Genomic DNA, 144,179 nt, shown 5'->3' with positions numbered 1-144,179 from the left:
CAATGCCTTTATGGACAAGACATCCGGTTTTGAACAGAACCCGTTCTTTCACGGGCAGCCAATGCAGGGCTCTAAGAGATGGAGTGATGTGGTCACCACGACCAGCGCCCGTCGGTAACCTTGCTGCGGCATTCCGAATCAACTGGAGCTTGTAAATGGTACAAGCATGCCTGAAGCCTAGAGTCTTGGATCCTAGGTTTAGCCCTGCCAAATTTCTGAAAAGCGTGGCGGGCAGTGTCATGCCATAGGAACCAATCGAAAGAGCCGTGGGGGACGTGCCCTAGCAATGCCCAAAGCAGGTATTGTTTGCTGAAGAAAACCGTATAGAGCGAGTCATGGTGCCCCAATATAAAGAAAAATAGGTTTTGGGGTTACAAACGCTTTAAATCTAATGACTGATAAAGAATAATTCATTTCATGACAGGTGCTCTTTAATTCTTATGAGTGATTTACTCCCTTATAGCAATGTCAGAGGACTACATACATCAGGTACCAGAGAGGATGAGCAAAGCAGTTGGGCAGTCGGCCAGCATACAATGTTCGGTGGATAAAAGAATTGACATCAGAGGATTATCTCTGTATAAACGACACTCCTTAATCTTCACACTTTGGATTAGCAGTGACACCCTCTCCTATACTCTGGAAGTTTCTGGAACCTATAATAACTTTACCTGGATCCTAAATCAAGATGGCGGAGGAACATTTCCGTGCACCACTGGTAAGCAGCACACTTCAATGTCCTTACACAAATATGACTCCAATTTAAATTCAATTTTGGGGTTTTAGGATTTCTGTCAATTATAAAAACGATTTCAGTAAGCGATAACTGAGCTTGGCTAGGTGATGCCTCTGGGAAACTTAAAGGGTATTTCCACCTCTGCATTTAAATTTGGAAAAAAAAAACACATAGGGGTGTATTTACTAAAGGCAAATAGACTTAGACTCCAGAGCTTAGTAAATGAGAGGAAGCTGGGTTGATTTACACCGTCCAATCATGTGCAAAAAAAAATGTTGTTTTTTTTGTTTTTTATTTTCCTTGAATGTGATTGGGTATTCTTTGCAAAGTGAAGCTTCCCCCCTCATTTACTAAGCTTTGCAGCAAATGCCCTTGCAAATTGTACAGTGACCACTTGATCACTTGGGGGAATTTAGACTGACAGCATGTACAGTGCCTTGAAAAAGTATTCACCCCCCTTGAAATTTTCCACATTTCGTCATGTTACAACCACAAAACGTAAATTGTATTTTGGGGAAATTGGCGCTGCCCTATTACCATTAGATGTTTAAAAATCACTGAACCATAAAAATAAGTGTATAAAACAAAAAACTGAATGTGTATACCTTAAGGTGAATGTACCCCTACACTTGTGCCAAGGATAACTAGAATTAGTGAAAAGGTGTGATTTTATAAAGTGAACGTACAATACCTCTGTATTGTGTAGGTGATTAATGCAATATAAGGGTTTGGTTTAAATTTGCCCCACCTCCATTGCAAAACTGCACATATATCAAATCATTACAAAAGTGGCCAAAAATAATTACTATCAATATTAACCCCTAAAATAATTGGGGTCCGTGACAAACCACACTAATTGGGGCTAGCAGTATCCGTGTGAGGTCACCACATATCCCCAATTATGTATTGGGACTAAAGTGCAATGTGCATAAAGTGATACCAAAGTGCATTAGACCTCTATAGTACAATCCCAAAATTCATATGTGATATTACATATTTAAAAATTCATAAAAATCCATCTATTAACACACAAATAAAAAGTAACAAGTATGAATACACATCTATGGTAAAAAGTCCCTGTGATGGACCCATACAGGGTTAAAATGTCTTATTCTTAGAGACAAGGATATTAAAAATGTCAGGATCGGTTGACATGCATTTACAAATGCCCAAAGAGTAGTAAAAGGTGACTTCCGTGCATGTAGAAGCTGGTGACTCCAAGTGCTCCCCCCCGTGCTACCCCACTCACCAGAATCCGTCACCCCCTAGGGGGTATTAGGCAGAGGAGTGGGTTTCCCAAGATGACTCCTGTGATGGATGTCCTTCTTATGCTCTCCTGCTCCGTAAATTCCTCCTATTACACTGGTGCTGAGGGTCCCCTTCTGCTGCTCCAGGTCCAGGTACCTCCACTACAATCCACCTCCGTTCCGCTAGATCCAGATCCAGGACACCCTCTTCTGGTTCTCCAGACACATGCTCTGATTCAGTAAAAGTCAATTTCAAGTCCGACAAGGATGACGTTGCTGTGATTTCTCTTTCTATCCTTAAGCATGCAAGCAGAGGGAGAGACACCTCAGCGCTGCTGTGGTGGGATGAGCTGATGGAGGAAGTAAAACAGTGTTAGTTAGAAGCAGGATAGGCTTCTTTGAAGAGAAGGGTTTTCAGGGATCGTCTAAGGATGGATAGATTAGGGGACAGTCGGACAGATTGGGGTAGGGAGTTCCAAAGGATGGGAGAAGTTCTGGAGAAATTCTGGAGGCGACCATGGGAGGAGGTGACAAGGGAGCTAGAGAGCAGGAGGTCTTGGAATGACCGAAGAGAGCGGCTTGGTTGGTATTTTGGGACTAGGTTAGTGATGTCGCTGGGGGCAGAGTTGTGGATGGCTTTGTGAATGATTGTTAGTACTTTGAATTTTATTCATTGGGTGAGTGGAAGCCAGTGGAGGGATTGGCAGAGAGGGGTGGAGGACACTGAATGGTTGGTAAGGTGGATGAGTCCTGCAGCGGCATTCATTATGGACTGAAGGGGGGATAGTCTATGTAAAGGTAATCCAATGGGGAGGGAGTTGCAGTAGTCGAGGCGAGAGATGACCAGGGAGAGAATTAGAAGCTTGGTGGTGTCATTGGTTAAAAAGGGGCGTATTCTGGAAATGTTGCGGAGGATAAGGAGGCATGATTTGGACAGGGATTGGATGTGAGCCTGAAAGGACAGTTCAGAGTCTAAGGTTACCCCTAGCACCCTGGCATGTGGGGATGGACTGATAGATGTGCCATTGATCTTGACAGAGAAGTCGGGGGAAGGGGCACGGGGGGGAGGAAATATTAAGAGCTCAGTTTTAGATAGATTCAGTTTGAGGAAGTGGTTTAACATCCAGGCTGATATGTCTGTTAGTAGATCAGTGATGGGTGAGGAGATTGATGGGATGAGTTGAGGGGTAGACATGTGTGCCGTCAATTAATTTGTTTTGTTTCGTTCCGTTCCGCTTCGTATTAGAATTAATTCTTATTTCGTAATTCGTGTCCGAAACTCAATTTGGATTCGTACGAAATACGAATTTTCGTTAGGTTCGTTAACTTTTCGTAACAATTACAAAGTCTAAAAGTCTATGGGAGAAATTAAAAATCCTAACTTTAAAGGTTAATATGCAAGTTATTGTCATAAAAAGTGTTTGGGGACCCGAGTCCTGCCCCAGGGGACATGTATCAATGCAAAAAAAGTTTTTAAAATGGCTGTTTTTTCGGGAGCAGTGATTTTAATAATGCTTAAAGTGAAACAATAAAAGTGAAATATTCCTTTAAATTTCGTACCTGGGGGTGTCTATTGTATGCCTGTAAAGTAGCGCATGTTTCCCGTGTTTAGAACAGTCCCTGCACAAAATGACATTTCTAAAGGAAAAAAAAGTCATTTAAAAGTGCTAGCGCTAGTGCCGGCTATTAATGAATTGTCGGGTCTCTGCAATACATATAAAAGTCATTGAAAAAAACGGCCTGGAGTTCCCCCACAGTGCATTACCAGGCCCTTTGGGTCTGGTATGAATATTAAGGGGAACCACCGAACCAAAATTAAAAAAAAAAAATGCATGGGGGTCCCCCCAAATTCCATGGATAGTAAGGGGAAGCGTGCACGAAAATAAAAAAAAATGGTTCGGGGGGTCCCCCTCAAAATCCATACCAGACCCTTTGGATCTGGCTTGGATTTTAAGGGGAACCCTGCGCCAACATTTTTTAAAAAATGGCGTGGGGGTCCCCCTAAAAGTCCATACCAGACCGTTATCCGAGCATGCAACCTGGCAGGCTGCAGGAAAAGAGGGGGGACGAGAGAGCGCCCCCCCTCCTTAACCGTACCAGGCCACATGCCCTCAACATGGCGAGAATGTCCTCCTGTAGATGGGGACAAGGGCCTCATCCCCACAACCCTTGCCCAGTGGTTGTGGGGGTCTGCGGGCGGGGGGCTTATCGGAATCTGGAAGCCCCATTTATCCCAGCCCCCACTGTGTGAAATGGTAATGGGGTACAAATGTACCCCTACCATTTCACAAAAAAAGTGTCAAAAATGTTAAAAAAGACAATAGCCTGTTTTTGACAATTCCTTTATTAATCTCTTCTGCTTCTTCTTCCATCTTCTTCTGGTCTTCATTCAGTTTTCTTCCTCCATCTTGTTCTTCCGCCTGCTTTTTCCTCTTCTTCTTCCTCCGGTCTTCAGCTTCTTCCTTCGGTCTTCTCGTCCGGCATCTTCCTCTGCGGCTTCTTCTTCCCCGCTTCGTTCTCTGGGGAATCCGGACGATCCGCCTCAATGAGAGGCATCGTGCTGTGTGACGCTTCTGTGCTTCTGACAGTTCTTATATAACTGAGGGGTCACCTGGTTACATAACGGGTGACCCCGCTCCCCTCTGACCACGTGGAAAGCCATAGGGAATTCCCTGTGCATCAGAGGGGGTGGGGTCACTGGGCGGCCCCGCCCTCAGTTATATAAGAACTGTCAGAAGAACAGAAGCGTCACACAGCGTGAGCATCCCATTGAGGCGGATCGTCCGGACTCTCCAGAGAACGAAGCGGGGAAGAAGAAGCCGCGGAGGAAGATGCCGGACGAGAAGACCGAAGGAAGTAGTAGAGAACCGGAGGAAGAAGAAGAGGAAGAAGCGGGGGGGAAGAACAGGATGGAGGAAGAAAACCGAATGAAGATGGAAGAAGAAGACATTAATAAAGGAATTGTCAAAAACTGGCTATTGTCTTTTTTAACATTTTTGACACTTTTTTGTGAAATGGTAGGGGGTACATTTGTACCCCATTACCATTTAACACAGGGGGGTGGGATCTGGGGGTCCCCTTGTTAAAGGGGGCTTCCAGATTCCGATAAGCCCCCCGTCCGCATACCCCCACAATCACCGGGCAAGGGTTGTGGGGATGAGGCCCTTGTCCCCATCAATATGGGGACATCCTACCCATGATGAGGCCATGTGGCCTGGTACGGTTCAGGAGGGGGGGCGCTCTCTCTCGTCCCCCCTCTTTTCCTGCGGCCTGCCAGGTTGCGTGCTCAGATAAGGGTCTGGTATGGATGTTTAGGGGGACCCCCACGCCATTTTTTAAAAAATTTTGGTGCAAGGTTCCCCTTACTATTCATACCAGACCCAAAGGGCCTGGTAATGCACTGTGGGGAAACCCCAGGCCGTTTTTTTCAATGACTTTTATGTGTATTGCAGAGACACGACAATTAATTAATAGCCGGCACTAGCACTAGTACTTTTAAATGACTTTTTTTCCTTTAGAAATGTAATTTAGCTCTCGGACTGTTGTAAACACGGGAAACATGCACCACTTTACAGGCATACTATAGACACCCCCCAGGTACGAAATTTAAAGGAATGTTTCACTTTAAGCATTATTAAAATCACTGCTCCCGAAAAAACGGCCGTTTTTAAAACTTTTTTTTGTACTGATCCATGTCCACTGGGGCAGGACCTGGGTCCTCAAACACTATTTATGACAATAACTTGCATACAGGGGGTCCCCTAGTTACAAACATCCGACTTACAAATGACTCCTACTTACAAACAGAGGGAGACAACAGGAAGTGAGAGGAAATCTTCCCCTAGGAAGGGAAATTCACTCCTGTAAGAGCTATTATGGGGAAAAGGTACCTCACCTGATGCTTTATCACCAATGCTTGTTTGCAAAACAACCCAAAATTTTCAAAATCCAATTGTCATTGGGACAGAAAGTGAGGTGAAATCTTCTAAACAGAGCACAGACAGCAAAACAAATGTTACAGAGGTGATAACCCTTCCCTATGCTATCCAAAAAGCTTAAAAATAGTTTTTTTTGGCTGGAGCTACACTTAAAAAATGTACCTGTTCCGACTTACAACAGATTCAACTTAAGAACAAACCTACAGTCCCTAACTTGTTTGTAACCCGGGGATCCCCTGTATAAGCCTTTAAAATTAGCATTTTTGATTATTCTTGTTCGTGTCCTATAGACTTTTTTGGATACGAAATGCGTCAACGAAAATTCGTATTTCATATAAAATTCGGAAGCATAGCAATTCGTATTTTGGATGCTTCCAAACATATGAATTTTCGGAAATTCGTAGGAATTTACAATTCCTACGAAACGTGTCTACTGAGGGGAAGAGAGATAGATTTGGTTGTCATCGGCATATAAATGGTAGTGAAAGCCATGGGAGGCTATCAGCTGACCCAGGGAGGAAGTGTAGATCGAGAATAGTAGAGGTCCAAGGACAGAACCTTGGGGGACCCCAACGGTAAGAGGAGTTGGAGAGGAGGAAGTGGAATTGTAAGTGACACTGAAGGTGCGATGAGATTGTGGTAAGATTCGAACCAACAGAGAGTGCAGCCACGGAGACCAAGCAAATTGAGTTTTTTGAGGAGGAGGGGGTGGTCAACTGTATCAAAGGCAGTATATATATATATATATATATATGTATATATATATATATATATATATATATATATATATATATATATATATATATATATATATATATATATATATATATACACACACACACACACACGTCTGTGTGTTTGAGCTTTAGGGTGCACACCCTAATGCAATAGGCTGCGCACACCTATGGCTCTAAACCATTCCATTGTAGCTCTGGCTGTATGTTTAGGGTCATTGTCCTGCTGGAAGGTGAACCTCCGCCCCAGTCTCAAGTCTTTTGCAGACTCTAACAGGTTTTCTCCATCCATCTTCCCATCAACTCTGACCAGCTTCCCTGTCCCTGCTGAAGAAAAGCATCCCCACCACATGATGCTGCCACCACCATGTTTCACGGTGGGGATGGTGTGTTCAGGGTGATGTGCAGTGTTAGTTTTCCCCCACACATAGCATGTTTCTTTTAGGCCAAAAAGTTCAGTTTTGGTCTCATCTGACCAGAGCACCTTCTTCCACATGTTTGCTGTGTCCTCCACATGGCTTCTCACAAACTACAAACAGGACTTCTTATGACTTTCTTTCTCCAATGTCTTTCTTCTTGTCACTCTTCCATAAAGGGCAGATTTGTGGAGAACACGACTAATAGTTGTCTTGTGGACAGATTCTCCCACCTGAGCTGTGGATCTCTGCAGCTCCTCCAGAGTTACCATGGACCTCTTGGCTCTTCTCTGATGAATGTTCTCCTTGCCCGGCCGGTCAGTTTAGGTGGACGGCCATGTCTTGGTAGGTTTGCAGTTGTGCCATACTCTTTCCATTTTCTGATGATGGATTGAACAGAGCTCCGTGAGATGTTCAAAGCTTGGGAGATTTTTTTATAACCTAACCCTGCTTTATACTTCTCCACAACTTTATCCCTGACCTGTCTGGGGTGTTCCTTGGCTTTCATGATGTGGTTTCTTCACTAAGGTTATCTAACAAACCTCTGAGGGCTTCATAGAACAGCTGTATTTATACTGAGATTAAATTACACACAGGTGGACTCTATTTACTAATTAGGTGACTTCTGAAGGCAATTGGTTCCAGTAGATTTTAGTTTAGAGGTATCAGAGTAAAGGGGGCTGAATGCAAATCCCCCCCCCCCCCACACACCTTTCAGATGTTTATTTGTAAAAAAATATTGAAAACCATTTATCATTTTCCTTCCACTTCACAATTATGAGCCACTTTGTGTTGGTCTATCACATAAAATCCCAATAAAATACATTTACGTTTTTGGTTGTAACATGACAAAATGTGGATCATTTCAAGGGGTATGAATACTTTTTCTAGGCACTGTACCTACACCCGGCTTATACTGTATATGGTTTCCCCTCTGATTTCTTACTTCAGATTGCTCCACATGGGGGCAATAAAATAGAGAAGATTTTAGAGCAGGGGTGTGAAACTCACTTTCATTGCAGGCCACATCAGTTTTATGGTTGTATCAGTAAGAATAGATGTATAGATGTCCAGAGCACCCCTCCCCCCCTTTACATCAGATGTCATGAGCACCCCCCACAATCAGAAGCCAAGAGTCCCCCACCCTCTCTTACATCACAGTGCACCCCCTTACCTTGTGCTGCTGCCAGGAAGAAGCTGGGGGTGAAGCTGGGAAGCAGAAAGTGCAGCGTCTGGAGGAGGACCTGAGAAGGGCTGGAGTCAGCTGAATACTGAGACCAGGGGAGGCAGAGACGAAGGGTTTGCTGTGGCTGCACAGAAAGGTGCAAGATCTGTAGGAGGAGTTCAATCCTCCACTCTGCGCCTGACTCCTGAGAGGAGAGGGCTGCAGAGATGAGCCTCTACACAGCTGTACAGAGAAGAGCAGGATCTGTAGGAGGAGTTCTGTCCTCCGCTCTGCTGCCGACTCCTGAGATGAGGGGGGTTGCAGAGACGAGCCTCTACACAGCTGCACAGAGAAGAGCAGGATCTGTAGGAGGAGTTCTGTCCTCCGCTCTGCTGCCGACTCCTGAGATGAGGGGGTTTGCAGAGACGAGCCTCTACACAGCTGCACAGAGAAGAGCAGGATCTGTAGGAAGCGTTCTGTCCTCCACTCTGCTGCCGACTCCTGAGAGGAGGGGGTTGCAGAGATGAGCCTCTACACAGCTGCACAGAGAGGAGCAGGATCCGTAGGAGGAGTTCTGTCCTCCACTCTGCTGCCAACTCCTGAGAGGAGGGGGCTGCAGAGACGAGCCTCTACACAGCTGCACAGAGAAGAGCAGGATCTGTAGGAGGAGTTCTGTCCTCCACTCTGCTGCCGACTCCTGAGATGAGGGGGTTGCAGAGACGAGCCTCTACACAGCTGCACAGAGAAGAGCAGGATCTGTAGGAGGAGTTTTGTCCTCCGCTCTGCAGCTGACTGCTGAGACAAGGTGAGGTGAGACAAGGGGGGGTGCTGTAGCTGCAGGCGAGGTTCGGCCTGTGGGCCTTGTGTTTGACACGTGTGTTTTAGAGTTTCACTTACCCAATACCCACTTTCTTTATCTTTTTGTTCTTCATTTGCAAGCAAGCTCTGCAGAGTCGCCCACCGTGGCCTGCCGTGGCCCAGATGAGAAGGATCCAAACATATCTCTATGGAATGAAGTTGAGAATGTGGCATCATTTTCGGTGGTCAGCAGTTTGGATTACAAAAGTCGCATCCGGCTTTCCGGCACCCTCCGGAACCTCACAATTTGGGTGACCGGTCTGAGAGAGAGCGACCGGGACTGCTATACATGTCATGGGACAGCAGAAGGAATTGAAAGGGATTTTAAGGGAAATGAAACTTGTCTTATTGTAGGTAAGATACATATACGGCCATATTTATTTCTGGCATGATTATAATCGACTCGTTCACACCCGGGGCTCATGCATTGGCATACCCCCTATAGACCTCGGCCCCCTATAGACCTATAGACCCCCTATAGACCTCGGCCCCCTATAGACCTATAGACCCCCTATAGACCTCGGCCCCCTATAGACCTATAGACCCCCTATAGACCTCGGTCCATCCGGCCGGTGTAGTAGTGATGCCCACTACGATCGTTTCCAACTTTCATGGGTATCCCGCAGGAACGGTATATGCACAGTCAGTACATTGGTGGAAGACGGACCAATCTAACTATTAGACTTGTGCGTTCCGAAAACGAAATTCAAATGAATTTTTCATTATTCGGAAATTTGGATACATCTGAATTTACGAATAATGAAAAAATGATTCTGAATTTCAATAGTTACGAATTTTAACGAATCAAAATTTTGGACGAAATTCGAATTTGAATAGTTTTTGAATTCGAATAGCTTTCTAATCAAATTCGAATTTGAGAAAATGATAAAATAGAATAGGAAATAAAGGAATAGAATAGAAAAGAATGTAACAGAATATAATAGAAAATACAAGAATAGAATATAATAGAGTAAAACAATACAGAATAGAAAATAAAAGAATAGAAAAAAATAGAATAGAAAAAAATAAGAGGCAAAATAGAAAATAAAAGAATAGAGTAAAACAGAACAAAATAGAATAGAAAATAAAAGACCAGAGTACAATAAAATAGAATAGTAAATAAAGAAATAGAACAGAAAAGAATATAATAGAAAATAAAAGAATATAATATAATAGAGTAAAACAGAACAGAAGAGAAAATAAAAGAATAGAAAAAATAAGGGACAGAATAGAAAATAAAAGAACAGAAAAAAAATTGAATAGAAAAACATAAGGGGCACAATAGAAAATAAAGGAATAGAGTAAAACAGAATAGAAAATAAAAGACCAGAGTACAATAAAAATAGAATAGTTAATAAAGAAATAGAATAGAAAAGAATATAATAGAAAAAAAAGAATAAAATATAATAGAGTAAAACAGAACAGAATAGAAAATAAAAGAATAGAAACAAAAGAATAGAAAAAAAATAAGAGGCAAAATAGAAAATAAAAGAATAGAGTAAAACAGAACAAAATAGAATAGAAAATAAAAGACCAGAGTACAATAAAATAGAATAGCAAATAAAGAAATAGAATAGGAAAGAATATAATAGAAAATAAAAGAATATAATATAATAGAGTAAAACAGAACAGAATGGAAAATAAAAGAATAGAAAAAATAAGGGACAGAATAGAAAATAAAAGAATAGAAAAAAAATACAATGGAAAAAAATAAGGGGCAGAATAGAAAATAAAGGAATAGAGTAAGACAGAATAGAACATAAAAGACCAGAGTACAATAAAAATAGAATAGTAAATAAAGAAATAGAATAGAAAAGAATATAATAGAAAAAAAAAAAGAATAGAATATAATAGAGTAAAACAGAACAGAATAGAAAATAAAAGAATAGAAAAAAAATAGAATAGAAAAAAATAAGAGGCAAAATAGAAAATAAAAGAATAGAGTAAAACAGAACAAAATAGAATAGAAAATAAAAAGACCAGAGTACAATAAAATAGAATAGTAAATAAAGAAATAGAATGGAAAAGAATATAATAGAATATAATAGAAAATAAAAGAATAGAATATAATAGAGTAAAACAGAACAGAATAGAAAATAAAAGAATAGAAAAAAATAAAATAGAAAAAAATAAGGGGCAGAATAGAAAATAAAGGGATAGAGTAAAATAGAATAGAAAATAAAAGACCAGAGTACAATAAAAATAGAATAGTAAATGAAGAAATAGAATAGAAAAGAATATAATAGAATATAATAGAAAAAAATAATAGAATAAAATAGAAAATAAAAGTATAGAATACAATAGAGTAAAACATAAGAGAATAGAAAATAAAAGAATAGAGTACAATAAAAATAGAATAGTATATAAAGAAATAGAATAGAAAAGAAACTAATAGAAAGGAAAAAAAATAGAATATAATAGAGTAAAAAAGTACAGAATAGAAAATAAAAGAATAGAAAAAAATAGAATTGAAAAAAATAAGGGGCAGAATAGAAAATAAAGGAATAGAGTAAAACAGAATAGAAAATAAAAGACCAGAGTACAATAAAATAGAATAGTAAATAAAGGAATAGAATAGAATAAAACAGAATAAATATAACCATCTTCTGAAATTTGAATTTCAAATAGAATTAATTGGACTTCAAATTGAATAGAAAAGAATAGAATGGAATAGAAAAGAATACAATAGACAAAAAATAATAGTATAGAAAAGAATAGAATAAAGAAGAAAGAATATAACAACATAACTAGTTTCCGAAATTCAAACATGGAGAGAGCAGCACTTGGAACTGCCACCATTTTATTCTCTAGGGTGTTTGCTTTCACTCACCGGCCACTTTATTAGGTACACCTGTTCTATTGCTTGATAACATAAATTGCTAATCAGCCAATCACATGGCAGCAACTCAATGCATTTAGGCATCTAGATGTGGTGAAGATGACTTGCAGAAGTTCAAACCAAGCATCACAATGGGGAAGAAAGGGGGTTGAAGTGACTTTGAACGTGGCATGGTTGTTGGTGGCAGACGGGGCCGGTCTGAGTATTTCTTGGATTTTCAAACACAACCATCTCTCGGGTTTACAGAGAATGGTGGGAAAAAGAGAAAATATCCAGTGAGCGGCAGTTATGTGGAGGAAAATGCCTTGTTGATGTCAGAGGTCAGAGGAAAATGGGCAGACTGCTTCCAGATGATAGAAAAGCAACAGTAATGCCCTGTACACACGACCGGACTTTCCAGCAGACTAGGTCCAACGGTCTTCCCGACGGCCTTTCGGCGGACTTCCGACGGACTTTCCAAACGAATGAACTCGCGAACACACGACCGGACTTTCCGGCAGAATAGGTCTGACGGTCTTCCCGACGGACTTTCGACTGAGTTACGGCGGACTTCCGAACGAACGGACTTTCCCATACACGGACTAAAGTCCGTTCATTTTGAACGTGATGAAGTACGACGGGACTAGAAAAGGAAGTCAATCTCGCCGCTTTTATCGGCGAGATTAACACCTTGCGAGCCCCGTCGCAGAGCATACGAGGCCCTCAGGTCTGGCATAGATTTTAAGGGGAACCCCCTATGCCAAAAAAACGGCGTGGGGGTCCCCCCAAAATTCATACCAGACCCTTATCCGAGCACGAAGCCCGGCCGGTCAGGAAAGGGGGTGGGGACGAACGCGCGCCCCCCCTCCTGAACCGTGCCAGACCACAAGCCCTTAACATGGGGGGGTGGGTGCTTTGGGGAAGGGGGGCGCCCTGAGCCCCCCCACCCCAAAGCACCTTGTCCCCATGTTGATGAGGACAAGGGCCTCTTCCCAACAACCCTGGCTGTTGGTTGTCGGGGTCTGCAGGCGGGGGGCTTATCGGAATCCGGGAGCCCCCTTTAATAAGGGGGCCCCCAGATCCCGGCCCCCCACCCTATGTGCATGAGTATGGGGTACATCGTACCCCTACCCATTCACCTGGGGAAAAAGTGTCAATTAAAAAAAACACACTAGACAGGTTTTTAAAGTAATTTATTAGGCAGCTCCGGGGGTCTTCTTCCGACTTCGGGGGTCTCTTCCGACTTCTCCGCTCTCTCCGGCCTCTTCTCCCGGTTTCCGGTTCTTTTCTTGCTCCCTGGCCTCTTCTCTGCTCTCCGATTCTTCTGCCGCTCTCTGGTTCTTCTGCCGGGCTCCTCCGCTATCTTCTGCTCTTTTGCCGCTCTCTTGCTAGCGGTGGTCTGGTCTTCTCCATCATTTTCTTCCCTGTTCTCTTCTTCCGATGTTGACACAATGCTCTCTCCCACTGTAATGCTGTGTTTACGGTGCGCAACGACTTATATAGGCATGGGGGGTGGTCACCGGGTGATGTCACCCGGTGACCCCACCCCTTATGACGGCACAGACTGACGGCATCATGGATGTGCAGCCGACAAATCTGCAGGAACCAAGTGATGCCATCATGTCACTATGGAGCAAAATCTCAGAGGAACGTTTCCAACACCTTGTTGTATCTATGCCACCAAGTATGAAGGCAAAAGGGAGGTCCAACCCACTACTAGCAAGGTGGACCTAATAAAGGGGGTCCAACCCGCTATTAGCAAGGGGGACCTAATAAAGGAGGTCCAACCCACTACTAGCAAGGTGGACCTAATAAAGGGGGTCCAACCCGCTACTAGCAAGGTGGACCTAATAAAGGGGGTCCAACCCGCTACTAGCAAGGTGGACCTAATAAAGGGGGTCCAACCCGCCACTAGCAAGGGGGACCCTTTAAAGTGGGTCCAACCCGCTACTAGCAAGGGGGGCCTAATAAAGGGGGTCCAACCCACTTCTAGCAAGGGGGACCTAATAAAGGGGGTCCAACCCGCTACTAGCAAGGGGGACCTAATAAAGGGGGTCCAACCTGCTACTAGCAAGGGGGACCTAATAAAGGGGGTCCAACCCGCTACTAGCAAGGGGAACCCTTTAAAGGGGGTCCAACCCGCTACTAGCAAGGGGGACCTAATAAAGGGGGTCCAACCCGCTACTAGCAAGGGGGACTTAATAAAGGGGGTCCAACCCGCTACTAGTAAGGTGGACCTAATAAAGGGGGTCCAACCCGCTACCAACAAGTTGGACCTAAAAAAGTGGCCGATGAGTGTATATGAAGGGACGGGGATAGTAGTGACAACCCTGACCAAATAATTGGCCAGTGACCATATTTGGTCAGTGATGTCACGGCTATCTCTGGGATTCCCGGCCATGTACGGCGATGTGCCGGAGACTGCAGTCTAGGAAGTCTGTGGGTGCCAGCAGGTGCTGCTTCATTAGGAACCAATGAAAGCTGCTTCTATATAACCCAACGCTAAAATATATATAAATATTTCCACAGCAAAAGCCCCACAGCCCTCCAGGGGACACGTCGGTATTGGAGTTGGAGTTGCAGTCGCAGCATTTGCCATCGTAGTCGGATTATTGGTACGTATGGCAAAAACGTACTGGGACGCATACAAAACGCGCCAAAAACGTGCACACAGCAAAGCATCTGTAACGCCTCCGGAATGCATTTCTACGGAGTGAACCGGCCCTCACGGCGTTCCAGTACAGTCCGGTGCAGGATAACTGCAGCATTTTCTGCTTTTTTTTTTTTCCCTGGAACTGCAAGCACTGGTGTGAACTATGCCATTAAAAACCTATTTTCCAAGAGTTTTTGATGCAGAAAAAAAAAGCAACACTGGACTGCACGTGGTGTGAACTAGCCCCTCAATGGTACTTTTTTTACATATATACTGTATATCTATTTTCGTATCTCAGAGCAATGGGGGATTAGGTTTTGCTGCGCACATGGACAGGAAGTGATCTGAGATCCACAATCTGTGACAACTGAAGACAAAGCAGTTCCCGCGACCCATAGCAGCAAATGAGATTTCCCCCCGTCAATCATGAAATAAGGATTCTGATTGGTTGCCATAAATAAACTTTTGTTTCACTTTTCACCAATCAGCTCTACGGGGGAGGGGGGGGTCTATCTAGTTGTCTATTTTCTGCTCCAAAGTATGAAACTTCTTTCTGTGCTGCGATTAAAGAAGATCTACTATATCTATTGATCTAATACTCGCTATTGGAAAAAAATGTATTTTTTTTGGCTGAATGTCCTAGCCGGTAGACATGTGCACTAGGGCTGAAACAACTAATCGATTAATCGACAACTAATCGATTATGAAATTAATCGATTACTATTTTCATAATCGATTAATCGGCCAGTAACATAATGGGGTTAAAAAAACTAAAATGAGCCCTTTATAGTACAAAAAGAGCAAATCGTTACTGTAAATATTACTTTCACAGTTCTACAGTAAAAAAAATGAACCCCTTACAGTAGTGATTATCTGCTTTTTTTTGTACTATTAAAGGGCTAATTTTAGTTTTTTTAACCCCATTATGTTACTAAACGTAAAAGCAAACTGCATAGGTGTGTACCGAGCCTTATGCTGGCCACACTGATCAATTTTCAGACAAGAATATTCAGACGAAAAATCTTTGTACATTCACTGAATGAAAGAATGCTTTTTGAAATTTTCAGTTGTTTTTAGCATTCTGTATTTAAAATGAATATAATTTCTGAACGAAAACCACATACACTGTCTGAAAATTCCTTTTGACCAAGAAGTTTTCTATTTCTAAATTTTCCCGTCACTGTGGTTGAAAACTAACGTCGATTTGACCCCACTAACGATTATAAAATCGAATGAACGTTCTTAAAATGACATTTTTTATTTTTTAAGGAAGACCTTGTTTGTTTAATAAACAAATTTGATCTCTGAGTCTGATATTTACCAGATTCACCCTCTAATAGTATATACAGTATATCTCTCCTCTAATAGTATATACAGTATATCTCTTCTGTCTGTTATTCTCAGAGTGGATTCAATATTTTGCTCCTTAACCATATGGTTATTTATATGTACCACTCCATAGTGATATTTGAGAATAAATTGCCTTTTTTTAAAACTTTACATTAACTAAATTATACACCACACTTTTTTTTAAGGTTATTAACCGATTAATCGATTAATCGACACAATAATCGGCCAACTAATCGATTATGAAAATAATCGTTAGTTGCAGCCCTAATGTGCACTGCTGAAAAATTTGTTCGTTTTAGTTCCATTCATTTTTTTTTTTTTTTTCGGGTCGTTCGTTACTTCGAATTAATTTGTATGTTCGGAAAGATTTGAATTAGTTACATGCCATTCGTTTAGATGCGGTATTTGTTATTTCGATAATTCGAAAAAATCAGAAATCAGAAAATCCGAAAATTTCTAAAAAATTCGAAAAATCCGAAAATAAGAACGAAAATCCGAAAATTCGAAAGGATTTTATTTAATTTATTTATTTTTATGGTTGAACTGGATGGACTTGTGTCTTTTTTCAACCCGACTAACTACGTAAGAGCGAAAATCCGAATTAAAGAACGAAAATCAGAAAATTCGAAAATCCAAAAATCCAAAATATTAAATAACTAACTAAATAATAATTACCAACTATTGAAGGGGTTGTAAACCTTCGTGTTTTTTCACCATAATGCATCCTATGCATTAAGGTGAAAAAACATCTGTCAGTGACCGGCCCCCAAGCCCCTCCCCCCCACCCCCGTTTTACTTACCTGAGCCCTGGAACTTCATCCGGTGGGGACGTGCTGTCTCTCTGCCTGGGGGCTCTCGGCTCTTGATTGGATAGATTGATAGCAGCGCAGCCATTGGCTCCTGCTGCTGTCAATCAAATCCAATGACACGGGCGCCGGGGGGGCGGGGCCGAGTCATACATTTGGCGGCTATGGACGCCGAATGCTGGACTCGGGAGCGCGCCTGCAAGGAAACCCCCCCGGGAGAGCACTTTTCCTAGGGGGTCATCTGATGTGGGGAGGAGCCGCGAGAGCCGCCGAGGGACTCCAGAAGTAGGTGTTCGGGGCCACTCTGTGCAAAGCGAGCTGCACAGTGGAGGTAAGTATGACATGTTTGTTATTTAACCGCTTCCCAACCAGCGCACGATGATGTATGTCGGCACAATGGCACGGGTGGGAAAAAGGGCTTACAGGTACATACCCTTCTCCGTGACCGCGGGTCCAGCAGACTAGATGTCCGCCGGGTGCCCGCGATCGTGTCACGGAGAGCAAGAACGGGGAGATGCCTATGTAAACAAAGCATTTCCCTGTCCTGCCTAGCAACATGACAGAGATCACCGCTCTCTGTCATCGGGAGCAGTGATCGCTGTCATGTGTGTTGAAGCCCCTCCCCCCCCCCCCACAGTTAGAATCACTCCCTAGGACACACTTAACCCCTTTCATCGCCCCCCTAGTGTTTAACCCCTTCCCTGCCAGTGTGATTTACACATTTTTATAGCACTGATCGCTGTATAAATGACAATGGTCCCAAAATAGTGTAAAAAATGTCCGATGTGTCCGCCATAATGTCGCAGTCACGATAAAAATCGCAGATCGCCGCCATTACTACTAAAAAAAAAAATAAATAATAAAAATGCCATAAAACTATCCCCTATTGTGTAGACGCTATAAATTTTGCCCAAACCAATCAATATACGCTAATTTTTTTGCCGCATCTAAACGAATGAAACATAACGAATTAATAATAATAAATAATAATAATAATAATAAAACATTTTTATTATAGTGTCAAAGGCTTTTATTGACAATGACATGAAGTTAATGCAAAGAATCAATATTTTGCAGTATTGACCCTTCTTTTTCAAGACCTCTGCAATTCCCCTGGCATGCTGTCAATCAACTTCTCCACCAAACAAGAGGCCCACGCTGCTCGCAGGTGAGCCGGTGTTCTATCGGATAGTGCCCGCTATCGAGAAGTGCCCAGGATTGAAAGCGCATGCGCCGTACAGAACAACACAACAGCTGATTTTTTACGATCAGCTGTTGTGACGGCGAAATGGGGCCTGCGCACAATAGCCAATGGAGGAAATTTTTCTGTCAGGTTGTGCCTGGCGCTGGTGAGGCGCATTCATACGGCACATGCGCAGTACATCCTGGGCACTTCTCGATAGCGGGTACTATCCGATAGAACACCGGCTCCAATAGTATGGTCTCACTGCTCGCCCAGCCGCAGCTGAAGCAATAATGAAAGGAAAGTCCGGATGGCTGCACAACAAACTGAGATCCAAATTCCTTTATTCACATAAAACCATGAAGAACATGAGGAGCACTACATGTACAAGCAACGGAGGCACGGCAACTTCTGGGCCACATCCTGACTGATGGCCGGCCCCTATTCTTCCATAATCAATACTTGGAGTTTGTCAGAATTTGTGGGGTTTTTTGTTTACCCGCCTCTTGAGGATTGACCACAAGCTCTCAATGGGATTAAGGTCTGAGGAATTTCCCAACCATGGATCCAACATTTCAATGTTTTGTTCCCCAAGCCACTTAGTTATCACTTTTGCCTTATGGCAAGGTGCGCCATCATGTTGGAAAAGGCATTGTTCCTCACCAAACTGTTCTTGGATGGTTGGGAGAAGTTGCTCTCGGAGGATGTTTTTGTACCATTTTTTTTTCATGGCGGTGTTCTCAGGCAAAATTGTGAGTGAGCCCACTCCCTTGGAATGAGAAGTAACCCCACACATGAATGGTCTCAGGATGCTTTGCTGTTGGCATGACACAGGACTGATGGTAGCGCTCACCTACCAGTCTCTGCTCTATTTCGAGGTGTTCTATCGGGTTGAGTTTAGGACTCTGTGCAGGCCAGTCCAGTTCCTCCACCCCAAAACTCGCTCATCCATGTCTTTTATGGACCTTGTTTTTTTTGCACTGGGCCAACCCCAAATTGTTCCCACAAAGTTGGGAGTATGAAATTGTCCAAAATGTCTTGGTATGCTGACACCTTAATGCCGCGTACTCACGGACGGAATTCCCGACAGAAAAATTCCGATGGGAGCTTTTGGTCGGATATTCCGACCGTGTGTATGCCCCATCGGACTTTTTCTGTCGGCATTTCTGATGGACTTAGATAGAGAACATGTTCTAAATCTTTCTGTCGGAATTGCCGACGAAGGTTATCCCGTTGGCAAGTCCGACCGTGTGTACGGGGCATTAGAGTTCCCTTCACTGGAACTAAGGAGCCAAGCCCAACCTCTGAGAAACAACCCCACACCATAATCCCCCCTCCACCAAATGATTTGGAAATTGTCCAAAATGTCTTGGTATGCTTACACCTTAAAGCGGGGGTCCACCCACACCGCCAAAAAAAAAAATATTAAAAGCCAGCAGCTACAAATACTGCAGCTGCTGACTTTTAATACATGGCCACTTACCTGTCCCAGGGTCCAGCAATGTCGGCAGGCGACGCCGAGAACCCTCTCGGTTCTCGGCAGCTGCCGCCGCCATCCTGGGTGAGGGAATCAGGAAGTGAAGCGTTTGCGGCTTCACTTCCCGGCTCCCTACTGCGCATGCGCGAGTCGCGCTGCGCGTCCCAAGTGGTCCCCGCTCTCTCCTGGGAGCTGTGTGTTTCCCAGGAGACAGCGCGAAGGGACGGGAAGAGGCATAGACTCCCGTGGGAGTCTATGCCGGAAGTGGGTGCAAATACCTGTCTTAGACAGGTATCTGCACCCCCCTCCCCCCTGAAAGGTGCCAAATGTGACACCGGAGGGGGGGAGGGTTCCGAAAAGCGGAAGTTCCATTCTTGTGTGGAACTCCGCTTTAAGAGTTCCCTTCACTGGAACTAAGGAGCCAAGCCCAACCCCTGAGAAACAACCCCACACCCATAGGCATGCGCACAGGGTGTGCCGAGTGTGCCCACCCTAATCACCCCATGTGCATTAGTGCTATCGCTCTGTGTAGCAACAGGAACATGGGAAAGATCTCCCTCTTACTGGTTCTGCCATAAGAGAAGTGTTTATGCTCTTCTCTTTCACTGTGCCAGCAGGGAGATCAATGTCCCGGGGACATATATATGTAGATACATACACATGCATGTGTGTTTGAGCTTAAGGGTGCACATCCTAATGCATTAGGCTGCGCACACCTATGCCCACACCATAATCCCCCCTCCACCAAATGATTTGGAAATTGTCCAAAATGTCTTGGTGTGCTGACACCTTAAGAGTTCCCTTCACTGGAACGAAGGAGCCAAGCCCAACCCCTGAAAAACAAACCCACACCATAATCCCCCCTCCACCAAATGGTTTGGACCAGTGCACAAAGCAAGGTCCATAAAGACATGGATAAGCGAGTTTGTGGTGGAGGAAGTTGACTGGCCTGCACAGAGTCCTGACCTCAACCCGATAGAACACCTTTGGGAGGAATTAGAGCGGAGACTGCGAGCCAGGCCTTATCTCCAACATCAGTGCCTGACCTCACAAATGCTCTTCTGGAAGAATGGTCAAACATTCCCATAGACACACTCCTAAAACTTGTGGACAGCCTTCCCAGAAGAGTTGAAGCTGTTATAGCTGTAAAGGTTGGGCCAACTCAATATTGAACCCTACAGACTAAGACTGGGATGGCATTAAAGGCCTTGTGTGTGTAAAGGCAGGAGTCTTAATACTTTTGGTAATATAATGTAAGTGTAAATGAATGATCCAAAAATGATCAAACGCAACTAAAGTAATGTGAACAATATAGTAACATAAATTTATGTGCAAAAATAGTGAACAGCAAAACCATTATAATCAAGTCTGTGTCAGATAGTGACCAAACTCGATCTGTGAACATGCAGTAGTGACGTGACCTCCAATGTACCCCTCAGGGTGTGCTCTCTCTCTCTGTCTCTTCCATATCGTTAAACTCTCTCCAACGCATTTCGGCAGAATGATGTCATCAGGGGCAGTTGCCCCTGATGATGTCATTCTGATAAAATGCATTGAGTGAAGCATAACGATATGGGAGAAAGATAGAAATGCTATGCGGGCGGCTTGCTAGTAACCTTTGCTTGAGTGGCACTCTGCCAGCACATACAGCTCAGCTTTGGAAACTAACAATTAGGCAATGACTCTCCATCTTTGTTTAAAGCTTGCATTTTTTTCTGTACACGTTAGTTCATATTAGTCTTTTGTGTTAACTACTTCCTGCTGGCCGCAAGCATATATGCAGCTTCTCTGCAGGTGGTCTCTGATGTGGAGGGAGCGGCATATATGCATCTATAGGCAAACAGTTTACAATGCTGAGAGCAGTACAGTTTCTAAACTGTCACAGAAAGCTGCCAATGCATGCTTGCAATTGAAAGCTTTCGATCATGTGACTGCTGTGACAGCCAATCACAGCAGTCACATAATCGTAATGCCAGCCTCCGGCTCCTGGCATTTTGATACTTCTTTAAGGGCCTGGAGGCGGCAGTGGGAAGGGGTTAGTAAACATTTCAGCAGTAAGCACTATGATTTATATCTCTTTTTTTGAGCTGAGCTATGTGGAGCTATGATTATAGCTAGCTGGGTTCACTGTTACTGCTCCTGATCTATTGAAGCTATGTTCATTTTGCCTATGAGAGCACCCCTCTGTGGCCATCAATCTGCGTTGGTTGTTATCCTCATACTCAGTTGACCTTTGCAGTGGGGGGTCAAACTAAAAGATGAGAACCCACCCTGAAGGGTATGACAGGGGTCACATCACTACTGGCTATTTACTTACTACCAGCAAGCAGCCCACATAGAGTCTCTATCTTTCTCCCGTATCTTTACGTTTCATTCAACGCATTTCGTCAGAATGACGTCATGAGGGGCAGGTTCCCCTCATGACGTCATTCTGATGAAATGCGTTAAATGGAGATTAACGATGCAGGAGAGAGAGAGCACACCCTGAGCGGTACAATGGGGGTCTGATGATTTTGTGCTGACAAAGAAACGATCAGTCTATAATTTTAATGGTCGGTTTATTATAACAGTGAGAGACAGAATAATAACAAAAATATCCAGAAAAACGCATTTCAAAAAAGTTATAAATTGATTTGCATTTTAATGAGTGAAATAAGTATTTGACCCCTTCGCAAAGCATGACTTAGTACTTGGTGGCAAAACCCTTGTTGGTAATCACAGAGGTCAGACATTTCCTGTAGTTGGCCATCCGATTTGCACACATCTCAGGAGGGATTTTGTCCCACTCCTCCTTGCAGATCCTCTCGGTTTCGAGGCTGACGTTTGGTAACTCGAACCTTCAGCTCCCTCCACATATTTTCTATGGGATTAAGGTCTGGAGACTGGCTAGGCCACTCCAGGACCTTAATGTGCTTCTTCTTGAGCCTCTCCTTTGTTGCCTTGGCCATGTGTTTTGGGTCATTGTCATGCTGGAATACCCATCCACAACCCATTTTTAATGCCCTGGCTGAGGGAAGGAGGTTCTCACCCAAGATTTGATGGTACATGGCCCCGTCCATCGTCCCTTTGATGCGGTGAAGTTGTCCTGTCCCCTTATCAGAAAAACACCCCCAAAGCATAATGTTTCCACCTCCATGTTGAACAGTGGGGATGGTGTTCTTGGGGTCATAGACAGTATACCTCCTCCAAAAAAGGTGAGTTGAGGCCAATGAGCTTGATTTTGGTTTCATCTCACCACAACACTTTCACCCAGTTCTCCTCTAAATCATTCAGATGCTCATTAGTAGACTTCAGACGGACCTGTACATGTGCTTTCCTGAGCAGGGGGACCTTGCGGGCGCTGCAGGATTTCAGTCCTTCATGGTGTAGTGTGTTACTATTGTTTTCTTGGTGACTATGGTCCCAGCTGCCTTGAGATCATTGACAAGATTCTCCCATGTAGCTCTGGGCTGATTCCTCACCGTTCTCATGATCATTGCAACTCCACGAGGTGAGACCTTCCATGGAGCCCCAGACCGAGGGAGATCGACAGTTATTTTGTGTTTCTTCCATCAACTGTTGTCACCCTCTCACCAAGCTGCTTGGCGATGGTCTTGTAGCCCATTCCAGCCTTGTGTAGGTCTACAATCCTGTCCCTGGCATCCTTGGACAGCTCTTTGGTCTTGGCCATGGTGGAGAGATTGGAATTTGATTGATTGTGGACAGGTGTCTTTTATACAGGTAACCAGCTGAGATTAGGAGCACTCCCTTTAAGAGAGTGCTCCTAATCTTAGCTTGCTACCTGTATAGAAGACACCTGGGAGCCAGAAATCTTGCCGATTGATAGGGGATCAAATACTTATTTCACTCATTAAAATGCAAATCAATTTATAACTTTTTTGAAATGCGTTTTTCTGGATATTTTTGTTGCTATTCTGTCTCTCACTGTTAAAATAAACTGACCATTAAAATTATAGACCGATCGTCTCTTTGTCAGTGGGGCAAACGTACAAAATCAGCAGAGGAGCAAATACTTTTTTTTCCCTCTCTGTATCTTAGTCTGAACAAATTTCTTTTCCATATGTTTTGAAAGAACCTTCTATGTTTAGTATTTATATATTTATCATTTGTATACTTTTGAGATCTATAGTGGATTGGTAATGCTACTGAATGTAGGGAGATGAGTTATCTCCTGCTTTGTCTGCCTGACCTTTTCATAAGTACTGGTTCTTTTATTTTCTTATTGCCTTGTCATTTTTCAAAAATCTAATAAAAAATACATTGTTTATATTTGTGTTGTATATTGGCTTATACAAAAATACTAATAAAAGTCTTCCTAAAAAAAAAAAAAAAAAAAAATCTTTCCTCATGTACATATGCTGTATATAGAGTACTGTATGTATAATTATTATAATACACGTAAAGAGGGTTTTTAAAAAAAAAAAAAAAAAAGCATTAAAATACTTAAAAGTTTATCAAAGCAATTCCAAAAAGCAGCTAACGTAACCTGTGACAATCAGCAAAATAGTAAAAATAAAACGCAGCGCTGCTAAAAATGTGTGTCAAAGGTAGAACAAAAACCTTTGGTTTGTAGAATGTATGAGCTCCTAAATATTTATTAAAAAAATTCCAAAAACTCACATAATGTATGAAAAATTCAAGCATGTCATTAACATCCAATGCAAGTTTCCAACCAACAAGATGGCCGCAGTCTTTGTGATGTCCAGGGTCCACCCAATGCGCTTCGTCGTAATTAGACGTCAACAGGGGACGATTCTAGAGGGGACATCAGGATTGGACTACTACACTATTGGGAACCTCCCTGTACCAGGTGGAGGACTGAACACTTTTAGACCATTTATAACTTGGCGGGCCGTTTCTTAAGGTAAGAGGCCCAGTGTCCTGTGGTGTTGGTGGAGGATCTTTTTACCACTTTTAGAAGAACTCTTGATGTACACCAGGGGTGTTCTCCAAGTTTCCAACCAACAAGATGGCCGCAGTCTTTGTGATGTCCAGGGTCTACCCAATGCGTTTTGTCGTAATTAGACGTCAACAGGGGACGATTCTAGAGGGGACATCAGGATTGGACTACTACACTATTGGGAACCTCCCTGTACCAGGTGGAGGACTGAACACTTTTAGACCATTTATAATTTGGCGGGCCGTTTCTTAAGGTAAGAGGCCCAGTGTCCTGTGGTGTTGGTGGAGGATCTTTTTACCACTTTTAGAAGAACTCTTGATGTACACCAGGGGTGTTCTCCTTGGATTTATATGGATCACTTGGGAGGACTTTTGTATATAGTCATCCCAAGCATCATCTCCGCTTGCAGTAAATACTTTTTAATGTTAGATTCGAACTTCCCTCCTGCTAGTTTGGGATCGTGTCCCCCGTGTTCTTGATCTTTAAGCTCATATTGAAACTCACAAAATGTATGAAAAATTCAAGCATGTCATTAACATCCAATGCAAGTTTCCAACCAACAAGATGGCCGCAGTCTTTGTGATGTCCAGGGTCCACCCAATGTGTTTCGTCGTAATTAGACGTCAACAGGGGACGATTCTAGAGGGGACATCAGGATTGGACTACAATCTTGTGTTGCCTATTGGGAACCTCCCTGTACCAGGTGGAGGACTGAACACTTTTAGACCATTTATAACTTGGCTGGCCGTTTCTGAGGGTAAGAGGCCCGGTGTCCTGTGGTGTTGGTGGAGGATCTTTTTACCACTTTTAGAAGAACTCTTGATGTACACCAGGGGTGTTCTCCTTGGATTTATATGGATCACTTGGGAGGACTTTTGTATATAGTCATCCCAAGCATCATCTCCGCTTGCAATAAATACTTTTTAATGTTAGATTCGAACTTCCCTCCTGCTAGTTTGGGATCGTGTCCCCCGTGTTCTTGATCTTTAAGCTCATATTGAAAATACTATCCTCCTTTTTTTTTTTAAAGAAAGAAAGAAAGAAAATACTGCCCTCCTGAATCAATCAGTTGACCTCAGGAAGGTTTTACCTCATTTTTTGCTATTCAGCACTGTGCTACTTTAACTGCGCGGTCATGTAGCACTTTACCCAAATTAAATTTCTATCATTTTTTTTCACACAAATAGAGACTTCTTTTGGTGGTATTTGATCACCACTGGGTTTGTTAGTTTTTATTATATAAACGAAAAAAGACCGAAAATTTAAAAACAAAATATTTTCTCATTTCTGTTATAAAACATATCCAATAAAAAAAAATTAATAAATTGGGGCCAAAATTTAATCTGTTACATGTCTTTGGTAAAAAAAAAAACAAAAAAACAAAAAACAATAATTGTATAATAATTGGTTTGTGCAAAAGTTATAGCGTCTGTAAACTATGGTATACAGTATATACTGGAATTTATGTAGCTGGAAAAATGGTGAAATTACTGCGCTAAACCACAATAAGTCAAACAAAAACTGAAAGCAGCTAACACTCAAACAAACAGAAAGCAGCTAACACTCAAACAAACAGAAAGCAGCTAACACTCAAACAAACAGAAAGCAGCTAACACTCAAACAAAGTCCAAACAAAATAAAATATACAGTGTAGCGCTATAATGAAAAGACAATGAACTATGATATCCAATAGAATAATAAAAGTGAAAAATAGGTGAACGAAATATAAAGTCCAGTATTCACTGAAGAAGACTGTAAAAAGTAATGAAAATTAAAAAGGAAAGTCCATCCCATGCTTGATAGCCAATCTTCAACTGTACAAGGACTACACAAACAGTGTGCAAATAACGGTGCAGTGAGGAATATAAAACAATCTTCTGTAGAAGGAATAAGATGGCCATACGGCAGTGGGTCAATCGGGCTTGTGTGGGCCAAATGCCACAGGGTTACGGTTTAGTGGGTAAGACAGCCACTCTGTAGGGGATGGTTCCACTCCTCATCCGTGGTGGTCCACCCGGACAAAACCTTGGATCCTTGTGACTCTCCACCATAATATGTGGCTTCCACCTTGTGGGAGAGCCATCTGGAAGATGTTGGTGTATATAAAATGGACTCAATCGGACCAGGATAAAAATAAGAAGAAATGGAGGAACTCTATATAGTGCAGGTCAAAAAAACCCGGAAAGTTTTTAATCTAAAAGACAGTACATCACAATCAATGAGTACAGGTATTGGTGATCACAAGTATAAAAAGTATATAGTATAAAAAGTATATAAAAAGCAATATGGGGAGCAAGCATAGCACGACCGACGCGTTTCGTCCTCAAAGACTTCTACTGGGGCATAGCATTGCTCCCCCACATTGCTTGTATTTATAAAGCATCCATAAAACATGTGACAAATGAGGGAGGGAAAGTCCGCCTCCAGTATCTGAACCGGAAGTGATACCTCTCCCCTAGAATCTCCATCACCCAATGGGACAGCTCATGACAAATCCCCATGGGTGGAAGGACATAGGAACCAATAAATCCTGTGAAATCTGACCCGGAAGAAATGAACAAGGAAAGGCGCCAAAGGACTGGGGCCGCCCATACTGAAGGCTCCACCAATGCCGCTCCTTTCAGTGTTCACAACGTCACAGGAAAAAAGGCGCCAAAGATCTCCACATGGTTACAAGCAATGGCGTGGAGGACGTTAGATGACGCTGGCCGCCGATGATGGCGCCGCATGTATGTCACATGGTAAAGAAGCATGCCAGGAACACCTGACCACTTGACCTGCACGGTCACATTACAAGTCACGCGGTGATCGGTCGAGTCACATGCTATAGACACTATACTGTAATCATCAACTTATAGTGGGATTATGATAGTATGGCAGGCAATCTGGTGCTTATAGACACGGGCTGGGAGGGACACTAAGTGCCACGGATGTTGCTAGCAGTGGCGGCTGCACCCTCGGCCAGTCAAGTCAGCCCACCCCCTTGTGGGTCGGTCGGGTCAAAGGACACCCCCCACCAGTCGGTTGGTTGGGTGACCAGCCATACACTTACCCCATTGATGCCACGGACAGCGGTTCTCCGGCTCCCACTGCATCATGGCGGCCTTTCACCTCCTCCTCGGCCATTAGGATCGCTTCTCCTGGGTTGGGCTCAGGGTGCATGAACTTAGATGAAATGAACGGAGATGGAGGAAAGGAGGAAATAATGCAGGAAGTGAAGGAGGAAAAAAAAGAAGACAGATATCACCATTGTTGTATCACAGTGGCGGTTGGTGGCATATTTTTTGGGGGGGGGGCGCAAACAATGCACCTACAGCCCTTCGGGTGACGGGTGGTGGCTTCCCCTGCTTCTCCTCCTCTGCACCAAGGCACTTCCCTCTTCCTCCTAGGCCAAAAGGACCACTTCTCCTTTCGGCCATTCGGAAAATGGGTTTCGGGACCCGCCATTCCTGATTGGCTGGGAGGAGAATCAGTGTGACAATAGAGAATATTCATTCGCTATGGTAACACAACTGGTGGGCTCTGTACCCCGGGCCCACCTTTTTTTTTAAGCCGTTTACAGCCTCTGGCTCTAATCATGTGCTTAAAAAAAACCCCATTGGAATCCATGTGTCCGGCACCCTGCATGTAGAATAGGGGGCCGGACGCATGGGGGGGTTATGGGCTTGACCCAACCGTCCGACAGCGTGGGGGGGGGTGCCACCGGCCAACTGGGGGGGTGGTTGTTTGCTGCCCCCCCCAAAAAAACACCAGCTGACACTGGCCCCCACTGCACAGCCATGCACTGGGAAGCTCAGTGTTCTGCTGCTTCTCCCCCTAGCTCTTATGCAGCTGAGAACAGAGGGAATGTGATCACTTATATAAAAGGGTAAAAAAGGTATTTATAATGTTTTTTTTTATATCTATACAAAAATGTTTTGCCTTTCATTTTGACTTTAAACTGAATGTGTTGTTTTACAAGGTGATCGTTTTTATAATCACTTTAAGGTCAGTCTCTTTTACATTTACAGTATCTCACAAAAGTAAGTACACCCCTCACATTTCTGTAAATCTTTTCTTCTATATTTTCATGTGACAACACTGAAGAAATGACACTTTGCTACAATGTAAAGTAGTGAGTGTACAGCTTGTATAACAGTGTAAATTTGTTGTCCCCTCAAAATAACTCAACACACAGCCATTAATGTCTAAACCGCTGGCAACAAAAGTCAGTACACCCCTAAGTGAAAATGTCCAAATTGGGCCCAAAGTGTCAATATTTTTTGTGGCCACCATTATTTTCCAGCACTGCCTTAACCCTCTTGGGCATGGAGTTCACCAGAGCTTCACAGTTTGCCACTGGAGTTCTCTTCCACTCCTCCATGACGACATCACAGAGCTGGTGGATGTTAGAGACCAGACCAAGTTTATCTTGGTCTTATCAGACCACAGGACATGATTCCAGTAATCCATGTCCTTAGTCTGCTTGTCTTCAGCAATCTGATTGCGGGCTTTCTTGAGCATTATCTTTAGAAGAGTCTTCCTTCTGGGATGACAGCCATGCAGACCAATTTGATGCAGTGTGCGGTGTATGGTCTGAGCACTGACAGGCTGACCCCCCCCCACCCCTTCAACCTCTGCAGCAATGCTGGCAGCACTCATATGTCTATTTCCCAAAGACAACCTCTGGATATGACGCTGAGCACGTGACCTCAACTTCTTTGGTGGACCATGGTGAGGCCTGTTCTGAGTGGAACCTGTCCTGTTATACCGCTGTATGGTCTTGGCCACCGTGCTGCAGCTCAGTTTCAGGGTCTTGGCAATCTTCTTATAGCCTAGGCCATCTTTATGTAGAGTAACAATTCTTGTTTTCAGATCCTCAGAGAGTTCTTTGCCATGAGGTGCCATGTTGAACTTCCAGTGACCAGTATGAGAGAGTGAGAGAGATAAACACCAAATTTAACACACCTGCTCCCCATTCACACCTGAGACCTTGTAACACTAACGAGTCACATGACACCGGGAAGGGAAAATGGCTAATTGAGCCCAATACTCCCAAAGGGAAATCACGTCTAAAAAGACCCTTCCACTTTCCTCATTAGAGCCCTGCAGGTGCAGCAGATAATTAATAATGATAAAATCACTCCCATTCATATTCATTCTGCACGTGGACACAGAGAAACAAACAGCTAACTCTTCAGCATAACAAAAGGTAGGAATCTGCAACGAAGTTTGCTAAAATCCATGCAGTGTACAGCGATCAGCCAGGGGGAATGTTTTTTTCGCAACAAAAGTGGAGTATCTCTTTACATTTGAGGAACCACCGGATGCTTTATTACTGAATGCCAGTGGTGATGAAGGACCATCAGGGGAAACAGTGCTATTAAAGCGATTTATGGCAAACATTAGGTTGTGAGGCACAAGCATTTGGTGATTGAGACTCACAGTGCGAGTGGTGGAGCGTGTTTGGTGGGGACTGGAGTCTGGGATCTACACCAATTTTATCTATCTATACCAGTGGTCTCCAAACTGCGGGCCGGATGTGGTCCTTTGCTTGCCTTTATCTGACCCTTGGGGCACTATGCCATACACTGACACCAATGATGGGGCACTATGCCATCCACTGACACCAATGATGGGGCACTATGGCATCCACTGACACCAATAATGGAGCACTATTCCTCCCACAGACACCAAAGATTGGGCACTATTCCTCCCACAGACACCACTAATGGAGTACCATTCCTCCCACAGATACCAGTGATGGGGTACCATTCCTCCCGCAGACACCAATAATGGAGTACCATTCCTCCCACAGACATCAATGATGGGGCATCTTTCCTACCTTGAATACCAACAATGGAGCATCATGTCATCCCCATGAAACCAATATGGGGCACCATTCCTCCCACAGACACCAGTAATGGAGTACCATTCCTCCCACAGACATCAATGATGGGGCACCTTTCCTACCTTGAATACCAACAATGGAGCATCATGTCATCCCCAGGAAACCAATAAGGGGCACCATTCCTCCCACAGACACCAATAATGGAGTACCATTCCTCCCACAGACATCAATGATGGGGCACTATTCCTCCCATAGACACCAATAATGGCGTACCATTCCTCCCACAGACATCAATGATGGGGCACCTTTACTACCTTGAATACCAACAATGGAGCATCATGTCATCCCCACGAAACCAATAAGGGGCACCATTCCTCCCGCAGACACCAATAATGGAGTACCATTCCTCCCACAGACATCAATGATGGGGCGCCATTCCTCCCACAGACACCACTAATGGAGTACCATTCCTTCCACAGGCACCATATGATGGGGCACCGTTCCTACCTTGAATATTAACAATAGGGCACTATTCCGTCCACTAAAACCACTGATGGGACACAGTTTGCTCTCACAACACCTCAGTGTTTTCTAATCTCACAGGGGCCACAAGCTCAGTAAACGTGTCCTTTGTTCACAGAGTTTGGAGATCTACACCATTTTTAGATGAATATATGAGTTTAGAAAAATAGTTTGGACGATCGCTGTCATTTTTGGGAATGATTTAGCACCTCCAGGAATCTCTTTATGAATTCTCGTTTAACGTTTTCTAAGGTTAGTTTCAAACTTTCCTTCGGCCAGGTTGAGGTCATGTCCTCGTGATTTTAATCTTAACGTCATATTGAAAATCCTGCCCCACCCCCGAACCTTATTTATACTTTTCATGCATTTATAAACTTGGATCATGTCCCCCCCTTTCCCTTCTGTCCTCGAGATTGTACATATTATTATCTCCTTATAAGTACAAACTACAGACTTCTAAGGTTGTTCAAAAAGTGCAAGATCTGAAGAATTGCCTCAAAGGTTTCCTGTTGCCAACACTTGTCATATAATGTGTTAAATAATCTCACATCCTGCTGTTCAAAAAAACATCACCTGCTTCATAAATACAACTTTTATTCTCAGGCTTGTTTTTATTGTATATGTTACCCGGACAGAGTTTGCAGCGATCCTGATAGAATGGCCCATTACGCCGTATTGTACGCCTGTTTTTTTCTTACATCTATAGCTCAAGTCTACAGTCAAGGTAGGTTTGGCAATGTTTATGGTGCAATAAGCTTTTTAGGTTTAATTCTTCGTATATTTTGACTTTAGAGAAACTTAAAGCGGAGTTCCACCCATTTAAAAGTCGGCAGCTACAAAAACTGTAGCTGCTGACTTTTAATAATCGGACACTCGCCTGTCCCACGATCCAGTGATGCGGGCGAACGAAGCCTCGCTCCTCTCCCCGGCACCGACATTCTAACCGTGGGCGCCCGGCTGTGGCTTCACAATCCTCTGGGACCTCTGACGTGTCCCAGAAGATTGCGGGGGGGGGAGAGGTGATCGTCCTTTCGGCACCGCAGAGCCCGGGGAGGAAGTGGGAGCTGGGTGCCCATAAAAACTGGGTATCCCCCCCCCCCAAAAAAAAAAAAAATGACATGCCAAATGTGGCATGTCAGGGGGTCACCAGCACTTAAAGCGGAAGTTCTATTTTTGGGTGGAACTCCACTTTAATGAGCACATACTGACAAAGAGACATAGGGGGTTGATTTACTAAAGGCTAATAGACTGTACACTGTGTAAGTGTAGTTGCTCCAGAACAGTGGTCTCCAAACTGGGACCTGGGGGGTGGATGCGGCCCTCTGCTTGCCTTTAACCAGGCCTTGGAGCACTATTCCTCTTACTGATACGAAATACTATTCTGCCAACTGATATCGACAATTTCCCCCATTGATACCTACAATGGGGCACTATTTCCCCCATTGATACCAACAATGGCACTATTTCTCCCATTGCCACCAACGTGGGAAACCATTTCTCCCACTGACACCAACAATGGGGCACGGTTTCTCCCATTGATACCAACAATAGGGCACCATTTCTCCCAAGGATACCAACGACACCATTGACACCAATAACGGGGCACCATTTTTACCATTGATACCAACAATAAGGAACCATTTCTCCCACTGACATCAACAATGGGGCATAATTTCTCCCATTGACACGAACAATGGGACACCATTTCTCCCACTGGCACCAACAATGGGGCATGGTTTCTCCCATTGATGCCAACAATCAGGTATCGTTTTTCCCCATTGATACCAACAATTGGGTATTGTTTCTCCCATTGATACCAACAATAGGGCACCATTTCTCCCAAGGATACCAGCGATGGGGCACTGTTCCTCTATCTAATACAAAATGTCATGGTTACCCCCGCTGGCCACAGTCCGCCCCCCCCCCCCCCCTAAATTCTGAAGAAAAAAAATTATCCTTTGTTTAGAAAGTTTGTAAAAAGCTTAGTAAAAAGAATACCCAATCACTGGGGCTTAGTAAATGAGATGCAGTTCTACAAAGAATACCCAATGCAGGGGGAGAAATAAAAAAAAACTGCATTTTTACTTGCTTATGATTAGATGAAGATTTGCTTATTTACTTATTTTTCACTTTTTATCTTCTATTTTTAATTTCTTACTTTTATTTGCGTCATGGTTCTGTATCAATAATTAAATGTATAATCGGATTATAGATTATATATATATAGATCTATCTATATGTCTATCTATCTATCTATCTATCTGGATGGACGGACAGACGGATGGATGGATGGATGGATAGATAGATAGATAGATAGATAGATAGATAGATAGATAGATAGATAGATAGATAGATAGATAGATAGATAGATAGATAGATAGATAGATAGATAGATAGATAGATACTGATAAAAATGATTCTGTTGGCTTGTAATTTTTTACATAAAAATTTTATAAGTTTCAACATAAAAATAATTGTTAATTAATTTACTTTGATATTTTAAGTACCCTATTTAATTTTCATTAGTTCTTAAAACACACCTTTTACATTTTACGAAAATAATGTATAATATTAAGTAATTTAGACAAAACTTTTAAGGATATGTGCATTTCCATATTCTAATTGAGTTACACTTAATTAAAGATTAATAATCTTTTCATTTGACTGAAATTGCGGGACGCATGTTTGCCAAAAGTTTTGATGCTGCATATTTTAATCTCAGAAATGTACAAGAGTATATCCAAGGAGGGGCAGGAAGGGGAGGTAGAGCCCAGGAGGAGAATTAAATGGGAGGAAGAGGTTGGCATAATAACGGTGGAACAATGGAAGTTCAATCTAGCATTGGGACCAAGAGTATCTCTCTCACCATCACAAGGGGTTTCTCATCTATATCTGATTTACAGACTTTATTATACACCAGTAAAACTATTCAGGTTTGGGAAGAGGCAGGATGCGAAATGTCAGCGTTGTGGGGATGAGAGGTGACCTGTTACACATGTTTTGGCGTTGCCCCAAGCTATATAGATATTGGGAAAAACTAGTGGAGGAAATTAACACAATACTTGGATCCTCATTGGCAATGGAGGTTCGAACTTGCCTTCTGAGTCTATTTGAGACGAATGATATGTTGAAAGGCACCCAGACTGCAATTTTAAGATGCCTGTTTCAGGGCAGGAAAATTATAGCACGGAAGTGGCAGAAAAACGATCCCCCAACGATAGGAGAATGGAGAAGAGAGGTCCAGGATACGATCATCAAGGAGGAATTCTAGAAGGAGAGGTAGCTTAAAAAAACATAAGAGTGTATGGAAGTTATGGCTGGAGCATAAATATGATAGATAGAGTTCAAGAGTACTAGGTGATTGGGTGGTGTGTATTTGGGAGAAGGAGGAGGTGGGGGTGGACGGGGCACTGGGGGGGGGGGGGGGAGGGGAGGGATGAGGGAATGGGGGAGAGAAGGGGAGGTTTAGAATTGTCACTGTAAATTGTATAATTATTGTCCATAATATCTGTTCAATTGAAGGAACTGTTGCTTTTAGTCTTTTTCAAATCAATATTTATTCTTGAATAAATAAAGTAAAATTGAAGACTGGCCACAATGGTGTGAATAAAAGAGATGGGATAGATTTTGATTTTTGAAGTTGAAATAACGTCTCTTAAATTAAATTTCGCTGATGTGGCAAAAAAAAAAAAAAGAAATCATAATTTTTTTGATAGAAAATTACATAGAACCCCCAAATATGATATATGTTTTTTTTTTTTTTAGCAAAGGCCCTAGAGAATACAATGGCATTCATTGCAACTTTTTATCTTGCACAGTATTTGCGCAGAAATTTTTCGAAACACGTTTTTAAAAAAAAAAAAAAAAGAAAACAGTTTTGTGCTTTAAAAAAAAAACAAAACAGTAAAGTTAGCCCAATTTTTTTGCATAATGTGAAAGATGAAGTTACGCCGAGTAAACAGATACCTAGCATGTCATGCTTCAAAATTGCACACGCTCGTGTAATAACACCAAACTTCGGTACTTAAAAATCCCCATAGGCGACGCTTTAAATTTTTTTTACCGGTTACATGTTTTAAGTTACAGAGGCGTTCTAGGACTAGAATTAGTTCTCTCGCTCCAATGTTTCGCGACGATACCTCACGTGTGTGGTTTGAACATCGTTTTCATATGTGGGTGGGACTTACGTATGCGTTAGCTTCTGCGTGTGAGCACACGTGGGCAGGGGCGCTTTAAATTTTTATTTTTTATTGCTTTTTTTTTACTTTTTTTTTTTTTTTTTTTTAGTTTGACAATTTTTTCAAAAAATATATTTCTTTGATCACTTTTATTCCTATTACAAGGAATGTAAACATCCCTTGTAATAGGAATAAGCATGACAGGTCCTCTTTACAGTGAGATATGGGGGTCAGTAAGACCCCCACATCTCATCTCTAGGCTGGGAAGCCTGAAATAAAAATAAATAAAACGATCACCGCTTCCAAGCCGAGGCGGCGCCATTTGTTTGAATGCAGAGGCCGGGCGTGACGTCATAATATTGCTCCCGGCCTCTGAACGATCATAGAGACTCCAGCGACCATCTGGTCCGCCGGAAATCTCTATGGTCACCATCTGGGACTGGCGGATCCGTTCTCCGAAGCACCAGAGGGCGGTGGGAGGAGGGATGTCTCCTCTCGCCGCCCGTAAGAATGATCGGGCAGCGGAATGGCCGCTGTGATTGTTCTTATGGTGTAGGCCAGTGATGGTGAACCTTGGCACCCCAGATGTTTTGAAACTACATTTCCCATGATGCTCATGCACTCTGCAGTGTACTTGAGCATCATGGGAAATGTAGTTCCAAAACATCTAGGGTGCCGAGGTTCGCCATCACTGGTGTAGGGAATCGCTGGCTGAAAAAGCCGATATCTGAATGATGCCTGTAGCTGCACCCATCATTCAGATATCACCGCACAAAATCAAGGACGTCATATGACGGCCGGCGGGCAGTGTTTTTTTAAAGAGTTTGACATCTTTTGGTACTTTGAAAGCCTGCACAAGGCAGTTCCCATAGGTTTGAGGCCCATCAGGACAAAAGAGCGCCACCAGTGACAAGAATTTTTCCAAGTCACTACACAGCCATGCAATGCCATTGAAAGGTAAGAGTGAACATTGAACAAATTATCGTTCACATGCTTTATATGTTGAGTAACATACCATCCGAAATGTTTATTTTATTTGCAGATTAATATATTTATAATAAATGGACATAAGTCTGTTGTATACACCTATTGAGATGAAAAGTTTGCGCTTACTGCATTCTGCAGAAACGCAACCAAGATGCAGGGCGAGGGACCGCCAGCTGTTAAGCTTAAAAACGATTTGGTGCCACAAAAATGAATGTTTCAGCCGGTTCAGCTTTTGAGATATTGGAATTCAGATTATGTAACATCAAGCCCCGCCCACTTTGCACCCGATGTTGTTAAAAATGGGGGAAAAAAATTTTGTTAAAAAGGGGAAAATGGCAAATTGGGCCCAGTTTGGACATTTTCACTTAGGGGTGTTACTCACTTTTGTTGCCAGCGGTTTAGACATTAATGGCTGTGTGTTGAGTTATTTTGAGGGGACAGCAAATTTACACTGTTATACAAGCTGTACACTCACTACTTTACATTGTAGACAAGTGTCATTTCTTCAGTGTTGTCACATTTATTTTATTTTATTTATTTCAGGTACTTATATAGCGCCGTCAATTTACGCAGTGCTTTACATATACATTGTACATTCACATCAGTCCCTACCCTCAAGGAGCTTACAATCACATGAAAAGATAGAAGAAAAGATTTACAAAAATGTGAGGGGTGTACTCACTTTTGTGAGATACTGTGTGTGCTGGTTTGGTTTCAGAGATATTGCGCATTATAGTTGATGAAACCTCTTCCCTTTTGCACCACATGTTATTACATTTTAAAAACAATTATACAATCTGTTTGTGCTGATTTTTTTCTGTTTGTTCGGTTTTTGAGATATTGGACATTCAACTTTAGATTATGTAACCTAAAGCCACGCCCACTTTGCACTTTGTTATTACATTTCAAAAACAAATATACCATTTTTTTTTTTGCTGCATTGGCAGGAAAAACAAGCATATTGGTATAGTGTATTTTTTTTCATATAGCACTCTCATTTTGTATCAGAAAGAATGATTATGGGACTCATTTATACTTTTAGCCTGAGTTACCCTGAACACTTAAAATGTACCTTTGAAGTTTTTCAGAAGATCTTTTTAGAGCTGGATGTGGGGAATCAATCTTCAAAAGTTCACACTTTACCCACTAGCCGACCAGCCACTGTCATTATACTGCGGCACAATGGCTCCCCTGCAAAAACCGCCGTAGGTGTACGTTGGTCTTTTCACAAGAGATAACAGGCACGCACCTGCCGTGTACCGCGGGCACATGCCCACGGGTCCGTCGGACTCGATGTCCGTCGGCGACCCACGATCGTGGTATACAGAGGCAGAACGAGGATCTGCCTATGTAAACAAGACCATTCCCGTTTGATTGGGAAAAGCGATCTCTGTCATGTCCCTGGTAGCCCATCCCCCCCTACAGTTAGAACACACCCAGGGAACACACTTAACCCCTTGATCTCCCCCCTAGGGTTAACGCCTTCCCTGCCAGTGTCATTTATACATTGATCAGTGCATTTTTATAGCACTGATCAATGTAATAATGTCACTGGTCCCCAAAAAGTGTCATCTGGGGTTCAGATTTGTCCTCTGCAATGTCGCAGTCCCGTTAATAAAATCGCAGGTCGCCGCCATTACCAGTAAAAACAATAAAAATAAATAAAAGTCCCTAAAGCTATCCTATAGTTTGTAGACGCGATAACTTTTGCGCAAACCAATCAATATATGCCTATTGTCATTTTTATTTACCAAAAATACGTAGAAGAATACATATCGGCCTAAACTGATAAATAAATTAGGGTTTTTTTTATATTTTTTTTGGATATGTATTATAGCAGAAAGTAAAATAAATAAATAAATAAATAAATAAATAAATACATTTTCAAAATGTTCTTTTTTTTGTTTTTTTTTTATATATATCGTTGTATCTTTTTTTATATATATTTTTGGGGGATATTTATTATAGCAAAAAAGTAAAAAATATTGCGTTTTTTTTTTTTTCAAAATTGTCGCTCTTTTTTTGTTTATACCACCAAATGAAAGCTCTATTTGTGGGGGGAAAAAAAGGAAGGTCAATTTTAGTTTGGGTGTAACGTCGCACGACCGCGCAATTTTCAGTTAAAGCGACGCAGTGCCGTATCGCAAAAAAATGGCCTGGTCAAATCCTTCCGGGGCTGAAGTGGTTAAAGTGCAAATTATTTTCCTAAAAGGCTTAAAAAAAAAAAAAAAAAGTTAATACATTCTGTATTATTCTTTACAGATATACTGTCTATACATTTGTTTCAGTTTGATTTGTTAGCTGAGAAAAAGGCATTTTTTTTCTTTTTTTTTTTTTTTTTAAATGTTTACATTTACATTTGATGCTGTTTTAATAATATTACATGTGTAACAATTTATAAATAATAAATGTTAATTTGTTTTGAAAGCCTGTTTCATGAGACTATTCTTTTTTTTTTTTAAACATATTATTGTATTATTTGTATATAAAAACCTTCAAACATATTTTTTTTATGTATATATTTTTATATTCTCTCTTTTATTATATAAAAGATATTAACAAGTATACATTATATATTACATTCCTATATTTAAGTTCCTTGTTACATCAATTCATTTATTCTCCCCATATCCCCAATCACACCCCAAAAAAAAAAAAAAAAGGGGGGGGGGAAAGCAAAAGGACCTGCCACCTCCCAAACAATCTCTCCCCCTCTCTCTCCTCTCCCACCCGCCCTCCCCGATCCCCCTAAGCATCCATTATGGATATATATCCACATGGCCCTCCAACTTGCTGGAGAGGCTGTGACACCCCGGGGGACCTTTGCGCATCTGTGGTGGGAATGCATAAAGATACAACCTCAAAAAATCCTGAACTATATCCATTTTCCCCTTCTATTACGGTATACCTCCAATAAGTCCTCTACTGTGTGTATTGTTTCCTCTATGGATCTCACCCATTCCACCCTCGCTACCCACTCCTTCATCTTCGGGGCTTCTTGGGTTCTCCATAGACTCGGAATCAAGCTTTTAGCTGCGTTTAGGAGATATGGGACTAAGGCTTTCTTGTATCGAGAGACCTTTTTTTCTCGTATCATGGAATAAACATTTCCAGGGGTCCTTCTGAATCTGTTCTCCCGTTATTTGACAAATCGCTCCTATAATTCCCTCCCAATAAGGTTGGATCTTCATGCATTCCCACCACAGATGCGCAAAGGTCCCCCCCCGGGGGTGTCACAGCCTCTCCAGCAAGTTGGAGGGCCATCTGCCCTGAGCCGATGCGCTCTCTGAGGGGTCACGTACCCTCTTGCCAATAACCTGTTTCCCCGAAAATAAGACCTAGCGTGATTGTCGGTGATGGCTGCAATATAAGCCCTACCCCCCCCCAAATAAGCCCTAGTTAAAGTCCTTGTAGGTCTTATTTTAAAGGTAGGGCTTATTTTCGGGGAAACAGGGTAGGGCTTATTTGGGGGGGTAGGGCTTATATTGCAGCCATCACCGACAATCACGCTAGGTCTTATTTTCGGGGAAACAGGGTAGTACCGTTTTTATCGGCGTATAACACGCGCCGGCGTATAACACGCACCCCAAGTTTAGGAGGGAGTTTTAAGGAAAAAAACTTTTAGGAGGGAAGTTTAAAGAGGGAGTCCACCTAAAAAAAAAAAAATTGTTAAAAGCCAGCAGCTACAAATACTGCAGCTGCTGACTTTTAATAAATGGACACTTACCTGTCCTGGAGTCCAGCGATGTCGGCAGCCGAAGCCGATCACTCGCTCGGCTCTCGGCTGCTGCCGCCGCCATTCTCTGTGAGGGGATCAGGGAGTGAAGCGTTGCAGCTTCACTTCCCTATTTTGCATGCACGAGTCGCGCTGCACGTCCTAAGTGGTCCCCGCTATCTCCTGGGACCTGTGTGTTTCCCAGGAGACAGCGGGGGGGGGGGTGCGGGAAGGGGCGTGACTCCCGTGGGAGTCTATACCAGGAAGTGGGTGCAAATACCTGTAGTAGACAGGTATCTGCACCCCCCTCCCCCCCTAAAAGGTGCCAATTGTGGCACCAGAGGGGGGGAGGATTCAGATGAGCGGAAGTTCCACTTTTGGGTGGAAATCCGCTTTAAGGAAAAAAACTTAATTTCATTTAAATGCCCATCAATGCAGCTTTATCAGTGTCCATCTGCAGCCTTGCCCAGTGTCATTGCAGCCAGGCCCGGATTTACTCCCTTTGCCGCCCCAAGGCCGGGTTCTTCAATGCCGCCCCCTCCCCCCACACACACACACCACCATTCTCGTCCTTTATTGATGATGCTACAATAGATCAATTAAAAACATATCTCCATACACGAGAACACTGGAAATAACTGGCTTTAATTGTACAGACTAAAAATACTTCAGGGACAGCGCGCGAGGGGTAATGATTTTTCGCGGGCAATTTTTCAGGGCAATGGCTGGTGTTAGTGCCTCAATCATACCCAGCACCATGGTTGTTATGGTGTCAGGATGATTGAAACACATTATTTATATCATTACATTGTAATGTAAAATGAAATAGTTCAACTCACCATAATGCAGAATCATTGGGAGCCCTGAGCGTGTCACTTGCCACCATTGCTTGTCACTTGACACTATGCCTGCCACCAGATGAGATGTCACTTGCCATGATGCCACCACATGGTGATGTCACTTGCCACACTGCCTGGCTGCCACCAGATGGAGATGTCACTTGCCACTCTGCCTGCCACCAGATGGGGATGTCACTTGTCACGCTGCCACCAGATGGAGATGTCACTTGCCACACTGCCTGGCTGCCACCAGATGGAGATGTCACTTGCCACGCTGCCACCAGATGGAGATGTCACTTGCCACGCTGCCACCAGATGGAGATGTCACTTGCCACGCTGCCACCAGATGGAGATGTCACTTGCCACACTGCCTGGCTGCCACCAGATGGAGATGTTACTTGCCACGCTGCCACCAGATGGAGATGTCACTTGCCACTCTGCTACCAGATGGGGATGTCACTTGCCATGCTGCCAACAGATGGGGATGTCACTTGCCATGCTGCCACCAGATGGGGATGTCACTTGCCATGCTGCCACCAGATGGGGATGTCACTTGCCATGCTGCCACCAGATGGGGATGTCACTTGCCACGCTGCCATAAGATGGGGATGTCACTTGCCACGCTGCCACCAGATGGGGATGTCACTTGCCACGCTGCCACCAGATGGGGATGTCACTTGCCACGCTGCCACCAGATGGGGATGTCACTTGCCACGCTGCCACCAGATGGGGATGTCACTTGCCACGCTGCCACCAGATGGGGATGTCACTTGCCACACTGCCACCAGATGGGGATGTCACTTGCCACGCTGCCACCAGATGGGGATGTCACTTGCCATGCTGCCACCAGATGGAGACGTCACTTGCCACACTGCCACCAGATGGGGATGTCACTTGCCACGCTGCCACCAGATGGGGATGTCACTTGCCATGCTGCCACCAGATGGAGACGTCACTTGCCACACTGCCACCAGATGGGGATGTCACTTGCCACACTGCCACCAGATGGGGATGTCACTTGCCACGCTGCCACCAGATGGGGATGTCACTTGCCATGCTGCCACCAGATGGAGACGTCACTTGCCACACTGCCACCAGATGGGGATGTCACTTGCCATACTGCCACCAGATGGGGATGTCACTTGCCACGCTGCCACCAGATGGGGATGTCACTTGTCATGCTGACACCAGATGGGGATGTCACTTGCCACGCTGCCACCAGATGGGGATGTCACTTGCCACGCTGCCACCAGATGGGGATGTCACTTGCCACACTGCCACCAGATGGGGATGTCACTTGCCACGCTGCCTGTCTGCCACCAGATGAAGGAGGGTGGAACAGCGGTGCTGGCAATGAGAGATGTCATCTCTCTCCCCCGCCGCCGCACCGCTGACATTACTTCTTAATCTTTTCAAAAATGGCGCCGGGCGGCACAATCACGCTACTGCGCATGCGCTGCCCAGCCGAGCGCGTACGAGCTTTCCCGAGCCCGGCCGCTTCAGAACTGCGCAGTAGTGGGCGGCTCGCGGCCATCTTTTCTAAGGGCACCGGTGCCCTTAATCAACTTTAACGGGCAGCCTGAAAGGGGGGGGGTGGCCGCGAAGTCGCCGCAGGAGCGGCGCCGCCCCTGCACCGCTGCCGCCCCGAGGCCTGGCCTCGGTGGCCTTATGGCAAATCCGGCCCTGATTGCAGCCTTTGCAGCCTTATGTCATTGCAGCCTTGTGTCATTGCAGCCTGTGCAGCCTTGTGTCATTGCAGCCTTGTGTCATTGCAGCCTGTGCAGCCTTGTGTCATTGCAGCCTTGTGTCATTGCAGCCTGTGCAGCCTTGTGTCATTGCAGCCTTTCTATTTAAAATTGGCACCGATCTCCGCTGATTGCGAGAGGAGCGAGCGCCGCCGACATACACAAAGCCGAGTCTACTCGGCTAGGCTCGGCTCCTCTCGCAGTCCCGCCCCTATGATGGACATAACACAGGTCCAATGGCGGGACTGGGTGGGACTGTGAGCGGAGCCGAGAGGAGCCGAGACTAGACTCGAGTGCACTCAGCTTTGTGTATGTCGGCGGCGCTCCGCTCACAATCAGCGGAGATCGGCGTATAACACGGTATATAGCACATTTCCACCTATTCAAGCTATTCAACCCCCCCTCCCTCCGATCACCAGTGCTGTGTGCTGAGAGGGGGGGGGGGTGGCGGAGCTCACTGTAGCTGTGCTGGCCGGGGATGTCCGCTCACACTATATATATATATATATATATATATATATATATATATATATTCAAAAGTATTGGGACGACTGCCTTTACACACACATGAACTTTAACCACTTGACCACCGGGCACTTAAACCCCCTTTCCTAACCAGACCAATTTTCAGCTTTCGGTGCTCTCACACTTTGAATGACAATTAGTCATGCAACACTGTACCCGTATGAAATTTTTGTCCCTTTTTTCACACAAATAGAGCTTTCTTTTGGTGGTATTTAATCACCGCTGGGTTTTTTATTTTTTGCGCTATAAATAAAAAAAGACTGAAAATTCGATAAAAAATTTTTTATTGTTTCTGTTAAAATTTATTGCAGAGCATTGGCGAGTATTGGCAGAGTTTTGCAGAGTATTGCACAGTGTTGCAGAGTATTGCAGATTATTGACACTGAGCAGCGCTGTGGGCTCTAAACATCCAGCTCACATTGCTGCTGCCATCTCTCCCCCTCTCCCCTAGCACTGTGCCAATCGGTACAGAGAGGGGAGGGAGGAACGTCATGACGCCGGTTTGTTTTCAAGTGATCACTCCGTCATTTGACGGAACGTTCACGTGGTAAACGGTCGCGATTAGCGACTATTTACCGTGATCCGGGAGGACCCGGCAGTCACGGATGCTCCCGGGTGCGTGCCCCAGGGGGCGCGCGGGAGCAACATTCTGAGATGACGTCCCGCGGACGTCCACCCAGAATAAGCCGACCGCGCTGTAGCCGTCTTTCGGCTATGGCCCGGTTGGCAATTGGTTAATGGCATCCCAGTCTTAGTCCGTAGGGTTCAATATTGAGTTGGCTCCGCCCTTTGCAACTATAACAGCTTCAACTCTTCTGGGAAGGCCGTCCACAAGGTTTAGGAGTGTGTCTATGGGAATGTTTGACCATTCTTCCAGAAGCGCATTTGTGAGGTCAGGCGCTGATGTTGGACAAGAAGGCCTGACTCGCAGTCTCCGCTCTAATTCATCCCAAAGGTGTTCTATTCGGTTGAGGTCAGGACCCCGTGCAGGCCAGTCAAGTTCCTCCACCCCAAACTCGCTCATCCTTGTCTTTATGGACCTTGCTTTGTGCACTGGTCCAAATTATTTGGTGGAGGGGGGGATTATGGTGTGGAGGTTGTTTTTTAGGGGTTGGGCTTGGCTCCTTAGTTCCAGTGAAGGGAACTCTTAAGGCGTCAGCATACCAAGACATTTTGGACAATTTCATGCTCCCAACTTTGTGGGAACAGTTTGGGGATGGCCCCTTCCTGTTCCAACATGACTGCACACCAGTGCACAAAGCAAGGTCCATAAAGATATGGACTTAGCAGGGGTGGTGGGAAATTAACTTCAAGCGCAATAATTCACATTATAACCGTAACTAAAACATATGAAATTAAGTGTAACACTTTAAAAAATAAAAATTCCAAAGTGCTAAAATGGTTTAAACCTCCCAACTAAAAAGTTGTTGCACTTGAAGGTAATTTGTATTGCAATTATCTGTAGAGGGGTTTCCACCACCCCTGCTAAGGCAGCACTGATGGGCACTGATAGGCTGCACTGATTGGCAGCGTTGATGGGCACTAATTGGTAGCACTGATGTGCACTGATAGGTGGCACTGCTAGGCAGCACTGATTGGCACTAATAGGTGGCACTGATGGGCGGCACTGATTGTCAGCACTGATTGGCACTGATAGGGGGCACTGATATGCATCACTAACGGGCTCTGATTGGTAGCACTTATGGGCACTGATTGGCAGCACTGATGGACACTGGCACTGATAGGCAGCACTGATTGGAAGAACTGATGGACACTGATGGGCACTGATAGGCAGCACTGATGGGCACTGACTGGCAGCACTGATAGGTGGCACTGATAGGCAGAACTGATGGGCATTAATATGCAGCACATATGGGCACTGAGAAGAGCGGGAGCCTCCCCCCATGCCATGGGTGCGGAGCGGCCCGAGGAGAAGAAGATAGAAGACGCAGCGGAGGAGATGCTGGATGAGAACACCGGAGGAAGAACTAGAAGAACCAGAAGAAGAAGAAGATGAAGGAAGATAGAAGAAAGAAGAAGCATTTAAATAAAGGAATTGTCAAAAACTGTCTCTTGTCATTTTTAACATTTTTGACAGTTTTTTAGTGAAATGGTAGGGGTAAGTACCCACTTACCATTTCACACAGGGGGGGGCCGGGATCTGGGGGTCCCCTTGTTAAAGGGGGCTTCCAGATTCCGATAAGCCCCCCGCCCGCAGACCCCCACAACCACCGGCCAGTGTTGTGGGGATGAGGCCCTTGTCCTCATCAACATGGGGACAAGGTGTTTTGGGGGGCTACCCCAAAGCACCCTCCCAATGTTGAGGGCATGTGGCCTGGTACGGTTCAGGAGGGGGGGCGCACTCTCGTCCAACCCTCTTTTCCTGCGGCTTTCCAGGTTGCATGCTCGGATAAGGGTCTGGTATGGATTTTTGGGGGGACCCCACGCCGTTTTTTTTTTTGCGCGGGGTTCCCCTTAAAATCCACACCAGACCTGAAGAGTCTGGTATGGAATTTAGGGGGACCCCCACGTGATTTTTTTTTTAAATTTTGGCCGGGGTTCCCCTTAATATCCATACCAGACCTGAAGGGCCTGGTATGGAATTTAGGGGGACCCCCCACGTCAATTTTTTTTTTTTTTTTTTGGTTCGGGGTTCCCCTGTGGGGAATTCCCATGCTGTTTTTATCAATGAACTTCTATGTGTATTGTTAGATGGCAATGCAAAAGCCGCGAGTAGTTTTAAATGGGTTTTTTCCTTCGAAATGTCATTTTGCTGTCAGACGGGAAACATGCGTCCCTTTACAGGCATACTATAGACACCCCCCAGCTACGAAATTTAAAGGGATTTTACACTTTTATTGGTTGACTTTAAGCTTTATCAAAGTCACTGCTCCTGAAAAAACGGACGTTTTTAAAACTTTTTTTTGCATTGATCCATGTCCCCTGGGGCAGGACCCGGGTCCCCAAACACTTTTTATGACAATAACTTGCATACAAGCCTTTAAAATTAGCACTTTTGATTATTCATGGTCGTGTCCCATATACTTTAACGGTGTTCACGCGTTCGAACGAACTTTTTTCCTGTTCGCATGTTCTGGTGCGAACTGAACATGGGGGTGTTCGGCTCATCCCTACTGGCAGCGCTGTAGGGGGAGACAGAAGAGGATCGGTGTCTGCATTAAGACAGTACAGCCGGTGTTCTGCCGAGAAAGTTCCCCTCGGCGGATAAGGACCCCCCTCTACTGCGCAGGCGCAGCGCTTGCGCAGTAGGAGCCGGTGGGAATAGCCAAAGACAAATAGAATAGAAATCAGCTGTGAATGGCGCCTGAAAGTGTGGCCCCTCGCTTCGCTCGCCATGCTTCGCTCGCCACGCTTCGGGCATGGCCTCGCTTCGGTCGCCACGCTTCGGGCACGGCCTCGCTTCGGTCGCCACGCTTCGGGCACGGCCTTGCTTCGCTCGCCACTTTTTTGTTCTCCCTCTAGGTCCACTTGGATGGTGGGGCTTGAATTTGGACCCAGGGCACAGGCGCCGTGTACAGCTGATTGAAGGTTTTCAGCTTCGGCTATTTTCGGCGGCTCCTTAGTCGTTGGTACTGCGCAAGCACTGGGGGCCCTTATCCGCTGGGGGAACTTTCTCGGCAAGACACCGGCTCTCCTGATTAGCAGGTGCCTGCCACCCCCCCCCCCCTCAATTTTGAATTGATGGTGCCTGGGCCCAGAACAGGAGGGCTGGCTGTACTGCCTTATCAGTGGCCCTGTATACAGCTAGGAGGTTGTAGAGGTTGTCTGGGCACCCTCACATACCACAAAGTACACTGCTATTGTTAGGGAGGAACTCTAGTAAAAAAAGAAAAAGTTTCAGGGTACTGCTTAGCGTAATAAACATTTTTAGATGTTCCCCATACAATGCAGATCTTCACTTCTTAGTTGCCCTCAAATAAAAAACACACTTACACCCCTACACCCATGTGCGACCTCCTGCATTCCAGTGTTGGAAAAACTGACGGCTGAACAATGGGCGCTCATGTTTTATGTTGTTTATAATAATACTCAGCTTCTGGACTTGTACTGTATTTTTCAGATGCCTGGACCACTACACTGGCTGACATGGGCAGCACAATGTAGTCAACTGTGCAAAATTCTTAGAACATCCTTTGGGCCAGCTTCTGCCCAAAGCAAAAATGCTCCAGCCTCACAACCCTTCATGTATGGGGGTAAGTGAGTACAGACAGTCTTATTATTGTCTCAACCAACCATTCTAATCCATTGGCGGCAATCATGGGCGGTCGCATTGTGGGGTTACGAACTGACATTATAAAACGATCAATCATTTTCTTTGTCCGGCTCCCTCAAGGGAAACCGTGACATGTTTTGGCATTAAGAACAAGAAGAATGAAAAATGTTGTCAAGCCACCTTAAGAAACCTAAACTTAGCAGGAAGATGTCAGAGAAAGAAAGCCATGGTAATTCGGGGACAGTCCATGCAGGAAGATTACTTGAGATAAATTACTGCTAAAGTGAATTTGTTTTGTTTACTCCAGTTTTAACTGCCTCTCCTATATTTCTTTGTTGAGTATCTGTACTCTTGTTTACAATGAGAGGTGCTCAACAGGAACATATACTCTACATAATGACATTGAGATTGCACTCAGGTCAAACATTTGTGTTAGAAGGTAGGGCTGGAGTTAGGGGGTAGGGTAGGAGTTAGGAGTAGGGTTAGTGTTAGGAGGTAGGGGAAGAGTTAGGAGTAGGGTTAGTGTTAGGAGATAGGGGAAGAGTTAGGAGTAGGGTTAGTGTTAGGAGGTAGGGGAAGAGTTAGGAGTAGGGTTAGTGTTAGGAGGTAGGGTTAGAGTTAGGAGTAGGGTTGGAGTTAGGTGGTAGGGCTGGAGTTAGGAGGTAGAGTTAGAATTAAGAGGAGGGTTAGGGTTAGGAGGTAGGTTAAGAGTTAGGAGTAGGGTTAGTGTTAGGAGGTAGGGTAAGAGTTAGGAAGAGGTTTAGTGTTAGTAGCTAGGGTAAGAGTTAGGAGTAGGGTTAGTGTTAGAAGGTAGGATAAGAGTTAAGAGGAGGTTTAGTGTTAGTAGGTAGGGTAAGAGTTTGGAGTAAGGTTAGTGTTAGGAGGTAGGGTAAGAGTTAGGAGTAGGTTTAGTGTTAGTAGGTAGGGTAAGAGTTTGGAGTAAGGTTAGTGTTAGGAGGTAGGGTAAGAGTTAGGAGTAGGGTTAGTGTTAGGAGTTAGGGTAAGAGTTAGGAGGAGGTTTAGTGTTAGTAGCTAGGGTAAGAGTTAGGAGTAGGGTTAGTGTTAGGAGGTAGGGTAAGAGTTAGGAGTAGGGTTAGTGTAAGGAGGTAGGGGAAGTGTTAGGAGTAGGGTTAGTGTTAGGAGGTAGGGTTGGAGTTAGGAGTAGGGTTGGAGTTAGGTGGTAGGGCTGGAGTTAGGTGGTAGGGTTAGAATTAAGAGGAGGATTAGGGTTAGGAGGTAGGGTAAGAGTTAGGAGTAAGGTTAGTGTTAGGAGGTAGGTTAAGGGTAAAGAGAAGGATTAGTGTCAGAAGGTAGGATTAAATTTAAGAGGCAGCGTTAGTGTTAGGAGGTAGGGTAGACTTATGAGGAAGGGTTAATGTTAGGAGGTAGGGTTAGAGTTAGAAGATAGAGTTAGTGTTAGGAGGTAGGATTAGATTTAATTGCTAGGGTTAGTGTTAGGAGGTAGGGTAGTTTTAAGAAGTAGGGTAAGAGTAAGGAGTAGAGTTTGTGTCAGGAAGTATGATTACATGTAAGAGGTAGGGTTAGAGTTAGGAATAGGGTTAGTGTTAGGAAGTAGGGTTCGATATAGTAGGTAGGGATTGAGTTGAAATGTAGAGTTAGTGGCAGGAGGTAGGGTAAGATTTTTGAGGTAGGGATTGAGTTAGAAGTAGGAGTTGATGTCAGGAGGTAGGGTTAGAGTCAAAAAGTAGGTCTTGTGTTAGGAAGTGGGGTTAGAATTCAGAGTTAGGGATAAAGTTAGAGTTAGTGATAAGATGTAGGATTAGATTCAAGAGGTAAGGTTAGTGTTAGGAGGTAGGGTGATGTCAGGAGGTAGGATTAGTGTTAGGAAGTAGGGTAGGAGTTAGGAATAGGGTTAGTGTTAGGAGGTAGAGTGATGTTAGGAGGTAGGATTAGTGTTAGGAAGTAGGGTAGGAGTTAGGAATAGGGTTAGTGTTAGGAGGTAGAGTGATGTTAGGAGGTAGGATTAGTGTTAGGAAGTAGGGTAGGAGTCAGGAGTAGGGTTAGTGTTAGCAGGTTGGGTTAGAGTTGAGAGGTACAGTTAGTGTTAGTAAATGGGTAAGAGATAGGAATTAGGGGTTAGGAGTAGGGATGAGCTTCGAGTTCGAGTCAAACTCATGTTCGACTCGAACATTGGCTGTTTGCAAGTTCGCCGAACAGCGAACAATATGGGGTGTTCGCAGCAAATTCGAATTTCGACTTTAAAAGTCTATGGGAGAAATCAAAAGTGCTAATTTTAAAGGCTTATATGCAAGTTATTGTCATAAAAAGTGTTTGGGGACCTGGGTCCTGCCACAGGGGACATGGATCAATGCAAAAAAAAGTTTTAAAAACGGCCGTTTTTTCAGGAGCAGTGATTTTAAAGATGCTTAAAGTCAAACAATAAAAGTGTAATATCCCTTTAAATTTCATAGCTGGGGGGTGTCTATAGTATGCCTGTAAAGGGGCGCATGTTTCCTGTGTTTAGAACAGTCTGACAGCAAAATAACATTTCGAAGGAAAAAACCCATTTAAAACTATTTGCGGCTATTGCATTGCCGTCCGACAATACACATAGAAGTTCATTGATAAAAACGGCATGGGAATTCCCCACAGGGGAACCCCGAACCAAAATTTAAAAAATAAAATGACGTGGGGGTCCCCCTAAATTCCATACCAGGCCTTTCAGTTCTGGTATGGATATTAAGGGGAACCCCAGCCAAAATTTTAAAAAAAAAATGACGTGGGGTCCCCCTAAATTCCATACCAGACCCTTCAGGTCTGGTATGGATTTTTGGATTTTAAGGGGAACCCCGCGCCAAAAAAACCCAAAAAATGGCGTGGGGTCCCCCCAAAAAGCCATACCAGACCCTTATCTGAGCACGCAACCTGGCAGGCCGCAGGAAAAGAGGGGGGACGAGAGTGCGGCCCCCCCTCCTGAACCAAACTAGGCCACATGCCCTCAACATTAGGAGGGTGCTTTGGGGTAGCCCCCCAAAACACCTTGTCCCCATGTTGATGAGGACAAGGGCCTCATCCCCATAACCCTGGCCGGTGGTTGTGGGGGTCTGCAGGCGGGGGGCTTATCGGAATCTGGAAGCCCCCTTTAACAAGGGGACCCCCAGATCCCAGCCCCCCCTGTGTGAAATGGTAAGGGGTACTTACCCCTACCATTTCACTAAAAAACTGTCAAAAACGTTAAAAATCACAAGAGACAGTTTTTGACAATTCCTTTAAAATCCAAAAATCCATACCAGACCTGAAGGGTCTGGTATGGAATTTAGGGGGACCCCCACGTCATTTTTTTTTATAATTTTGGCCGGGGTTCCCCTTAATATACATACCAGACCTGAAGGGCCTGGTATGGAATTTAGGGGGACCCCCATGTCATTTTTTTTTTTAAATTTTGGTTCGGGGTTTCCCTGTGGGGAATTCCCATTCCGTTTTTATCAATGAACTTCTATGTGTATTGTCGGACGGCAATGCAATAGCCGCGAGTAGTTTTAAATGGGTTTTTTCCTTCGAAATGTCATTTTGCTGTCAGACTGTTCTAAGCACAGGAAACATGCGCCCCTTTACAGGCATACTATAGACACCCCCCAGCTACGAAATTTAAAGGGATATTACACTTTTATTGTTTGACTTTAAGCACTATTAAAATCGCTGCTCCTGAAAAAACGGCCGTTTTTAAAACTTTTTTTTGCATTGATCCATGTCCCCTGGGGCAGGACCCGGGTCCCCAAACACTTTTTATGACAATAACTTGCATATAAGCCTTTAAAATTAGCACTTTTGATTATTCATGTTCGTGTCCCATAGACTTTAACGGTGTTCACGTGTTCGCATGTTCTGGTGCGAACCGAACAGGGGGGTGTTCGGCTCATCCCTAATTACAACCATTAATGCAACCCTGTGTTTGTGGTGCCCGGGGCTTGTCCTTCCCCATATGCTGAGTTTTGGGTGAGTTTCCTGGCAAAATACAGTCCGTGGAGCCGAGGGACCCGGGAGCTATGAAGAAACGCGTCTCACTGCTCCATGCGGCAAGCCACGCCCCCCGATTTGATATATTTTAGATAAACTTTGATTGAAACTTAAAGGGGAGCAGAGTACTTTCTCTATTAATCTCAAGTGTCCTTTTCCCCCGCAATGGTTGTGGAATTGATTGTGTAAAGTGCTGTAATTGTGTGTACCTCCATTTATCTAGTTATCTATGTTATTTCCCCATTTATGTGTAATTTCCGAATACGTGTATAGTTTATTCCCTTTCATCACGTCTAGCAATAGTATTTCCTCTATTTTTGCTCATCTAGTGAAATATAAGTGTTCTTCTTTCCAGGGGCGTTGCTAGGTGGAAGAAAAAAAAGAGGCTCCAGCCCGAAGTCCGAGCCCAGCACCGGAGGGGGGGTAGTACCTACCTGACGCGCGCTGACCTACTTGACATACACTAACCTACCTGACATACACTTACCCACACGGACCTACCTGACACTGACCCACACTGACCTACCTGCCATACACTAACCTACCTGACATGCACTGACCCACACTGACACTGACCCACACTGACCTACCTGCCATACACTAACCTACCTGACATACACTGACCCACACTGACCTACCTGACACTGACCCACACTGACCTACCTGCCATACACTAACCTACCTGACATACACTGACCCACACTGACCTACCTGACAATGCCCCACACTAACCTACCTGACATACACTGACTCACACTGACCTACCTGACACTGACCCACACTGACCTACCTGCCATACACTAACCTACCTGACACACATTCACCCACACTGACCTACCTGACATACACTGACCCACACTGACCTACCTGACATACACTGACCCACACTGACCTACCTGACACTGACCCACACTGACCTACCTGACCTACACGACATACACTGACCTACCTAACACACACTGACCCACCTACCTGACACACACTGACCCACCTACCTGACACACACAGACCTACCTACCTGATACACACTGACCCATCTACCTGACACACACTGACCCACCTACCTGACACACACTGATCCACCTACCTGACACACACTGACCCACCTACCTGACACACACTGACCCACCTACCTGACATACACTGACCCACCTGACCAGACTTCAGGTGACGTGACCTCCTCCTGCAGCTCAGCGGCGCGCCCATCACACAGTAGAGTAGACAGCAGGCACTCCAGGCAGCCAGAGCCATGATGAGAAGAGGAGAGCCACCCGCCCGAGCACCGAGTGGGGTCCGGATCTTCTCACAGTGGCGCGGTGTCCCACAGTCCCCGCATTGGTCCAGTGTGACGTCCATCAGGCGCTGCAGGCTCCAGAAGGCGGGACCTGCTATTACATTCGGCCGCGCTCGGGGTCAGATCGGTCCCCGCTCGGCGGTGGTGCTCGGGCTAATATAGAACCATGCATGCCCGAGACCCGGGGCTTTTTGGGGACCCACTTGGGGCTTCAGCCACCGTTAGCCCCCCCTGCCAACGTCACTGCTTCTTTCCCTGACTTAAAGTAGTTTGTGCCTAATAGTGGTGAATTATAATCCCAATGGTGTAGTGTCTTAAATGTATTTCTAGTTAGTGGGTTTGTGCTAGGGGCTAAATGTCAGTGTTGCTGTGGTATCCAAACCATCTTCCCTAAATCAACTTTACTTCCTTGGCAAGATATTCATTTTTAATGCGTTTATTCTACCTGTCCAAGAGAGGGGTTTATGTCTCAGATTGTTCAGTTGTTCCTTAATCTTAGTAAGCATTGGGATATAATTAGCCTTAAACATAGTCCCCAGGGATGCAGTCAGCTTTATTCCCAAATATCCAAATTCCTCCTTGCACCACACAAAGGGGAATTTGGGTTGGATTGCCTGCTGTTCCTCCCTTGCAGTAGTTATATTCAGAATCTCAGATTTAAACACATTGATTTTAAAGTTAATCAGTTTTCCGTATCGACTCAATTCCTCTAATATTATTAGGGTTGTTGTCCTGGGATTAGAAATTTAAAAAAGCAAATCATCCACATAAGCGGCCACTCTATACTCCCTTTCCCCCACTCTCACCCCTCTAATATCCCGATTTTTACAGATTGAAGCTAGTAGGGGCTCCAGTGCTATTACAAACAGCATTGGGGAGAGGGGGCACCCCCGCCTCCTCCCGTTAAATAGTTCAAGGGGAGGAGATACATTTCCATTTATTCTAAATTTAGAAATTGGGTGGTGGTAGAAGGCCGATATCCACCACATCATCCTCTCCCCCACACCCAGATGTCTCAATGTTCCGAACATAAAACCCCAGTCCACCCTGTCAAAGGCCTTTTCGCCATCTATTGACAGAAGTATGACTGGGGTCTCCCTCCCTCTCACTTCATGTATCAAGATCATAGACTTCAGGCAGTTATCCCTCCCCTCTCACCCTGTCACAAACCCTACCTGATCATTGTGGACCGAGCTTGGTAGCAACGGTTTTAATCTTTCTGCGATTATTTTGGCCAAAAATCTTAATATCTGTATTTAACAGAGATATTGGCCTATAACTCGCTGGGGCTGCTGGATCCTTCCCCTCTTTTAAAATAAGAGTTATATAGGCCAATAATGATTCCTCCCGCAGGGTCTCTGCTTCTGCTAATGTATTCAGGTAATTGCATAACTTAGGGACCAGAAGCTTTTGGAATCTTTTATAGTATAGAGTAGAGTACCCTTCGGGGCCCAGGCTCTTTCCCAGGGCCAAATTCTTTATTGCTCTCCCCAATTCTTCATGCGTAATCAGAGCTTCAAGTTATTCAAGCTCCTCCTTAGGCAACGTGGCAAGGTCTAGGCCCCGCAGGTACTCTTGGGCTTTCGTGTCTCGTTTCCCTCTATTTTCCCCTCTCTGACTCACATTATACAACAAAGTATAATATGAGTGGAATACGTTCGCTATTTCAGGGGATGAGTACACCATCTCTCCTTTATCGTTTCTAATCTTAGAGATAAAACAAACGTTTTTTTTTTTCTTACTGTTCTGGCCAGCCATTTCCCAGATTTATTACCCCATTGATACCTCTCCTTATTTACTATATGAAAAGCACACTTTTTCTCCTGTTCTAACAATTCTACTAACTCCTCCCTTTTTACCGTTAATTCTTGTCTCTCTGGGGTGCCTTTGGGTTTTGTCCTTTGTTCTAAATCCTGTATCTCTCTATATAAAGTGCTCATTTTCTCCCCCTTCTCTCTCTTCTTCCCTGCTCCGACCCGAAAGCTTTATGTGATTCCCACAGAATTGACCGGGGGGGGGGGTTTCTAATGTATCATCAACAGCAAAGAAGGCCTCCAGCTCCTGCTCAATCTTCTTAATTATCCCAGGGTCCTGGATAAGAGAATTGTTTAATTTCCAGTTCTTTCCCAGCGGGAGACCTCCTGATATTTCTAATTGGATCACTACTGGGGAATGGTCAGAAAGAGTAATTGCTTTAATGTCAGCACCTTTAAGAGACGGTACCAATTGGTGTTCTATTAGCACATAATCAATCCTTGAGAATGACCCATGGACTGGGGAGTAAAAAATATAATCCTGACTCCCTGGGTGTCGAATCCTCCATGCATCTACCAGCTGATAATCCAAAACCAGGTTTTTTATTAGTTTCTGCCTTTGAGCTGTATAGCGAGAGAGGCCCCCTGTAGTATCTACCCATGGATCTATGCTCAGGTTTAAATCTCCTGCTATTTTACCTTCTTTAAATACCCTGAGTTTTTTCAGGGTTTTCCTTAAAAATTCGAATGAGTTGGCATTACTTAAACCTATGGTCTATAAACTGGAGAAATTGAGTTGGCTTTACTTGAACCTATGGTCTATAAACTGGAAAAAATGAGTTGGCTTTACTTAAAAATATGGTTCCAGACAAGTTAAGGTATGTATTCCTAACATAAAACACTATGGTCTATGCATTCAAAAAAATTGAGTTGGCTTCATTCAAAAAAACTAAGTTGAAAACATGAAAAGTCTAATGAGTCGTACAAAAATAAGTTTAGTTGACAGTACTTAAAAAGCTGATGCAAATAGTTGCCTCAATTTTTTTTGAGTAGACCCAGCACAATATTTTTTACAGTGTACATATGAGTCCTTTATAGTTTTTATGTGATCTTTTATATGTTTTGCATGTGTATATATATATATATATATATATATATATACACACACAGTATCTCACAAAAGTGAGTACACCCCTCACATTTTTGCAAATATTTTATTATATAATTTCATGTGACAACACTGAAGAAATGGCACTTTGCTACAATGTAAAGTAGTGAGTGTACAGCTTGTATAACAGTGTAAATTTGCTGTACCCTCAAAATAACTCAACACACAGCCATTAATGTTTAAACCTCTGGGAACAAAAGTGAGTACACCCCTAAGTGAAAATGTCCAAATTGGGCCCTAAGTGTCAATATTTTGTGTGGTCACCATTATTTTCCAGCACTGCCTTAACCCTCTTGTTCATGGAGCTCACCGGAGCTTCACAGGTGTCGACATCACGGAGCTGGTGGATGTTAGAGACCTTGCGCTCCTCCACCCTCCGTTTGAGGATACCCCTTGATCACCCCCTGTCACCAGTGATCACCATATTAGTGTCACGGGTGACGCTGGTTAGCTAGTTTTTTTTTTTTATAGCATTAGGGAACCTGCCGTATATATCCCAATTAAAATTAAAATTAAAATAAAATTAAAATAAAAATGAAAATGAAAAAAATATAAAAAAAATATAAAAAAATATTAAAAGAAATATATAATATAAAAAAACAAAAAAACAAAATTGAAGTTAAAATGTGTATGTAGGCAACGCTCCAACAATATTGTCACTGCTGCCCTTCATCTGAATTTCCAGAAATTTTTTTTTAAATATCTTAAATGATAAGCCAAGAGCCGAAAATGATGTATAGAGGAGGTGTAAATAACATGTTTTTAAAAGTTGCTTAAAAAAAAGTTCAGATTTTATTTTTATTTTAATTTATTTTATTTTATTTTCACTTATACATTTCATTTGTCATATACTACACATGTCTCCCACCTTTTTAACTCATTAAATTACATTTTAGCAATAGTTTACATGGATATAGATTGATTTTAGCATTTCCTAGACCTCGCACTTTGTTTGATATACTCACCCACCAAAAACATGGCCGCCACTACCAATACAACATAGGAGTATATCTGTGCATAATGTTAGTGCATAAAATACTGCGCCAGCCTAAAACAGGTGAGCAGCCGACACAACAATAAGACTAATTGGTATACAAGTGAGAGTATAAAGTGTGGCGCTGAAGATACGAGTGAAGGGAAGAAAGTAAATAGGGAGGGGAGTATCTGGAAAAACGAATCCCTCTCTTGTGGAAGCATATGCAAAAGGAATGTCATCCCAAATACAACCAAAATGATAATAATAAAAATAATAATATCATGCAATTTGAAATTGCTCGCGACCAGCAGCAAATTTTTTTGCGTGCGACCAGCACTCCTTTTGCATATGCTTCCACAAGAGAGGGATTCGTTTTTCCAGATACTCCCCTCCCTATTTACTTTCTACCCTTCACTCGTATCTTCAGCGCCACACTTTATACTCTCACTTATACCTGTGCATACCTCCCAACTTTTGAACTTGACAATGAGGGACACTTAGAAGATCCGATGTGTGGAGAGCGCAGCGCACCATGCCGAGAAGTGGGCGTGGCCAGCAAAAAAGGGCGTGGCCATTTGGTTGTGGTTTAAGAGGTGTGGTCAATCATATTGGAGACATGTTTACATCACTATAATATATCTCAATTTAACAAAAGTCTGTCTATTTTTACACTATTTTTAGAGTATTTTGCTTAAAGTTTATTAGAAGAATGTAATGTAGTTGAATACAGTTGGACTGAGAAACTCTCTTATGTTTCTGCATACATCCTGACCTCTGAAGACACGCAGCGCACTGGATGGGGCCACATGTCCAGAGAGACCCCAGGATGGGATGGGGGGGTGGACAGGGAGATCGCAGGGTGGGACGGGGAGATCGCAGGGTGGGACAAGGAGATCGCAGGGTGGGACAAGGAGATCGCAGGGTGGGACGGGGAGATCGCAGGGTGGGACGGAAAGATCGCAGGATTGGACGGAGAGATCGCAGGATTGGACGGAGAGATCGCAGGATTGGACGGAGAGATCGCAGGATTGGACGGAGAGATCGCAGGATTGGACGGGGAGATCGCAGGATTGGACGGGGAGATCACAGGATGGGACGGGGGGGGGTGGACAGGGAGATCGCAGGATGGGACGGGGAGATCGCAGGATGGGACGGGGAGATCGCAGGATGGGACGGGGAGATCGCAGGATGGGAAGGGTGGTGGACGGGGAGATCGCAGGAAGGGAAGGGGGGGTGGACGGGGAGAACGCAGGATGGGACGGGGAGAACGCAGGATGGGACGGGGAGATCGCAGGATTGGACGGGGGGGGGGGTGGACAGGGAGATCGCGGGGTGGGAAGTTGGGGTGGACAGGGAGGTCGCAGGATGGGACGGGGAGATCGCAGGGTGGGACGGGGAGATCGCAGGGTGGGAAGGGGAAATCGCAGGATGGGACGGGGAAATCGCAGGATGGGACGGGGAAATCGCAGGATGGGACGGGGAGATCGCAGGATGGGACGGGGAGATCGCAGGATGGGACGGGGAGATCGCAGGATGGGACGGGGAGATCGCAGGATGGGACGGGGAGATCGCAGGATTGGACGGGGAGATCGCAGGATGGGACAGGGAGATCGCAGGATGGGAAGGGTGGTGGACGGGGAGATCGCAGGAAGGGAAGGGGGGGTGGACGGGGAGATCGCAGGATTGGACGGGGAGATCGCAGGATTGGACGGGGAGATCGCAGGATTGGACGGGGAGATCGCAGGATTGGACGGGGAGATCGCAGGATTGGACGGAGAGATCGCAGGATTGGACGGAGAGATCGCAGGATTGGACGGAGAGATCGCAGGATTGGATGGAGAGATCGCAGGATTGGACGGGGAGATCGCAGGATTGGACGGGGGGGTGGACAGGGAGATCACGGGATGGGACGGGGAGATCGCAGGATTGGACGGGGGGTGGACAGGGAGATCGCAGGATTGGACGGGGGGGTGGACAGGGAGATCGCAGGATTGGACGGGGGGGTGGACAGGGAGATCGCAGGATTGGACGGGGGGGTGGACAGGGAGATCGCAGGATTGGACGGGGGGGTGGACAGGGAGATCGCAGGATTGGACGGGGGGGTGGACAGGGAGATCGCAGGATTGGACGGGGGGGTGGACAGGGAGATCGCAGGATTGGACGGGGGGGTGGACAGGGAGATCGCAGGATTGGACGGGGGGGTGGACAGGGAGATCGCAGGATTGGACGGGGGGGTGGACAGGGAGATCGCAGGATTGGACGGGGGGGTGGACAGGGAGATCGCAGGATTGGACGGGGGGGTGGACAGGGAGATCGCAGGATTGGACGGGGGGGTGGACAGGGAGATCGCAGGATTGGACGGGGGGGTGGACAGGGAGATCGCAGGATTGGACGGGGGGTGGACAGGGAGATCGCAGGATTGGACGGGGGGGTGGACAGGGAGATCGCAGGATTGGACGGGGGGGTGGACAGGGAGATCGCAGGATTGGACGGGGGGGTGGACAGGGAGATCGCAGGATTGGACGGGGGGGTGGACAGGGAGATTGCAGGATTGGACGGGGGGGTGGACAGGGAGATTGCAGGATTGGACGGGGGGGGTGGACAGGGAGATCGCAGGATTGGACGGGGGGGTGGACAGGGAGATCGCAGGATTGGACGGGGGGGTGGACAGGGAGATCGCAGGATTGGACGGGGGGGTGGACAGGGAGATCGCAGGATTGGACGGGGGGGTGGACAGGGAGATCGCAGGATTGGACGGGGGGTGGACAGGGAGATCGCAGGATTGGACGGGGGGTGGACAGGGAGATTGCAGGATTGGACGGGGGGGTGGACAGGGAGATCGCAGGATTGGACGGGGGGTGGACAGAGAGCTCAGGAGAGGAAACATAAACAGGGCAATTCAGATTAAGACACACACAGAACACTTCCCCGTTCTCAGCACACACTCTCCTTATCTCCTGCTGCAGAGTCCTGTACAGATAAACAGACAGAACGAGTGATGCTCTGTGTCTGCAACCTGAGCTAAGATTCTGGGCACAGGCTTCACCAGAAATCTATCTGTCATCTGCCAGGACACTGCAACAGCTTAAGTTAACTGCAGCAACTTTCCTATCACACATACACAGACCTGCAGAAAGCCCTCCTCCTCGTCTTCAGCACAGACCGGCAACTGACCCCGCCCCCACGGGGAGTGTTCTGTTGGCAAATACAGGAGGATGATTGCCATGTGCTGCAGCCAATCACCATGAGGACAAGCAGCCACGAGTTCCAATCAAAGAAAATTTCCACACAGTGAGAAAACCAGCCTCAGGCTGTGCCGTGCGGGATTCATTCTGTGTGCACAGGACAATGCAGGGAGCATTCTCCTACCTTTCTTCCAGAGCAGGAACAGCCTTCAGGGGAGACCCGGAGTTGGGGGGTGGAGCCGGGGGCGGAGCTTAGGCGCGAGGAGGAATCCTCCTCCAGCTCGCACTGAATGCTGGGGCTCCACTCTCCTCCTCGTCGTGACGTCACTGGTTGTTAGACGCCAGGCGGGCCATGCCTAGCAACCATTGTTTTGGCAGTTAGCCAGGCAGCATCTGGGGGTGAAATGAAGCAGTCTTGGCCAGAACCAGTACAGCGCCGGGCAGTGAGGGACAGCGGCAATGCAGTGGCAATTTTTAGGGGGCATCAGATCCCAATGGGGCGATTCCGGGACATTGTATTGTCCCGGAATGAAGGTGCCCGGGACGCGGGACAGACCTCCCACAGCGGGACTTTCCCGGGCAATCCGGGACGGTTGGGAGGTATGCTTTTTATTATTAAAAAGGCTTTAGTCCAGTGACTTTGCCTAGTCTGAGATGATGTCATCAGTCTGTTTCGTGGAGGTGGAAGCATTTCCTGAGTCTCCTCTCCTTCCCTCCTCTCCCCAGCAATCTGGCTGTTTTGAAGGGAAAAAAAAAAACAGCCAGATATTAAAGTAAAAGCAGCACACGCAGCAAAAAAGGAGTAGGGGGATTTTTGCGGTGCCAAGTACAAGAAAGCAAAGTTGACTTTTATCAGTTAAAATAAAACATAATTGTATTAACATAGCATAGTTAAAAAGAACATGCTGTTTTAAAGCAATGTGAAATTACAAAACATTTGGTGGTCAAAAGTATACAGGTGAATGGTAAATCGCAGATGGAAATATTGCACACTAGCCCGACATGTTTCGCTACTTTAGCTTCCTCAGGGGATGTGCAAGACTCTAATGAGACCACCAGATGAGTAGAAAAGACAAAGTTGTAACTAAAGTTTGAAAAGATACAATCAAATATGAATACAAAATATTAGATTTAAATATGAGCTTGGTTGCCAAAAGAAAAGGGGAAACATGGGTATGGACACTTACCCTATACACTGGTAACACCCATAAACCACCAGGCCGGACCCCAGACTACGCCCCAAAGGACCAGATCCAAGGGAATCAATTAGGCGCGGCCATAGAGGGCTGATAGGGGGACACTAGAGAATAGTAGAATTTCCATAGAGTTAAAAAAGTGAAAATATGACTCAATGTAAAAAAGCAAAAAAAGAGCAAAAAAGGGACAAACGTCTCCTGAAATAAATACTCACATAGAGTGTTTTTGTTAATCTAGTTGTCTATGGAGAGGATACACTTGAATGAATCTGAAGGGGAGCTCTGTAAAGTCAACTGCAAAGGCAGACTGGAATAATAAGTAAAAAAGTTTTTTATTTTATGTGGGGCATACTTAATATTGGCGCAGTATAAATAGAAGTAAAGAAGGTGTGAATTGTTATTGAGGAGGTAAGGGTGGCTCAGGATAGTGATCAGAAACAAACATTACTGAATGAACCTAAGATGGGGGAGGAGAAGCGCTCCACAACTGAAAGCCTTGAAATAAAGAGGTAGTATAGGAGTAAAAATAGGAGAAAAAAACACCCAACCTTAAGAATCCAGGGGGTGAAGGGTAAAAACACCAGTGATGAAGAATTTCAGTGGGGAACCAGTAGGTAGTTGAATAAAGATAAAGTAACAAAGCTTGGGAATATAAATGAACAGTTGTATGGTGTCCAGTCATGCTGTGTAGTAGCTTACCTCTACGAAGATGGCCACAGTGTGAGTGTCTCCCTCCGGCTCAGGCTGAAATGACAGCCAGAGGAGCCGGTTTAAATCAGCCCTCCGACGAGCCGGCGTGTGACGTCGCCGGCTCGAGGCGGACGTAAAGACGCCTGTGCGCATGCGCACGGGCAGCCTTCAAACCTCTAACTACAGTGACCAGGGGGCTAAGCGACAGAGGGGAGGGGTCAGGCACGTCCAAGGAAAGGGCGCGCCTAGAACCGTCCCAACCAATCGCCGCAATCCCCAGGTATGCAGCGATGTAAAAGAGGGAGTAAAATCCCGGATGGCCTAGGCCAGTGATGGTGAACCTTGGCACCCCAGATGTTTTGGAACTACATTTCCCATGATGCTCATGCACTCTGCAGTGTAGGTGAGCATCATGGGAGATGTAGTTCCAAAACATCTGGGGTGCCAAGGTTCACCATCACTGGCCTAGGCCATCCGGGATCAAAAGGAGGGTGCCCGGCGCCGCCAGGCGTATGAGGGGGCTTGCTGCATGATGGATGGGGCAAGCCCTGGGAGTCCGTATGGCCCGCCAACTTTAATGCCCAGGGTCGGTGAGGATTGAGGACAAATAGAGAAGGGCCGGCATGGATGGATGGGGAAAGAAGGGGAAAAATTATAACAGATAACAGGATGGTGGAGCAGGACCACAAATGCACCAATCAATTAAGTGTCCAATAGGCAACCATGTTCATTTACAGAGATTATCTATAAAACACAAACAGTAACTCAAGTATTGTATCAAAGACAGTATTTTGGTACGCTGAGAATAAGCCAAACAGTGACATGTATATTCTATCAGGGAGAGTTTAATACAAAATAAATACTAATTCCAAATAAATAAATCTATGACAAATATACAATTGAAAATATGAATATACATCTTGTCCATGGGAAAAGGGCAGGGGGCTGGGATGAGGAGGGGAGGGAAAGGGAAGGGAAATAGGAAAAAGAGAAGGGACAAGGGAAAGGGGGGGGGGGGGAGGGATGGGAAGAAAGTGGATAGGCAAGTATGGGAACCAACCTAGGAAGGGGGGAAGGAAGGGACCAAAATATGCATTCGGGGACTAAAGAAAGGACTTGAAACTCAGGCTTTCGTTGAAGCCAGGAAAGGATGTAGCTTTCAAGTTGTAAATCCAACGAGCCTCTAGCTGTAGCAGGGTGCGATCAACGCTGCCACCGCGAGGGTCTGGTGGGATATGTTCAAGTGCAGAAAATTTGATGAATTGCGGATTAAGGTTGTGAAGTGTGCCAACATGTCGGCTGATGGCAGTATCTATTTTGTTTTTCTTTATGGGTTTGATATGGTCTCGTATGCGTTTAAAGAATTGTCTTTTTGTTTTGCCTATGTAGAAGCCCCCGCACAGACTCTGAGCAAGATATATAACACCCGGTGTCTGGCAGGTGACTCTAAATTGGATGGAATGCCATCTGCCGTTAGATAGTTTAAGTTTGGTCTTTGCATCAACATATTCGCATACATCGCATGCACCGCAGGGAAAAGTACCGCAGTTCATTTGTTTTGGGGAGGGTTGCATGGTTTAGAAGTGGCTTCGAACCAATCGATCCCTTAAAGAGGGGGCTCATTTAAAGGTAATTGCAGGGGCCTTATTTATGTATTTGCTTGCAGTGGGATCTGCGGAAAGGAGTGGCCAGAATCTTGTCAATATGCGTCTGAATTGTTGATGCTGACATGAATATTGAGTAATGATTCTTACAGTGTCGGGTTTTTTAACTCGTTTATTGGAGAATATCAATGAGTTTCTGTTTTTTGAATTAGCTCGGATAAAGGCTTTATTAAGACATGTATGGCTATACCCCCTGATCTTCAACCTACTATATGAATCCCTAGCTGCATTTCTAAAGTCGGGATCCTTGCTACAATTACGTTTAAGTCTTAAATACTGACTATATGGAATGCTTTTGATCAAAGAAGTGGGGTGCGAGCTTTGGGCGTGAAGGATAGTGTTGCCCGCTGAGGGCTTTCTATAGAGGGACGAATCAAGTTTACCTTCTGCGTTGATGGAGATGACCAGGTCCAGGAAGCTAATGCTGCTCTGACTACAATGCATCGTAAAGTTTAGATTAAAGTTGTTAATTGAAATAATTTTTAGAAACTCCTTCAATTCAGTTTGAGTTCCGCACCAGAAAATAAGGACATCATCTATAAAGCGATACCAAGCCAGAATTCTGTCATGGAGATGACTCAAATTGTCCCTGTTAAGGACCTCTTTTTCCCACCCCCCCAGGTACAGGTTCGCATAGGAGGGGGCACATTTGGTCCCCATTGCGACCCCCTGTACCTGGAGGCAGTGGGAAGAATTGAAGACAAACACATTATGTCTCAGAATGTAATCCAATAGATCTAGTACAAAGGCATTGTATTTGGCAAAAGATGGACCCCTCTCTTCTAAATGTTGTTGTGTCACTTTAAGTCCTGCATCATGTGGAATAGCGTTGTAAAGGCTTTCCACGTCTAATGCTACTAGCCAGGTGTCGGGGGGAAGAGACATACCTTCGATTGTTCTCAGAAGGTCAATGGTGTCCTTAATATATAATGAAAGTGCCGTTAAGTGAGGATGTAAATAACTGTCTACCAGGGAGCTGGCATTTTCAGTGAGGCCTAAACATCTGGAAATTATAGGGTGTCCTGGGGGTTCAGTCAGTGATTTGTGCACTTTAGGTAGTGCGTAGAATGTAGGGATCCTTGGGTCTCTAACATTTAGAAAGCACACATTACACATTGTTAGGCACACAGTTAACCCCTTGATTGCCCCTAGATGTTAACCCTTTCCCAGTCAGTGTCATTAGTACAGTGTTAGTGCATACCTCCCAACTGTCCCTGATTTCGAGGGACTGTCACTGATTTGGAGCAATGTCCCTCATTCCTCCTCATTGTGGTCTGATCTATATAGAGGTATATAAAATGCACTTTTTATCTATCAAAAGTGCTAAACCTTTCATCTGATTTCTAAATTGTTGCATTTGTATATTCCAAAAGCCAATATAAAGGAATAGTAGTGGTAAAAAAAAGCACTTGTGGGTTTAACCAATCTTGTTTTTTTGTACAATTCTCCTTTAAGAGGGCGTGGCAAGGGGTGTGTCCTATGCCTGCATATATTTGCTGATGGGTGCCCCTCATTCCCATCTCAAAAAGTTGGTATGTTAGTGTACAGCATTATCACTGATCACTGTATTAGTGTCACTAGTGACATCAGTGTCAGTTTACATACCTCCCAACCGTCCCGGATTCCGCGGGACCGTCCAGGTATATTAACTAAGTCCAGGTGTCCCGTGGATTTGGGCTGGAGTCCCGGAGGCTACTGCTGGTTCACTCAGGGGAAGTGAGCATCAATGGATGCAATGCATGCTCTCACACTGCCCTCAGTGAGCATTCCTGCATGCCTGTGCTCAGGGCCAGGACAAGGGGTGGGCAGGAGGGGCAATTGCCCTGGGTGCAATGGTTTACTGTAGGAATGGAACACTTCCTTCTTTTGCAAGGCTGACAGGAGTAGTGATAGCAGCAGTGATCTTAACAAATGAGTGACTGCTGGGTGTGGGATCCCCTCAAGCTTGCACATCATGAATGAGGCATGGGGGTGCAGTTTGACATCTTTGCCCTGGGCGCTGGGTGACCTTGTCCTGGCATAGCCTGCACTCTCTGCCTCTCCTGCTCACCCTCCACTTCAATCCTTACTTGCAGTCATTTGTTGCTAGGACCGCCGACGTCCTAGCAACTGATCTTGTGCTTTGCAGGCACACACTAGAAAGAAACTACCTTCCTCCAAACTGTTTCAGGACCTCCTTGCTCCACCCCCTGACTCCCGCTCCCGCTTCGTGCCTTCCAGAGGGGCAACACTCGGCCGACTCTTCGTTTCCCAGCCACCCTTTCAGAAGTTTAAGAATTGGAAGTAAACCTTATTGATCTACCTGCGCTCAGACAGCCGCCACCTCCATGGACTCTGTCAGCCTCTCCACTGCCGCTCCCCACACCCACCTCCGGTCCTCCTGTATGGGTCCCGGGCATAACAGCGGGGCCCGGCAGCTATATGCTTAGTTATAGTATGCATGCAGTTTTTAATGCTGCCCCGCGGCTCCTACCCTGTCCAGTATTAAAAAAATGACATTTCCCCGGGCCCCATCACTTCATCTTAGGGGCCCAGGAAGCGGTAGCAGCTGGATGAACTCCCTCGGTAAGCTTTAATGGCAGTACTGTAGCCTGTGGGCGGCGGTGACTATCTGTGAGGCATCAGTGAGGTGGAGGGACCGGCACAAGGATGCAGGCGGCAGCTGCCCAGAGGCAGTACAGGCTGGTAAGGGGTACAGGTGATACAGTAAGCCACCACACTGCAGCCATGCACATGATGATACAGCCAGGAGCCAGCTTACAACACCTGTACTGTGTGATCATCAATGTGATAATGATCACTGATTGTCATCATTATCATACAGTACAGCTGCCATGGCTGTATCATTCATGGACATGGGTGCAGTATTTGTACTTGTTGTGTCTTAATGTGCTGATCATTTTTAGGCCTCCTTTACACTTGTGTGTGTGTGTGTGGGGGGGGTGATACAAATGCTGCGTGTTTTTACCACCGCCCAACCACTCTACCTTATGCCACAAGCACAATGCTTTTTACGCATCAACAATTATCCACACTGTTGTGTTTAATGATGCCTAGTGAACACGACCCATGATTTGTTTTTTTTGGGGGGGGCGGAGAGGATTTGTACTAAAAAGAGGGGGGGGGGGTAATTAGAAGGAGGGGTAGTTGTAATGGAAGGGGGGGAGAGGATTTTTGCTGGGAATAGGAATTTCTGGTGGGGGGGTTTATACTAAAAGGGCGGTAATTGGAAGGAGGGGTATAATGGAAGGGGGAGAGGATTTGTGCTGGGAATGGTGGGAGGGAGAGGGTTTGTACTAAAGGGGGGGGGGGGTAATTGGAAGGAGGGGTAGTTGTAATGGAAGGGGGAGATTATTTGTGCTGGGAATGGAAATTTGGGGGGAGGGGATTTGTACTAAAAAGGGGGGGGGGTGTTTGGAAGGAGGGGTAGTTGTAATGGTAGGGGGAGAGGATTTGTGCTGGGAATAGGAATTTGGGGTGATTTGTACTAAAAGGCGGGTAATTGGAAGGAGGGGTAGTTGTAATGGAAGGGGGAGAGAATTTGTGCTGAGAATGGAAATTGGGGGGGGGGGATTTGTACTAAAAGGGGGGTAATTGGAAGGGGGGTAGTTGTAATTGAAGGGGGAGAGGATTTGTGCTGGGAATGGAAATTTGGGGGGGGGGATTTGCACTAAAAGGGGGGGGTGATTGGAAGGAGGGGTAGTTGTAATGGAAGGGGGAGAGGATTTGTGCTGGGAATAGGAATTTGAGGGGGATTTGTACTAAAAGAGGGGTAATTGGAAAGAGGGGTAGTAGTAATGGAAGGGGGAGATGATTTGTGCTGGGAATGGAAATTTGGGGGGGGGGGGTTTGTACTAAAAGGGGGGCAAGTGGAAGGAGGGGTAGTTGTAATGGAAGGGGGGGAGGATTTGTGCTGTGAATGGAAATTTTGGGGGGGGTGTACTAAAAGAGGGGCAATTGGAAGGAGGGGTAGTTATAATGGAAAGGGGAGAGCATTTGTGGTGGTAATGGGAATTTGGGGGGGATTTGTACTGAAAGGGGGGCAATTGGAGAGAGGGGTAGTTGTAATGGAAAGGGCGAGCATTTGTGCTGGGAATGGGAATTGGGGGGGGGGGTGGATTTGTACTAAAAGGGAGGCAATTGGAAGGAGGGGGAGTTGTAATGGAAGGGGAGAGGATTTGTGCTGGGAATAGGAATTTGGGGGGATTTGTACTAAAATAAAAGGGGGTAATTTAAAGGAGAGGTAGATGTAATGGAATCAGGAGAGAATTTGTGCTGGGGATGGAAATTTGGGGGGGGGGGATTAGTATTAAAAGGGGGGTAATTGGAAGGAGAGGTACTTGTAATGGAAGGAGGAGAGAATTTGTGCTGGGGATGGAAATTTGGGGGGGGGGTTGGTACTAAAAAGGGGGTAATTGGAAGGAGGGGTAGTTTTAATGGAAGGGGGTGAGGATTGGTGCTGGGAATGGGAATATGGAGGGGGGGGGGATATGTACTGGGAGAAAAAATTGGAGGGAAGGGTAGATTTGGGGGTAGGGGGCTGGGGGGGATTTAGAGAGGAAGGAAATTTGTACTAGAAGGGGAATTTGAAGGGGTGGGAGAGGATTTGGGTGGGGAAATTGTGCTGGGAAGGGGGATTGGGATGGAGAAGATCCATGCTAGAAGAGGGGGCAGGATTTGTGCTGGGAGAGGTATGTGTGCATATTAGTGTTGGATTTGTATTTTTTTCAGGGGGAGATGCGTATTTTAGCTGAGGGGTAAAGCGGGTAGACAGTATTGCTTGAGAGGGGGGGGGGGGGATTTTGAAGTCTCCTGACCCCTACACTGAATGACATAATGACATGCACCCCTGCACATAATTTTGTTCTCATCCTTCTGTGTGTTACACACTCCTGTCCCCATTCATTCTGTACATAATACTGACTTCAGCGCTGTATGAATTACATACTCTGGACCCCAGCACTCTGCATTATGTATTCCTAAACCCGACACTGACTGCAGCATTCTGTGAATTACATACTTCTGATCCCTAAACACATTGCATTACATACCCCTGACCCCTGCACTCTGCCTTACATACTCATGCACTGTATACTCTACATTGTACATTACATACTTCTCCCCAAAGTGTTCATTGTCACCACAGTTTCTGGTTGCTATGCAGTCCCTGACTAATTTAATGAAGTTCTTTTTTAAGGTCGGCTCAAAGTGTCAGCCCATTGTCTATTTTCAGTGTGAGCAAAACCAGATGTAATGGAAGCTTTTTAAAAAAAAAATGTTTTAATGATTTTGCTGAGGTTTCTGTGTCTGTGAGATTCTTGCTTATGGTACAGCAATCAAAGTATATTTTGTAGGTGTGAGGAAGTCTGGGTTTTGTTTTACCTTCCCCTTCAGCCCCTCCCACTGTTAACAGTGTGGCCACACCCACTTTTTGGCATAGGAGCTCGCCGCAGGTTAACGCCACCAATCAAGTGCCCCTCATTCTCAAGTTCTGAAGTTGGAAGGTATGCCGTTACATAGTTAGTCAGGTTGAAAAAAGTCCATCTATACACAATACACACAATCCTATACCCACATTTGATCCAGAGGAAGATGAAAAACCCCAGCAAAGCATAATCCAATTTGTTACAGCAGGGGAAAAAAATTCCTTCCTGATCCCCCGAGAGGCAATAGGATATTCTCTGGATCAACGTTACCTATAAATGTCAGTACCCAGTTATATTATGTAAATTTAGGAAAAAAATCCAGGCCTTTTTTAAATCTACGGAGCTGGCCAGAACCACCTCTGGAGGGAATCTATTCCACCTTTCCATAGCTCTTACTGAGAAGAAACCTTTCCGTAGTTGGAGATATAATCGCTTTTCCGTAAAGAGCGCCCCCATGTCCTCTGTGATGACCTTAAAATGAATAACTACACTGAGTTCACTATATGGACCCCTTATGTATCTATACATGTTGATCATATCCCCCTTATGTATTTATACATGGAGATTATATCCCCCCTTAGGTATTTATACATGTTGATCATATCCCCCTTATGTATTTATACATGGTGATCATATCCCCCCTTAGGTATTTATACATGGAGATTATATCCCCCCTTAGGTATTTATACATGGAGATCATATCCTCCCATTAGGTATTTATACATGGAGATCATATCCCCCCATTAGGTATTTATACATGGAGATCATATCCCCCCTTAGGTATTTATACATGGTGATCATATCCCCCTTAGGTATTTATACATGGAGATTATATCCCCCCTTAATCTCCTCTTCTCAAGAGAAAATAAATTCAGTTCCTCTAATCTCTCCTCATAGCTGAGCTCCTCCATGCCTCTTATCAGGTTGGTTGCCCTTCTCTGCACTTTCTCCAGTTCCCCGATATCCTTTTTGAGAACTGGAGCCCAAAACTGAATTGAATATTCCAGATCAGGTCTTACTAATGATTTGTACAGGGGGGGCAAAATGATATCTCTCTCTCTCTGGAGTCCATACCTCTCCTAATACAAGAAAGGACTTTGCTCGCTTTGGGAACTGCAGCTTGGCATTGCATGTTATTATTAAGCTTATGATCTACCAAAACCCCCAGATCCTTCTCCACTACGGATTCCCCCAGTTGTACTCCCTCTAGCATGTATGATGCATATTCTTAGCCCCCAAGTGCAGAACTTTACATTTATCAACATTAAACCTCATTTGCCACAAAGTTGCCCAATTAGACAGAGCATTGAGGTCGGCTTGTAAGTTGGAGACATCCTGTAAGGAGGTTTTTCCACTGCATGGCTTGGTGTCATCAGCAAAGACTGAAATCCCAGACCCCATATCATTTATAGTGATAAGTTATCAAAAAGTAAGGGTCCCAACACTGAACCTTGGGGTACACCACTGATAACCTTAGACTATTCAGGGTATACTCTCTGAATTAGTTTTTTTTAGCCAGTTTTCTATCCATTTACAGACTGATCTTTCCAAGCCTATAGACTTTACCTTACACATGAGTCGTGTGTGGGGAACTGTGTCAAACGCGTATACCACGTCCATAGCCACCTCTCTGTCCAAGTATACCACGTCCACAGCCACCCCTCTGTCCAAGTATACCACGTCCATAGCCACCCCTCTGTCCAAGTATACACGTCCATAGCCACCCCTCTGTCCAAGTATACCACGTCCAAAGCCACCACTCTGTCCAAGGTTTTACTTACCTCCTCATAAACAGAAATCGGGTTTGTTCGAGAACTTCTGTCTTTCATGAATCCATGCTGTCTGTTGCTTAAAATATTTTTTTCCAGCAAAGAACTCGTCTATGTGGTCTTTTATTAAACTCTCCAGTATCTTCCCGACTATAGAAGTTACACTAACAGGTCTATAGTTACTTGGTAAAGACTTTGATCCCTTTTTAAATATGGGCACCACATTGACCCTACGCCAATCCAGTGGTACCACTCCAGTCATTAAAGTGCCCCTAAACATTAGATAGAATGGCTTTTTGAAATGACGGAGCTCAATTCTTTTAGGATCTGTGGGTGGATGCCACCAGGTCCAGGTGCTTTATCCACCTTTATTCTGTCTAAATATTTCTGGACCATATCACTTTTGAGCCATTGTGGATCATTCGGGGCTGTGTCACTACCACCCCCATTATGGAAATGAGCTCCCCCCATGCTCCTTTGTATACACAGAGCTGAAGAAAGTATTTAATACATTTGGAAAGAGAGGGATAGAAATGGCGCCGTTCTTACTAAGAGATGATCCGAATCCTCTAAATGCTTGAGGAATGTGTGCAAGTGGTGCATAAAAAGTGCAAATGTGCAAAAAAAAAAGGCGGTGTTAAATGTCAGAAAACGTGCAAAATAGAAAAAGATACACAAAAAAAACAAATTGATATCCGCACTTTTATGTCCTACTGTGTGGTGGTGTGTATAAGCCTCCTACTCAGAGGACCACTTATCTGTAATAAATGCTACCAAAATCAGAAATTATGTGCATTCAAACAAATGGGAAATGTGTATTCCTGTGCAAAATCCACAATCCTGTGCAAAATCCACATTGAAAATAAATATTCCTGTGCAAAAATCGCAATGTAAAAATCGCAATGTAACTAGTGTATAATATTGCTATGACACTGGACTCAAACATGCATACAGTATAAAGTCCTCAGATGCTGGTATGTAACAAAGTCCAAAATAAGATGACAATGTGCCCCATAGGAAACGCACTCACCGCCATTATTCGCCCCACAAGGGGGTATTTCACCTTCACAGTATGGGCCACTGTGTAGCCTACGGGATAGGAAAGCCTTTTTTCCTGTGTCCTCAGAGTGCTTCCATGTCTGCGGTGTAAGTGGTCTCCTTGCTTCTAGCCTCTTAAATGTTGCCCACATGTAGAGAGGAAAGAAGCTCCATAGTGTGATACCGTAAAAACATCCAAATATTTATTTATAATGTTGATGGGTACACACATTTAATAGGAACTATTAAAGCAAAACATTACAATCAGGAAGCCTGGAACGATCTTTGTTCCACGGCCCGAAACCAGAAGTGATGCAATGACGCTGTTAGCCCCGCCCTACGCGTTTCATCACTGGGACGTCATCTGGAGCGGCACCATCTTGCTACACCATCCGGTCTTTATATGGTATGAGGTGTATCCCAAATCTGTGGCCATGTGACAGCGGCCAATTTTAGTTAGTCCGGGCTTCGGCATGGCGGTTTCTTTTAATAGTGGTGTGATAGAAGCCAATATGTAAACAACACTATTCCGCGACATGACGAGCTATGAATTTTAAAGGGACTACTTGACATCAAATAGAAAACAAATTAGAAACGGAAACAACGCATAATTATTACAACAATGAACACCATGATACACAATAATAGTACAATTAAAATAGTATCATTACTAAAAACTTAATGGCATCTTGGCTACAGATAAGACTAGAGGTAGATGTTTTTGTAAAGAATGTATTAAGACATCCGAGCTGGATGTAAAAGCCCTTACTAAAAAGTCTACAGAAAAAATCTACAGAAAAAGACGGGGGATTATATATATCTTGCTGTGGTATAAATATAAACTGCAATTGAAATACATATTTAAAAAAAAAATATATATATATATATATATATATTCAATAAAAAAAAAATTACTGAATTTTTTATTGAATTTTTCATGGAATTTTTGAATTGATTTATTATTGGCTCTCTTACCTTGTGCTGGCCCGCCGCCAGTGGCTTCCTCCCTCCGTGTCCTGTCCTCCTTGTCTCCCCTCTCCATCTTGAAGCCTACCCTGGCAGGGGTTGGGTACAGTGGGCACAGCACACAGGCATCCTTGGCTCTGTACTGAGCTCCGGTTGGGGGAGGATGACAGTCTTTAGAGTGATCCTCTGTGGTGGCTGGTGGGTTGGGCTTCCCCTTTGTGATGTCTCCTCCCTCCTCCTCAGTGGCCAATCAGAATGCTTCTCCTTTCGGGCCAATTGGGTGACGAGTCTCAAGACCCGCTTCCTGATTGGCCAGGAGGAGGATCAGTGTGGCAATAGCAAATATTCAGTCATTTTTGTCACACAACTGGGTGGGCTTGGAGCGCAGTGCTCTGCTCCCTGAGCTCACCCTTTTTTGAAGCCTATTAGAGCCTCTGGCTCTAATCATGTGCTTCAAAAAAAACTCCCCCCCATTGGAATCCATGGTCCAGTGCCCTGAATGTAGATTAGGGGGCCTAGACGCATGGACAGGGTGGGCAGCGCCCGTGTGCCCCTAATGGACGGGTTGCCACTGCTCTCAGTACTCCAGGACAGGGTAGATGGTCACTGCGCTCAGAGGTCAACCTCCCATCTCATGGATAATGGTAAAGGAATATCAAGCATCCACACATAGTGTAAAACCATTACTAAAATGTACTAAACACTTACAATGGTCTGGTGAAATACAGCGCTGTATAAAGCGCTGTATCAGAAAATGCAATGACATCATGGACATGAGCTCCACCTGTCAAGTTTCGTCCTAATTCACATCATCTGCGGTTTGGGAGCTGTGTCTGGTCATTGTTATATATTAAATAGCATCCAATCACAGCCAGTGAGCCAATGAGGAGAGAGCGGGGGGCAGGGCTGAGCCGCGGCTCTGTGTCTTATGAACACATAAAGTAGGGCATGCACCAGTGGCCCCATAGCAAGCGGCTTGCTTATGGGGAAAGCAAAAAAAAAAAAAGGAAAGGCAAAATGCCAAAAGGAAATCTCAACTACTCCTAAATACCAATGTCTGTAGTCCCCCCCAGGAAATGTAATGGCCGTACCTTGGCCTGAACCTTTCAATGGGGATTATTTAAAACAGACAGTCACACCGTCAAAGTTCGGTATCTCGGATTGTGAATATAAATCAGAGACACCAGAACTTAGTTGTCCTCTGAGTTATATGTAATCATATAAAACAATTCGTGAAAACCACAAAGACACTCTTCCATGAGGACAAATCGGTGATGAAGGTATGAATTTTTATTAACAACTATCCAAAAAATTGAAAATACTACATTTTAAATATTGATATCTCTAAACAACCCTATTTCCCAATTAACATTAAAAGACCTAATGTCTGGAGAAGGTATAGGTGGCCACCTATTTCCAAATAAAGCTCATGCAACACTCATTCTCACATACACACACACTAGGAGATCTTGATCGCTCATAAGATCTGTGTAGATTGTAGATGTGCACATCAGGCGATCAAAGAGGTTAATCCATAAAAAGGCTGATATAGATAGTGTTAATGAGCAGTCTTGATCACGGATGGTATAGTAGCAGTTAATGGCAATCTTATAGATAATGTGAAGTGCGAGTGTAATGAGGTACCGTATTTATCGGCATATAACACACACTTTTTTCCCCTGAAAATCAGGGCAAAATCGTGGGTGCGTGTTATAGGCCGATCCCTGCCGATTTTGTGTTTTATCGGAGCGATCGCGGCAATTGCCGCGGTCACCGCCGACATACACAGCGGTGGGTAGATTTAAATATGCCGCCGAGACTGCAGGGATACTTCGGAGCCGAGATACACATACCCGAGTGTTCTCGGCTTTTTTCGGCGCCGCTCACAGTCACGCCTAGTCCCGCCCTATGATGGACATAACACAGGTCCAGGGGCGGGACTGGGCATGACGGCGGCGCCGAAAAAAGCCGAGAACACTCGGGTATGTGTATCTCGGCTCCCAAGTATCCCTGCAGTCTCGGCGCCATATTTAAATCTATCACAAAGCTGCACTGACATGGCTGGACTGGGGCAAAGCTGCACGGGCAAATCTGCACTGCCAAAGCTGCACTGGGGCAAGGCTGCACTGGGGCAAAGCTGCACTGACAAAGCTGCACTGACAAGGCTGCACTGACAAGGCTGCACTGACAAGGCTGCACTGACAAAGCTGCACTGACAAGACTGCACTGACAAGACTGCACTGGGGCAAGGCTGCACTGACACTGAAAAGGCTGCAGATGGACAGATAAGGCTGCATTGATGGGCATTTTAATGTAAGTTTTTTTTCCTTAAACTTCACTCCTAAAAGTTTGTTTTCCTCAAAATTCTCTCCTAAACTTGGGGTGCGTGTTATACGCCGGCGCGTGTTATACGCCGATAAATACGGTAATTCCTTATTGCTTCCGTGAAGCTAGTTTATGACATTTGCAGCTTCAGTTTCACCATATAACAGAAGTCTGTTCAAGGGTAACCAGAAATTAAGATGGCACAGCAGATATTATACAGCATTTAAGCGAGATTAAGAAATGAATCTGACTTTACCATCAGCTGGAGCGGTTCATCAGGCAGCCCATCATGTCAGATATCAGAAGATCCAGTATACAGAGGGCGATATTGAAAAGAGACCTCACCTGTCTATAGGTAGCTGTCACTGGAGCTGAAGTGCGGGGGCTTACTGATCTCTGTGCAGCTTCCCGCTTTCACAATGCTTGTGTTCATCAGCTGTTTTTGTGGAGATTGTCCTCGCTGTTATTACATATAGAGTGTCCGCTGTTGAAGCTGCTGTCATCAGGCTCTCAAGCTAGATCACGGTCAGTAGGAAACGAAGAGACATGCAGAGCGGTTTGATAAGTAAATCTGTGTGGCCATCCGTAAATCCTCCTTAGAGATACCAGTTAGTGCTGCTTACATGTTTCGCTAATTCAATAGCTTCCTCAGAGCATGCGCATTTGTGTGTTGGTCTGGTTTATATCATTATAGCAATCAAGTTTCAATTACTTACAACAGATCCACTTCCACAGCGCTTGAGTCATTCATGGTATCTTTCACCCGTGCATAAACAGAGTACTGGAGAGCACACAGAGTTTAACCCTATATACATCAAGGATTGTCTCTAGTATTGAGTTTTAAACAAACCAAGTAGCAAAATGCTAAATAAAGTGAAGTAGAGAAACCTAGTCAAGAGAAATTAGAAGCAAAGTCATCTGTGTTGAAGAGAATGCTACATATCCATTATTTAAACAAGATAGAAATCAGTGTAGCAATTCTATTAACAAATAGGACCAATCTTCACATACATTACTTATATGTGGAAATTAGTCACTTTTTTCATCGCACAACTTTGTGGATATTATGAGCAGCACAGTTGGCTGATATAGAAGGATAGGGGAACTACATATGTAGGGATAGAAAAAATATATATCGCTGTTGCACAAAGAATTTAAATAGCAGGTCTCTATTCAACCAATTACTTGTTTCATCACACAGATTTGTGGATATTATGAGCAGCAATGGTGGCTTCTATAAAGGAACAGGGAAAAGCACTATCTATATCAGCCTTTTTATGGATTAACCTCTTTGATCACCTGATGTGCACATCTACAATCTACACAGATCTTATGAGCGATCAAGATCTCCTAGTGTGTGTGTATGTGAGAATGAGTGTTGCATGAGCTTTATTTAGAAATAGGTGGCCACCTATACCTTCTCCAAACATTAGGTCTTTTAATGTTAAATGGGAAATAGGGTTGTTTAGTGATATCCATATTTACAATGTAGTATTTTCAATTTTTTGGATAGTTGTTAATAAAAATTCATACCTTCATCACCGATTTGTCCTCATGGAAGTGTGTCTTTGTGGTTTTCACAAATTGTTTTATAGGCTTGCTTATGGGGGCACTGGCCAAGGGGGAGGGGCCAGGAGCACCGGTGGGGGACCCAAAAAGAGAAGGATTGGGGCTGCTCTCTGCAAAACCATTACTCAGAGCAGGTAAGGAAGGCGCTTTACATGCCGGATGCTGGGATGCGTGGTTAGCCGAACCTACAAATAATTTACTTAAGGGGCGCCTCCCTCGACCCCAGTATATCGCTTTGGCTTATGCGCGCCCGGGTCGGGCGGGATGGGTGAACTGGTACATCCCCCTGTGGAGATTGCTGCTTACCAACTTCTAGCTTTTACCATCTAAGAACAGCACCCGTACCTACTATACCACAACTGCCCACCATTCCATCTTGCCTTTTCTCGTGGTCCCTTTTTTAATAAAAATCTCCTTTTCAGAAGTAATCAATGAAACTTTTTCAGATGAACCCCTCTTTTCAACTATGCCCCTGAAGAAGGACCCAACAAATATTAAATACCCCGAAACGCGTCGGGATTGAAAAGAGTCTCTCTGTTTCCCTCATCATTGTTTACTGTTTGATGTCTATTATGTCTACTAAGTATTACCATTATGCTACTTAGGATATTCCTTACTAAATAAATATATATTCTTTTATATTGTACATTAGTCTATACTCCTATATTTTTTCTAACTCTGTGCAAGTGCCGGGAAAGTCCACTTAGGGGAACCCGTTGTCTTATGTTTAAGTATAACATGTTTGGTATTAAAAAAAAAAAACTAAAAAACGAACCTAATGCCGCGTACACACGGTCGGACTTTCTATCCTACTTGGTCCGGCACACTTTCCGACGGACTTTGTCCGCCAGGTGCGCCGGACTTTAAAACGAACGGACTTGCCCACACACGCCGGGACTTTCCGGCGGGCTAAGTCCGCCCGTCTTTCCGACGGACTTTCGCCGGAGTTCCGGCGGACTTTCAGAATGAACGGACTTGCCCACACATGGACAAGTCCGTTCATTTTGAACGTGACTCAGGTGCGACGGGACTAGAAAAGGATGTCAATCTTGCCGCTTTTATCGGCGAGATTGACACCTTGCGAGCCCCGTCGCGGGGCATACCAGGCACTTAGGTCTGGTATGGATTATAAAGGGGAACCCCTACGCCGAAAAAACGGCGTGGGGTCCCCCTAAAATCCATACCAGACCCCGATCCGAGCACGCAGACTGGCCGGTCAGGAAAGGGGGTGGGGACGAGCGAGCGCCCCCCCCCTCCTGAACCGTACCAGGCCGCATGCCCTCAACATGGGGGGGTGGGTGCTTTGGGGGAGGGGGGCGCCCTGCGCCCCCCCCAAAGCACCTTGTCCCCATGTTGATGAGGACAAGGGCCTCTTCCCGACAACCCTGGCCGTTGGTTGTCGGGGTCTGCGGGCGGGGGCTTATCGGAATCTGGGAGCCCCCTTTAATAAGGGGGGCCCCCAGATCCCGGCCCCCCACCCTATGTAAATGAGTATGGGGTACATGGTACCCCTACCCATTTACCTAGGAAAAAAGTGTAAGTAATAAAACACACTACACAGGTTTTTAAAATATTTTATTAAACAGCTCCGGGGGGGGATCTTCCTCCGGCTTCGGGGGTCTTCTTCCGGCTTCGGGGGTCTTCTTCCGGCTTCGGGGGTCCCTCTACTTCATCTTCTCCCGGCGTCCGGTTGGTTCTTCTCAGCTCTCCGGCCTCTTCTCCCGGTGTCGCAGGTCTTCGGCCGGCCCCTCCGCTGTCTTCATGTAGCTCTATTGCCAGCGGAGGTCCGGACTTCTGGGCTTCTGGGCTTCTTGGCTTCTTGGCTTCTCTTCTCTTCCCCCAGATGTTGACACGACGCTCTCTCCGGCTGGACTGGTCTCTGAGGGCTGCGTTGTGACTTATATAGGCGGAGACCCCGCCCCCATATGATGTCACAGTCCCTGGGCATGCTGGGACTGTGACATCATATGGGGGCGTGGTCGACCACGCCCCCTAAAACGTCACAGTCCCAGCATGCCCAGGGACTGTGACATCATATGGGGGCGGGGTCTCCGCCTATATAAGTCACAACGCAGCCCTCAGAGACCAGTCCAGCTGGAGAGAGCGTCGTGTCAACATCTGGGGGAAGAGAAGAGAAGAGAAGAGAAGCCAAGAAGCCAAGAAGCCAAGAAGCCCAGAAGTCCAGACCTCCGCTGGCAATAGAGCTACATGAAGACAGCGGAGGGGCCGGCCGAAGACCTGCGACACCGGGAGAAGAGGCCGGAGAGCGGAGAAGAACCAACCGGACGCCGGGAGAAGATGAAGCGGAGGTACCCCCGAAACCGGAAGAAGACCCCCGAAGCCGGAGGAAGATCCCCCCCCCCGGAGCTGTTTAATAAAATATTTTAAAAACCTGTGTAGTGTGTTTTATTACTTACACTTTTTTCCTAGGTAAATGGGTAGGGGTACCATGTACCCCATACTCATTTACATAGGGTGGGGGGCCGGGATCTGGGGGCCCCCTTATTAAAGGGGGCTCCCAGATTCCGATAAGCCCCTGCCCGCAGACCCCGACAACCAACGGCCAGGGTTGTCGGGAAGAGGCCCTTGTCATCAACATGGGGACAAGGTGCTTTGGGGGGGGGGCGCAGGGCGCCCCCTCCCCCAAAGCACCCACCCCCCCATGTTGAGGGCATGCGGCCTGGTACGGTTCAGGAGGGGGGGGGGGGGCGCTCGCTCGTCCCCACCCCCTTTCCTGACCGGCCAGGCTGCGTGCTCGGATCGGGGTCTGGTATGGATTTTAGGGGGACCCCACGCCGTTTTTTCGGCGTAGGGGTTCCCCTTTATAATCCATACCAGACCTAAGGGTCTGGTATGCCCCGCGCTCGCCGCAATAGGAAGATTTGTTTTTCCTATTGCAGCGAGCGCGAGATGCAATACCCTGCCCTCGTGTCGTATTTGGTCTGTCGGACCAGCCTACACACGAGCGGGCTTTCCGTCGGACCAGCACACACACGAGCGGACTTTCCGCCTGAAACTGAGTCCGACGGAAAGATTTGAAACTTTCTTCAAATCTAGGTCCGGCGGGCTTTTGGGAAGAAGTCCGCCGGAAAAGTCCGCCGCCGCCCACACACGGGCGGATTGTCCGGCACACTCTGGTCCGCCGGACCAAGTATGCCGGAAAGTCCGACCGTGTGTACGCGGCATTAGAATCACTTTATTACATTGTGAGGAAAGGAGCCTGGTGCCCAGTTAGAGTAGATAACCCTGCTATGATATTTTTCATATTCCTATGTAGTGTCGTTTTTTTTACTATTTGTGTTTTATAGCAATTGTCATTTAATGAGAATTAGAATCTGTAAAAAGGTTGGTAGTTATTGACAATGCAGTCACCTGTAGATAACGTGCATGTAATCGTGCTAATTTTTAATGTAACTGTACATTATGCTGTAAACTGACATGTGAACACTCTGCTCACAATAAACTTACTTCTTGTTAAAAAAAAAAAAGAATGTATAAACGAAACTTGATTTTGATTAATGTTTGTGCAATGTATCATCACTAATTATTTTATTCTACCTCTGCAATACCATGCTTGCATCCCACAGGTCTATAAGAACGCAAAAGCTTTTATGCCGCGTACATACGAGCGGACTTTCCGGCATACTTGGTCCGGCGGACCAGAGTCCGCCAAACAATCCGATCGTGTGTAGGCTCCGGCGGACTTTTTTTCCCCAAAAGTCCACCGTACCTAGATTTGAAACATGTTTCAAATCTTAGTTCGCCGGACTCGCCGGACTCCGTTCCTGACGGAAAGTCCCTTCATCTGTATGCTGGTCTGACAGACAGGGTATTGCATCTCACGCTCGCTGCAATAGTAAAAACAAATTTTCCTATTGCGGCAAGCGCGGGGCATACCAGGCCCTTAGGTCTGGTATGGATTTTAAGGGGAACCCCCAACGCCAAAAAAACAGCGTAGGGTCCCCCCTAAAATCCATACCAGACCCCGATCCGAGCACGCAGCCCGGCTGGTCAGAAAAGGGGGTGGGGACGAGCGAGCGCCCCCCCTCCTGAACCGTACCAGGCCGCATGCCCTCAACATGGGGGGGTGCTTTAGAGAAGGGGGGGCGCCCTGCGGCGCCCCCCCTCCCCCAAAGCACCTTGTCCCTATGTTGATGAGGACATGTTTTTTGGCATTGGGGGTTCCCCCTAAAATCCATACCAGACCTAAGGGCCTGGTATGCCCAGCGACAGGACTCGCAAGGTGTCAATCTCGCCGATAAAAGCGGCGAGATTGACTTCCTTTTCTAGTCCCGTCGTACCCGAGTCACGTTCAAAATGAACGGACTTGGCCATGTGTGGGCAAGTCCGTCCATTCTGAAAGTCCGCCGTAACTCCGGTGAAAGTCTGTCGGAAAGACGGGCGGACTTAGCCTGCCAGAAAGTCCGGTCGTGTGTAGGCAAGTCCGTCCGTTCAGGTAGTCCGCCGGAAAGTCCGGCGGAAAGACCGTTGGACCAAGTCTGCTGGAAAGTCTGATCATGTGTACGAGGCATAAGAAAAACTTGGTCTGACGGCAGCGAGAGAAGCTCCCAGGTAGATGCTTCACATATGTCCCATGGAAACAATAGAACTACTTTATTGGAAGTTTTGTAAAAACGAATTGTTACCAGTTTGTTGCCAACCCACCAGATTGAAATTTACTGACACAACACCCAAAATTTGCAAAAAAGTGCAAATTAGTAGTTAGGCTACAAACATATACAATATGCAATTAGCAATATGATTTAAGGTAGATAATAAGGCAAAAAAACATATTTCTTATTTTATTTTCGATATAGTAAGTAAGTAGCTCGGGGACAAGACTCGGGAGGGCAAGAAATTAGAATGGGCGGCACACACACATGAATATTGACTCTCACAGTGACACTGACAGCCGTGTGCAACACATCCCCTCATTAGTCACAGTGACAGTCTCTCTCCAAGCCAAGTGGACCCTTCAGTCCACTCCAGTCTAAACAGCACTGACGGTCCCGGTCCCAGCCTGCCTTGCTCGCATAGCACATAGACATGTGCATTCGTTTTCGTCCATATGCATTTTCGTCCGAATTTCAGGTATTTTCGTTATCGTTTTAACAAACGATAGCGAAAGTGCAAAATTCGAAAAACGAAAGATCCGACATAAGCAAATTCTTTATTTTAGTTTTTGTTGCTACAACAGTTCGATATAGATAGGAGATTCGACATGATGATGACAATAACAACCTGTGTCCATCAAACCTGTGGTCAAATGTGCCTAACCTTAACTCTATTAGTCCAAGATTATTCTACATAGAGAGAAAAGATTCGACATAGAGAGAAAAGATTCGACATAGAGAGAAAAGATTCGACATGGAGAGAAAAGATTCGACGTAGGGGAGAAAAGATTCAACATAGAGAGAAAAGATTTGACATAGAGAGAAAAGATTTGACATGGAGAGAAAAGATTAGACGTAGGGGAGAAAAAATTCGACGTAGGGGAGAAAAGATAAATAAAAATAATGATGATGATGAATGTTATTGGCTGATTGTAACCAAAGAGGAGGAGCAGTAAAATAGCTAGAACTAAGTACACACGTGCTTTGGCTTATGGTGTCTGTTGAAAGTTCTAAGAAGATTTGACGGAGCAGGTAAACTATACGGCGTCGTACAGTTTAGCTGCTCCGTCGAATCTTCTTTGAACATTCGACAGACACCATAAGCCTTCAATGACAGATTCGACCTTAATTTGGATTTTCGGACGAATGCAATTTTTAACGAAAAACGAAATAGATAAAAACGAATTTCGGGAGTAACTAAATACATTTGTTTTTCGTACGAAAACGAAATTCCAAAACAAAATATTTCAGTGTGCACATGTCTAGCGCAGACCCGTACACGAGGGCCTGCCTGCTCTGCTTGGCTCAATTTTACCGCCTCCACCAGGGCCGCCTGATCACACTGTAGAAGGCACTCGGAAGGTCTCAGCCGGCCCCCGGACCAAGCCGAGCGTCGCAGCCATATTTTTTACTGGCAACCTTCCACTTTTACTGGCATTTACTGGCAGGAGAAAATTGCCTGTTTTTTACTGGCTACCAGTGAAAATACTGACGGTTTGGCAACACTGATTGTTACTATTCCCATGAACTCAATTCCTCTATAATTGGGTTTGTCTGGCAGCTATAATTGTGAGGCCAAAAGCAATAAAAAATAAGGGTAAGTATGTATAGGTGTGTGTGGGTGCTTTTAAAACTCAACTCTTCCTGGGGAATAGGCATACGGTAAATAATTGATCAGGAGTAGAAAAAAATAATATTTACCAATGGTAACCATCAGCTTCGTTCAGAGCTTTCCCATACAGTTTCTGAACTTCATAATTGTTTGATGAGCTTCCAGATGTAATTGCTGGCTGTGTTATTTGAGGTGGTGGTGGGATTGGGAAGGGGGGGGGGTAAGGGGTACATATGTCATTGTCAATGGCCAGAGACTAACCTTCCCTTTACAAGAACTGGAACTGTTTTTCTTGGGTTCAAATAGACAAGGGGCCCCTCAGGGCTTACGGAATAAAATGTTTAGTGGCTGTACCACGAGAACCACTTTGAATCAAATCTAAGACTAAAATGAATTGATTAAAAATCTACAGGGCTTTTTTTTTTGGTCAGAACATGGCGGTACTCAGTACTGCCACCTATGGTATTGCAATGTGCTCACCGACTTGTCGCTGCTAAACACAAAAGCCAGTAGAGCAAGTGTTTTGCACTACTAGCTTCCTCTACCGGCTTCTGTGTTTACCAGGAACAGCGGCAGCGCACATCTGCCAATGGCTCAGGCACAGAACCCTCCCTGCCCCTATGACACAGAGGAGGAGCAGTGCCACGCAGCACTGAGGACTTCGTCATTGCACTCTCAGGTAAGTACTAGCTGCTTTTCTGAGCCGTGTACTGTGGGGAAGTGGGTGGAGCTCAGTACAGGGGGAAGAGTTGGGGGGAGCAGGGCAGCCATCAGAAATTTTGGAGCACCTTACACAGCTTCAGGCTTGGGCCCCAGGGGTCTGACCACCAACATTACCCAGGGCCCTGCCTACTGGCCGCCCCACCAAATCTGACAGCCGCATATGTTCAGCAAAGACACAGCCCAATCCAGCAAAGAGACGGCCCAATCCAGCAGAGACACCCCCATACATTCAGCAAAGAGACATCCCTATATAGCAAAGAGATAGACTAATCTAACAAAGAGACATCCCCATATAGCAAAGAGACAGCCCAATTCAGCAAAGAGACATTCCCATATATTCAGCAAAGAGACATCCCTATGCAGCAAAGAGATAGCTCAATACAGCAGAGGCATCCCCATATATATTCAGCAAAGAGACATCCCAATGCAGCAAAGAAACATCCCCATCCAGCAAAGAGACAGCCCAATCCAACAAAGAGACATCCCAATTCAGTAGAGATATCCCCATTTATTCAGCAAAGGGGCATTCGCATATAACATGGAGGCATCCCCCATATAGCAAAGAGAAAGATAAAGCCCAATCCAACAAAGAGACAGTCACAGCAAAGGCCCATCCTGGCAACATCCAGCCAACCGGGCCGCAGTTTGGAGACCATGCCTTGTACAAATTGTTCCTTCACCTATCTGTCACTATTACCCTTCCTGGGCTTTCCTACGGGACCCATTTTCTACCACGTATCTCTGCTGCTCTGTCTTGGCAGTGCCAGTGCATATTCTGGAATGGATTCCCCACTCTGCTTTCCGCATATGGAGTGAGCCCTAAGGTCACCCATCGCTGCCGTTTGGCTATACACAACATCAAAGCAGTTAGCTACCTTGTCTGGGTAATTCTGGTCTTCTGCCCCCCCCCCACCCAGCCTTCTCACTATAATAGTGTCCTCGGGATATCAGGAGAACACCAGGCACACCCCATTGAACCCTCTGATGAAGAAGTTCTTCTTGGTCTATGGCTTGTTGAACAAGGGGAGAGAGAGAGGTCAGTGTGACTGTGCCCGGGACTGACAGGCACTCTCACCGGACAAGGTTTACCTTACCGAGCTGGCCAATTACCACACAGGCTGCAGACATAACACTCACCCCCATCACCTGAGTAATAGTCAAATCCACTTATCAACTATTTGCGGTCAGCGTGGGCTCAAAGGGCAGCTGCTTTGGGCAGCACAACAATGAGTGGGCTTAGGGCAGCTGCCCCTTTTGCCCCATGTTAAAGACCCTTGTCTGACAAAGCCAATCCTGCTCCGTGACACCAGTTCTAACAGGATGGATAATTTAGATCCCTTTCACACTGGGGCTGTCCATACGTTAGCGTTAAAGCACCGCTCATTTTAGCGGCGCTTTAGCGCTGTTTAAGTAGGGCTTTTCGGCCGCTAGCGGACGAAAAAGGGGTTAAAATAGCCCGTGTTGCGGCGCATTTTAGGCGCTTCGGAAGCGCTGCCTATTTATTGCAAAGGGCAGGGGCGTTTTGGGAGCTCCAAACTGCCCCAAAGATGCTGCTTGCAGGACTTTTTCTAACGTCCCGCAAACGCGCCGCCCCAGTGTGAAAGCACTCGGGCTTTCACATTCGGGCGGCATGGGGGGCAGTTTTCAGACGCTATTTCTAGCGCTATAATGCCTGAAAACTGCCTCAGTGTGAAAGGGGTCTTAATGATTAGATAGAGAGCAAATGTAACTTGCAGTTCATTAAACAGGTGAAAAGTTAAAATCGAAAATGCAAAACAGATTTGGCAAAGAGCATGCATACACTGCAGAATAATATGAAACAAATTATGAAAGCTGCACAAACATGGACTATTTACAGCAAAGTCTCTGTGACTCAGTAAGGGTAACATAGTCCCCTCAGGACTCAGGACACATCCGAAAATGGATTATATGGAAAGGTTTTTCCCCCGATGGAGCTTTAAACCAGCAATGTACGAGATCAAGGAGATTTTGGTCTATTTAAAATATAGAGAATAGTTTATTAAAAAATGTCCAATATAATGGTTTAGTTATTTACGATATGTACAATAAAAAAATCTGATTCAATAACACAATTCATATTCCGCAATGCAATACAAAACATATTTGCGCACATCATTACATTATGTTGTATATTATACGAGCCCCGACACGTTTCGACCTTAGTGCGGTCTCTTCAGGGGGACAATTGGATCTAAAAAATATTACATATATTCAGAATTAATAAACTAATAAATAATAATAAATAAAGTATTTATTAAACTACTCTCTATATGTTAAATAGACCAAAATCTCCTTGATCTCGTACTTTGCTGTTTTAAAGCCCCATCGGGGAAAAACCTTTCCATATAGTGGATCTGAAAAAAGCCTCTTATAGGTAGGAACCCAAGGCCCCTTTGAAGTGGTTGTAAACCCTTTACAACCACTTTAAACTACAGGCAAGCCTATAATTAGGCTTACCTGTAGCTGCACCGGATATCTCCTAAACCTGCACTGCACTGACAAAATGTGGAAAATTTCAAGGGGTATGAATACTTTTGAAGGCACTGTAAATACATCGGTCAGTTAGAATTACAAAAAAAAAAAAGCGAACGTCATGCAAAACTACAAAAGATAAAGAGAACTGAGATTTATGGCTGCAAAAAAAAAATGGGAAGTAGAATACTGAGAATCCAATCTGTATGGTCAGCATAATACTGTTTTCCTGATATTGTCTAGACCAGTGTTTCTCAACCTTTTTCCAGTCGGGGCGCCCTTAAAAAGAATTTTCAGTCTTGAGGCACCCCAGTCCAAGGCTTAGTTCACGTTAATGTGTGTGTCGCAGAACATGCGCAAAATCGCACTCGTTCCTGACACACAGACAAATGCTCTGCTCTTTAGGGGTGCCATTAGTTCTTGATGGTACCCCACACATTGAAAAATGTGGGGTGCTTTTGGTGCAGTGCAATTTTTTAAAAAAAGGTCGTGGACTCCTTTCCCTGCATTTTTGTGGGTAGGGAAGCCCACTAAAATGAATGGGCTGCCCTACACGCAGCACGCAGCCACACAGATGTGAACCAAGGGCTTGTTCACATGTCAGGTTGGAGGGGTGGTAAAACCACATGGTTAAGCTATTTTTACCACCCCAACTTCTCCCCCTTTAGCTGTAGAGGCAGCAGCTGGGGGTGTACACATGCTGTGGCTGCAGCTGGAGGTATACCCAGAGTGTATGGGGCTGCACTGCAACTACCCTGCAACTGTGTGCATTGCACGGTTGTGGTGTAGTGATGCTGCATTAAACAGGTAGTGAGGAGGCAACATAATGCCTCTTTACCGCCTGTCAAATGCCTCTGAAAATCGATCTGTGCATGGGTTGCTTTTCAGCAGAGAAGCAGTCCTTGCTGCTATCACAAACAAGCCTTACAAAAGCAGTTCTGATGGTACACACACACATACAGACACATACACCTGCACAGACACATACACACATACAGACACGTGTACACACACATACAGACACGTACACACACATACAGACACATGCAGACACACATACACACACACATACAGACACATACACACACATACAGACACATGCCCACACACATACAGATACATACACACACAGACACACACACACACACACACATACAGACACATGCACACACACATACAGACACATACACATATACACACACACATGCAGACACATGCCCACACACATACATACACATGCACTCACACATACAGACATATGCACTCACACATACAGACACATACACACATGCACACACACACATACAGACACATGCCCACACACATACAGACACATGCACTCACACATACAGACATATGCACTCACACATACAGACACATGCGCACACACACACACACACACACACACATACAGACACATACACACACGTGTACAAACACATACAGACACATGCCCACACACATACAGACACATGCACACACACACACACACACATACAGACACATGCCCACACACATACAGACACATGCATACACACATACAGACACATGCCCACACACATACAGACACATGCACACACAGACACATGCATACACACACACATACAGACACATGCCCACACACATACAGACACATGCACACACACATACAGACATGTGCACACACACACACAGACATATACACACACACATACAGACACATGCCCACACAAATACAAACACATGCACATGCACACACACACATAGAGACACATGCCCACACACATACAGACACATGCACACACACATACAGACACATGCACACACACATACAGATACTTACACACATACAGACACATACACATACAGACACATGCCCACACACATACAGACACATGCACACACAGACACATGCACACACATACAGACACATGCCCACACACATACAGACACATGCAAACACACACACACACACACACACATACAGACACGTGCACACACACATACAGACACATACACACATACAGACACATACACACACGTGCCCACACACATACAGACACATGCACACACACATACAGACACACACATACAGACACACACACACATACAGACACATTAAAAAAAAAGTGCGGAAACTTTTTGAAGAACCCTCGTATATTCTGTGTGCACATATACAGTTTATATATAATCTCATATGTATAATATAAATTAATTCAGTTATATAATCTCATCATGAATTTTTTATAATGAAGCAAGTAGAGAGATGAGCGAGTAACAGAACTATGTCTGGTCAATAAAAAATATGTAGATATGTATGTAAATACCATTTAAATGAATAAAGTTGATTAATAAATAAATAAATAAATAAAACATTAAAAAACATTAAACATTAAAAACATTTTAATATATTATAAATGTAAGTATGTAAATATTTCCGTGTGTATACTTTAAATTAGATCAGTTAATTTATACATAAATAAGTTAAATTAAAGTTAAATTAAATAAATATATTATTTGATTTAAATCAATTATAAATGTATGTAAATATGTCAGAGGGATGATTTTCTGAAGGAGTAGTGCATGTTCACGTTCAGATGAATGACCATGTTGGGAAGTGAATCTTATTGAATGAGATGAAGCAAAGTAAAATTCTTCTTTGTAAAAAATACCCTATCCTAAGCATGAAAAAAACAAAAACAAAACATTGATTATTGGATGCATATTTGTAAATGCTCAGTATGTAAGTTTAGGGACATGCGCCCGCACCCACACAGATGTCAAACTGGGAGCAGTGGTTCCAGCCTAATTGATATCAATGGGACTGCCTGCACGGCGATATGTAAGTGGACTGCCCCTTTAAACTTGTAGAAGGAATCATTTCCTCTTCTAATACTAATAAGCAGAGATGACGATTGGAAGGTGGATGTGGCTGAAGAAAAAAAAAAAGGAAGTGGAAAAAAAGATCGTCACCAACATCTGGAATTTATCAGAGAGATGATGTTAAAATGTTAAAGCTTTCAGTAGAGTCACATCAACTGGACATCTGTCTCAGGCTAAAGACCATCCGAATACAGAGGTATCTATTTTTTACCTATCTATCTATCTATCTATCAATCTATCTATCTATCTATCTATCTATCTATCTATCTATCTATCTATCTATCTATCTACCCATCCATTCATCCATCTATCCATCTCTCTCTTGTCTATCTATCTATGGTTTGTCCATCATTATAGAAGACCCAGGGCCCAGACCATTGTCTTGTGGAAACAATGTAATTCAAATGTATTACATTGATACATTTGGCATTTTAACAGCAAAGAGGAAATTGCTAGAGTCTTTATTTATTTATTTATTTTTAGGATATATTTATACCATTTTGATTATTTTTATGCAAAGAAGCTGATTAACATACAGTATGACATACTGTTCATTAATCCCAGCCAAACTCACTTATGTAACCCTCTAGACATCCAAACCTCTGTAAATTTTCAGACGTCGCATTATTTACACATAACAAACATTCTTGGAGTAGATAATCCCGACTCTCCCACAGTCTCTCCACCTTCTTCTTCATTCCTTCTCTATAAGGCTGGGGGAGCTGAAGGGACCAAGACCATGAGTGAAATCATGTTCAAAATTCTCCATCCATCTACCCATCCACCTGTCTATACATCCAACCATCTATCCATCCATCTATCTATTCATCCATCCATCTATCCATCCATCTATCTATTCATCCATCCATCTATCCATCCATCTATCTATTCATCCATCCATCTATCCATCCATCTATCTATTCATCCATCCATCTATCCATCCATCTATCTATTCATCCATCCATCTATCCATCCATCTATCTATTCATCCATCCATCTATCCATCCATCTATCTATTCATCCATCCATCTATCCATCCATCTATCTATTCATCCATCCATCTATTCATCCATCTATCTATTCATCCATCCATCTATTCATCCATCTATCTATTCATCCATCCATCTATCCATCCATCTTTCTGTCGTCTATCTCTCTATGGTTTGTTCATCATTACAGAAGACCCCAGACCACTGTCTTGTGGAAACAATGTGATTCAAATGTATTACATTGATATGTTTAGCATTTTAACAGCAAAGAGGAAATTGCTAGAGTCTTGATTTATTTATTTTTAGGATATATTTATACCATTTTGATTATTTTTATGCAAAGAAGCTGATTAACATACAGTATGACATACCGCTCATTAACACACAATTCTAAACTTTTTTGGCTCTATACACCACCACAATGGATTTGAAATGAAACGAACAAGATGTGCTTTAACTGCAGACTTTCAGCTTTAATTAGAGGGTATTTACATCCAAATCAGGTGAACGGTGTAGGAATTACAACAGTTTGTATATGTGCCTCCCACTTTTTAAGGGACCAAAAGTAATGGGACAGATTAACAATCATCCATCAAACTTTCACTTTTTAGTACTTGGTTGTAAATCCTTTGCAGTCAATTACAGCCTGAAGTCTGGAACGCATAGACATCACCAGACGCTGGGTTTCATCCCTGGTGATGCTCTGCCAGGCCTCTACTGCAACTGTCTTCAGTTCCTGCTTGTTCTTGGGGCATTTTCCCTTCAGTTTTGTCTTCAGCAAGTGAAATGCATGCTCAATCCGATTCAGGTCAGGTGATTGACTTGGCCATTGCATAACATTCTACTTCTTTCCCTTAAAAAATTCTTTGGTTGCTTTCGCAGTATGCTTCGGGTCATTGTCCATCTGCACTGTGAAGCGCCGTCCAATGAGTTCTGAAGCATTTTGCTGAATATGAGCAGATAATATTGTCCGAAACACTTCAGAATTCATCCTGCTGCTTTTGTCAGCAGTCACATCATCAATAAGTACAAGAGAACCAGTTCCATTGGCAGCCATACATGCCCACGCCATGACACTACCACCACCATGCTTCAATGATGAAGTGGTATGCTTTGAATCATGAGCAGTTCCTTTCCTTCTCCATACTCTTCTCTTCCCATCACTCTGGTACAAGTTGATCTTGGTCTCATCTGTCCATAGGATGTTGTTCCAGAACTGTGAAGGCTTTTTTAGATGTTGTTTTGTAAACTCTAATCTGGTCTTCCTGTTTTTGAGGCTCACCAATGGTTTACATCTTGTGGTGAACCCTCTGTATTCACTCTGGTGAAGTCTTCTCTTGATTGTTGACTTTGACACACATACACCTACCTCCTGGAGAGTGTTCTTGATCTGGCCAACTGTTGTGAAGGGTGTTTTCTTCACCAGGGAAAGAATTCTTTGGTCATCCACCACAGTTGTTTTCCGTGGTCTTCCGGGTCTTTTGGTGTTGCTGAGCTCACCGGTGCATTCTTTCTTTTTAAGGTTGTTCCAAACAGTTGTTTTGGCCACTCCTAATGTTTTTGCTATCTCTCTGATGGGTTTGTTCTGTTTTTTTCAGCCTAATGATGGCTTGCTTCACTGATAGTGACAGCTCTTTGGATCTCATATTGCGAGTTGACAGCAACAGATTCCAAATGCAAATAGCACACTTGAAATGAACTCTGGACCTTTTATCTGCTCCTTGTAAATGGGATAATAAGGGAATAACACACACCTGGTCATGGAACAGCTGAGCAGCCATTTGTCCCATTACTTTTGGTCAATTAAAAAGTGGGAGGCACATATACAAACTGTTGTAATTCCTACACCGTTCACCTGATTTGGATGTAAATACCCTCAAATTAAAGCTGAAAGTCTGCAGTTAAAGCACATCTTGTTCGTTTCATTTCAAATCCATTGTGGTGGTGTATAGAGCCAAAAAGATTACAATTGTGTCGATGTCCCAATATTTATGGACCTGACTCTATCTATCTATCTATCTATCTATCTATCTATCTATCTATCTATCTATCTATCTATCTATCTATCTATCTATCTATCTATCTATCTATCTATCTATCTATCTGGAACTCACTGCTGCATAAGATGGTATTAACCTTTTATAAATTTTATAAATTGTGATTATTTGAATTGGAGAGATGTCCTTGGCCAAATAAATTAATAAATGTCATATATACAGTATATATGTATATTGTTTGAATAAAGTTGTGGCGAAAGTTTACTTTGTATCGTAACTGTTTATTGCGCTTAGTAAATAAAGTGAAGCTGTTATGGTTGAAGAAAGAAAAGGAATGTAGGAAAAATATCCGGAACAGCATGCGATGAGATTAGAGAGACAAAAGCTTCCAGTTGTGTCGCATCAACGGACCATCTGTCTAAGGCGGGGGTCTCAAACTGGCGGCCCTCCAGCTGTTGCAAAACTACAAGTCCCATGAGGCATTGCAAGGCTGACAGTTACAAGCATGACTCCCACAGGCAGAGGCATGATGGGACTTGTAGTCTCGCAACAGCTGGAGGTCCGCCAGTTTGAGACCCCTGGTCTAAGGATAAAGACTTTCTGAACATCTAGTAATGATCTGCATTTCCTAACCTCTATTAATATCTATCTATCTATCTATCTATCTATCTATCTATCTATCTATCTATCTATCTATCTATCTATCTATCTATCTATCTATCTATCTGTAAATCATCTATCCATTAAGTTACCTATCTGTCTATCATCTATGTATAGTCCATTTTTCTATCTGTATTTCCCTCTGGCGGCCCCTTTAAGCCACTTGGCAGGATGTTGCACCCCACAGCAGAGTGTCAGAAATACAAGCGTAGGAGCCAGAGAGACTTAGCAGCCAGTATCCTGTATAGAGGGGCTCTGGGGCAGCTGCAGTGCTATGCTGTCAAGATCCATAAGAAAGACTTGTAGTGAGAGTTGTAATGAGCCCAGGCAAGGGAGCTGCTGGGGGACCACATGTGTGCTGTGCTTCATGCAGGGGGACTCCTGAGAAAGGTAGATTTGCTGTGCACCTACAGAGGGCTTTGCTGCTGAGAACCATGTGGGTGCTATGCCTATGCTGTGCTGGGGTAAGTGTGCCCCCCAGCACACCACATGATCCTAAGCTGCGTTTCTCCTGCACAGTGTGTTGCTGGCTGTTCTTTCAGGATACAGTGTCCTGTGGCCACATGAGGCCAAGCGAGCCGTCATCCAAGATGGTATTGTGTTTAGGGACTCTGCCAGAGGTACTGGAGCAGTGAGAGTCCTAGAAGTAACCTTTAAATGTTTGCTGTCTCTGCCCCCTAGCTGTCAAGAAGTTCTGCCTAGTGGGGACTGCGCTTTCCCTCTCCTGCGGATTGTAAATTCCCACACTGGAGAAAGAGCGCACCAACGTGAAGAGAGGGCCCCAACGCCAGCAGAGTTGTTAGCCAAATGTTCAGTGGTTAGGAAGGGCACTAAAAACGCAATACTATTATTTGTATTGTTACTTGCACTGCCTTTGTGTTATGTCCCTAGCACTACACATCTATCTATCTATCTATCTATCTATCTATCTATCTATCTATCTATCTATCTATCTATCTATCTATCTATCTATCTATCTATCTATCTATCTATCTATCTATCTATCTATCTATCTATCTATCTATTTATCTATCTATCTATCTATCTATCTATCTATCTATCTATCTATCTATCTATCTATCTATCTATCTATCTCCTTTTGACGCCCTCTGTAGAAGTCCGTGATGAAGAAACCGGTCAGGGCGTGACCTACACGACGACCCAGAAGTGATGCTTGCACTCCACTGTCCACTACCACCTACCAGGAAGATAGTGTGGTGTCTGCAGGGAAACACACATCCTATCCTGGATGGCTAGACATGGTGACAGCTCCCTCTGGGCTTATTTATCTGCTTGTTTTAATGTGTTACAATGTACGTAGTTAGGATTAAGGGGACCGCTGCTGTACAGGGGATTTTTTTACATTAATAAACAGGATTACGCTATGTTGGTGTTACTCTTGTGTTTTATGGTTATATATGGAGCCCCTTTACCAGTGGATGATGAGGACTTATGCCCCGTACACACGGTCGGACTTTGTTCGGACATTCCGACAACAAAATCCATGGATTTTTTTCCGACGGATGTTGGCTCAAACTTGTCTTGCACACACACGGTCACACAAAGTTGTCGGAAAATCCGATCATTCTGAACGCGGTGACGTAAAACACGTACGTCGGGACTATAAACGGGGCAGTAGCCAATAGCTTTCATCTCTTTATTTATTCTGAGAATGCGTGGCACTTTGTGCGTCGGATTTGTGTACACACGATCGGAAATTCCGACAACGGATTTTGTTGTCAGAAAATTTTATATCCTGCTCTCAAACTTTGTGTGTCGGAAAATTCGATGCAAAATGTGTGATGGAGCCCACACACGGTCGGAATTTCCGACAACAAGGTCCTATCACACATTTTCCGACAGAAAATCCGACCGTGTGTGTACGGGGCATAAGTATTGAAGTGGATGCTGAATACCTTACTCAATGCTCTTTTATTAGCGGCTTCTGGTGAGTTTTGACCCCCTGGGGGAGTGTGCATCACGTGGTGGAACACGTTTTCTTTCTGGTGAAAGGTGCAACGCTTGGACATCAGTGATTCTACACCTATAAAAGCCTTGAACTGTCTTCATTATTACCTTCTACATAGAGACTCACATTTGTGCTTTTGGCCACATGCTGTGACACATTTTTTTGTGGCTTTTAATTTTAGCGCTGTTTTGAGTATTTAATGATCCAGCGTTTGATTGCTAGACTTTTATACTACTGTATTTATGCCATTTTCTTCCTTTTTAAACAGCTGCTTTTTACTTTTGAATATTTTGAGGATTATATTTTTAAGTGTTTATTCATTTATTTCAAACTGCACATAGAACTGTGGGATTGATCTGGCGCCGAGCGTGTATGTTATAGGCCACATTATACGCACTTTTTATTCTGCATATATATATCTATCTTTCTATAGAGTAACAATTACATGACAGCGGAGCAGCCGTCCTGCATCTCCAGTTCCTTATCAACGAGGGTGCCTTGGTCACTGCATGTGCCGATGAGACTCTTCACTGAGACAGAGGAGGCCAGCTGTTCTACATTCCCTTAAACTTAACAAAGAAAGCATTTATATTTTTATATGTACTACGTGTATCCACTCATCGGTCTGAACGGTTAATGAGGTGGTTTGAAGAGCTTTGAGCGTGCTTTATACTACATGCTTTCCATGATCCTCTGTAACGGGGGGGGGATCACGGTCATCTGGTAAGAAGTGATTTCTTCTAATCTGGTGGTGGATTCAGCACAATTTTTTTCTAACAACGTTTGGAGACGCCATCGCACATATGGATGGACTTCATTGATTACGTTTTGAGCACTGGTGGACTTTATATTGATTTTATTGTTGGAGTTTATAGGTTTACTCAACTAATTTTTGAACACTGGTGGATTTTACATTCATTTAAAATCCATCTAATCAATTATTATGGTTTATATACATCTTTTGAGCACTGGTGTATTTCATATTGGTTTAAGAATTCATATTAGGCATGTGCAATTCGTTTCGTTCCGAATTAGTTTTTTAACGAATTTCGACAAATATCCGAATTAACGAAAACCCGTTTAACGAATTTTTCCGAATATTCGTAAATTCGATAAAATTGGACATTCCTAAATTCGGGCATTCGTACATTAGTAAATTAGTGAATTCGTAAATTTGTAAATTTGTAAATTAGAAAATTCGGAAATCTGAAATAAAAGTTACCCTGTTTCCCCGAAAATAAGACCTAGCGTGATTGTCGGTGATGGCTGCAATATAAGCCCTACCCCCCAAATAAGTCCTAGTTAAAGTCCTTGTAGGTCTTATTTTCAGGGTAGGGCTTATTTTCGGGGAAACAGGGTAGGGCTTATTTGGGGGGTAGGGCTTATATTGCAGCCATCACTGACAATCACGCTAGGTCTTATTTTCGGGGAAACAGGGTAACTAATAATAATTTAACTATTAGTAATTACTAGTAACTTTTAAATTATAGGTATTGTAATTTTCTTTCAAATTTGGCTGTTAGTGAACGTAACACATACAAATTTATCTGAAGTTATGAATGATCCGAAAAAACGGAATGGAACGTAATGAATTAATAATAATAAATAACAATAATAATAATAACAACATTTTAATATTATTATTTATTATTAATTTGTTCCGTTCCATTTGTTTAGATGCAGCATTCGTTTTGGATAATTCGTAACTTCGGATAAATTCGTATTTGTTACGTTCACTGACAGTCAAATTTGAAAGCAAATTACAATACCTATAATTTAATAGTTACTATTTCAGATTTTTGAATTTTCGGGTTTTTGGATTTTCAAACTTCGAATTTACAAATTTCCGAATTTTCTAATTTACAAATGTACGAATTTACGAATTTACGAATGTACGAATTTACGAATGTACGAATTTACGAATGTAGAAATGTAAAAATGTACGAATGTACGAATTTACGAATGTACGAATTTATGAATGTAGAAATGTAAAAATGTACGAATGTACGAATGAACGAATGTTCGAATTTATGAATGAACGCATTTACGAATTTACGAATCGCGATCATAACAAATGACCCGAAAAACGAAAAAAATAATAAACGAATGAAACGAAATGGAAATGAACGAATTTTTTGGCTGTGCACATGTCTAATTCATATAATCAATTTTTATGTACGATTCAAAGGTTTGGCGCGATTCTATTTTTCTTTTAATGTAATCTATTTAGAGGCGTGCAGTAGGGATAAGTGAACTGGGCAAAGTTTGGTTTGCAAGAGGTTTAGGGAACCCAGCAAAAAAGTTCGCTAAACGCGAACATAGCGCCAAACATGGTAAGTAGAGATAGGAGGGGATTATAACGGTGCCGATAGATAAAAGTAAACAATAGATACTAAAAATAACAATTTACTTTATTTACATATATATAGAAAAAAGACAAACACATATGGTGTACATACATATGAAAGATATAGCAGATGCGGTACATATGGTGAAAAAATTAGGACGAATACAGGCCTAGGAGTTATAGGCCAATGATACAGGTAATCAACTCCTACATTTGATTAAATTGATTACCTGTATCATTGGCCTATAACTCCTAGGCCTGTATTCGTCCTAATTTTTTCACCATATGTACCGCATCTGCTATATCTTTTATATGTATGTACACCATATGTGTTTGTCTTTTTTCTATATATATGTAAATAAAGTAAATTGTTTTTTTTTTAGTATTTATTGTTTACTTTCATCTATTGGCACCGTTATAATCCCCTCCTATCTCTACTTACCATTTTTACCAAATTGGGATGAGGTGCCGTATCTGTTGAGGATTTCCTAGCCACACCCCTAGCCATAGCGCCAAACACTACTGAAGCCTATGAGCACCAAATCTTGTTTCTTTTCTTGCCTTTTTGAAGGACGGTTAGCTAGGTACTGCCATGAATGGGGGGGGGGGCATGTTCCAATGCAAAAAGGATAAAAGTGGGGACAGGGTCTTTTTGTGTTTACAAACAGCGGTTGAAAATTTGTCATTTAGAAGAGGTAGCACTACCACCTCTAAATGACATATCCCTGGCCAGCTTCTGTTTGTAAACATAGGGGATCTGTCATTTAGCTGCGGTATCACTACTTCGGAGGGGATCCTGAGTGACATGATTGGTGGATTGGTCAATGACATCATCCAGATCCCCATCAGCTTGTGTACATAAGGAACTCAGGGCGGAGCTATAATTTATGACAGGTGTTGCAGCAGGTGAACAGCATGAAGGGAACCCATGTCAACAGGTCATCGTTCATGTAGGCAGAAGGAAGATATTTGGTGGTCCTCCTATTCTAAAGTAGGTTTCTAAACTCTTATGTCACCCCCTGCCGTTCCCCATATCTCCTTTGGGGAAAGCATGTCGGGATGAGGCCCTTGCTCCCATCAACATGTTGAGGGCATGTTGCCTGTTGTGTTCAGGGCAAGGTTGAGGGTACATGGCCTGGTATGGTTCAGAAGGGGGCACATGCTTACTGCTTACCACCCTTCCTGGCCAGCCAGGTTGCACGTCTGCATAAACTTCTCATAAATCTAATGTGAAGCCCACGCTGTTTATCTAAAAGTTTTTTTTAATTGCTGTGCTAGCCCTTTAACCACTTCACCCCCCCCCGGAAGATTTTACCCCCTTCCTGACCAGAGCACTTTTTGCGATTCGGCACTCCGTCGCTTTAACTGACAATTGCGCGGCCGTGCGACGTTGCTCCCAAACAAAATTGACCTCCTTTTTTTTCCCCCACAAATAGAGCTTTCTTTTGGTGGTGTTTGATCGCCTCTGCGGTTTTTGTTTTTTGCGTTATAAACAAAAAAAGAGCGACAATTTTGAAAAAAACGCAATATTTTTTACTTTTTGCTATGATAAATATCCCCCAAAAATATATCAAAAAATATTTTTTTACTCAGTTTAGGCCGATACGTATTCTTCTACATATTTTTGGTAAAAAAAATTGCAATAAGCGTATATTGATTGGTTTGCGCAAAGTTTATAGCGTCTACAAAATAGGGGATAGTTTTATGGCATTTTTATTTTTTATTTTTTTTATTAGTAATGGCGGCGATCTGCGATTTTTATTGGGACTGCAACATTATGGCGGACAGGTCAGACACTTTTGACACTATTTTGGGACCACTGTCATATATACAGCGATCAGTGCTATAAAAATGCACTGATTACTGTGTAAATGACACTGGCAGGGAAGGGGTTAAACACTAGGGGGCGGTGAAGGGGTTAAGTGTGTCCTAGGGAGTGATTCTAATTGTGGGGGGGGAGGGGCTACACCTCACATGACAGTGATCATTGCTCTCGATGACAGAGAGCAGTGATCTCTGTCCTGTCACTAGGCAGAACGTGGAGATGCTTTGTTTACAAAAGCATCTCCCCGTTCTACCTCTCCGTGACACGAATGCGGGCACCCGGCGGACATCTATTCCACGTTTCCCGCGGTCACGGGGACCGCGGCAGGCGTGCGCCTGCAGCACCGCTTCTTAAAGGGGACATACCTGTACGCCCTTTTACCCACCAGTGCCATTTTGCTGATGTATATCGGCGTGTGCTGGTCAGGAATCGGTTAAGGAAAATGTTTGTTGTGGGGTTTCCCCAAAAAAAATTTTAAAAGCCAGGCATGAAGTTTGGCTAACTAGAAAACAGGGAAACCAACGGTTGCTGTCATACCGGGCCACATGCCCTCAACATTGGGAGAGTACCGTACAAGAGGGGGTCAGTAAAGACCCCTCCGTTTGCAAGGCACCTAGCTTCCAGTTTTGATAAAGACAAGGGCCTCCTCCTTATGTCTTGCCCACCCAAAGAGGTGCGGGGTTCTACTGGGGGGTAAACTTATCGAAATCTGGAAGCCCCCTTAGAATAAGATATTCATCCCTCTGTGTGAAGGAGTACCCTTTGCTACTCATTCACCAAAAACAGCAATAAAAACACTCGCACCATTGAAAAAGCTCTTTATAAAAAAAAAAAGAAAAACAATAAAATTCCATGATGTAAATCCAACGTCATCCAGGGATGTAGATAGGGTTGCCACCTTTTCTTCAAGTCAAACCCGAACACTTTGGCGTCACACAGCAATTTTTTTTCATAGTATGCCTAGGTGAACAATTCATAGATGTTGCTATTAAATAACATTTCTAATCATATGAAGTTAATCACAAGAGTCCCCCTTTACATCAGAGTCCACAGAGTTCCCCTTTTACATCTGAATCTGCAGAGTTCCCCTTTTACATCTGAACTCAGAGTTCCTTTTCACTGTAAGGGGGGACTCTGCAGACTCTGATGTAAGGGAGAACTCTGGGGACATGAGGGATGCTCTGGTGTACGAAGAGGACTTTGATGTAAAGGGGAGCACTGTGGCCTCTGGTGTAAAGGGGAGCTCTGATGTAATGAGTGCTCTGAGAACCCTGATTTACCTTAAAAACTTAAAAACGTAAAAACTTAGAGGCAGGAGAGAGAGAAGGGGGGAGGGGAAGACTTAGTCCGGTCTGAATAATGTATCCAGGTCTCAGACAGTCTGAAACCCGGACGCATGATTCCAAACCCGAACTGTCCGGGTGAATCCCGAACAGGTGGCAACCCTAGATGTAGATCAGCGTTATGACCTGCCACCGTGACTGGGCGATTTTTCACCCTCCTCTCCTCCGACGGCAAATGACAGATCCCCATTTGTTTCTGTATGTAAACAAGACAGTGTGACTCCAGGATGACGTCATTGACCAAATATGCTCATGATCAGATTTGGTCAATGACACCTCCAGAATCCCTGTTGGCTTGTTTACAAAGAGAAGCGGCCAAGGATCTGTCACGTCAATGAGCACCATTAATGCTACCACCGCTAAATGACAGACGTCTGGCTGTTTGGGCACAAACATCAGCCAAGAGGTTTGGGTGGGCCAACCGGCCAAACTGAACCATCAACAGGCAGAGTTCACACAAATATTCAACCTCAACCTGAAGCTTATTAGAAGGTCCTCACATTTTTCTGCACTCTATGTGTCTGCATAGTAATAATTAAAAACATATTATCAACAAACTGAAAACAAAACCGTAATAAGATAAAAAGCCTGAAAATAATCAGGATGTGCCCCCAAAATGAATACTGACCATCTTGTATCAAATCTATCCAGCTTGCTTTTTGTCAGTTGGTCTATCAATCTATCTACACTCACCAGGCCACTTTATTAGGTACACCTGTTCAATTGCTTGGTAACACAAATTGCTGATCAGCCAATCACATGGCAGCTCAATTCATTTAGGAATCTAGATGTGGTCAAGACGAATTGCTGAAGTTCAAACCGAGCATCAGAATGGGGGGGAAGAAAGGGGATTTAAGTGACTTTAATGTGGTGTGGTGGTCGGTGTCAGGCGATCTGGTCTGAGAATTTCAAAAACTGCTGATCTACTTATATTTTCACACACAACCATCTCTATGTACAGAGAATGGTGGGAAAAGAGAAAATATCTCTGAGCCTTTTACTGAGGATAGTATCTAAGTTGAAGCTGTGTGAATGTGGTTCAGGAAAAACGCAGGAGGAACAAAAAAGACATTCAACAGCATATGATCAAAGACACGACATTACCAACCATGTACAGTACAAAGCCCCCAACTGAGTCACATCGAAGGATAAAGACTCCGAACACAGAGGTACAGTCAATGGGTTCTCCTGCATTTCCGAACCTCTATTAATTATATTGCTCTATTTTTATACCAGTTGTCTATCTATCTATCTATCTATCTATCTATCTATCTATCTATCTATCTATCTATCTATCTATCTATCTATCTATCTATCTACAGTATCTATCTACAGTATCTATCTACAGTATCTATCTATCTATCTATCTATCTATCTATCTATCTATCTATCTATCTATCTATCTATCTATCTATCTATCTATCTATCTACAGTATCTATCTACAGTATCTATCTACAGTATCTATCTATCTATCTATCTATCTATCTATCTATCTATCTATCTATCTATCTATCTATCTATCTATCTATCTATCTATCTATCTATCTATCTATCTATCTATCGTATCTATCTATCTATCTATCTATCTATCTATCTATCTATCTATCTATCTATCTATCTATCTATCTATCTATCTATCTCTTGTAGTCCTATAAATACATGTTCTGTTTCTCTGTTTCTCCCTTGTTGTTGCACAGGCTGGGTTCACATCTATGCAAATTTGATGGAAGGAGATTGTGACCGGCTCTCTATGGAGCCGGTTCCCATATCTCTGCTGCGGCTCCGGTGCGAGGGGTCCTGTGCATCTTTTGGTTTCAGGCCTGAATTCAGCTCAAAATTCGGGCTGAAATAGGACCTGAAACGGTGAACGGGGATGCACCGGACCCCTGCTGTGAGCCGCATGCGGCAATAGTGTGAACCAAGCCTAAGGTGTTACCAAAATCTCATCTGCTGCTTAAAACATCTCACCCTTTTTAGGGCTCACGTTTCCACTGAATGTACAGGTGGCACAAAGGGTCCACAATCCCACCCATAGATGACAGTTTGCTCAGGCCTTGGAAGAACCCACAGCACACATTACCAGAGTTCAGACCAGATCAGGATAATAGGCCCCATAAATATACCCCCCCCATGTCTCTGGTCAGTGGTATCCTGTCTGCTGGGAGTAGTAGTCCTTCTGCTGGCCCTAATACCCCTGTCCAATAGGGAACCAGCCCAAAGCGACAAACCCTAGTCCCTCCACTCAGATTTAAAATTTTAATTCTCAGAACATCTTTTTTGTTCTTGCACGTTATCCTCAAACTGCTACACAAACTGTTCCTCCTGCAGTCGCTCTTGACAGCCTGGTCACATCAGATTGCATGTTTCCTTCTTGAAGGGGATTTGTTTGGATGGATGTTATTCTGGATTGCAACAGCTATCTGTGTTAAGATCCGGAAAAGCTTATGGAAATTTAGGCTTCATCTCAGGCTATTGAACCCACTTCTAGAGTGAATTTACAGTCCCGGTCTCCTATAGTAACAGCTCATGTTCTCAAATCTTTTTCATCTATCCCTCAAGATGTCCATCCCAGACCTTTTGCACTCTTTTCTATGAGCCAAAAGCTCTGGAGCCGGAAGACTTGACTGGTTGTTCTATAGATGAGGACTGGACTGATTGTTCTAAGGATGAAGACTGGACTTATTGTTCTAAGGATGAAGACTGGGCTGATTGTTCTATAGATGAGGACTGGACTGATTGTTCTATAGATGAGGACTGGACTGATTGTTCTAAGGATGAAGACTGGACTTATTGTTCTAAGGATGAAGACTGGATTGATTGTTCTAAGGATGAAGACTGGACTGATTGTTCTAAGGATGAAGACTGGACTTGTTGTTCTATAGATGAAGACTGGACTAATTGTTCTAAGGATGAAGACTGGACTGATTGTTGTAAGGATGAAGACTGGACTGATTGTTCTAAGGATGAAGACTGGACTTGTTGTTCTATAGATGAACACTGGACTAATTGTTCTAAGGATGAAGACTGGATTTATTGTTCTAAGGATGAAGACTGGACTGATTGTTCTAAGGATTAAGACTGGACTGATTGTTCTAAGGATTAAGACTGGACTGATTGTTCTATAGATGAGGACTGGACTGATTGTTCTAAGGATTAAGACTGGACTGATTGTTCTATAGATGAGGACTGGACTGATTGTTCTAAGGATTAAGACTGGACTGATTGCTCTAAAGATGAAGACTGGACTAATTGTTCTATAGATGAATACTGGACTGATTGTTCTAATGCCCTGTACACACGATCGGACATTGATCGGACATTCTGACAACAAAATCCATGGATTTTTTCCGACAGATGCTGACTCAAACTTGTCTTGCATACACACGGTCGCACAAAGTTGTCGGAAAATCTGATCGTTCTGAACGTGGTGACATAAAACACGTACTTCGGGACTATAAATGGGGCTGTAGCCAATAGCTTTTGTCTCTTAATTTTTTCTGATCATGTGTGGCACTTTGTGCGTCGGATTTTATGACACACGATCAGAATTTAACCGATCGTATTTTGTTGTTGGAAAATTTTATATCCTGCTCTCAAACTTTGTGTGTCGGAAATTCCGAAGGAAAAAGTCTGATGGAGCCCACACACGATCGGAATTTCCGACTACACAATCTGATCGCACTTTTTCCGTCGGAAAATCCGGCCGTGTGTATAGGGCATTAGGATGAAGACTGGACTGATTGTTCTATAGATGAGGACTGGACTGATCATTCTAAGGATAAGGACTGGACTGATTGTTCTGAGGATGAAGACTGGACTGATTGTTCTAAGGAAGAGGACTGGACTGATTGTTCTATAGATGAGGACTAGACTGATTGTTCTAAGGACAAGAATTGGACTGATTGTTCTGAGGACGAGTCCTGGACTGATTGTTCTAAGGATGAGGACTTGACTGATTGTTCTAAGGACAAGGATTGGACTGATTGTTCTGAGGATGAGTCCTGGACTGATTGTTCTAAGGATGAGGACTGGACTGATTGTTCTAAGGACAAGGATTGGAATGATTGTTCTGAGGACGAGTCCTGGACTGATTGTTCTATAAATGAGGACTGGACTGATTGTTCTAAGGACAAGGATTGGACTGATTGTTCTGAGGATGAGTCCTGGACTGATTGTTCTAAGGATGAGGACTGGACTGATTGTTCTAAGGACAAGGATTGGAATGATTGTTCTGAGGACGAGTCCTGGACTGATTGTTCTATAAATGAGGACTGGACTGATTGTTCTAACGACGAGGACTGGACTAATTGTTCTAATGATGAGGACTGGACTGATTGTTCTATAGATAAGGACTGGATTGCTTGTTCTGAGAATGAACACTGGACTAATTTTTCTATAGATGAGGGCAGATAGAGAGATAGAGATAGAGGAAGAGCACTGAACTGACTGTACTATAGAAGAGGACTGGACTGATTGTTCTAAGGATGAGGACTTAACTGATTGTTCATAGAATGAGAACTATATTGACTGTTCTGTGGATGAAACTGAATATGATAGTTCTTGGCATCCCAGGTATCAGGCAGAGAGAATTGATTCTGAAGACCGGAATGAAAGCTCTAAGGATGAGGCTTAACATGACAGTTGTAGATATTCCACTGCTTGTGCTTGGGACTCTTCCTTATTTCTGAATTCCAATTTCAATGTAGTGCTTCTGTCTCCACTTCTAAAATGATGTATCAGTCTTGTGACTCTAATGACCGTGCACACGGTCGGATTTTCTGAGGGAAAATGTTCAATGGGAGCTTTTTGTCTGAAATTCCGACCGTGTGTAGGCTCCATCGGACATTTTCCATCGGAATTTCTGTCACACAAAATTTGAGATCTGGATCTCAAATTTTCCGACAACAAAATCCGTTGTCGTAAATTCCGATTGCGTGTACACAATTCCGACGCACAAAGTTCCACGCATGCTCGGAATCAAGCAGAAGAGCCGCACTGGCTATTGAACTTCATTTTTCTCGGCTCGTCGTACGTGTTGTACGTCACCGCGCTCTTAACGTTCTGAATTTCCGACAAGATTTGTGTGACCGTGTGTATGCAAGACAAGTTTGAGGCAACATCCGTCGGAGAAATCCATGGATTTTGTTGTCGGAATGTCCGATCGTGTGTACGGGGCATAAGACTGTTACCCACACCAAGCGTCTTAAACCCAAGTGCTAAAACCTTGTGGAAAAACCTATGTGCAAAATGGATTGATCCCCTACTAACCTTGCAGTTTCTGTATAAAATCTGCCAAAATCCATGTCTGTGGTCTTTAACTGTGAAGACCTAGCACCCACAAAGAAATGCCCCAGGCCTGCCCCTAAGGCCCAGAACTCCAAGCCATCTTCTTTTGTGTCTGACACTGTCCCCTCCGGCTCCAGGGTTGTCTCTTCCGACTTTTTTGTCTGAGTTGACCTGTCCTAAGTCAGCCGCTTCACAGTCTGAATTCAGCTTTTCTGCCTCTTCTGAGATTCAGTCCACCACCTCTGAGTCTTCCTCGTCTGAGTTCAACTTTATTCAGTGAGTCCGCCTCTTCTGAGTCTGGGTTCTCCACTCATGAGTCTGCCGCTTTTGAATGTCTGCCTTTTCTGAATCTCAATTAGCCACTTTTCAGTCCATCTCTTCTGAGTCTGAGCCTGTCACTTCTATGTCTGAATTCACCCCTTCTGTATGAGGGATCATTTTTTTAAATGTAGGGCTACCTCTTTTATCAAGTAAAGCAATCATTTCTGTTCATTAATTTGTTGGCCTGACCTGGACTGGTTGTCCCAGCTCTCCCATGACCTTACCACTGTCACACACTCCCAACACTTTGCAGTGCCACTCATTCACATGACTAAAGGATTCGTCAACCTGTGTCCTTACAAACATAGAATAAAGACACGGACTAAGAGACATGGGTTTTCATACGGCCACAGCAGCCAATTGTATTGACCAAAGAATAAAATAACATAACAATAAAACATACCAATAACTGCAAATTTAACAATGTCATGCCCAATAACAAGAGCTCTTCGGGTGTCCTTAAGGTACAATTTTAGCTGGAATCGTCCATGTCCTCAGCCGTGCCCTAACCGTCTCAAAGACATTCCAACATCACACATTCTTCATCCATATTCCCCTCCCCCAGGGGACCTCGCTCCTGGGAGAACCACCGCTAACCAAGTGGGAGCGCCATACCTTAGATGGGCCCCCCACATTTGTAACCATGTAATTACTGACCCCCCCAAAGACCCCTTGAACCGCCAACTGCTGTGACAAAAATGAGCAACATGCACATTTAGTAGATTATTATTATATACATTTTTTTTTGTTTATAAACTCGATCAAAACTTGAGACACAAAAACACCACCACTACCTATCCACTGCGGTAACCCCTAACACCAGGGCAGGCGGGTGGGAAGTTGCCACTTCTCCTACCTCCTTGGAATGTGCAAGAAATACCTCACCTCAAAGACCCTCTCATCTTAACCCTGCCCCTTAAACCTCTTCCTCCAATCAGATAAGGACTACACCCCTACCAAAACACTGACCAAAACACTGATCTAGCTCATCTTTCCCTGGCCCTGTTCCTCCCTTAGTCATGCAGCCAATCTGTCCATTTTCTCCTCCAGGTCTCACTATACTATACCAGTGTCACACTCCAGAGACTTTTCCAATGCCACAAACTCCTGAGACTTAGCCAGTGTCACGCACTCCTGAGACTTTGCCAACATCACACGTTCCTGAGACTTTGCCAGTGTCATGCACTCCTAAGACTTTTCCATTGTCACGGACTCCTGAGACTTTGCCAATGTCATCCATTCCTGAGACTTTGCCAAGGTCACACGCTCTTGAGACTTTGCCAATGTCACACGGTCCTGAGAGTTTGCCAATGTCACAAACTCCCAAGACTTTTCCAGTGTTACACGTTCCTGAGACTTTGCCATTGTCACACACTCCGGAGACTTTACCATTGTCACACACTCCTGAGACTTTGCCAATGTCACACACTCCTGAGACTTTACCATTGTCACACACTCCTGAGACTTGGCCAATGTCACACACTCCTGAGACTTTGCCATTATCATGCACTCCTGAGATTTTGCCATTGTCACATGCTCCGGAGACTTTACCATTGTCACACACTCCGGAGACTTTGCCATTGTCACACACTCCTGAGACTTTGCCATTGTCATGCACTCCTGAGACTTTGCCAATGTAACACACTCCTGAGACTTTGCCAATGTCATCCATTCCTGAGACTTTGCCAAGGTCACACGCTCTTGAGACTTTGCCAATGTCACACGGTCCTGAGAGTTTGCCAATGTCACACACTCCTGAGACTTTTCCATTGTCACAGACTCCTGAGACTTTGCCAATGTCACATGCTCCTGAGACTTTGCCAATGTCATCCATTCCTGAAACTTTGCCAAGGTCACACGCTCTTGAGACTTTGCCAATGTCACACGGTCCTGAGAGTTTGCCAATGTCACAAACTCCCAAGACTTTTCCAGTGTTACACGTTCCTGAGACTTTGCCATTGTCATGCACTCCTGAGACTTTGCCATTGTCACACACTCCGGAGACTTTACCATTGTCACACACTCCTGAGACTTTACCATTGTCACACACTCCTGAGACTTTGCCAATGTCACACACTCCTGAGACTTTACCATTGTCACACACTCCTGAGACTTGGCCAATGTCACACACTCCTGAGACTTTGCCAATGTAACACACTCCTGAGACTTTGCCATTATCATGCACTCCTGAGATTTTGCCATTGTCACACGCTCCGGAGACTTTACCATTGTCACACACTCCTGAGACTTTGCCATTGTCATGCACTCCTGAGACTTTGCCAATGTAACACACTCCTGAGACTTTGCAATGTCACACGCTCCTGATACTTTGCCAATGTCACACGCTCCTGATACTTTGCCAATGTCACACGCTCCTGAGACTTTGCAATGTCACACGCTCCTGATACTTTGCCAATGTCACACACTCCTGAGACTTTGCAATGTCACACGCTCCTGATACTTTGCCAATGTCACACGCTCCTGAGACTTTGCCAATGTCACACACTCCTGAGACTTTGCCAGTGTCACATTATTAGCTGTTAGCTTTGACTTCCCTTGAAGAATTCACACAGACCGACCTCTTCTGATCTAGTGTCTCTGATTCTCACATATCTCATATTTCTGATTCTGTGCTGTCTTCAGTTCAAGAGCTTCACCACCCCCAGACATCAGGAAATAGTCCTAGGGCCAACACTACTAGCATATCAACAACCATTCAGTATGCTTCTTGTAAAACGTTCCCTAAACAGCCAAATACTCAATGGAATATCTCCTTTTATACAGAAAAGTAATAAAACTTGCACAATAATCCAGAGAACCGATAGGGTACCAGTACTGGGTTCACAGCCAGAGTACAGAATAAAAAGGGTACTTTTACCGATACATACAAATATTCAAAAAATCTAGACTAGTGGGTCTTTGTTTTGAGATCAGGACTCCGGTAAATTCTTCCAAATCCTTCTATGCCCCAGCAGTAAAGGATGAAGTTTATACTCGCACAATAAAACTATGGGAATGCAAAACATGTATTAAAATGCTGGAAAGCTCTGGATGGGGCTGCAGCTGACTTGGTGGCCCTGTAGGGGATGAGGTTTCTGGAGGAGGCTACCGAGGACTGTGGGAAGTTGGGGGACACTATGGGACACTGTTGGAGGTTGGGAGCACTATGGAGAGCTGAAGCTCTGCAACAGGCTGGGGAGCACCTTTGGAGGCTGCACTGTGGAAAGTTTACAGGTACTGTTGCATATTTAGGTCTCTACAGGTGCATCCGGTAAATTGGAATATCATCAAAAAGTTAATTAATTTCATGAATTCATTCAAAAAGTTAAACTCATACATTCTATATAGATGTGTTACGCACAGAGTATTGTATTTCAAGCATTTCTTTTCTTTTAATTTTGATGCATATGGCTTACAGCTAATGAAAACCCAAAATGCTGTATTTCAGAAAATTAGAACATTACATAAGATCAATAAAAAAAAGGATTTTTAATATAGAAATGTTGGCTTACTGAAAAGTACAGTCTGTCCATGTACAGTATAGTATGCACTCAATACTTGGTTGGGGCTACTTTTGCATGAATTACGGCATCAATGCAGCGTGGCATGGAGGAGATCAGCCTGTGGCACTGCTGAGGTGTTATGGAAGCCCAGGTTGCTTTGATAGCGCCCTTCAGCTCATCCGCATTGTTGCGTCTGGTGTCTCTCATCTTCCTTTTGATAATACCACACAGATTCTCTATGGGGTTTAGGTCAGGTGAGTTTGCTGGCCAATCAAGCACAGTGATACCATGATCATGTGACCAGGTATTGGTAGTTTTGGCAGTGTGAGCAGGTACCAAGTCCTGCTGGAAAATGAAATCAGCATCTCCATAAAGCTGGTCAGCAGAGGAAAGCGTGAAGTGCTCTAGAATCTCCTGGTAGAGGGCTGTGCTGACTTTGGACTTGATAAAACACAGTGGACCAACCCCAGCAGATGACATGGCTCCCCAAATCATCACTGACTGTGGAACATTTTGCATTCTATTTGGAAATCAAGGTCCCAGAGTCTGGAGGAAGAGTGAAGAGGCACAGAATCCAAGTTGCATGAGGTTCATGTCAATGTAAATTGATACGTTTTGAAGAGGTCCAATCAAAAACTTTATAAATTTTTTTTTTCGATTCAAATGCGGCAAAGTGAGCAAACAAAAGAAAAATCTTCATCAAATGATTACAATGACTCTTTAAATCACCTTTGGCTTAACAAAAACAGCATTATTTCGAGATGGTACTCTATAACACACACAGTCTTTGATTTCAGCAATATATGTACAGTTAGAATTCGACTGGAGTTCAATGTAAAATTTGATTCGAATTTCAGTCCGAATTCCTGAAATTCGGTTGAATTTCGTTTCGTTGATCAGAGCATTTCATAAAATTTGTTTATATTGTAATTCGGGTATTCGGATATATCTGAATCTCCAAATAGCGAAAAATTTGTCTGAATATTAATTTGGAACGAAACGAGTCGCACATGTCTATCATCCGTGTCTTTATGGACCTTGCTTTGTGCACTGGTCCAAATCATTTGGTGGAGGAGGGGATTATGTTGGGGGGTTTTCTTTCAGGGGTTGGGCTTGGCCCCTTAGTTCCAGTGAAGGGAACTCTTAAGGCATCAGCATACCAAGATATTTTGGGCAATTTCATGCTCCCAACTTTGTGGGAACAGTTTGGGGATGGCCCCTTCCTGTTCCAACATGACTGCCCACCAGTGCACAAAGCAAGGTCCATAAAGACATGGAGGAGCGAACACATTTTGGGATGAATTAGAGCAGAGACTGCAAGCCAGGTCTTCTCACAGTCAGATATTCTACTCCATGTCCATAAACCATCTATGATTATTTATCTCCGTGTGGATCCCCCTATGTGTTGGTTCCCTGCTGCTGGGAACCCACCTGTTTTACCCCCTTTGGGGTTTGGCCTAACCTTTCCCAAACCCAGTCTGCACCCAGAGAAGATGCATATGTTCCACCAATAACCTCCTGATGAAGTGGATTAAAGTCCAAGAAACACGTCAAGTTTACAGAGAAATCAACCAACTGCTCAGGCATATTGCTGGATATAAGTGTGGATATTCCAATCGGGATAATTTTTTAAATAAGGTCCATGTTTTGACAAATAAGATTTTTTTTATTTAAAGTGGTTGTTCTTATTTTAAAAAGTGAATTTTTGTAACATACTTTACAAATTTTAATTATACTCTGATTTGTGCCTTCAAAGCCCCACCATACCTATGTTTTTTTTTTCACTTATTTGAATTTAAATTTTCGTATTCAATTTCCTTTAGATTTGCCGTCAACTATGTAGTTAATAACTGGGGTACCTCCAAAGATAAAGAAAAAGAAAAGAGAGACAGAGGCCGTGGGAGAGTTCCCTGCTGACAGCTGAATGTAAAAAAAAAAAAAAATTACTGGCAAAAAAAATAATAAAAAAAAATCGCAAAAAAAACGGCGTGGGGTCCCCCCCGGTCTATACCAGGCCCTTCGGGTCTAGTATGGATTTGGAGGGGGGCACAGCCGCATAAATGTGAACCTAGACTTACACCTATGCAGGTTGCAATTTGCATTTGCTGGTGCATTTTGCATTTTTCAATACAAATTTTTGATTCATTGAAGTCTATGGAACCAAAAACCAAAAAATCCTGGGCCCTTTCCATAAAATGTACAGATGTGAAACTACATCCATAGGAAACAATGTTAACTGGACTGTAGTGTGTTTCTTCAAAACTGAAAACGCACTAAAAAGTGCATAGGTGTGAACCAGGCCTTAAAGGGGAGTGCTTGTTACTTGTATAACAAGACACCTATCCACAGAAGCAATCAATCAAATTCCAATCTTTCCACCATGGCCAAGACCAAAGAGCTGTCCAAGGATGACAAGATCTTAGACTTACACAAGGCTGGAATGGGCTACAAGACCATCGCCAAGCAGCTTGGCGAGAGGGTGACAACAGTTGGTGTGATTATTTACAAATGGAAGAAACACAAAATAACTGTCAATCTCCCTCGATCTGGGGCTCAATGCAAGATCTCACCTCGTAGAGTTTTAATGATCATGAGAACAATCAGCCCAGAACTAGAATCTTGTCAATGATCTCAAGGCAGCTGGGACCATAGTCACCAAGAAAACAATTGGTAACACATTACGCCGCAAGGGACTGAAATTCTGCAGCGCCCGCAAGGTCCTCCTGCTCAAGAAATGACATGTACAGGCCCGTCTGAAGTTGCTAATGATCATCTGAATGATTCAGAGGAGAACTGGGTGAAAGTGTTGTGGTCAGATGAGACCCAAATCGAGCTCTTTGGCATCAACTCAACTCGCCGTGTTTGGAGGAGGGGAATGCTGCCTATGACCCCAAGAACACCATCCCCCACCGTCATACATGGAGGTGGAAACATTATGTTTTGGGGGTGTTTTTCTGCTAAGAGGACATGAGAACTTCACTGCATCAAAGGGACAATGGACATGGCCTTGTACCGTCAAATCTTGGGTGAGAACCTCCATCCCTCAGCCAGGGCATTGAAAATGGGTGGTGGATGGGTATTCCAGCATGACAATGACCCAAAACACACGACCAAGGCAACAAAGGAGTGGCTTTAAGGAGAAACACATTAAGGTCCTGTAGTGGCTTAGCCAGTCTCCAGACCTTAATCCCATAGAAAATATGTGGAGGGAGCTGAAGGTTCGAGTTACCAAATGTCAGCCTCGAAACCGAGAGGATCTGCAAAAAGGAGTGGGACAAAATCCCTCCTGAGATGTGGGCAAACCTGGTGGCCAACTACAGGAAACTTCTGACCTCTGTGATTACCAACAAGGGTTTTGCCACCAAGTACTAAGTCATGCTTTGCGAAGGGGTCAAATACTTATTTCACTCATTAAAATTCAAATCAATTTATAACTTTTTTGAAATGCGTTTTTCTGGATATTTTTGCTGTTATTCTGTCTCTCACTGTTAAAATAAACCGACCATTAAAATTATAGACTGATCGTTTCTTTGTCAGTACAAAATCAGCAGACCCCCATCGTACCCCTCAGGGTGTGCTCTCTCTCTCTCCATCTCCTGCATCGTTAATCTCCGTTTAGCGCATTTCATCAGAATGACGTCATGAGGAGCACCTGCCCCTCATGACGTCATTCTGATGAAATGCGTGTAATAAAACGTAAATATATGGGAGAAAGAGAAAGACTCTATGTAGGCCGCTTGCTGGTAGTAAGTAAATAGCCAGTAGTGATCCCAAGAACACCATCCCCACCGTCAAACATGGAGGTGGAAACATTATGCTTTGGGGGTGTTTTTCTGCTAAGAGGACAGGACAACTTCACCGCATCAAAGGGATGATGGACGGGGCCAAGTACCGTCAAATCTTGGGTGAGAACCTCCTTCCCTCAGCCAGGGCATTGAAAATGGGTGGTGGATGGGTATTCCAGCATGACAATGACCCAAAACACACGGCCAAAGCAACAAAGGAGTGGCTTTAAGGAGAAGCACATTTAGGTCCTGGAGTGGCCTAGCCAGTCTTCAGACCTTAATCCCATAGAAAAATATGTGGACTGAACTGAAGGTTCTAGTTACCAAACGTCAGCCATTTATTGTGCTACATAACAGGGAACTGCAGTGTGGTGGGCTACAAGGTGTGAAAGGTACCACTTCTGTATGGAAATACTACATCATTGTGAATTACAGTGTGGTGATTTACTTATTATTGTGTACGACCCTTTGTATTCACCAGTCCTATTTAGGACTACCGTTTTAAGTGTTTTAGCAACAACTTCTGTTATTCATTAGCCTCTTACCTCCCAACCCTTGCAGTTTTTTTGTGATGTTTTATTGTTTTTTTTTTCTTTTCTTCTCATGAATACAGTACCCTTCGTAATAAATTTATTTCATTGTCCACAGCTTGAAGAAATGCCATCTCCCCCGAGTTCACAGATTCTCAGTTGTCTCAGCTTCATCTTTCTTCATATAGGTGAGCACAAATTTTATACTTCTTCCCTCTAAATTCTCTGAAAGTGTTACAAATGCATTATCTGTGTGTCTACATGTGCACTTTATGTTAATATTTCCTTACAATATATTATTATTATGTATTATTATTTATATTTTCCAATGTTTGAATACATTTTTTTGCCCCTCCCCCCCCAAATAAACTAATATAATCACATTAGTTTTATGAAAAAGGGAATAGTTACATATATATATCTGTTTTAACAGCCATTACACCATTATAGCATTATAGCGTAGGGGTGAGCAAAACTGAGATTTTAAATTTCCCCAAGTTTTCAGCAGAAAACAGGAGAATTCAGCAATATTTTTACCATTTTGGTGAAATATAATGGAATTGTAGTTAGTATAGATTGCTAAGTAAATTTAATTTAGCTCCCCTATAATCAGTTGAGCAGGGGTTGATTGTTCTAGCCTGCTCAGTGTTACAAAGGCTGTTGGTCTGATTGCTTTCTCCTGTGTTCTAGAACATTTTAGATTTACAGTGGGTGGAAGAATGGCAAGGGGAGCTTGAATATTTATGGGAGGAGCCCAGCCAATCCCCGGAGAGCTGTGTCCAGAAGGTGGTTGAAGAGCCCATAAATGGTCTATTTATTTATTAAAATGCTTAACCTACGCAGTCTTACCCGAAGGCCTCGATGCACAAAACAAAAGGACATTGACATTAAAAGGCCTTAAGACAACCAACAAACCAGCATGGCCACATACAAAAATAAAAGCCAAGGGAGTCTGTCCATCACACCCCAATTAAAATTAGGTGACTCCAAAAGCTTGTACTACAAAAAGTACGGTTTTCCATTTCTTTCGGAATCTCAGAAAGTCATTCTCAAGTCTCAGTTTCAGAGGCGAGGAGTTCCAAAATTCAGCTCCTTGTACTTCACTCGTTCTCCCTCCGCATGTTTTCTTTTTAAATTTTGGAATCTTCAGTATGGCCAAGTTCGCCGATCTCAAGGATCGGGTAGGCACCTACTTGACGAATTTTTCCTTCAGGTACTCTGGGCCACGTCCATGCAATGCCTTTATGGACAAGACATCCGGTTTTGAACAGAACCCGTTCTTTCACGGGCAGCCAATGCAGGGCTCTAAGAGATGGAGTGATGTGGTCACCGCGACCAGCGCCCGTCGGTAACCTTGCTGCGGCATTCCGAATCAACTGGAGCTTGTAGATGGTACAAGCATGCCTGAAGCCTAGAGTCTTGGATCCTGGGTTTAGCCCTGCCAAATTTCTGAAAAGCGTGGCAGGCAGTCATGCCATAGGAACCGATCGAAAGAGCCATGGGGGACGTGCCCTAGCAATGCCCAATGCAGGTATTGTTTGCTGAAGAAAACCGTATAGAGCGAGTCATGGTGCCCCAATATAAAGAAAAATTGGTTTTGGGGTTACAAACGCTTTAAATCTAATGACTGATAATGAATAATTCATTTAATGACAGGTGCTCTTTAATTCTTATGAGTGATTTACTCCCTTATAGCAATGTCAGAGGACTACATACATCAGGTACCAGAGAGGATGAGCAAAGCAGTTGGGCAGTCGGCCAGCATACAATGTTCGGTGGATAAAAGAATTGACATCAGAGGATTATCTCTGTATAAACGGAACTCCTACATCTTCACACTTTGGATTAGCAGTGACACCTTCTCCTATACTCTGGAAGTTTCTGGAAACTATAATAACTTTACCTGGATCCTAAATCAAGATGGCGGAGGAACATTCCCGTGCACCACTGGTAAGCAGCACACTTCAATGTCCTTACACAAATATGACTCCAATTTAAATTCAGTTTTGGGGTTTTAAGATTTCTGGCAATTATAAAAACGATTTCAGTAAGCGATAACAGCTTGGCTAGGTGATGCCTCTGGGAAACTTAAAGGGTATTTCCACTTCTGCATTTGAATTTGGAAAAAAAAACACATGGGGTAGATTTACTAAAGGCAAATAGACTTAGACTCCAGAGTCTAATGAGGGGAAGCTGGGTTGATTTACATTGTCCAATCATGTGCAAAGCAAAATGTTGTTTTTTTTTTCCTTGCATGTGATTGGGTATTCTTTGCAAAGTGAAGCTTCCCCCCTCATTTACTAAGCTCTGCAGCAAATGCCCTTGCAAATTGCACAGTGACCACTTGGTCACTTGGCGGAATTTAGCAGCATGTATAGTGCCTTGAAAAAGTATTCATACCCCTTGAAATACTCCACATTTTGTCATGTTACAACCAAAAAACGTAAATTGTATTTTATTGGAATTTTATGTGATAGACCAACACAAAGTGGCACATAATTGTGAAGTGGAAGGAAAATGATAAATGGTTTTCACATTTTTTTTGCAAATAAATATGTGAAAAGTGTGTGTGGGGGGGGGGGCATTTGTATGGCGCCCCCCTGAGTCAAGACTTTGTAGAACCGCCTTTCACTGCAATTACAGCTGCAAGTCTTTTTGGGGATGTCTCTACCAGCTTTTCACATCTAGAGAGGGACATTTCTGCTCGTTCTTCTTTGCAAAATATCTCAAGCTCTGTCAGATTGGATAGAGAGAGTCTGTGAAGAGCAATTTTCAAGTCTTGCCACAGATTCTCGATAGGATTTAGGTCCGGACTGTGACTGGGCCATTCTAACACATGAATAAGCTTTGATCTAAACATAGGCTTGCACTCAGGGTGTGCCGAGTGTGCCTGGGCACACCCTAATCACCCCATGCGCATTAGCATTATCACTCTGTGTGCCACCAGGAAGGTGGAAAAGATCTCCCTTTGACCGGCTCTTCCAAAAGAAAAGTGCTTACACTCTTCTCTGTGCCAGCAGGGAGATCAATGCGCCGGGGCCATATATTATTGTACAGGTTTTATATAGCCCCAACAGTTTGCGCAGCGCTTTACAGCATGAGGGCAGACATTACAGTTAAATTACAATTTGGTACAAGAGGAATCAGAGGGCCCTGCTCGTTAGAGCTTACAATCTAAAAAGTAAGGGTCAATTGATACAAAAGGTAATAGCTGTGGGGTGATGAGCTGATGGAGGAATTAAAACAATGTATTAGTTAGAAGCAGGATAGGCTTCTTTAAAGAGAAGGGTTTTCAGGGATCGTCTAAGGATGGATAGATTAGGGGACAGTCGGACAGATTGGGGTAGGGAGTTCCAAAGGTTGGGAGAAGCTCTGGAGAAATCCTGGAGGCGAGCATGGGAGGAGGTGACAAGGGAGCTAGAGAGTAGGAGGTCTTGGGAGGACCGAAGAGAACGGCTTGGTTGGTATTTTGGGACTAGGTTAGTGATGTAGCTGGGGGCGGAGTTGTGGATGGCTTTGTAAATGATTGTTAGTACTTTGAATTTTATTTGTTGGGTGAGTGGCAGCCAGTGGAGGGATTGGCAGAGAGGGGTGGAGGACACTGAATGGTTGGTAAGGTGGAGAAGTCTTGCAGCAGCATTCATTATGGACTGAAGGGGGGATAGTCTATGTAAAGGTAATCCAATGAGGAGGGAGTTGCAGTAGTCGAGGCAAGAGATAACCAGGGAGAGAATTAAAAGCTTGGTGGTGTCATTGGTTAAAAAGGGGCTTATTCTGGAAATGTTGCGGAGGATAAGGAGGCATGATTTGGACAGGGATTGTATGTGGGCCTGAAAGGACAGTTCAGAGTCTAAGGTTACCCCTCGCACCCTGGCATGTGGGGATGGACTGATAGATGTGCCATTGATCTTGACAGAGAAGTCGGGGGAAGGGGCACGGGGGAAGGAAATATTAAGAGCTCAGTTTTAGATAGATTCAGTTTGAGGAAGTGGTTTGACATCCAGGCTGATATGTCAGTAGATCAGTGATGGGTGAAGAGATTGATAAGATGAGCTGAGGGGTAGACATGTGTGCCGTCAATTAATTTGTTTTGTTTCGTTCCGTTCCGCTTCGTATTAGAATTAAGTCATATTTCGTAATTCGTGTCCGAAACTCAATTTGGATTCGTACGAAATACAAATTTTCGTTAGGTTCGTTAACTTTTCGTAACAATTACGAAGTCTAAAAGTCTATGGGAGAAATTAAAAATCCTAACTTTAAATGATAATATGCAAGTTATTGTCATAAAAAGTGTTTGGGGACCCGGGTCATGCCCCAGGGGACATGGATCAATGCAAAAAAAAGTTTTAAAAATGGCTGTTTTTTCGGGAGCAGTGATTTTAATAATGCTTAAAATGAAACAATAAAAGTGAAATATTCCTTTAAATTTCGTACCTGGGGTTCCCCCACGGTGCATTACCAGGCCCTTTGGGTCTGGTATGAATATTAAGGGGAACCCCCGAACCAAAATTAAAAAAAAAATGCGTGGGGGTCCCCCCAAATTCCATGGATAGTAAGGGGAACCCCGCGCCAAAATTTAAAAAAAATGGTGCGGGGGGGGTCCCCCTCAAAATACATACCAGACCCTTTGGGTCTGGCTTGGATTTTAAGGGGAACCCCGTGCCAAAATTTTTAAAAAAATGGCGTGGGGGTCCCCCTTAAAGTCCATACCAGACTGTTATCTGAGCATGCAACCTGGCAGGCCGCAGGAAAAGAGGGGGGATGAGAGAGCGCCCCCCCTCCTTAACCGTACCAGGCCACATGCCCTCAACATGGGGAGGATGTCCCCATGTAGATGGTGACAAGGGCCTCATCCCCACAACCCTTGCCCGGTGGTTGTGGGGGTCTGCGGGCGGGGGGCTTATCGGAATCTGGAAGCCCCCTTTAACAAGGGGACCCCCATATCCCAGCCCCCCCTGTGTGAAATGGTAATGGGGTACAAATGTACCCCTACCATTTCACAAAAAAAGTGTCAAAAATGTTAAAAAAGACAATAGCCTGTTTTTGACAATTCCTTTATTAATCTCTTCGTCTTTCTCCGCTTCTTCTTCCATCTTCTTCTGGTCTTCATTCAGTTTTCTTCCTCCATCTTGTTCTTCCGCCCGCTTTTTCCTCTTCTTCTTCCTCCGGTCTTCAGCTTCTTCCTTTGGTCTTCTTGTCCGGCATCTTCCTCCGCGGCTACTTCTTCCCCGCTTCGTTCTCTGGAGAGTCCGGACGATCCGCCTCAATGAGAGGCATCGCGCTGTGTGACGCTTCTGTGCTTCTGACAGTTCTTATATAACTGAGGGGTCACCCGGTTACATAACGGGTGACCCCACCCCCTCTGACCACGGGAAAAGCCATAGGGAATTCCCTGTGCATTAGAGGGGGTGGGGACACTGGGTGGCCCCGCCCTCAGTTATATAAGAACTGTCAGAAGAACAGAAGCGTCACACAGCGCGAGCATCCCATTGAGGCGGATCGTCCGGACTCTACAGAAAACGAAGCGGGGAAGAAGAAGCCTCGGAGGAAGATGCCGGACGAGAAGACTGAAGGAAGAAGTAGAGAACCGGAGGAAGAACCGGAGGTAGAAGAAGAAGAAGCCTCGGAGGAAGAAGAAGAGGAAGATGGAAGAAGAAGACATTAATAAAGGAATTGTCAAAAACTGGCTATTGTCTTTTTTAACATTTTTGACACTTTTTTGTGAAATGGTAGGGGGTACATTTGTACCCCATTACCATTTAACACAGGGGGGTGGGATCTGGGGGTCCCCTTGTTAAAGGGGGCTTCCAGATTCCAATAAGCCCCCCGTCCACATACCCCCACAATCACCGGGCAAGGGTTGTGGGGATGAGGCCCTTGTCCCCATCAATATGGGGACATCCTACCCATGATGAGGCCATGTGGCCTGGTACGGTTCAGGAGGGGGGACGCTCTCTTGTCCCCCCCTCTTTTCCTGCGGCCTGCCAGGTTGCGTGCTCGGATAAGGGTCTGGTGTGGATTTTTAGGGGGACCCCCACGCCATTTTTTAAAAAATTTTGGCGCGAGGTTCCCCTTACTATTCATACCAGACCCAAAGGGCCTGGTAATGCACTGTGGGGAAACCCCAGGCCGTTTTTTTCAATGACTTTTATGTGTATTGCAGAGACACGACAATTAATTAATAGCCGGCACTAGCACTAGTACTTTTAAATGACTTTTTTTCCTTTAAAAATGTAATTTAGCTCTCGGACTGTTGTAAACACGGGAAACATGCGCCACTTTACAGGCATACTATAGACACGCCCCAGGTACGAAATTTAAAGGAATGTTTCACTTTAAGCATTATTAAAATCACTGCTCCCGAAAAAACGGCCCTTTTTAAAACTTTTTTTTGCATTGATACATGTCCCCTGGGGCAGGACCCGGGTCCTCAAACACTATTTATGACAATAACTTGCATATAAGCCTTTAAAATTAGCACTTTTGATTATTCTTGTTCGTGTCCTATAGACTTTTTTGGATCCGAAATGCGTCAACGAAAATTCGTATTTCGTATAAAATTCGGAAGCATAGCAATTCGTATTTTGGATGCTTCCGAACATATAAATTTTCGGAAATTCGTAGGAATTTACAATTCGTACGAAACGAATCGCACGTGTCTACTGAGGGGAAGAGAGATAGATTTGGTTGTCATCGGCATATAAATGGTAGTGAAAGCCATGGGAGGCTATCAGCTGACCCAGGGAGGAAGTGTAGATCGAGAATAGTAGAGGTCCAAGGACAGAACCTTGGGGGACCCCAACGGTAAGAGGAGTTAGAGAGGAGGAAGTGGAGTTGTAAGTGACACTGAAGGTGCGATGAGATTGTGGTAAGATTCGAACCAACAGAGAGTGCAGCCACGGAGACCAAGCAAATTGAGTTTTTTGAGGAGGAGGGGGTGGTCAACTGTATCAAAGGCAGCAGAAAGGTCCAAGAGTAAGAGTATGGAACATTATATATATATATATATATATATATATATATATATATATATATACACACACACACACACACGTCTGTGTGTTTGAGCTTTAGGGTGCACACCCTAATGCAATAGGCTGCGCACACCTATGGCTCTAAACCATTCCATTGTAGCTCTGGCTGTATGTTTAGGGTCATTGTCCTGCTGGAAGGTGAACCTCCGCCCCAGTCTCAAGTCTTTTGCAGACTCTAACAGGTTTTCTCCATCCATCTTCCCATCAACTCTGACCAGCTTCCCTGTCCCTGCTGAGGAAAAGCATCCACACCACATGATGCTGCCACCACCATGTTTCACGGTGGGGATGGTGTGTTCAGGGTGATGTGCAGTGTTAGTTTTCCGCCACACATAGCATTTTTCTTTTAGGCCAAAAAGTTCAGTTTTGGTCTCATCTGACCAGAGCACCTTCTTCCACATGTTTGCTGTGTCCTCCACATGGCTTCTCACAAACTACAAACAGGACTTCTTTTGACTTTCTTTCACCAATGTCTTTCTTCTTGTCACTCTTCCATAAAGGGCAGATTTGTGGAGAACACGACTAATAGTTGTCCTGTGGACAGATTCTCCCACCTGAGCTGTGGATCTCTGCAGCTCCTCCAGAGTTACCATGGACCTCTTGGCTCTTCTCTGATGAATGCTCTCCTTGCCCGGCCGGTCAGTTTAGGTGGACGGCCATGTCTTGGTAGGTTTGCAGTTGTGCCATACTCTTCCCATTTTCCGATGATGGATTGAACAGAGCTCCGTGAGATGTTCAAAGCTTGGGAGATTATTTTATAACATAACCCTGCTTTATACTTCTCCACAACTTTATCATGAATACTTTTTCTAGGCACTGTACCTGCACCCGGCTTATACTGTATATGATTTCCCCTCTGATTTCTTACTTCAGATTGCTCCACATGGGGGCAATAAAATAGAGAAGATTTTAGAGCAGGGGTGTGGAACTCACTTCATTGCAGGCCACATCAGTTTTATGGTTGTATCAGTAAGAATAGATGTATAGATGTCCAGAGCACCCCCCCCTTTACAACAGATGTCATGAGCCCCCCCCACAATCAGAAGCCAAAAGCCCCCCACCCTCTCTTACATCACAGTGCACCCCCCTTACCTTGTGCTGCTGCCAGGAAGAAGCTGGGGGGTGAAGCTGGGAAGCAGAAAGTGCAGAGTCTGGAGGAGGACCTGAGGAGGGCTGGAGTCAGCTGAATACTGAGACCAGGGGAGGCGGAGATGAAGGGTGTGCTGTGGCTGCACAGAAAGGTGGAAGATCTGTAGGAGGAGTTCTCTCCTCCACTCTGCTGCCGACTCCTGAGAGGAGGGGGCTGAAGAGACGAGCCTCTACACAGCTGCACAGAGAAGAGCAGGATCTGTAGGAGGAGTTCTGTCCTCCACTCTGCTGCCAACTCCTGAGAGGAGGGGGTTGCAGAGAGGAGCCTCTACACAGCTGCACAGAGAAGAGCAGGATCTGTAGGAGGCGTTCTGTCCTCCACTCTGCTGCCGACTCCTGAGATAAGGGAGCTGCAGAGACGAGCCTCTACACAGCTGCACAGAGAGGAGCAGGATCCGTAGGAGGAGTTCTGTCCTCCGCTCTGCTGCCAACTCCAGAGAGGAGGGGGCTGAAGAGACGAGCCTCTACACAGCTGCACAGAGAAGAGCAGGATCTGTAGGAGGAGTTCTGTCCTCTACTCTGCTGCCAACTCCTGAGATGAGGGGGCTGCAGAGGCGAGCCTCTACACAGCTGCAGAGAGAGGAGCAGGATCCGTAGGAGGAGTTCCGTCCTCCGCTCTGCAGCTGACTGCTGTGTCGAGGTGAGGTGAGACAAGGGGGGGGTGCTGTAGCTGCAGGCGAGGTTCGGCCTGTGGGCCTTGTGTTTGATACGTGTGTTTTAGAGTTTCACTTACCCAATACCCACTTTCTTTATCTTTTTGTTCTTCATTTGCAAGCAAGCTCTGCAGAGTCGCCCACCGTGGCCTGCCGTGGCCCAGGTGAGAAGGATCCAAACATATCTCTATGGAATGAAGTTGAGAATGTGGCATCATTTTCGGTGGTCAGCAGTTTGGATTACAAAAGTCGCATCCGGCTTTCCGGCACCCTCCGGAACCTCACAATTTGGGTGACCGGTCTGAGAGAGAGCGACCGGGACTGCTATACATGTCATGGGACAGCAGAAGGAATTGAAAGGGATTTTAAGGGAAATGAAACTTGTCTTATTGTAGGTAAGATACATATACGGCCATATTTATTTCTGGCACGATTATAATCGACTCGTTCACACCCGGGGCTTATGCATTGGCATACCCCCTATAGACCTCGGCCCCCTATAGACCTATAGACCCCCTATAGACCTCGGCCCGGCCGGCCGGTGTAGTAGTGATGCCCACTACGATCGTTTCCAACTTTCATGGGTATCCCGCAGGAACGGTATATGCACAATCAGTACATTGGTGGAAGCCGGGTCTAAGTATTAGACTTGTGCATTCCGAAAACAAAATTCATATGAATTTTTCATAATTCGAAATTTGGATACATCTGAATTTACGAATAATGAAAAAATGATTCTGAATTTCAATAGTAACGAATTTTAACGAATCAAAATTTTGGACGAAATTCGAATTTTAATAGTTTTCGAATTCGAATAGCTTTCTAATCAAATTTGAATTTCCAAAAATGATAAAATAGAATAGAATTAAAAGGAGAATAAAGGAATAGAATAGAAAAGAATGAAACAGAATATAATAGAAAATACAAGAATAGAATATAATAGAGTAAAACAATACAGAATAGAAAATAAAAGAATAGAAAAAAATAGAATAGAAAAAAAAATAAGAGGCAAAATAGAAAATAAAAGAACAGAGTACAATAAAATAGAATAGTAAATAAAAAAATAGAACAGAAAAGAATATAATAGAAATTAAAAGAATATAATATAATAGAGTAAAACAGAACAGAAGAGAAAATAAAAGAATAGAAAAAATAAGGGACAGAATAGAAAATAAAGGAATAGAGTAAAACAGAATTGAAAATAAAAGACCAGAGTACAATAAAAATAGAATAGTAAATAAAGAAATAGAATGGAAAACAATATAATAGAATATAATAGAAAAAAAAGAATAGAAAAAAATAGAATAGAAAAAAATAAGGGGCAGAATAGAAAATAAAGGAATAGAGTAAAACAGAATAGAATATAAAAGACCAGAGTAAAATAAAAGTAGAATAGTAAATAAAGAAATAGAATAGAAAAGAATATAATAGAATATAATAGCAAATAAACGAATATAGTATAATAGGGTAAAACAGAACATAATAGAAAATAAAAGAATAGAAAAAATAAGGGACAGAATAGAAAATAAAAGAATTGAAAAAAATAGAATAGAAAAAAATAAGGGGCAGAATAGAAAATAAAGGAATAGAGTAAAACAGAATAGAAAATAAAATACCAGAGTACAATAAAAATAGAATAGTAAATAAAGAAACAGAATAGAAAAGAATATAATAGAATATAATAGAAAAAAAGAATAGAATATAATAGAGTAAAACAGAACAGAATAGAAAATAAAAGAATAGAAAAAAAATAAGAGGCAAAATAGAAAATAAAAGAATAAAGTAAAACAGAACAGAAGTAGAATAGAAAATAAAAGATCATAGTACAATAAAATAGAATAGAAAATAAAAGAATAGAAAAAAAAGAATAGAAAAAAATAAGAGGCAAAATAGAAAATAAAAGAATAGAGTAAAACAGAACAAAATAGAATAGAAAATGAAAGACTAGAGTACAATAAAATAGAATAGTAAATAAAAAAAATAGAATAGAAAAGAAAATAATAGAATAGAATATAAAAGAATATAATAGAGTAAAACAGAACAGAATGGAAAATAAAAGAATAGAAAAAAATAAAATAGAAAAAAATAAAGGGCAGAATAGAAAATAAAGGAATAGCGTAAAACAGAATAAAAAATAAAAGACCAGAGTACAACAAAAATAAAATAGTAAATAAAGAAAAAGAATAGAAAATAATCTAATAGAATATAATAGAAAAAACAAGAATAGAATATAATAGAGTAAAACAGAATAGAATAGAAAATAAAAAAGAATAGAAAAAAATAAGGGGCAGAATAGAAAATAAAGGAATAGAGTAAAACAGAATAGAAAATAAAAGACCAGAGTACAATAAAATAGAATAGTAAATAAGGAAATAGAATAGAAAAGAATATAATAGAAAATAAAAGAATAGAGTAAAACAGAACAAAATAGAATAGAAAATAAAAGACTAGAGTACAATAAAATAGAATAGTAAATAAAGGAATAGAATAGAATAAAACAGAATAAATATAACCATCTTCTGAAATTCAAATTTCAAATAGAATAAATTGGAATTCAAATTGAATAGAAAAGAATAGAATGGAATAGAAAAGATGTGGTGGAAACGGGAGATTCGCACCATGGATGTGCAGCCAACAAATCTGCAGAAACCAAGTGATGCCATCATGTCACTATGGAGCAAAATCTCTGAGGAACGTTTCCAACACCTTGTTGTATCTATGCCACCAAGAATGAAGGCAAAAGGGAGGTCCAACCCGCTACTAGCAAGGGGGACCTAATAAAGGGGGCCTAACCCGCTACTAGCAAGGGGGACCTAATAAAGGGGGCCCAACCCGCTACTAGCAAGGGGGACCTAATAAAGGGGGCCCAATCCGCTACTAGCAAGGGGGACCTAATAAAGGGGGTCCAACCTGCCACTAGCAAGGTGGACCTAATAAAGGGGGTCCAACCCGCCACTAGCAAGGTGGACCTAATAAAGGGGGTCCAACCCGCTACTAGTAAGGTGGACCTAAAAAAGTGACCCGTGAGTGTATATGAAGGGGCGGGGATAGTAGTGACAACCCTGACCAAATAATTGGCCAGTGACCATATTTGGTCAGTGATGTCACGGCTATCTCTGGGATTCCCGGCCATGTATGGTGATGTGCTGGAGACTGCAGTCTAGGAAGTCTGTGGGTTCCAACAGGTGCTGCTTCATTGAAAGCTGCTTCTATATAACCCAACACTAAAATATATATAAATATTTCCACAGCAAAAGCCCCACAGCCCTCCACGGGACACGTCGGTATTGGAGTTGGAGTTGCAGCCGTAGGATTTGCCATCGTAGTCGGATTATTGGTACGTATGGCAAAAACGTACTGGGACGCATACAAAACGCGCCAAAAACTTGCACTCAGCAAAGCATCTGGAACGCCTCCGGAATGCGTTTCTATGGAGTGAACCGCCCCCCATGGCGTTCCAGTACAGTCTGGTGCAGGAAAACTGCAGCATTTTCTACTTTTTTTTTTTTTCTGGAACTGCAAGCACTGGTGCGGACTATGCCATTGAAGACCATATAACCTAGTTTCCAAGCGTTCTTGATGCAGAAAAAAAAAAACGCCCTGGTCTGCATGTGGTGTGAACTGGCCCCTCAGTGGTACTTTTTTTACACACACACATATATATATATATATATATATATATATATATATATATATATATATATATATATATATATTCGTATCTCATAGCAATGGGGGATTAGGTTTTGCTGTGCACATGGATAGGAAGTGATCTGAGATCCACAATCTGTGACAACTGGAGACAAAGCAGTTCCCGCGACCCATAGCAGCAAATGAGATTTCCCCCACCATGAAATATGGATTCTGATTGGTTGACATAAATAAACTTTTGCTTCACTTTTCACCAATCAGCTCTTCGGAGGGGGGGGGGGATCTATCTAGTTGTCTATTTTCTGCTCCAAAGTATGAAACTTCTTTCTGTGCTGTGATTAAAGAAGACCTGAAAAACAAAATCCTGCGAGCCTCAATGAGCCTTATGCCCAATTTCACGCCACTCAGCTGCATGCGTTAAACGCGTCTCATAAATTTGTGCAGATAGCAAAAACTGTAAATTCTGTGCTGTGCTAAAGCGTGCTACATCATGTAAGTCTGTACCAAAGTCTGCAAATACATATAGGCCTATAGATACATGTAAAATATATAATAAAATAAAGAACAATAAATAAATAATAGTAAATGCAACAAAAATTAATATAAAGTGCTCCTGTGACTTTGTAATACTGGTACTGTCAATAAAGGTATAAAAAAATCCCCTTATAATGCCGCGTACACACGGTCGGACTTTTCGTCTACAAAAGTCCAACGGACGCCGACGGACTAAAGCTGGCTGGTAATCCGATCGTGTGTGGGCTTCTCCGGACTTTCAGCAGACTTTTTCAGCCTCAAATCCGACGGACTTTAGATTTGAAACATGCTTCAAATCTTTACGTCGTAACTACGACGGACCCCGAAATCCGCTCGTCTGTGTGCTAGTCCGACGGACAAAAACCCATGCTAGGGCAGCTATTGGCTACTGGCTATGAACTTCCTTATTTTAGTCCGGTGTACGTCATCACGTACGAATCCGTCGGACTTTTGTGTGGTCGTGTGTAGGCAAGTCCGTTCGTTAGAAAGTCTGCTGCAAGTCCGCCGAAAGTCCGCAGGAAGTCTGTCGGACAGGCTGTCGGACTTTTGTAGACGAAAAGTCCGACCGTGTGTACGCGGCATAAGTGATTTCCAAAGGAAGTGCCTCTGTGACAACCAATAAAAATTAATGTCACAATCTTATAAAGAACATGCAGAAAGTGCATATATATAAAAATAAATACATTCCAAAAAATTGTACTTTTGTGCCACAGGGTTCTAAAGTAAACAGTTTCTAAATAAAAAATCCTGTGAGTGTTGAAAAAAAATCCTGTTGATAGAACGTGTTGAAGTGCATACACGTGATGCTCGGTTGTGCTGTTATTGACATGCAATGGCGTCCCTAGGGGGGGCCAGAGGGGGCCCTGAACCCCCCCAACATTATGCTGTGCCCCACCATCTGCCCCCCAATTTTTTTTTTTTTTACAAAAAGGCAATGTCTTTTTGTTTGCATTCGTAGCGGATGCGCCACATCTTACTCGGGCTGCCACTTGAGTAACACAGTCCCTATTGAGAGGGAGAGCGTCCCCAGTCAGCTCCTGCGGGTGATTCCTCCCCCCCTGCCTCTGCTCGCTGACACTGCATAATGCGAGCGCTCACACAACCACGGCCGCCCAATCTGCTCCTTCCCCTGCATCCTCATTGGCAGGGAGAAGAGCGAGTTGCAGGAAGGACTCCACCAGGACTCTCAGTTACTGAAAAAACAGACTAATTATCCTCATCCTTAGGACAGGAGAACCAGCCTGTAAATTCCAAGAGATGCCAAACCAGCACTGTCAAAAGCAGGGGCAGGACAGCAAGAGGAGGCTGGGGAACCCCACAGTGGCAGAACACCAGGGCCCGGTGGCAAGACAACTTTTGCAACCTTAATAGTTCTCCCACTGCTTTGGACCTAGGGTTGCCACCTGTCCAGGATTCACCTTGACAGTTCGGGTTTTGACTCATGTGTCCGGGTTTCAGTCCACCTGAAACCCGGACACAATATTCAGACCAGGCTGTGGCTTCCCAAGTAACAAAGATAGTCAGCTGTTTGGGGGCAAGTTTGATTCAAGGGTGGAGTGATAATGTCAGCAAAGAGTGGGGGCCCCACTGTTTGCCAAGGCGCTCTTTACTACTCTCGTTGGGACACCCAAATGTATCCAAGGTCTTTTATAATTCTATAGTGTTAACTGCAAAAAAATAAAATATTGCCCTGTGCAGCAAAAGTGTTCGGGTTTGGCTTAAAGAAATGGTGGAAACCCTATTTGGACCCTTATATTTTCTTGGTATGCTGGTGACATATATCTCTTGTTTTCTGCCACCCTGGGGGGGGGGGGGGCCCAATACAGTAGGAAGGGAGCTCACTGCAGAACATGTGAAAGGGCCCGTTGTGGGATTGTAGTAAAGGGCCCCAGGATATATATATATAATTGCATCTTATAGTTGCCCCCTACTTTTGTCCCTGTCCCCCCATGTGCCCCCCCCAAATATGAAAGCTGGAGACGCCACTGTTGACATGCTCATAGATCCATTCATGTTGCAGATCATGCATTGGTGCAATCCGGTGACCCCCTAGGTAATGCGTCCTCACCTTAGAGCGTGTGACTCGGCTGTTTTTTGACCGGACTGTCTGGCGGACAATCCGACCGTGTGTGGGCTCCATCGGACCGGCAGCGAAAATCTGACGGACTTTAGATTTGGAACATGCTTCAAATCTTTTCGACGGACTCGAGTCTGGTCGAAAAATCCGCTCGTCTGTTTGCTAGTCCGACGGACAAAAAACGACGCTAGGGCAGCTATTGGCTACCGGCTATCAACTTCCTTATTTTATTCCGGTCGTACGTCATCACGTACGAATCCGTCGGACTTTGGTGTGAACGTGTGTAGGCAAGTCCGTTAGTTAGAAAGTCAGTCGAAAGTCCGTCGGAAAGACCTTTGGACCTCTGTTGTCTGTTGTCGTGTGTAGGCGGCATCAGTCAAAACACACGTTTGATCCACCCCAGAGTTCTGTGCTGGTAACTGGATCCCGGGTTCCCAATGCAGTATCTCGAGGGCATATGAGAGAAAAAATCGATGGTGTGATATCGTTTAAAAGTTTATTAAGCAATTAATATACACTCCCCAAATGGGGTACTCACATGTGCAAGGTGCGTCAGTGCACCACTCTGTGTAAGGCTTGTAAACTACCGAATCAGCAGAAAGGTATGATATGTATCACATCCCAGGCAGATGAACTACCTCTCGCTCCGTCCTGGCCCCTCCCCTAATAAACTTTTAAACAATATCACACCATCGAGTTTTTCTCTCATATACCCCTACCTTGCATTGGGAACCCGGGGATCCAGTTACCAGCACAGAACCCTGGGGTGGTTCAAACGCGCGTTTTGACTAAGCGTAACAGCTGAGTCACACGCTCTACGGTGAGCACGCATTACCAAGGGGGTCACCGGATTGCACCAACGCATAATCTGCAACACGAATGAGCATGTCAATAACAGCACAATGTTGGGGGGGGGGGGTCAGGGCCCCTTCTGCCCCCCCTAGGGACACCATTGCATGTCAATAACAGCACAACTGAGCATCACGTGTATGCACTTCAACGCATTCTATCAACAGGATTTTTTTGCATCACTCCCAGGATTTTTTATTTAGAACTGTTTACTTTAGAACCCTGTGGCACAAAAGCACAATTTTTTGGAATGTATTTATTTATATATATGCACTTTCTGCATGTTCTTTATAAGATTGTGACATTAATATTTATTGGTTGTCACAGAGGCACTTCCTTTGGAAATCGCTTATAAGGGGATTTTTTTTTATACCTTTATTGACAGTACCAGTATTACAAAGTCACAGGAGCACTTTATTTTAATATTTGTTGTATTTATTGTGTTATTATATTCATAAAATTTGATTATTTATTTATTGTTTTTTATTTTATTTATTTTATTATATTTTCTACATGTATCTATAGGTCTATATGTATTTGCAGACTTTGGTACAGACTTACATGGTGTAGCACAGTTTAGCGCAGTATAGAATTTACATTTAAAGAAGACCTACTATCTATTGATCCAATATTCGCTATGGAAAAAAATAATTATTTTGGCTGAATGTCCTAGCCGGTAGACATGTGCACTGCTGAAAATTTTTTTTGTTTTAGTTACATTCGTTTTTTTTTTTTTGGTTTTTTTTTTAGTTTTTCGGGTCATTCCTTATGATCGAAACTTGTTATTTCGAATTAATTTGTATGTTCGGAAAAATTTGAATTCGTTATGTGCCATTCGTTTAGATGCGGTATTCGTTATTTCGATAATTCGTAAATTCGAAAATCCAAAAATTAGAAAAATTTGAAAATCCGAAAATAAGAACAAAAATTCAAAAGAAGGAAAATCCAAAATAAAGAAAGAAAATCCAAAAATTTGAAAATCCAAAATAATAACTAACTAACTAAATAATAACTACTAACTATTAAAGGGGTTGTAAACCCTCATGCATCCTATGCATTAAGGTGAAAAAACACCTGTCAGTGACCGCCGCCCCCCGTTTTACTTACCTGAGCCCCTGGAACTTCACCCGACGGGGACGCGCTGTCCCCCTGCCCGGGGTTCTCGGCTCTTGATTGGATAGATCGATAGCAGCGCAGCCATTGGCTCCCGCTGCTGTCAATCAAATCTAATGATGCGAGCGCCGGGGGGCGGGGCCGAGTCATACATTTGGCGGCTATGGACGCAGAATGCTGGACTCGGGAGCGCGCCCGCAAGGTAACCCCCCCCACCCTGGGAGAGCGCTTCTCCTAGGGGGTTCTCCGATGCGGGGAGGAACCGCGAGAGCCGCCGAGCCATTCTGTGAAAAACGAGCTGCACAGTGGAGGTAAGTATGATATGTTTGTTATTCTTAAAAAAAAAAAAAAAAAAAAAAAAAAAAAAACGAACCCTTACAATCACTTTAAATTCGAGGTATTGGAATTTCCTTTTTAAATTTGGCTGTTAGTGAACGTAACGAATACAAATTTATCTGAAATTTCGAATTATCCGAAATAACGAATGCCGCATCTAAACGAATGAAGCGTAATGAATTAATAATAATAAATGATAATAATAAAACATTTTTATTATAGTGTCAAAAGCTTTTATTGACAATGACATGAAGTTAATGCAAAGAATCAATATTTTGCAGTATTGACCCTTCTTTTTCAAGACCTCTGCAATTCCCCTGGCATGCTGTCAATCAACTTCTGCTCCAAACAAGAGGTCCACGCTGCTCGCAGGTGAGCCGGTGTTCTATCAGGTAGTGCCCGCTATTGAGAAGTGCCTGGGATGTACTGCGCATGCGCCGTACGGAACAGCACAACAGCTGATTTTTACGATCAGCTGTTGTGACGGCGAGACGGCGCCTGCTCACAATAGCCGACGGAAGAAATGTTTATGTCAGATTGTGCCTGGCGCTGGCGAGGCGTGTTTCATGTGGCGCATGCGCACTACATCCTGGGCACTTCTCGATAGCAGGTACTATCCGATAGAACACCGGCTCCAATAGTATGGTCTCACTGCTCACCCAGTCGCAGCTGATGCAATAATGAAAGGAAAATCCGGATGGCTGCACAACAAACTGAGATCCAAATGCTTTTATTCACATAAAACCATGAAGAACATGAGGAGCACTACATGTACAAGCAAGGGTGGCACGGCAACTTCTGGGCCGCATCCTGACTAATGGCCGGCACCTATTCTTCCATAATCAATACTTGGAGTTTGTCAGAATTTGTGGGGTTTTTTGTTCACCCGCCCCTTGAGGATTGACCACAAGTTCTCAATGGGATTAAGGTCTGAGGAATTTCCCGACCATGGACCCAACAGTTCAATGTTTTGTTCCCCAAGCCACTTAGTTATCACTTTTGCCTTATGGTAAGGTGCTCCATCATGTTGGAAAAGGCATTGTTCCTCACCAAACTGTTCTTGGATGGTTGGGAGAAGTTGCTCTCGGAGGATGGTTTTGTACCATTCTTTTTTCATGGCGGTGTTCTCAGGCAAAATTGTGAGTGAGCCCACTCCCTTGGCATGAGAAGTAACCCCACACATGAATGGTCTCAGGATGCTTTGCTGTTGGCATGACATAGGACTGATGGTAGCGCTCACCTACCAGTCTCTGCTCTATTTCGAGGTGTTCTATCGGGTTGAGTTTAGGACTCTGTGCAGGCCAGTCCAGTTCCTCCACCCCAAAACTCGCTCATCCATGTCTTTTATGGACCTTGTTTTTTTTGCACTGGGCCAACCCCAAATTGTTCCCACAAAGTTGGGAGTATGAAATTGTCCAAAATGTTTTGGTATGCTGACGCTTTAATGCCGTGTACACACGGCCGGAATTCCCGACAGAAATAGTCCGATGGGAGCTTTTGGTCGGATATTCCGACCATGTGTATGCCCCATCGGACTTTTTCTGTCGGCATTTCTGATGGACTTAGATAGAGAACATGTTCTAAATCTTTCCGTCGGAATTGCCGACGGAGGTTATCCCGTTGGCAAGTCCGACCGTGTGCATGGGGCATTATAGTTCCCTTCACTGGAACTAAGGAGCCAAGCCTAACCCCTGAGAAACAACCCCACACCATAATCCCCCCTCCACCAAATGATTTGGAAATTGTCCAAAATGTCTTGGTATGCTGACACCTTAAGAGTTCCCTTCACTGGAACTAAGGAGCCAAGCCCAACCCCTGAGAAACAACCCCACACCATAATCCCCCCTCCACCAAAGGATTTGGACCAGTGCACAAAGCAAGGTCCATAAAGACATGGATAAGCGAGTTTGTGGTGGAGGAACTTGACTGGCCTGCACAGAGTCCTGACCTCAACCCGATAGAACACCTTTGGGATGAATTAGAGCGGACAGTGCGAGCCAGGCCTTCTCTCCAACATCAGAGCCTGACCTCACAAATGCTCTTCTAGAAGAATGGTCAAACATTCCCATAGACACACTCCTAAACCTTGTGGACGGCCTTCCCAGAAGAGTTGAAGCTGTTATAGCTGCAAAGGGTGGGCCAACTCAATATTGAACCCTACGGACTAAGACTGGGAAGGCATTAAAGGCCTTGTGTGTGTAGAGGCAGGAGTCCTAATACTTTTGGTAATATAATGTATGTGTAAATGAATGATCCAAAAATGATCAAACGCAACTAAAGTAATGTGGACAATATAGTAACATAAATTTATGTGCAAAAATAGTGAACAGCGAAACCATTATAATCAAGTCCGTGTCAGATAGTGACCAAACTCCATCTGTGAACATGCAGTAGTGACGTGACCTCCACCGTACCCCTCAGGGTGTGCTCTCTCTCTGTCTCTTCCATATCGTTAAACTCTCACCAACGCATTTTGGCAAAATGATGTCATCAGGGGCAGGTGCCCCTGATGATGTCATTCTGATAAAATGCATTGAGTGAAGCATAACGATATGGGAGAAAGAGAGAAATGCTATACGGGCGGCTTGCTAGTAACCTTTGCTTGAGTGGCACTCTGCCAGCACATACAGCTCAGCTTTGGAAACTAGCAATTAGGCAATGACTCTCCATCTTTGTTTAAAGCTTGCATTTTTTCTGTACACGTTAGTGCATATTTGTCTTTTGTGCTAACTACTTTCTGCTGGCCGCAAGTATATATGCAGCTTCTCTGCAGGGGGTCTCTAATGTAGAGGGAGCGGCATATATGCATCTATAGGCAAACAGTTTACAAAGCTGAGAGCAGTACAGTAACCAAACTGTCACAGAAAGCTGCCAATGCATACTTGCAATTGAAAGCTTTCGATCATGTGACTGCTGTGACAGCCAATCACAGTAGTCACACAATCGTAATGCCAGCCTCCGGCTCCTGGCATTTTGATACTTCTTTAAGGGCCGGGGGCGGCAGTGGGAAGGGGTTAGTAAACATTTCAGCAGTGAGCACTATGATTTATATCTCTTTTTTTGAGCTGAGCCATGTGGGGCTATGATTATAGCTAGCTGGGTTCACTGTTACTGCTCCTGATCTATTGAAGCTATGCTCATTTTGCCTATGAGAACACCCCTTTGTGGCCATCAATCTGCGTTGGTTGTTATCCTCATACTCAGTTGACCTTTGCAGTGGGGGGTCAAACTAAAAGATGAGAACACACCCTGATGGAGGTCACATCACTACTGGCTATTTACTTACTACCAGCAAGCAGCCCACATAGTGTCTCTCTCTTTCTCCCGTATCTTTACGTTTCATTCAACGCATTTCGTCAGAATGAGGTCATGAGGGGCAGGTGCCCCTCATGACCTCATTCTGATGAAATGCGTTAAATGGAGATTAACGATGCAGGAGAGGGAGAGAGAGAGCACACCCTGAGGGGTACGATGGGGGTCTGCTGATTTTGTACTGACAAAGAAATGATCAGTCTATAATTTTAATGGTCGGTTTATTTTAACAGTGAGTGACAGAATAACAACATAAATATTCAGAAAAACGCATTTCAAAAAAGTTATAAATTGATTTGCAGTGAAATAAGTATTTGACCCCTTTGCAAAGCATGACTTAGTACTTGGAGGCAAAACCCTCGTTGGTAATCACAGAGGTCAGACATTTCTTGTAGTTGGCCACCAGGTTTGCACACATCTCAGGAGGGATTTTGTCCCACTCCTCTTTGCAGATCCTCTCGGTTTCGAGGCTGATGTTTGGTAACTCGAACCTTCAGCTTCCTCCACATATTTTCTATGGGATTAAGGTCTGGAGACTGGCTAGGCCACTCCAGGACCTTAATGTGCTTCTTCTTGAGCCACTCCTTTATTGCCCTGGCTGTGTGTTTTGGGTCAATGTCATGCTGGAATACCCATCCACGACCCATTTTCAATGCCCTGGCTGAGGGAAGGAGATTCTCACCCAAGATTTGAAGGTACATGGCCCCGTCCATCATTCCTTTGATGCGGTGAAGTTGTCCTGTCCTCTTAGCAGAAAAACACCCCCAAAGCATAATGTTTCCACCTCCATGTTGAACAGTGGGGATGGTGTTCTTGGGGTCATAGACAGTATACCTCCTCCAAAAAAGGCGAGTTGAGGCCAATGAGCTTGATTTTGGTTTCATCTCACCACAACACTTTCACCCAGTTCTCCTCTGAATCATTCAGATGCTCATAGTAGACTTCAGACGGACCTGTACATGTGCTTTCCTGAGCAGGGGGACTTTGCGCGTGCTGAAGGATTTCAGTCCTTCACGGTGTAGTATGTTACTAATTGTTTTCTTGGTGACTATGGTCCCAGCTGCCTTGAGATCATTGACAAGATTCTCCCATGTAGCTCTGGGCTGATTCCTCACCGTTCTCATGATCATTGAAACTCCACGAGGTGAGATCTTCCATGGAGCCCCAGACCGAGGGAGATTGACGGTTATTTTGTGTTTCTTCCATCTGTTGACACCCTTTTACCAAGCTGCTTGGCGATGGTCTTGTAGCCCATTCCAGCCTTGTGTAGGTCTACAATCTTGTCCCCGGCATCCTTGGACAGCTCTTTGGTCTTGGCCATGGTGGAGAGAGATTGGAATCTGATTGATTGTGGACAGGTGTCTTTTATACAGGTAACCAGCTGAGATTCGGAGCATTCCCTTTAAGAGAGTGCTCCGAATCTCAGCTGGTTACCTGTATAGAAGACACCTGGGAGCCAGAAATCTTGCCGATTGATAGGGGATCAAATACTTATTTCACTCATTAAAATGCAAATCAATTTATAACTTTTTTGAAATGCGTTTTTCTGGATATTTTTGTTGCTATTCTGTCTCTCACTGTTAAAATAAACCGACCATTAAAATTATAGACCGATCGTTTCTTTGTCAGTGGGGCAAACGTACAAAATCAGCAGGGGAGCAAATACTTTTTTTCCCTCTCTGTATCTTAGTCTGAACAAATTTATTTCCATATGTTTTGAAAGAACCTGCTATGTTTATTATTTATATATTTATCATTTGTATACTTTTGAGATCTTTTAGTGGATTGGTAATGCTACTCAATGTAGGGAGATGAGTTATCTCCTGCTTTGTCTGCCTGACCTTTTCATAAGTACTGGTTCTTTTATTTTCTTATTGCCTTGTCATTTTTTGATAATCTAATAAAAAATACATTGTTTATATTTGTGTTGTATATTGGCTTATACAAAAATACTAATAAAAGTCTTCCTAAAAAAAAAAAAAAAAAAAAATCTTTCCTCATGTACATATGCTGTATATACAGTACTGTAAGTATAATTATTATAATACACATAAAGAGGGGTTTAAAAAAACAAAAAACATTGAAATACTTATAAGTTTATTAAAGCAATTCCAAAAAAGCAGCTAGCATAAACTGTGACAGTCAGCAAAATAGTAAAAATAAAACGCAGCGCTGCTAAAAATATGGTTGGATCACCATGCATGTGTGTCAAAGGTAGAACAAAAACCGCCTCATGGTGTAGAATGTATGAGCTCTTAAATATTTATTTAAAAAATTCCAAAAACTCACAAAATGTATGAAAAATTCAAGCATGTCATTAACATCCAATGCAAGTTTCCAACCAACAAGATGGCCGCGGTCTTCACGACGTCACGCGTCCAGGGTCCAACCAATGCGTTTCGTCATAATTAGACTTCTAGAGGGGACGATTCTAGAGGGGACATCAGGATTGGACTACAATCTTGTGCTGCCTATTGGGAACCTGACCGTACCAGGTGGAGGACTGAACACTTTTAGACCATTTATAACTTGGTGGTCCGTTTCTGAGGGTAAGAGGCCCGGTGTCCTGTGGTGTTGGTGGAGGATCTTTTTACCACTTTTAGAAGAACTCTTGATGTACACCAGGGGTGTTCTCCTTGGATTTATATGGATCACTTGGGAGGACTTTTGTATATAGTCATCCCAAGCATCATCTCCGCTTGCAGTAAATACTTTCTAATGTTAGATTCGAACTTCCCTCCTGCTAGTTTGAGATCCTATCCCCGTGTTCTTGATCTTAAAGCTCATATTGAAAATACTACCCTCCTGAACCTTAATAAACCACTTGACCTCCGGAAGGTTTTACCTCATTTTTTGCTATTCAGCACTGCGCTACTTTAACTGCGCGATCATGCGGCACTTTACCCCAATTAAATTTCTATCATTTTTTTCACACAAATTGAGATTTCTTTTGGTGGTATTTGATCACCACTGGGTTTGTTAGTTTTTATTATATCAACGAAAAAAGACCGAAAATTTAAAAAAATATATATTTTCTCATTTCTGTTATAAAACGCATCCAATAAAAAAAAAAATATAAATTGGGGCCAAAAATTAATCTGTTACATGTCTTTGGTAAAAAAAAAAACAAAAAAACAAAAACAAAAAACAATAATTGTATAATAATTGGTTTGTGCAAAAGTTATAGCGTCTGCAAACTATGGTATACAGTATATACTGGAATTTATGTAGCTGGAAAAATGGTGAAATTACTGCGCTAAACCACAATAAGTCAAACAAAAACTGAAAGCAGCTAACACTCAAACAAAGTCCAAACAAAATAAAATATACAGTGTAGCGCTATAATGAAAAGACAATGAACTATGATATCCAATAGAATAATAAAAGTGAAAAATAGGTGAACGAAATATAAAGTCCAGTATTCACTGAAGAAGACTGAAAAAAGTAATGAAAATTAAAAAGGAAAGTCCATCCCATGCTTGATAGCCAATCTTCAACTGAACAAGGACTACACAAACAGTGTGCAAATAACGGTACAGTGAGGAATATAAAACAATCTTCTGTAGAAGGAATAAGATGGCCATACGGCACTGGCTCAATCGGGCTTGTTTGGGCCAAATGCCACAGGGTTACGGTTTAGTGGGTAAGACAGCCACTCTGTAGGGGATGGTTCCACTCCTCATCCGTGGTGGTCCACCCAGACAAAACCTTGGATCCTTGTGACTCTCCACCATAATATGTGGCTTCCACCTTGTGGGAGAGCCATCTGGAAGATGTTGGTGTGTATAAAATGGACTCAATCGGACCAGGATAAAAAAAAGAAGAAATGGAGGAACTCTATATAGTGCAGGTCAAAAAAACCCGGAAAGTTTTTAATTTAAAAGACAGTACATCACAATCAATGAGTACAGGTATTGGTGATCACAAGTATAAAAAGTATATAGTATAAAAAGTATATAAAAAGCAATATGGGGAGCAAGCATAGCACGACCGACGCGTTTCGTCCTCAAAGACTTCTACTGGGGCATAGCATTGCTCCCCCACATTGCTTGTATTTATAAAGCATCCATAAAACATGTGACAAATGAGGGAGAGAAAGTCCGCCTCCAGTATCTGAACCGGAAGTGATACCTCTCCCCTAGAATCTCCATCACCCAATGGGACAGCTCATGACAAATCCCCATGGGTGGAAGGACATAGGAGCCAATAAAAACCTGTAAAATCTGACCCGGAAGAAATGAACAAGGAAAGGCGCCAAAGGACTGGGGCCGCCTATACTGAAGGCTCCACCGATGCCGCTCCTCTCAGTGTTCACGACATCACAGGGAAAAAGGCGCCAAAGGTCTCCACATGGTTACAAGCAAAGGCGTGGGGGACGTTAGATGACGCTGGCCGCCGATGATGGCGCCACGTGTATGTCTCATGGTAAAGAAGCGTGCCAGGAACACCTGGCCACACAACGCGCATGGTCACATTACAAGTCACGCGGTGATCGGTCGAGTCACATGCTATAGACACTATACTGTAATCAGCAACTTATAGTGGGATTATGATAGTATGGCAGGCAATCTGGTGCTTAAATACACGGGCTGGGAGGGACACTAAGTGCCACAGATGTTGTTAGCAGTGGACCCCCGGTCAGTCGGGTCAGCCCCCCTTGTGGGTCGGTCGGGTGAAAGGACACCCCCCCACCAGTCGGTTGGTTGGGTTACCAGCTATACACTTACCCCATCGATGCCACGGACAGCGGTTCCCTGGGTCCCACTGCTTAATGGCGGCCATGCATCTCCTCCCTCCTCCTCGGCCATTAGGATCGCTTCTCCTGGGTTGGGCTCAGGGTGCATGACCTTAGATGAAATGAACGGAGATGGAGGAAAGGAGGAAATAATGCAGGAAGTGAAGGAGGAAAAAAAGGAAGACAGATACCACCATAGTTGTATCACAGTGCCGGTTGATGGCATATTTTTTGGAGGGGGGGGCGCAAACAATGCACCTACAGCCCTCCGGGGCGATGGGCGGTGGCTTCCCCTGCTTCTCCTCCTCGACACCACGGCGATTACGTCTCCTCCCTCCTCCTCCTAGGCCAATAAGACCGCTTCTCCTTTCGGCCAATGAAAACAGGTTTCGGGACCCGCTTCCTGATTGGCTGGGAGGAGAATCAGTGTGACGATAGTGAATATTCATTCACTATTGTCACACAACTGGGTGGGCTCTGCACCCTGAGCCCACCCTTTTTTGATGCCTTTTACAGCCTCTGGCTCTAATCACTTGCTTAAAAAAAAACCCATTGGAATCCATGTGTCTGGCACCCTGCATGTAGAATAGGGAGCGGACACATTGGGGGGTTATGCGCTTTACCCAACTGTCACACAGCGAGGGGGGGTGCCACCGGCTGACTGGGGGGGGTTGTTTGCCCCCCCCCCAAAAAAAACACCAGCTGCCAGTGGCCCCCACTGCACAGCCATTCACTGGGAAGCTCAGTGTTCTGAGGGAACAGAGGGAATGTGATCACTTATGAAAAAGAGATAAAAAGGTATTTTTTAATGTTTTTTTTATAGCTATACAAAAATGTTTTGCCTTTCATTTCGACTTTAAACGGAATGTGTTGTTTTACAAGGTGATCGTTTATAATCACTTTAAGCTCAGTCTCTTTTACATTTACATACAGTACATATACAGTATCTCACAAAAGTGAGTACACCCCTCACATTTCTGTAAATCTTTTCTTCTATCTTTTCATGTGACAACACTGAAGAAATGACACTTGTCTACAATGTAAAGTAGTGAGTGTACAGCTTGTATAACAGTGTAAATTTGCTGTCCCCTCAAAATAACACAACACACAGCTAGGGCTGGGGAAAAAATTGATTTGAATCTTGAATCGAGTTGAGAGGTCAAATCGATTCAAAATATCAGTAAATCGATTTTTTTTCTCACCGCGCCGGTCCTGAGGAGCTGCGGGCAGGAGTTTTTAGGTGAGGCCGTGGCTTCGGCCTAGTTCGCAGCCTCGCCTAAAAACTTCTGCCCGCAGCTCCTCAGGACCAGCCCGGTGTCCAAGAAAAAAAAACTTGATTCAAATCATGAATCGAGTTTTTTTTTTTTAAATCGCAGATTTTTTTTTTTTTTTTTTTGAGAAAATCGCCCAGCTCTACACACAGCCATTAATGTCTAAACTGCTGACAACAAAAGTGAGCACATCCCTAAGTGAAAATGTCCAAATTGGGTCCTAAGTGTCAATATTTTGTGTGGCCACCATTATTTTCCAGCACTGCCTTAACCCTCTTTGGCATGGAGGTCACCAGAGCTTCACAGGTTGTCTCTGGAGTCCTCTTCCCCTCCTCCATGATGACATCACAGAGCTGGTGGATGTTAGAGACCTTGTGCTCGTCCACCTTCCGTTTGAGGATGTCCCACAGATGATCAATAGGGTTTAAGTCTGGAGACATGCTTGACCAGTCCATCACCTTTTTTTTTTCACAAGAGAGAAGAGAAAGTCCATCACCTTTACCCTCAGCTTCTTAAGCAAGGCAGTGGTGGTCTTGGAGGTGTGTTTGGGGTGGTTATCATGTTGGAATACTGCCCTGCGGTCCAGTCTCTGAAGGGAGGGGATCATGCTCTGCTTCAGTATATCACAGTACATGTTGGCATTCATGGTTCCCTCAATGATCTGTAGCTCCCCAGTGCCGGCAGCACTCATGCAGCCCCAGACCATGACACTCCCACCACTATGCTTGACTGTAGACAAGACACACTTGTCTTTGTACTCCTCACCTGGTTGCCGCCACACACGCTTGTCACCATCTGAACCAAACAAGTTTATCTTGGTCTCATCAGACCACAGGACATGGTTCCAGTAATCCATGTCCTTAGTCTGCTTGTCTTCAGCAAACTGTTTGTGGGCTTTCTTCTGCATCATCTTTAGAAGAGGCTTCCTTCTGGGACGACAGCCATGCAGACCAATTTGATGCAGTGTGCGGCGTATGGTCTGAGCGCTGACAGGCTGACCCCCCCACCCCTACAACCCCTGCAGCAATGCTGGCAGCACTCATACGTCTATTTCCCAAAGACAACCTCTGGATATGACGCTGAGCACGTGACCTCAACTTCTTTGGTGGACCATGGCGAGGCCTGTTCTGAGTGGAACCTGTCCTGTTATACCGCTGTATGGTCTTGACCACCGTTCTGCAGCTCAGTTTCAGGGTCTTGGCAATCTAATAGTCATCCCAAGCATCATCTCCGCTTGCAGTAAATACTTTCTAATGTTATGCCGCGTACACACGGTCAGACTTTTCGTCTACAAAAGTCCGATGGACGCCGACGGACAAAATACGGCTGACAATACGATCGTGTGTGGGCTTCCCCGGACTTTCAGCGGACTTTTCCAGCTGCAAATCTGACGGACTTTAGATTTGGAACATGCTTCAAATCTTTACGTCGTAACTCCGCCGGACCCAGAAATTCGCTCGTCTGTATGCTAGTCCAACGGACAAAAACCCACGCTAGGGCAGCTATTGGCTACTGGCTATCAACGTCCTTATTTTAGTCCGGTGTACGTCATCACGTACGAATCCGTCAGACTTTTGTGTGATCGTATGTAGGCAAGTCCGTTCGTTAGAAAGTCTGCCGCAAGTCCGCCAAAAGTCCGCCAAAAGTCAGTCGAAAGTCTGTCGGACGGGCTGTCGGACTTTTGTAGCCGAAAAGTCCGACCGTGTGTACGCGGCATTAGATTCGAACTTCCCTCCTGCTATTCTGAGATCGTGTCCCCCTGTTCTTGATCTTAAACCCATATTAGAAATACTACCCTCCTTTTTTTTTTTTTTTTTTTTAAAGAAAGAAAGAAAATACTGCCCTCCTGAACCTTAATCAACCACTTGACCGGAAGGTTTTACCCCATTTTTTGCTATTCAGCACTGCGCTACTTTAACTGCGTGGTCATGCGGAACTTTACCAAAATGAAATTTCTATAAATTTTTTCACACAAATAGAGATTTCTTTTGGCAATCTTGGTTCACCACTGGGTTGTTAGTTTTTATTATATAAACGAAAAAAAGACCGAAAATTTAAAAAAATATATATTTTCTCATTTCTTTTATAAAACGTATCCAATAAAAATAAATAGATAAATCGCCTTCATATATTGGGGCCACAATTTAATCTGTTACGTCTTTGGTAAAAAAAAAAGAAACCCAATAATTGTATATTAATTGGTTTGTGCAAAAGTTATAGCATCTGCAAACTATGGTATACAGTATATACTGGAATTTATGCAGCTGGAAAAATGGTGAAATGACTGCGCTGAAACTAAAAAAAAATAAACTGAAAGCAGCTAACACTCAAAGTCCAAACAAAATAAAATATACAGTGTAGCGCTGTAATGAAAAGACAATGAACTATGATATCCAATAAAATAATAAAAGTGAAAAATAAGTGAACGAAATATAAAGTCCAATATTCACTGAAGAAGACTGTTAAAAGTAATGAAAAATTAAAAAGGAAAGTCCATCCCATGCTTGATAGCCAATCTTCAATTAAAAAAGGACTACACAAACAGTGTGCAAATAACGGTGCAGTGATGAAAATAAAACAATCATCTGTAGAAGGAATAAGATGGGTACCGGATGTGGTGGACACACTTACCATAGGGCAATGGGTCAATCGGGCTTGTGTGGGCCAAATGCCACAGGGTTACGGTTTAGTGAGTAAGACAGCCAGTCTGTAGGGGATGGTTCCACTCCTCATCCGTGGTGGTCCAACTGGAAAAAACCTTGGATCCTTGCGACTCTCCACCATAATATGTGGCTTCCACCTTGTGGGAGAGCCGTCTGGAAGATGTTGGTGTATATAAAATGGACTCAATTGGACCAGGATAAAAATAAGAAAAAATGGAGGAACTCCATATAGTGCAGGTCAAAAAAACCCGGAAAGCATTTATTTTAAAAGACAGTACATCACAATCAATGAGTACGGGTATCGGTGATCACAAGTAGAAAACGTATATAGTATAAAAAGTATATAAAAAGCAATATGGGGAGCAAGCATAGCACTCCCGACGCGTTTCATCCTCAAAGACTTCTACTGAGGCATAGCATTGCTCCCCCACATTGCTTATATTTATAAAGCATCCATAAAACATGTGACAAATGAGGGAGAGAAGGTCCGCCTCCAGTATCTCAACCGGAAGTGATACCTCTCCCATAGAATCTCCATCAGCCAATGAGACAGCTCATGACAAATCCCCATAGGTGGAAGGACATAGGAACCAATAAATCCTGTGAAATCTGGCCCAGAAGAAATGAACAAGGAAAGGCGCCAAAGGACTGGGGCCGCCCATCCTGAAGGCTCCACCAATGCCGCTCCTTTCAGTGTTCACGACGTCACAGGAAAAAAGGCGCCAAAGATCTCCACATGGTTACAAGCAATGGCGTAGAGGACGTTAGATGACGCTGGCCGCCGATGATGGCGCCGCATGTATGTCACATGGTAAAGAAGCGTGCCAGGAACACCTGACCACGCAACGTGCACGGTCACATTACAAGTCACGCGGTGATCGGTCGAGTCACATGCTATAGACACTATACTGTAATCATCAACTTATAGTGGGATTATGATAGTATGGCAGGCAATCTGGTGCTTATAGACACGGGCTGGGAGGGACACTAAGTGCCACAGATGTTGTTAGCAGTGGCGGCTGCACCCCCAGTCAGTCAGGTCAGCCCACCCCCTTGTGGGTCGGTCGGGTCAAAGGACACCCCCCACCAGTCGGTTGGTTGGGTTACCAGCCATACACTTACCCCATAGATGCCACGGACAGCGGTTCTCCGGCTCCCACTGCATCATGGCGGCCTTGCATCTCCTCCCTCCTCCTCGGCCATTAGGATCGCTTCTCCTGGGTTGGGCTCAGGGTGCATGAACTTAGATGAAATGAACGGAGATGGAGGAAAGGAGGAAATAATGCAGGAAGTGAAGGAGGAAAAAAAAGAAGACAGATATCACCATTGTTGTATCACAGTGGCGGTTGGTGGCATATTTTTTGGGGGGGAGCGCAAACAATGCACCTACAGCCCTTCGGGTGAAGGGCGGTGGCTTCCCCTGCTTCTCCTCCTCTGCACCAATGCAATGACGTCACTTCCCTCCTCCTCCTCCTAGGCCAATAGGACCACTTCTCCTTTTGGCCATTCGGAAAATGGGTTTCGGGACCCGCCATTCCTGATTGGCTGGGAGGAGAATCAGTGTGACAATAGCGAATATTCATTCGCTATGGTAACACAACTGGTGGGCTCTGCGCCCCGGGCCCACCTTTTTTTTTAAGCCGTTTACAGCCTCTGGCTCTAATCATGTGCTTAAAAAAAACCCCATTCGAATTCATGTGTCCGGCACCCTGCATGTAGAATAGGGGGCCGGACGCATGGGGGGGTTATGGGCTTGACCCAACCATCCGACAGCGTGGGGGGGGGTGCCATCGACCAACTGGGGGGGTGGTTGTTTGCCGCCCCCCCCAAAAAAACACCAGCTGACACTGGCCCCCACTGCACAGCCATTCACTGGGAAGCTCAGTGTTCCGCTGCTTCTCCCCCTAGCTCTTATGCAGTTGAGAACAGAGGGAATGTGATTACTTATGAAAAAGGGTAAAAAAGGTATTTATAATGTTTTTTTTTTATATCTATACAAAACTGTTTTGCCTTTCATTTTGACTTTAAACTGAATGTGTTGTTTTACAAGGTGATCGTTTTTATAATCACTTTAAGGTCAGTCTCTTTT

At 44.0% G+C, this 144,179-nt stretch overlaps 2 protein-coding genes across 8 annotated transcripts in view; both read left to right on the top strand.

Moving 5' to 3' along the window:
* Positions 1–21,946, top strand: part of LOC141113684 (uncharacterized) — a 64,720-nt gene extending 42,774 nt beyond the window's left edge. For 3 of the 5 annotated variants that reach the window (XM_073606942.1, XM_073606940.1, XM_073606941.1), the window contains 3 exons: positions 464–718; positions 9,176–9,448; positions 14,442–17,780. In XM_073606942.1, coding sequence (XP_073463043.1) covers positions 464–718; positions 9,176–9,448; positions 14,442–14,629 — 716 coding nt within the window. In that variant the 3' untranslated portion in view covers positions 14,630–17,780. The other 2 variants (XM_073606944.1, XM_073606943.1) reach the window with 2 other exon arrangements.
* A 9,319-nt stretch (positions 21,947–31,265) lies between these two features.
* LOC141113683 (uncharacterized) lies at positions 31,266–135,342 on the top strand. 3 transcript variants are annotated; one of them, XM_073606936.1, is made up of 6 exons: positions 100,328–100,456; positions 112,832–112,901; positions 114,409–114,663; positions 121,672–121,944; positions 124,801–124,886; positions 130,391–135,342. In XM_073606936.1, the coding sequence occupies exons 1-6, from the start codon at positions 100,370–100,372 to the stop codon at positions 130,394–130,396; spliced, it is 777 nt and encodes a 258-aa protein (XP_073463037.1). In that variant the 5' UTR covers positions 100,328–100,369; the 3' UTR covers positions 130,397–135,342. The 3 variants fall into 3 exon arrangements, with proteins under 3 accessions (XP_073463039.1, XP_073463038.1, XP_073463037.1); XM_073606938.1 differs by lacking the exons at positions 100,328–100,456; positions 124,801–124,886 and adding an exon at positions 31,266–31,357; XM_073606937.1 differs by lacking the exons at positions 100,328–100,456; positions 124,801–124,886 and adding an exon at positions 88,211–88,353.
* Positions 135,343–144,179: the final 8,837 nt, after the last annotated feature.

Source organism: Aquarana catesbeiana, linkage group LG12 (assembly GCF_042186555.1).
Source record: "Aquarana catesbeiana isolate 2022-GZ linkage group LG12, ASM4218655v1, whole genome shotgun sequence".
Classification (NCBI taxonomy): Eukaryota; Metazoa; Chordata; class Amphibia; order Anura; family Ranidae; genus Aquarana; species Aquarana catesbeiana.
This window is presented reverse-complemented; position numbering and strand designations above follow the sequence as displayed.

Bases quoted from the DNA above. Each gene is read 5' to 3' on its own strand.
- LOC141113683 (XM_073606936.1), top strand. From the start codon at position 100,370: ATGATCAAAGACACGACATTACCAACCATGTACAGTACAAAGCCCCCA. The intron at 100,457-112,831 runs GTACAGTCAATG...CATTGTCCACAG, and splicing joins TAAAGACTCCGAACACAGAG to CTTGAAGAAATGCCATCTCC. The intron at 112,902-114,408 runs GTGAGCACAAAT...ACTCCCTTATAG, and splicing joins CTTCATCTTTCTTCATATAG to CAATGTCAGAGGACTACATA.